At 43.5% G+C, this 121,896-nt stretch overlaps 5 protein-coding genes across 7 annotated transcripts in view; 4 read left to right on the top strand and 1 right to left on the bottom strand.

Moving 5' to 3' along the window:
* The first annotated feature begins 11,520 nt into the window (after nucleotides 1-11,520).
* On the top strand, nucleotides 11,521-36,305 carry LOC135912095 (clotting factor G beta subunit-like). Of its 2 annotated transcripts, XM_065444474.1 has the most exons (10): nucleotides 11,521-11,645; nucleotides 14,378-14,657; nucleotides 18,104-18,215; nucleotides 20,333-20,360; nucleotides 20,976-21,049; nucleotides 21,858-21,973; nucleotides 23,506-23,644; nucleotides 25,519-25,633; nucleotides 28,867-29,012; nucleotides 36,099-36,305. In XM_065444474.1, exons 2-10 carry the CDS (start codon nucleotides 14,614-14,616, stop codon nucleotides 36,267-36,269), a joined length of 945 nt encoding a protein of 314 aa, XP_065300546.1. In that variant the 5' UTR covers nucleotides 11,521-11,645; nucleotides 14,378-14,613; the 3' UTR covers nucleotides 36,270-36,305. The 2 variants fall into 2 exon arrangements, with proteins under 2 accessions (XP_065300546.1, XP_065300547.1); XM_065444475.1 differs by lacking the exons at nucleotides 11,521-11,645; nucleotides 14,378-14,657 and adding an exon at nucleotides 17,660-17,770.
* A 3,529-nt stretch (nucleotides 36,306-39,834) lies between these two features.
* On the top strand, nucleotides 39,835-55,533 carry LOC135912096 (plasma kallikrein-like). 2 transcript variants are annotated; one of them, XM_065444476.2, is made up of 8 exons: nucleotides 39,836-39,997; nucleotides 41,551-41,578; nucleotides 42,799-42,872; nucleotides 44,083-44,204; nucleotides 45,291-45,429; nucleotides 49,752-49,866; nucleotides 51,149-51,297; nucleotides 55,204-55,532. In XM_065444476.2, the coding sequence occupies exons 1-8, from the start codon at nucleotides 39,950-39,952 to the stop codon at nucleotides 55,381-55,383; spliced, it is 855 nt and encodes a 284-aa protein (XP_065300548.1). In that variant the 5' UTR covers nucleotides 39,836-39,949; the 3' UTR covers nucleotides 55,384-55,532. The 2 variants fall into 2 exon arrangements, with proteins under 2 accessions (XP_065300549.1, XP_065300548.1); XM_065444477.2 differs by lacking the exons at nucleotides 41,551-41,578; nucleotides 42,799-42,872 and having other exon boundaries at nucleotides 39,835-39,997; nucleotides 55,204-55,533.
* A 7,249-nt stretch (nucleotides 55,534-62,782) lies between these two features.
* On the bottom strand, nucleotides 62,783-99,893 carry LOC135912097 (chymotrypsin-like protease CTRL-1). Its single transcript, XM_065444479.2, has 8 exons — nucleotides 99,651-99,893; nucleotides 98,240-98,267; nucleotides 89,401-89,474; nucleotides 81,883-82,010; nucleotides 79,472-79,610; nucleotides 72,964-73,078; nucleotides 70,577-70,725; nucleotides 62,783-63,079 (listed from the first exon to the last, which is right to left on the bottom strand). Exons 1-8 carry the CDS (start codon nucleotides 99,696-99,698, stop codon nucleotides 62,876-62,878), a joined length of 885 nt encoding a protein of 294 aa, XP_065300551.1. The 5' UTR covers nucleotides 99,699-99,893; the 3' UTR covers nucleotides 62,783-62,875.
* Nucleotides 99,894-102,106: 2,213 nt separating this feature from the next.
* Nucleotides 102,107-103,090, top strand: LOC139050331 (uncharacterized). The gene has a single exon (XM_070526566.1). The coding sequence runs from the start codon at nucleotides 102,107-102,109 to the stop codon at nucleotides 103,088-103,090; it is 984 nt and encodes a 327-aa protein (XP_070382667.1).
* Nucleotides 103,091-112,252: 9,162 nt separating this feature from the next.
* The window catches only part of LOC135912098 (anionic trypsin-2-like), a 17,762-nt gene continuing 8,118 nt past the window's right edge, over nucleotides 112,253-121,896 (top strand). The window contains exons 1-3 of the mRNA XM_065444480.2: nucleotides 112,253-112,428; nucleotides 115,914-115,941; nucleotides 116,558-116,631. Coding sequence (XP_065300552.1) covers nucleotides 112,375-112,428; nucleotides 115,914-115,941; nucleotides 116,558-116,631 — 156 coding nt within the window. The 5' untranslated portion in view covers nucleotides 112,253-112,374. The remainder of the gene's footprint in view (nucleotides 112,429-115,913; nucleotides 115,942-116,557; nucleotides 116,632-121,896) is intronic.

Raw genomic sequence — 121,896 nt, 5'->3', positions numbered from 1 at the left:
TCCACCAAAATAGACAACAAGGACATATCTCGTTATTCAGTATACAGGAATAGCAGACACTTACCGAAAACAAATTAAGGTAAACAAACTTTCATGTATCAGTCGATAGAAACATTAAACAAGGTAGGAGAACTGTTAGATTTTAAGGTTTCAGAAAGCTCATACAAAAAAGAGCTTAGTGCATTATGACTATCCGATGACATTTTCTTTCCTTAATTATTGATATTTTCCTTTTATTGCATCTGTATGTATGCTTGTATGACCTAACAAAGAGCGCACATAGATAACATTTGGGCTCGTGCTTATGCGGCTTCCTCATTCCAATGAACAAATATTATTCAGTTTTTATTACTGAAATTATGCTCTCTTGTTCGAAATGTATGTACGTTTTATATGTATTCATTTGTACTGATTATAACCGCTGTTGTAACTGTGGGGTCTGGAACCTCTGTCAGGCATTCATTCCTGTAGTCCCAGTCTCCCTTCGCCCGGAAGATAAAGCGTCGATTCATCCATTCATTCATTCAAATTATCAGCATTATATTTTTGATGCAGCAGCTTTACTGAAATGTAATCTTTTTATACTGATGATGTTTAATATTCTAGTACACCTAGAAGGCTATTAAATTGGGCCGTAGCCCTTGAAACTTTCAGGTAGAATTTTTGTCAGTATCTGGTATTTTCGCATGAACGCATATTATTCAGTGTAGGAGTACTATAGCATCTTCCCGCCCGTCCCTTTACAGCCGCTGCCGTGAATTCACCTACCTCGCACCCAGCTACTTCGTACCGAGCAGTGAAAAGTCATCGACATGCTGCCGCCTATGGGCCGTATAGACGGGTATTGTAGGTAAACTATTTTATTCAAGGAAGCAATTCCGGGCGGAATTCAAGTACCTAGGCAAAACAAAACAAAAAATGAAGTTTCTCCTGGGTGGCGCGCCTGCTGTTTATCTCTTTGCGTATCCCGTTATACAAGGATTACTTCTGTGAAATGGATTTGTCACCTGCTTCAGTAAGCCAGTACTATTGCGTGTGGCTGTTGAACTCCTGGCATGCGGGTCTTATCCTGGCCACGGGTGGCCGTGTTTTGATGGGGACGAAATGCGAGACCGCTCCTGTACTCAGATTTGGGCACACACTGTCGAATCTCAGTTGGTCTAGGTTATGGCAAAGTGCGCCACTACGGCATGCCTGATCAATGTATTGAGAACTTGACGCGTATAACTCCAAAATTTGTTAAATGTGTCTGTGCCAATTACGCGGCGCATAGAATGTGGCATCAATAGCAAGAATATATTCACAGCCTCACTGTGAAGAAGGGGACCTTTCTTTGGGCGCTAGCACTCAATGCGCCATGTTTCTTTTTTTATGCATGCCCTGTTTCAATTCGGCGCGTGTCACAGCGCTCGACTTTATATAGAATGAGAGTCCTGCTTAAAGCATCCAGACACGAACGACCAACAAATGGAAACAGAAGATATCCTTACGATCTCGTTTGCGCACACTTCAAGCCTTAATTGGCCCGAATGCCTGGGGAACATATAAAAAGAAAGCATACGGCTAAAAGAGAAAAATAGCTCATTCATTAGGAGTGTTTCAGCCACGTCTTTTCGTGTCATTATAAATTTATTTAAAAGCGGTTGTGCATATTATTTGGTACAAGAGCCCACAGCACACACGACACACGTGTCACACATTCTTTTCTGCTGATTTTGCAAATAATGAAAAAATATACATGGTATTTCACACGCACAAACAAGAAAGCATCCCATTCTTCCCCATGGAAGTAGATGCGAAGTATGTTGTAGTGGATGGAAATTACTCATATGTGTTGACGCTTGTTGTTGGCGGTCGTGTTTCATGGTCGTATCCCGTTTGTGAATGTGAAATAAAAATGATGTACTCTATGATTCACTTCTAGAGCCAAATAGGGCATGAAGAGTCCCCAAACGAGGTGGCACGATGCCGATTCTACAAGAACACCAGTTACCGACGCACCGAAAACAGCATATCAATGTTGTCCTAACCTGTAACACTCGCGCCATGTCTTGGTTGGTTGACGAAGCTGAATGAAGTAATGGTCGCAATGCGCACTAGATAGCCGAGGGTTACTGTTCGCAACGGTGTATAGCTCACGAGCTCGCGTCAGATCCCAACTTATAGTTAGGCTCTCGCGCGCAATGCAGTCCGCCTCCATGACGCGGTATTCTTGTTGCGATTCTGGTCATATCACGTCGGAAGCTTTTTAAAAATGAGAAGATTTTTACACAATATACATGGGTTCATTTCATTTTCAAAGCTGATGATGGCTGTACTGCTGCCGCAGCCCACAGGGCACGCGTGTCACAGTAATCCCACAAATCCATTAGACGCTTATCTGCTGATTTTTCAAATAACGAATAAAAATTCATGTTATTTCACAAAAAAGCACCATATTCTTCCCCATGAAAGTTTATGCGAATTATGTTGTAGTCAATGAAAATTGCATTGATATTTCTTGGTGCCAATTCTCAGCGCTCGTGTTTCTTTATCTGATCCCGTTTGTCCAAGCTCTTCCCAATTGTTCATTAAAATTTATACAAGAACTAGAACGCAATGTTCAAACTTTACCTGTCAGGCTGCAGTGCGCAACATGTGACATCTTTTAAAGGACACCGTGACGACGCGAAAGGAAAGTTTTGAGTTTTGATGTACATAAGATCAATCGTATATATAAAATGTGTCTCTTTCTCTCTCTCTCTCTCTCTCTCTCTACATATATATATATATATATATATATATATATGTATATAGGTATACAGAGAGAGAGAGAAGTTATGTGCTAGACATGCAGCATCATTTCTTCTCCCCCCTCTTTAGAGAAAGGGCATTTCCTTTCCGCCCCTATCGCGACTTGTCGGCGCAGGCCACTCATCGGCTGTGAATTTGCTCACGATGCATCAGACAACAAAGCCATGGCGTACAAACACTGGTAACATACACGCGATAAGAATAGGCTGAGCGTTATCGCCGTCGTTCTTTCCTTCTTTCCATCCGCTTCAGTGGTTTTGGGCAAAATATGGCCGCCCCTTGTAAAGTCTGCAAATTCCGGTCTAACGAAGCACACAAAGGCGCGATAACATTTATCTTTTAGAGCGCAGCTCTTTGGCGTCCGTTCCTGGGTTTCGCGTCGGCGTTGTCGTCGGCCTCGTAACCAGCTCCGCCCCCCTTTCATCCCCCCAGCGCTAGCAGCGACCGACTGATACCGCTGGATGCCGCTGACGCCGCTAGAGAGTCAAGATAACGTGACTGCATAGAACACCGTCGCCGCCATGCAGAAAGAGGAGGAAAGGGTCCCCCCCCCCTGGTTCTTAGCGCTGCGGAAGCGAGGGTATCATATTGTTTGTGTCGGCATCGGCGGCGTTGTCCCTGAAACCAACTCCGCAGCTGGGGTTGACTCACTATCGGCGTCAGCGGCATCAGTCAGTCGCTGCTATCTCTTCCCTCCTCCCTTTATCGTGTTGTCCGCTTGCTGCACGCGCTTCTGCCCCCATCGTTTGCCGCTGGGTGTACACGCCGCCCCCCTCCCACCCCTTCCTGCGAGTCTCCGGTTGTCAAAGCGCCGGCTCGAACTTTGAAGTTGGCGAACTGTGCGCCGCAAAGTTGCCCAACGGCTTGCTGGTAGTAGCTGCCTACTTCGCCCCTACCGCACTCACGAAAGACGTCGTGCACTTCCTGCAACTCGCATTAACCGTCCATCGATCCACACCGATGTTAGTAGTGGGGGACTTTAATGTTGACATAAAGACAAACAGCAATTTCCTAACACTTATGCGGGAGAACATCCCGTTCCTCTCGCTCGTAACGCGTCCCACGGCTGTGACAACCTCGCGAGGCACTTGTATAGATCTCGTCTTTGAGAATCAAGCATTGGTGTACCAAGTCGAACATATATCAGTCTATTTCTCCGACCACAAAGCTTCCTTCATGACTGTCAAGAACTGTTAGTGGAGTCTTTGTTAAAGGAATACGTGTGAAAAATAAACAAAAAAATTCTGTGATAGCGCATACATGTGTTGCTCGATTTCTTTGCCTCAATCTATCGAAAAGGTGAAACAGCTTATTTGCTGCGCTCAAATTTCGCATTAGGAAGTAACGTAATCGTCGGTAATTTTTTTTCATATTTCATTCTTGTAGACAGCTTTCGCTCTCCGTAACTGTTGTCACGAGCTACCTCGTTATTAAAGCCGTAGCCCAGTGCAGCCTGAACCGACACCTGGAGACGGACGTCGAGATTATGTGCGCTTGTCTAAACGAGTGTGCGAGAGTAAAATATTGTGGTCTATAGAGTCCGCTCGTTACACGTCTTCTCCAGGGGTCAGCCGTTCGAAACAGGTTTCGTTGTATCCGTCAGTTCATTCTGTTTTACCGCTGATAATGACCATCACCGTTACCGTCAAGCTGTCTGCAGGCCACCACCTTCTCTTCAGTCTCACTTTCACAATTTGGCCATGAGGAATAAAGCTTTGCACGCTACCGCCAGCGTAATTCTAACTCATGTTCCAGAGGCATTGTATAGCTGGGAAATGCAGATCATTCGCTCATCATTTTCCCTTAGCTATTTATGTACCGGCTTGCGCCAAAGAGAAAGGAAAAATACTAGCAGTGAGCGTCACGTGACATTACTGAACCGCAGTCACAAAAAATATAAAAGAAAGTCTCATGCCAAATAGGCCCTCAGAACGTGGTACGCACAGGGTAATTTCTAGCCGCCGAGCACCCCAAGATATCGACAAGGAGCAGGGCGGAGAGCGGTTGGCGAGGGTTGATCGAGAGCGTCAATAAGAGGTACCGCGAACTACAGTCTTAAAACGTCCGGCAACGATGGTCGACCTGTTTTCGAAATGTCAACACGAAGATAGGTACCCGATATACACATTGGCTTGTCGAGTCCAGCCGGCTGACATCAAGCTGGACTCAGCTTGGTATTAAATACAAATGAGGTAGTGAGTGTGCTCGTGCCTGCGCAAGTATATCGAGACCACAGTACTGTTCTCTGTAGCGCGCGATGACTGCGTGTAGTGTCTATTGCAATATAGAAAGCTTTAGAAGACTACATTTCACGATGACTGCCGACAGTAGTGCGTTTAGCATTGAATCAATATAGCGGTAGAATGCACTACTCCCATCGCAATGACCTATGTGGGAGGCGTGTAGTGCAGCGGTACTCCATGTATACACATGGGTCATTCTAAATGTGGAATTGGCTATGAACGGCTGTCCCATAAAATTCTTTGATGTCTACTTCGAACACTAGGTATGTGGCACTCCGTCTGTGCTGGTCTTAAGTGAAAATCTGCGATGCCAACTTGGCTTACTGGGTATGCACCGGTACCTGAGTGCCGCTCTGCAACGAAGAGAAAAATTTCTTAAATTCCAGCAAATCTGAGCGGAATCGAACCACCACCGTCACAAGGGTTCCACGAAGAGAGCAAGAACACGCATTAGAAAGCTGCGTCACAATTCCGCTGGGTATGTGCCGCTTTTCAATGAAGCTTTTTCCCGCCGATGCTTTCGTCCCCTGAGCCATGAATGCACTGGGAATGTGCCACTCTTCAACGAACCTCTCGCCTACTTCGGTCACTTTGTATGTGCCACAGGGTGGGCGGAAAGTGAAGGGACAATTCTCAGCATTCGGACGTCCGCACCGGCGCGCCACGCTCTCGTCTCGGAGACCCCGCGCGATCTTTTCGGCAGCGTCAAGAGATGGCGCAGCGTAACCATAACGACGCGCGAAAGTGGTGTCCTGCTCCCGCATGGCAAGTTTCTCAGCCTAGGCGCGCATGCGTGCGCCCATGCATTGCAGACGCCACGCGTGGACTTCTCGGAAGCGTCACTAAGCGGTGCCAAGTGTTCTTAGGGAAGCGCGAAGGAGGAGTGCCGCTGCAGGACACACCTCGTACACGAGTTGTTTTGTTGGGGGTAGTCTGTTGTGTCGTCATAGTATTTCAATGCAAATCGCATTACCGCCATCTGTGATCGGGCGGTGGATATAGCCGGATTTCGTTTAAATTGTTTGCTTCTCGATGATGACCAAATATAGCGTCTATCTGCAATACTATACGAAACATCTCACCTACGGTAACCTTGATTGCTGCAGTTCTTCGTTGCTAAACACTTGTCTGTAAACACAGAACACATCGCAAAGATAGTTCTAAATATACGTCACACTGATATGCTTCAACAGCAGTCAACCGGCCCAATCAATGGCATTCGAAGAAATGAAAACTTCTTGGACCAGGGTGTATCGCATCAGCGTTACGGACTACTTACCTGTTCGTACCAGCCGCATCCTACGCGTCTTACTCCTACACACTGCCAAGATTAACGGCTCGAGTTGATTTTAGGAGTGAGTGCTAGCTGTAACACTACTTATAAGAAAACCTAGTACGCAACTATGTGAGTTCCCTATTTTCGGAAATCCTGCCAACACTTGTGTGCGTTAGAGGAAAGTGGAACCCTGTTCACAGCCACAAGGGCTTTAATTATGGAGAAACCACACAATATCAACATTATCCTCCCACAATGTCCACAAGCGCCACGCTAAACAATTGTCTTCGACAATGTGCTTCTCATACTTTCACTATTTTCTCAAATTTTCATGTTTTTGGCAAAGCAATTTTGCAATCAAAATTACATATGTTATTGCTCTAGCACCAAATACTACGCACCAGAATAAGGCACGAATGACATCAGGAATTATGTCCCGGTTTCCCAGCATTGTCTGAGCGTAGCGTAACTGGTAAATGCGACGTTTCCGGCATTGTTTATCGGAGCTCATCTGAGAAGGCTTTCACAATATTTTATTGTGTGTTAGCGACATGAAAGCATGAACATATAGCATCTAGAAATTCACAAACATTTCATCAGAATCGAAAACACAGGTGTCATTCTCACAACTTGCCGCATCTAAGTGCAATTTATAACTACTTGTTTGAACTTCACGGAAATGGTGAAAAATGTAGGTTTCCTGTGGGACACATGCACACTCAAACCCTGATATTCGAAATGGTAGAATTGTTAATGTTTTACGTAAATCATCCGACCATCAACCGGGCAAGATATATAAGGCAAGAAAAATTAATGATATTGATTCCATTTTAGTGTTCCATGAATAATATCGCACCGAATAGAAATACGTTTAACCCATTTACCGAAACCTTTGTGTGATTTGATGATATTTATAGATTTGTGCCAGGAACTGTTACTATTGATACGTTTCCGGTAACTTGAGCATTCTACATAAAGTTGTCTGCACTATTTCTGCATGAAGTAATTCACCAATGTTACGAGTGTAGCGTTACCCTGTTCGGTATGGCATATTATGAATGCGAATAGAACCTTCCGTCACCACACTTTTCTCTACAGAGCTCTTGAATAGAACAAGTGAAAAAGTGCTCCATTCGCCGAGTATTCAGCCGGCACTGTGTAGACTATCAGCCGAAGCATCGCAAGGCGCTGGCCAAAGTATTCTGTAGCCTGTTGTCACCTTTGCCTCGCACGACCCATGCTATTTATTGTTGTCGTCGTATACACATAATCCGTGGTCGTACGCCTCGATCAGAATACCCACCTGTGTGTGCGAGTAAGAAGCACAATATAAATGTGACCGTGGGAAGGAAGCGCTGTCATATTGAGTTCAGGTGCGGAGGAAGCCTCAACATTTAGGCTCCATATAGAGAATAGCTTGCCTAAAAAAATTATTTTCCCACTTAGATTAAACACACATGCATCAATGGTTTCATAAGAGCAAGTGTGGCTACGTGGGCTAGTTTTTCGCTGACTACTATGTACGGAGCGCACCTGTGCGTCAGGTAGCGAGTTCGATTCCTTCTGGGTGGCGCTTCATTATAATAGGTGCCAAACGCTGAAAAGAAAAAAAGAAATCGTGTATCTATATAGCGCATGCATGCGGTAATATAGTCTGGTTCACGAATTATTTGGGCAGCATCCATAACTTCTGCATAGGTCGAGATCGGTCTTCCGGATGCAGTACTCAATCACCTAATTTTATACTTTATACTATAGAAAAAAAAGGTGCATACATTTTACAAGCTTGTTCACATCGTAGTTTCAATATCTGGCGCTTTATTTCGGTTAGAGGCGCAATGATGTCTAAGAGTTCATCGTTGCGTTTTGTACTTAATGTTCGACTTAGTAATTTGGTTTGTACAGGGAAAACTGCTTAGTTTCGCTTCACTGATTTTGCCCACGTTTATTATGTTCAGTTTGTGGGGTTAATTTTGAACAACTTGAAGCCAGAATTGCTGGCGGTGCGGCTATTAGCAGCTGCATGATGCCTTTGATCGTTAGGCGCGTGCGCTGTTTCTTGTGCGATGTCCTTTAAGTATGGATTAGTTCTGAAGTGGAAATAAGAGCAACTATTTATTTGTGTCCTTGTTTTAAATTGTACAGCTCAAACTAAGGTGGGCCTAAGAACTAAGGCGACACTACCACTCACTTGACTATTCTTCGTGGCTACCACGCATGGAACATTGACATTAGACATTCCAGTTCACTATGACGTATAGAAACCACAATAAAAACTGCTGTACAAAATGAAAACAAAATGACCAACAGCCCATGTAACCATGGCACATAACTGACAAAAATGTCGCACATGTGATTTAGGTTGCCGAATAGGAAGCGTAAGAAGTTTTAGAAAATTTCAAGGCTGAAAGCGTGACACATGATAACACACAACGTAAGAGCCATTCGTGAAGGTAGGTCAGTAAGTCTGGCATTGCGGAACACATTGTATTTTCAAGTCCGGTACGTGCCCCACGTGCTTGCCCACAAAGCGAGAACATCTCTTTTAGAACCATTTATTTGTGCCCTTGTTTTAGATTATACAGCTCAAACTAAGGTGGGCCTAAGAACAAAGGCGACACTACCACTCACTCGACTATTCTTTCAGGCTACCTGACCTGACTGCTGGCTGGGGGAGGCTTCGAGAAGGTGACATTCCGGTTATACATTCAGTTCTGAAAGTAGCATATGAAACACACGTCTTCAGACGTTGCGCTTGTGAATCATGAGTTGTCGGGCTGAAACTGATTCAGGCGGAAAACCATTTGTGAGTCTGTGGGTCTCCGTAAGTCGCAGTAGTTCTGAGATATGATGATGATATTGAGGCGAAGCAAGTCGTTCGTGCAAGCCATGTTAAAATCGACTCGTATGTAACGAGTTCATGGCATGAGTTTGTTGTGGTTATGTTTGCTTCATGTCTACAAACTCAATGTGATCGGACGGCTGCGTATAGAATAATAAAAAATATATTACGGTTATCGCCTCTACAGTTTCACTGCATTTCGGGATTTGCGTTGTGCTGCCACTAGATAAGGAATAAGGAAATACAGCGCTCAGTAATTCATGTGACTGAATTTTGATGAGGTAATGTTAGCGTGAACATGTAGCCCAGTGATTCAACTATAGTCAAAGTGGGAGTGGCTGTAAGTAGGAGTCAATAGTAAGTTGTGAAACTATGAACTCATGTAAGAGTGAAACCGCATGCGATTTTCAGCTTTTGTATTTACGAGACTTCATGAGAGGCTAGGTACCGTGTTTTCCAGAGCCTGACTCTACCCGAGAGAGCTCTTGAGGGCATGTTTGCATGAACGCGAATGATTTGATGATTTGGCAAATGGGAGGGAGCCTGCGAAAGTCCCCGTCAGAGAGCCAAAGACGACAATCCGTCCCAAATGACAGAGGCACATCGTTGCACTACATCTCGTCTGAAGAGCTCAGTGACTTCAGGGTCAGTATTCCGCGAACGTTCTTACGCTATAGTTGTTCGTTAACCAAGTTTGTCACTCAATCCTGTTGCCGGACACATTATTAGCACGGATAGCCAGCCAATGGGCCGAGCACTTGTGAATCGAAACGCTTTATGAATTCAATCGCTCTAGGGATTAGGTGCAATTTATCAAAACCAACATGTGCTTTTCAAGCTAGGCCTCGTAGAAATAATTGCCGATGAACGTTGTCGCAGCACGGTGTGCGTATGCATCAGTCCAGGGATGCCGCTGTGTTCCACTCGGTGATAGGAAGCCTACATGCAAGCGATTTTTATGTTGAGGCGCCATGCTCAGTTCAATGGAAGAATAACTTCCAGTCGAGATGCCTCATCTGCTGAAGTCCCTACGCCGCCAGATGGAGCAATGTGTCAGTGGAACATAACGGTGCGATACAGAAGTCACGGGCTCCGAAACGGGCATAGGCTGTTTCACGCGTAGCTATGTTCACTCAGCGACACATTGATCATGTTCCTATGGGTGGGCAGCACAACCCGGACGAAAGACAAGAGGAAATACACAATACGAGTGCGCAATACGACGCATTGATCTCTGTCGCTTCGCGGCCGCCGTGACCGCCGTACTCCTTGCGACTTGGTTACAACAAGTTGACTGTGCCGACGCGGAGTCGGTCTGCTCTTCGGCCGATATTTTAAAACGTGTAGTTCCAGTGTCTCCGCAGTTAGGGACGAAGCAATCGTAAAGGTTCAGCGCTTTAAGAATACAAAGCATACTACATATTCTGCTTTTAAATTATAATATAAATTCAAAGATGTGGCTGGTTTCTGTGTTGTTTTATTGTATTAATAGGAGCGTGGCTGCAACAAGAGCAGTGGGGGCAACCTCGGCCTTTGCTCTAACAGAAATCACGTGGCCGTCGCCGCTTGTCAAAGCTGGCAGCAAACCTAGCTCTGTGTCGTGCGTGGCAGCGACAATTTCGTACGCTCAAGTCACTCCATATGCAAGCAGCCTTAATAAGCAAAAATAATAAATGAACCGCTGTCCCAGCCACTTGCGTCGTATGCGGCGCCGAACTCCTAGCAGCTGGACTCGGGGGAGAAGTCACGATTCCTGGTGCGGCGGCACACCGCTGGGGGCCGTTACCGTTAGCTTAATCATTACGGTGGCCTGCTTCAATCGGAAGGCGGATTGGCGTGAAAAAAAGCAAGGAAGAAGTGGAACAAGGTGATGCGCTGGCTAGCAAGGGTTTCCTATGTGGCTAAGGCAAGTGTTGGATGGCTACTTTGCTACGACCAAAATAAAGCAGAGGGGTTGAGGTGGTGGTGACAGCAATGAAGCATGCATAGGAAGAAAACGTCCACACGTAATCTAAGCGGCAGCAGCAGTGGCAAAAAATGAATAGCCGAAGGCACTTCCGCGATGCCCATGCGGCTTTGAAAAGGCAACAACTTGCTCTTCGGACTATTCTCGCTTTATCACTCTTACTAAAACCAGAGAGACCCCATATGGTTATCCAGGCGCAAAATACTGTGCTGCAAGTGCACATTCAAACCAATTATTCAGTTCAAAATTGCTGCCTGTAACTCCTACTCGCTCACAGTGACTGCTCTTTTGGAAAGTATAACATCCGCATGTAGAGGTAATAATAGCTACGAAGTTGCTGTGTTAGTCTTTTGTCATTATGTTTATCATCATCATCATCATCATACTTTATGCTCACTGCAGGAGGCAAGCCTTTCCGTGCGATCTCCAATTCCAACTAGCGCCTGCGAAGTTCCTAATTTCATTGCCGCCCCACTAGTCTTCTGCCATCCTCGACTGCGCTTCCCTTCTCTTGGAGCCCATTCTGTAAGCCTAATTGTCCACCGGTTATCTAACCTACGTATCACATGACCTGCCCAGGTCTATTTTTTTCTCTTAACGTGAATTAGAATATCGGCTATATTCGTTTGCTCTCTGATCCAAACCACTCTTTTTCTTTCTCTTAACGTTGTACCTAGCATTCTTCGTTCCATCGCTATTTGCGTCGTCCTTAACTTTTTCTCAAGCTCTTTTGTCAGTCTCTAAGTTTCTGCCCCATATGTCAGCACAGGTAAACTGCGCTGATTGTACACCTTACATTTCAATGATAATGGTAATCTTCTAGTCAAGATCTGACAATGCCTGCCGTATGCATGCCAACGCATTTTATTCTTTTGTGAATTTCCTTCTCAGGATCAGGGTTCCCTGTGAGTAATTTAGCTAGATAAACGTGCTCCTTGACAGACTCTAGAGGCTGACTGGTTATCCTGAACTCTTGTTCCCTTGCCCGACTAGTCACGATTATCTTTGGGCGTCGCCATAATCTCTTGGCCGTAGCGTCGTCTTTGAACAGTCAGCTTTCATCGCCATGTTGGCTTAGGCGAACGCCCTGTGTTGTATGACAAGTATATGCTCGGCAGCCCTTGCTGGCGGTTTTTTCCGTGCACCCGTGATCTGTGGTGGTCTCGTACGGTATGGTATGGTATGGTATGATGGTCTTTATTCCCGTCCTGAAGCTCAATCCTTAGGTTGACGCAGGCGGCTCCCAAGTCGGGACAGCAAGGTTTAACCTTACCGCCGTATCGTGGGCCTTCTGGACGGCCTGCACTTGATCGAAAAGAACACCGCTGTGAAGGGCTCGTCGCCACCAGTCTTTTTCCTTTTCACAGTCTGTGATAGACACAGGACACTGCCAAGTCATATGATCCAGAGTAATGATGTCATTACACTTTTCTCAATTGAGTGGTACCGCTCTTTCTGGATATAGCTTGTTAATGAAGCTTATTATTAGCACAATTAATTTCCGCTATGTTGTCCTCGGTGTCAGTGTTGTCTTCTCATGATATGACTAAAACATCAGACCCCTCGGTTAACCCCCCCCCCCCCTTGTTCTTGTTTATTTATCACGTGCAAACCTATTTTGCGTCATCATAAATATATATGTATATATATATAATGACGCAAAATAAGTTTGCACGTGGTGGCACGTGACCCTTAAGGCGAGAATGACGAAGTTCGTGGTTGCGCGCGTGCTCTCCGAGGACCAGCCATCGCAAGAGGGAGACGTTATTTTGCCGATCTGTCCGTGGTATACTGTTTTAGTTGTTATAGCTGGGTCACATTTCTCGTGTTGGTGCTGGTTATGCTCCTAAGGCTTGAAAACCCTCGTGTGGACCCCCGCTCACGCGGCTGTGCCCGGCAACGCGTCGGCTCACTGTTTGGCTCGAGATCTCGCACGCCGAGCCTCGTCCGCGGATGCGGACGGCGTGAATGAGAAGGAGAGACACGAGGAACCCTGCGAGACTTATTATGAGATAGCCCATCGGTATCGCTTGAGGCGTCGCGCGCTCCCACCACCGGCCAAGCAACTCGACAAAACCCAAGCGGTCCCGTTTCGGCGACTTCAGACAAATACATACCCACACCCAAAATACATCAACAAAATCACAGGGGGCAGGGAAAGCGACAAATGTAGGCTCTGTTCGGAAACAGGAACACTCACACACATAATGTGGGAATGCACCTCGCTCCCGTTCTCTCATCCCCCCGTCAGCAGCGAGACTGACTGGACTGCCTGGCTCAGTTCCGGGGACGTCGACCGACAACTTGAACTGGTGGACTGGGCGGAGAAGGCCAAGCAGGCCCAGGGCCTTACTTGAGCCCTAACCCTCAGCCACGTCCCTCTTTACCCTTCCCCCTTTAAATAAAGTTTATAACCACCACCACCACCCGGAGATGTTAACATCGACCGTCTGGGTGACTATATATATATATATATATATATATATATATATATATATATATATATATATATATATACGCGCTATTTTAGCACTCCCGTTCCTCTCCGTCACTATCCCGTGCCCGACTTCGCACACAAACGCACACTCACACATACAACCTTTTTTCCACTTTGACACTCCTAATGCTAAAGCATTAAAACAGTTTTTTAAAGTAAACTTTAAGTGAATAAAGTTGTTAACAAATTGAGATGGTATTGGATTGTACTTTCTTAATTTTCTAAACACACAACAAGAAATGTGTGAAAATGTGTTGAATTGGAATAGTCACTCCGTTTCGGAAATGGTGTCACAGGTACTTGATGTTATAAAAACATTCTTTCGCCCACCTCTACCTAGAACCAAGTTTGAGTATGTAGGCTGATGGCCCAGAGCACCCAACGACGTGCTTGACATATATCCACTCCCTTTACATATTCTGAGGGCCTGCGTGGTTGTGTATGCATGGTTCGGAATAATTTTTTGCTCACAAGATGGTTGCCACCGGACGCCGGGGCCGGATGTAACTGCGACACGGATTTTCTGTGACACGGGGCCCTGGACGCTATATCGTCAAAATCATTTCTTTACAATATTGTGTCCTGTCTATACAGGCTACCCCCCAATCATGGCGTGCACAATAAATAAAGAATTGCTTAGACAACATCTACTGCTCAGAAATAGAAGATAAACACTTTAGGAGAGTAATACAGCGCATAGAAGCGGAGCTTTATTGTTTGTGGTGGCAACTACTTCGTTCTTTCTTTCTTTCCTTCACAGGGCGGCTCGGGCGGCCCGCTCCTCGGAATAGCAAAAAATAACCGTCCCGTCCTGGTGGGCGTAATTTCCTTAAACTGTGGTAACAATCGTCCGCACTTACTTGGCATACCTTCACGCATCTCCTACTTTATGCCGTGGATAACGCAACAACTTTAGAAAAAACAAAGTCGTGGAGTCAACTTCCCGGACCCTCGGCATTTCTGATCCAGGCTTCCATCAAACCGGCAGATTGTGGCATGCCAGACAAGCCGCAACAATTAATTGGCCCATCTAGACAAAGGTATGCAAGGGCTCGTGAAATTTTCACTTGTGACCCATCCGCGCGGCGCCCACTACGGTTGGCCAGTGCACATGGTGAAATTAGCGAGCCGATGTGTGCGGTAAATAATTGACGTGCACAATAGTCTAATAAACAGGTCAACCATCACCCCCTTCATAGTTAATTGAACGTCTCTATTATTCATGTACATGTTGCGTCTCGTTTCCTCCCTAGAAAATAAAGCGAACGCCGTACTACCTGTAACCCTATAATTTAAGGTTCTACCTCTTATACAAACATGCTCGAAAGCAATACTACCACATGTTTTATAGCAATGATATTGCAAAACACCAAAATATATCATGTGTCTCTTATGACAGTGTTTATTCCAAAGAAATTAGTGTGGCCTAGTGCCTTGGCACTGCAGCAGACATCATGAAGCAAAATCAATTTTGATGTGGAAGTATGGTTTGCAGGCGGCTTACACAAACGTTGCGTCTTTCGCCCTTGAAACGCGCCTATGAAACGTCATAGGCCCAAGCGAAAGTACTACACGTGGTTCTCGAGCTTCGTGTTATCGTACGCGGTGTGTTTCCAATAACACAAATTGCAAAAAAAAATATTAAGCGCTGGTGCAATTACTGCACATCTAACGGTGCGATATTGCAAGCATCGTGCATGCGTGTAAGAAGCACAGAATTACTAACGCACGCGCTAAAGGGGGCAGGTGTCGCCCATCAAGAAAAGTGGAGTGTTCCTTGCTCTGCCAAATTTTTTGAGCTGGGTCGCACAAAATTTATTTGATTTCTCACTTCATGTCCATATTTTTTTATGATTGTTACGTGACCATTAAAACTGTTTCCAGCAACACCCACTGTTGTTTCCAAAACAAGTTAAATCCCAATGAATTCAATTGCACATTTTATCTGATTTCAATATATTTTGAAGCTCCTAAATATTATTCGACATAACATTAGGCGAATATTAATCAAAGGTTCCCATGCTGCAGCCACCATTCCTTATATATTCGAAAACAATTCTTTTGTCATTTCTATACGTTGTCATAACCTTACTGACATCAAAGATTTTGTGTTGGCACTGCAAAGTTTATATAATTGGGACCTCCATCCTTATGCAGGTGAACTTAAATAAATTTCGAACGCTAACTTCCCGAAACATCACAGTGGGGAATGTAGGTCACCATGTTGTGGTACGCTTCGTAATAATTTGGCCCCCCGCGGTTCCTTATTCTGTAACAAAAGCGTCGTTAAATTACCGAAAATGCACATAAAGCGAGATGCGAGCAGCCCATTCAAAAAGCTTTAATTATATTTACAGAAGCTAGGTCGATCTGTAGACGTGAAAAGGTAGGCGAATTGGATGTTACAGCTTCATTTCCAATTGGTAGTACAAATTCAGCAGTACACAAGGCTCTGGGAGAATGCAAAATGGGTGAGGTGAGCAGTGGCGAGTGTCGCATGAGATACAGAGAGAGATAAAAGAGATGAGAATGGCAGGCAGGTTAACTGGAAGATGGATAGGTTGGCTGAAATGGTAGGTAGACAATGTATTTACCTTACAGTGTACTGCAGGCTGAATTATAAGCAGATTAGATGGGATGCGGAAATCATCAGATTGAACGGAATTAACATTGCGGCAAAAAGAAAAAAAATTACGCAGTAAGAAATTGTGTGAAGATAGCACACAGCGAGTGTACAGCGGGGTAAAGCATATAGGCAACCGCGTAACTATCGCTCAATTCTAACATGAGAAGCCGTCGAGTTTGTTTTCTTACTAGAGTTAAAGCAAGTCGATTTATCGCCAACGTTGACAATTCCTACAACCGTCGTGTTTTTTACTGCACAAGTGACACCGGAAATTAGTTCTGGAAAGGCCACTTCTGGGAAAGAACGAGCGCTGAAAGGCATGTGTCTTGAGAGATCTAGAAAATAAAAATAACACGACGCAAGTTACCGGTTGTCAAAGTTTTGGCAGCGCCCCTGGAGACAGGAAATATAACTAATAAACGTATCAAAAATAAAATTAGAATAGGTCGTTATTATAACCTTCACGAATCGCGCACTAATACTGCAATGCTTGGATGCTTCCGCAAAACATAAAAATGTTTGTGGTGCTTGTCCAACGTGAAAACGTCTCTCTGCTTCCGAAACCGCGGTTTTTTCAATATCAACATTCCTGCCGTTTAGAAACCTGCGATGTCTACAACTGTACGTCACTGAAAAACCCAAGGTCCTTTTCTTTCTCTGCCACGAAATGTTCAAGACACATCGCTTTGCTCGGTCATTTGTTCACAATATTTCTTGTCACAAATATCCCATAATTTATGAGGCTCGTAAACGTGTCAGCCGGGGCGCCAAATTGCACTTTAAACATTTTTATGGCGGTATTCCTTGACGTATAATACGGCGATGCTACTTTCCTATTGCATTTTTTGTGTATGTTGTTGAAGCTTCAGGCCACAACTTGTACTCGTTGCGTCTGCAAAAGCAACGAGTTTATCCAAGTTCAGTCACACTTATATTGCGCGTTCTCTTGAGGAAAAAATACACATAAAATTGTCCGGTTTTTTGCATGAACATACATGCTGTAACTCTGAATGCAGGATATTCATAAAATAAAGATGGATACATTTTAGAGTGTGTTATAAAATACGTAAACGCGGAAACCCAGCAACAGGTTTTTGATGATATTCTTTGATATCAGAAAAGAGGCTATGTTATAATTTTTTTACTCAGTATTATCTTGCCTCTTCTGGCCATACTTGTACCAGATGCCTTTGAATGCCGTAAGTATAACGAGTATGACCGATTGAAATAGTACTAATCACGCCTATTGTCTTGCGGAAACTTATACAACGTTTGTCAGGAGTTGTCACACTCTCATGCGTAATAAATCAAACAAAATGAAAATAGTTTAAACGGTCTATGAAAGTGTACCGTCATGAAAACACTCTTCTTTGCGATGTCGGAAACATCTAGTCGTCTCCTTCAGAATGTGCAGCGATTTCTTCGGTCACGAAAACGTGATCCCAGCGCTCTGAGACTGCAGTACCATTCCGTACTTGACCGAGAGAAGCTGCATATATATGGGCACCTGCTTCCAACTTCGTAAAAGTAAGTGTGCCTGTCTCATTACTTGTACATAAGCATTATCTGAACACTCACGACGTAATCCTGGGTTTGGTTAAATGCCACGAGCTACACAAAGAAGGGGCTTTTCGGAATTACTAATAACTGGAGCAAGATCGGTGCAATATGCGCTTGGCTTCTTTTATGTCATTCATAACCTTTACTTGAACACGTACTAAAAGCATAATTTTTCTTCTTCTTTGGCATTGATACCAAGCGCAGGGTTACATTGGAGTTTGCACATTAGGCGAGCTTAACCCGTGTTTTGTACAACCTTGGAATGACCAGATTTTTGTGCAACGAAATTCCCGAATATAGGTCGTCACACTACTCAGAAAGAAAAGCGCTTTGGGCTGTGACAACTTCCAGAAACGCAATGAAGGCTTCAGCGCAAATATTTCTTACGCTTCCAGCCTTGTTTACGCCTCAAGTAAGCTTTCTGGCTTTCATTTTATGCACTGCATTAAACATAGCTTTTTTTTTCTTGTGAGTAAACATTTTTTTCTTAGCGGACGGTTTGCTAAAATAGAAATTGACTGTGGACAGATAAACAAAATTGTATATCGCAATAATCTCGTTACTGAGCATTGTCTGTTAAATGCACTTCAAGCAGAGACATTGAAGCATAGTCGAATACAAATCAAATACTTCCAAAAGTGAAATAAATCTAGAATCACCCGCATTGCATATATATTTTTTAAATTATTAACTGTCCTTTTTACCATCAATATAGAATCGTGTTCACCTACGAGTATTTGCCAGGCTACCAAGCTTCTATGATTACATGGTACGTTATAAACAAATACACAAACATTGCACTACAAAAAAATGTCAGCGTGTTTATAGGGACAGACACCGGCTGTTAGTATAGTGTGAGTTATCGCGGTTTTTCCGTTAAAGTCTTGCTCCCGTAAGCGATGTAGCCTTTTCCACTACGTAACTTCTCATATTTTGCCCCTACACGAACCACAGGAATGAGTATTTGTGCTGTTGCTCCAATTTTATCTTTGACCGTGCTCTGTTTATTATTTAACGAATCAGAAAACCATTGGACCGATATTGGTCTTTAAGAATCACGACTGCCCAATTTGAAGACCGAGTTTATTAGGACCTTAGTAAATTTGTTATTGGAAATGTTTCAATATTCAGAGATCTTTACCGTAAAGTATAGTTTTAGGCCAGGGACATTTCATTACGACTATAAGCACGTGACACAAGTCGTTCTCTTTTCTTGAATTGCCATGCGCTGATCATCAAAATTGAGTTTTCCCTATGGCTACGTTCCTTGGTGGCACAATGTGCTACCAGTTATTATTCTGTAAATAGCCGTACATGCAGAATGCCCTAGACCTTTTTATCAAAACGAATAAGGCGACGCGACCAACCAAACTGTACGAATTTGGAAACAGCGTGCTCTCCTCGAAATATCGAATGTGTATGGTGCGTGTTATCAGATGCGCTTATAATACTGCCCGGCCACTTGCAGTTGCGTCGGAAAGGCTGCTTGGACGTATCGCAATAACGTCCGATTCAAGGAAGTGACAATGCGGCCCTTATCGGTTTTTGACTAATGCAGTCAATTAACGTTACACAACTTCATATGATGTTATGCTCATTCTATTTTATTGTTTATTTGTCTGCTTATTTTATTAACGTAATTATAGATACGCTAGTCACTACAACAGCCTTCTTTCAAGATCACCACATCAATTTTCGCCTCTCCTTTTGCCAGTCAACATTTATGTTGAAAATGCTGTTCTAGTTACTTTAGACTGACCTGCTACTATGGCTTTGGCTTTCTACTTGCGTTTTTTTGGCTATGTATTCCTATATTAAAATTATAAAATACTTTCTAGTTCATATCTTTATGTGACTACTGTGACTTACTTCTACTTAGGACTGTGCGTCTTCGTTTTTATATTTAGTCATAGTTTTGTAGCATTCTATTTGTAGTGTATATTGTGGTCAGATGCATTTCTTTTCTTTTTGAATTCATGTTGGCAGCTCTGGTAGTGGACGTTCCATAATGTGTCGCACTCTTTCTGTAAAGAATGAATTTCCTTCCCACTGCTACTGAACGATGGCGAACAAGATACACGGTTGTATCTGTACAAAAATAAATAAAGATGTGAAATGTCCGACGTTGCGTTGTAAAGGAGAACAGATCTTTAAAAATCGTTTATCATTCTTATGTGTTCTTTGTGTACAAAGTAGAGTTTATTCAAACTCTAAGGAAGACTCCAATCTTCTAGACAAAAATATATATTTTTAAAGTGATGTGGCTCGTCTCTTTCTGCTTTAGGAACTACAAAAATAACACCATTTGAAGATTTTGTAAATATAAGCACTTGTTTGTTAGCAATTCCTCACAAATATTTTTTCGTTTGGTTACAAAGGAGCCGAATTCCTTCTCTTCGTGTTATCCTAAGTGGTGTTTAAGTAATATGGAGGACTAAGATACTCTATTCTGTGCGCAACCGCGGCGGGCAAATGACTCTTACCAGTCTTTGATGTTATTGCTTTATGACACCCTCTTTCCTTTTTCAGGTATTGTTAGAACGCATAAATCAACCAGGTAACTTTTCTTATTTAGTAAACGCTTTTCTAACTCAATATGTACCCTTACTGTGTGTGCCAGTGAAATGTATATATAATGTGTGATTTAACTTGTAACAACGCCTAAGAATAAATGGGCCATATGATAAAAACAAGGCGTCGTATCCACCTGCAGGCAAGAAATATCAAGCTCTCAGGGTAAACAATAGAAGATAAATAAAGCACCAAAGGAATAAATAGATAATCAAAGGCATAAGAACTAAAAGCACGTACAGCAATTGTCATGTTCTGTCTGCAAGCGCATAATTGATTGCGCGGTGGATCTTACGTTGGCGCAATCACGCCTACTATTCGCAGTAGAACCTGAAATAGGCAAGCATATGCACCGCGCGTAAGCACGGTGCATATGTTACACGCTTCTGTCGTTCTCTTTAGTTAGCGTGTGCCCAGAACATTTCTTTGTAAATAACGTATTGCATACGAAAACTGGAATTCGGATAACAGTTCTTGTATATCAGCAACATTACCTTTAATAGATCTGCGCTGGCGTTAGGTTTTTCAGCAACACCTATTCGGGAATGCCACGCGCAAGCGTACCTTGCTGTGTGGGTTACTGAGCAAGCTGTTTTTGCAGGTTGCGGCACTGCAAAACATCTCGGAAGGATTGTCAATGGGAAGGAAGTGGATCGCACTCACATGCCGTGGATAGTAAGGATTGTTGTAATTGTAGTAAGAGTTTACGATTGCATCAAACTGCCTGACTTCTGGAGGCAAGACTACCCTTTAGAAGTACTGAGTGCTGGGCGTGTTGGTAATTTATACTCCAGGAAGAATGGCCCAAACGAACAGGGATGAGATAGAAAGCACGGATGATTACAAATGTTTTTTTCGCATGCTCCATACAGTGCTAGCAAATTTGCAGGGTTAAAAAATGGGAAAATTTAAACACAAGAAAGAGCCCAAGGAACCAGTGATCTGATTCAGAAGTGCTGACTGCTGGCCGTGTTGGCAATCTATACTCAAGAGAGAATACCCTCTCATGAGAAAAGACAATTACAATTTGGCAGCTCCAATTTTTACAAAGTTCCTTATGTCTACCCACAAATATTTCCTGTTACACTTGCATTCTCTTTGCATTTTTTTTTGTAAACCCGCAAGTGAGTTACGCTTGGAATTTTCTTTCGTTTTTCTTTTTGCAAGTTACGTCTTCCTTGTGATCAGGCACTCCAATGGCAAACTTTGAAGGAGCAAGACACCATGACATTTTAATCGTTCTCTACAGCTCTTATATTTTACTACACCAATGTTTAGGGGGAAATACTATACTGGGCACAGACAATGACAACATAGTGGAACAGACGAGAAGCATCGAGTAGTTACCGCTGTTATTATCATTGCCTTGTTGATTTGGCCTTGACAGAGTAAACACTCCAAGCAACATTGTTTTGGCTCCAGTTGTATTTCATAAGCGTTCAGGGAAATTCTTCTGCAGAATAATTGCTGAACTTCAACGCAGGTGTATTTGCTCACCGTCTACGTGGACAGACCTGGTCATTTCAAGTCAGAGTTGTGCGGTGGGAGTATAATATCGCCGAGCTTCATACTTACCGCAGCGCATTGTGTAATCGGCGGGTAAGTCTCTCGTACGCAGAGAGGCAAACTCAAGATGCTCTCATGCGTGCATGAATACAATGTCTGCTTCAAGCTAAATAGTAGAATACGGATAATTCACTGGCGAACAACAAGGCTCAATTATTCAGCGATCTATATGTCAATCAAAACTGATGTCGCAATGGAAACAAGATGGCACAATGTTCAAATTAAATGCTTTTTTTTCCCACAGAACTTTTGCATGCCGCGAGTTTTGCGAGCTTAAATTTATGGCTTTTCGGCCTATCGGCTAAAATAAAAGTGTCGTTTGTTAGCTTAAGAAGTTGTAGGGTTTGCTGAAACACAACTGATGCTTCTTATAATAACTTTTGTCCATAAGTTCAAGCAGCGCTGGAGCTTTTATTTCTCTTTTCTCGTGACATTTTAGTGCACAAAATTCACGCACGAGTCAAGTTATTTTTTTTTTTGCGGTAACACCCACAGCATTATTACCAGTTCATTTTTTCGTAATTAGTCTATTCCCAAATGTATTATCTACTGCCTAATTTTAGACTATGTTTTGTGTCCACTTCAATAAGCAAAATGATCACCGTTACAGTTATTTTGTCCATGAGATTTTTAATTTTGAAGGTATACTACTTTCAAGACAGTTTTCTGAACAAGTGTCAGAAGAGTGAAGTTGTTTGTCGTATGCCTTAAGTATTCGATTGTAAGTAGGTTACAAAGTAGAGATATAAGCGACAATATAAATTCAAGACACTGCATTTCGCGCATAGCTTTGAACTAACTCACTCCTCATTTATTCTTATATCAACGCATATTAAGTAGGAAACCACCTATGTTCATTCAACATGCGCGGAGTCCTCAACTCTCTAGGTGCCTAGCATTGTTGTTAATTTTAGTTAGCTACCAAGGATGCGGTACTGTACGAAGAACAGCAATACGAGGCGCCCTGTTCAGATTTTTAGCGAGTGTCTGCAGTTACACTATCTGTATTCAACTTCCATGTAATATAAAAGTCGTCATCAACAGTTCTACTGCTTTGAAAAACAAGCAGTAAGAACACGTTCAAGGACTGAGAACCCCACCTTTACTCTCGACGGCTGCTCTGTCAACTTAAGAAAAAAAAAAACAAGGTTACCTAGCTATTTAGTTACTTATTGACAACTCGAAGCAGCAAATAACTAAGCCAAAAGACGTGACTTTCTTGCCAACCTTGAATGTCTATTTTACTTGTGTAAGGAAGCTGCTGAATGAACCGATTGTGAGCACTACCACAAATTCGATATGATCAATAGCCGTAACTTACGAAACGCAACTGGCGTATGTAACAACCATCAATTTATCGATGTACGAGTTAGACACAAAGTTGGGACTGACAAAACAACTCGCATGTGTGCTAATCTTCTGTTTTTGCCAGACAAACGCTGCCTGCGCCAGCATTGGCTTTTATGGTGAACATAAATATTTTCTTCCTCTCATTTATGTGCTGATATATTATTGCGTACAAAAGTATACTTCCAAATTTCATAATACATTTTAACCATGTGCAGCGTACGACGGCCGCGTTCAGTTCATGTCAAGTACAATGCGACTCGGGCATACGAAGGACCTCGTGCTTTAGTGAAGAAAGTCGTTGTACACCCTCTCTTCGACATGACCACACTGCAAAGCGACGTAGCTCTTTTAGAGGTAAGTCTGTTTATCCTGGTGATAAGAAAGAATGCATGTAGTGTGCTCGCATCAGGAGATGCAAAACTCCGGAAACTGGGGCCGCTGCAGAATGTTGTTTAATGTTCAAACAGTGCATCTGATAACCAGAAGAGATACTATAAACATGCAATACTTCACTCAACACAATTACCAAGTACTTAGCCCGTCTTTGGTCCATCCTGTCGCGGCAATGAGTTTATGATTGCTACAACAGCTCAGTGATCTTCCACCATCTCTGGAGCAGCATATTAGTTCTCGGAATTCTGAGACACCCCTTTCCGACGGCCACGTTTTTTTTTTGTTCAGATTCGCGCATTGCGTCTTTCAGTGGAATATATTCACGTCGTTGTTGTCTGAATTGATGCAAGGAGCTAACGTTGATCAGGTTAGATAAAACAACATTTCGATGCAGGTAGCTGCTTTCGGCATTGTTCTACTGGTAGTATGGTATATGACGACTCGGTTATCAACTTAGGGCTAGATAGTTGGGTCGGATAAACTTTATTAACAGTGCAGCAGAACGCACGTCAGTGCGCCGCGGGCGTCTGCCACGCAGGGAATGACAGGGAGTACCTGGTGGTCGCTGTAGCCCTTGATAATTTAAGTACGTACTTTCTTAGGCAAACTGGGAAATGTATAAACTTCGCAGTTCCAGTTTCCCAAAGCAGAATGTGCCGGCCACTGATTGATAACAAATTCATTGCTACCTTAGATAAAAAATACAAACAGTGTCTGCGGTCTACTAACTCACCCTCGCTGCTGTTTCATCAGGGGCTCCCCAAGGCTCAGTACTGGGTCCTCTTTTATTCCTGCTTTATATTAAAGATCTCTCCCTACACACATCAGTTTAAATACTTCTTTTTGCAGATGAGTGCATTCTATAACGCCCTATGAAATCTCCTACTGATAATATTGTCCTTAACAATTATTTTGCTGACTTCTGTAACTGGTCTAAAGCATGGCAAATTAACATCAGCTTTTCCAAAACTGTCTCCATATCCTTTACATGACGCTCATGCTCTTTCTTCTTTGCCTATGCCTTTAGTAATATTACTTTAAGTAGGGTCTTCGAATTCAAATTTTTAGGTATCCAGCTAGCACACGATTCGTCATAGTCGACACACATTGATGTCACTTGTAACAAGACCCTTAAAAGACTAGGTTACTTACATCGTACGCTGCGTCTTGGCCCTCAACAAATTAAACTCTCTACACATAAAGCTCTCATTCGCCCCATCCTCGAATATGGTTGCGTTGTATGGAATCCATACAAACACTCTGATGTGAAAAAACTAGAATCAGTACATGAAAAGACAGTGCGCTTTGTTTGTGGGAGATATGACAAAGAGTTTTCATCGTCTAACGCTCTTCCCCTACTTGGTCTTACTCCTCTTGCAGAGCGTTGCAAACTTGAATGCCTAAAATTCCTTCACACGTTAATAAGTTCTCCTCGCCTCTCCTCTCTAGATAGCTATTTGACTTGTTCCACACCCTCATGTACCTCCAAACCCTCATATATATACATATAGAATAAAGGGGCAGGAGAATTACACACAACAAGTACGATAAATGAGTACCTAAAAGGAAAACTTTCCAGCACTTTCAAATATCCAACTGTGCATTCTTCTTCATCTGCCTATCGTTCTTGTTCTCGTGGCGTAGGCGTCTTTTCTTTTGGCCTGTCATAAAGCCTTTCCCTTTTATTTGCATATTTTACCGTAACAGTAGACCTCAACCCAAACTGTCACTATAGAAGAAGCGCCGCTGTTTGACAGCGCTGGGGAATGCGAGTTCCGCCTATTTCTTTGAAGGCTTCTCTAACTGCTTCTATTGTTTCATTTCGTTATTTTCAGTTGTCACAGCCGCTGCGGTTTGGCAGGTTTGTCAAGCCCGTTTGCTTACCTACGAGGAAAATACGGCTGACCAACAAAAAAGTGTTTGCTGCTGGGTGGGGGCACGTAAGCGACGGTAGGTAACTAACGTAGCCGATAGAAAAGGATGACATTCTTTTTTTTTTTTGCTGGCGTATAGGTTTTTTTTATATTGTTGTGTCTGCTATGCGAAAAGGTGTAGTTTCTACCATTGTAAAGTGACAACATCTGTTCCTTTTATTTTCATTTCAATAAGAGAGTTCTGCAACGCACAAGAACACGGGAAAAAGAAGACAGCAGCAGCTATAATAGCTGCATCTGTTTGCTATCTTCCTTGTGTTGGGTTTCTATGTGCGGCCCGTCAGCTCAGGGTAAACGGATATGACTACCCCTATTATCGACTTTACTGACGTAGCCCAGAGCACATGCTTGGTTTATTAGGGTAAATGAGTTCTATGCGTCACTTTGGTAGCTTGTTTAGGAGGAATGCCTGCAAGCTTTCGTTTATTTTTGTCACGAGAATTGAGTGACTGTCTGGTTTCTTGCACAGCGCTTCCCCTCTTACTCCTCAGGAGACCAGGGGAGAAAATTCAAAATAAATGAGAAAAAATGTAAAAAGAATAATACAGTACAATATGCATGCGTTTGCAGTATTGGTATGATATAAGAGTATAAGTTTAGTTACAAGTTGAGTTACTAAAGTCTCTAGAATAATTAGAATTAGAAGCCACTCAGGCTACCGGGGATGAAATTCAAAATAAAGCAGAAAAAATAGAAAAAACACAGTAAAGTACAAAATTCATGGGTTTTATTATAGACATGATATCAGAGCGTAAATTTGGTTAGAAGTTACTAAAGCGTCTGGAATACTCAGAGTTAATTAAAAGTCACTGATTACCGCACACCAAAGCACAGAATAGGAGACCTTAGAGACGGACTTTGGAATGACTTTTGCAAAATTTCTGAAAACCAGGAGTTTGAAAGCCCGCGTAATGACGTAGCTAATGACGTCATACACAAGAAGGCGGCATTTTGGTTAACGGGAAAGTAAATGGAAAACCGTTGCTTCCAAATCCACTTTGTGCGTTGCCTTCCTCTCAAGTTAGCCTAAAGAACACAAGCGCCGAGGCGCGAGTGGCACTAAGAAACACCTGAGTAAAAGATTAGGGTCGCCTACCATTTTTTATAGATCACATACTGTATGACAGCCCGTGTGGAAAAGAAAAGTGACGGTCCAAGCAGGAACTAAATGATATTTTAACTCTGAAAGATTGATTTCTTCTTAATGTATTGTCCTTTGTAACGCCACGACCGTTTCAGCGAGAAATTGTCTTTTCATTATATGTTTGATGTAGCGTTCGCCATGTTACACTGACACTTTCGCGGCAAAGAAAAGCAACACCAACTGAGCAACGTTATCGCTACAGTGTATGACCTTTCCTTGATTGATATCGTACGACTGGAACACGTGCATAGCTTTCTTTTATGATGCCAGCGTCATTCCAACCTGGAAGCAATTCAATAGAGAGAAGGAGATAAATATTACCAATACAGAGGACATCCTTGGTTAAGCAGACACTGGATTACGCGATATATTTCACTAGAGTATAAGGCTATATTCTGCAAAATTCTTGCACCAAACCGAGTTAGAAAATTTTTCTTTTTCGAGAAGAATGTATCGGACAGTATCTATTAAAAAGTTTATCCATGCCTGTTCATTGCTAAATTTATGCAGTTTGAATCTTGTCAGAGAATCAAAGTATGGTTACTATGCGTACTCGGGTTGAGCGCATTGTCCTTAGTGTATCGAACGGCAACACCCTTTACGTTTGAATAAGTACTTACATTTCTGCGCCAAGTGTGCTGCATAGGAATTGGGGTCAACTAAACTTTGAAATTCACCAGCCCGCTGCTATGTCTACTCTATCATGTACTTATACACATCGTAAATATGAATGGAAATGCATCCTTCGACTGAGTTTATGAGTTATTATTCGTCTTTAATATCACTTAAGTTACAACACGTCCCGTTTGACAGTTTGAAGACAAGGACTTCTTTTCGGACTTCATAAGCGTTTGGCGTATGTGGAATCTGGCTGTCTATGCATGCAACCTATCAATAATTAAAGGGGCAGTTTCTTTCGCATCGAATGTCGGCAGTATTACTTTTCTACTCTAGATGCAGCAAGAAGGAAGGCTCAGACAGCCATGGAGCCGTTTGTTGCATAGACCAGCTGTGAACATTCACTGTAGAGGGCATTTACGTATGAATTTATAGCTGTGGTTCAATAGGTTTTCAAGGTTGGTTATAAAATCGGGCTGCAATGACTATGTGAGATGAGTTGCATCTGATTGAATAAAGTATTTCAGTATCCACTCACCGCAGCAATATTCAGCACGTGCTCATTCATGCAGGATTTTACTTTCTTTTGCAGCCAGACACCAGTATACAGTGGGAACGCTGCGTGTAATAAAACATCCGTGGTGCCATATCGCGCAACCACGTGAACATGTCGCATGGACGCAGGGCAAGCACCTATCTCATGCACAAATACTGAAAGACCAATTTGCGTTGCGATTCAACCAACAGGTTTTGACATTCACTGAGAAACAACAGCCTATAGCGCATCTTTTGTAAGCAAGAGATTATTGGGAAACACAGAACTAGGAGCCAGCCAAGATAAAAAAAAGTATTTTTCAATGTTGACGTTCTGGCCGCCACACGGGAGCCTTATTGGCAAGCAAGTGTCGAGGGGAACCGTGCGAGGTTATATGCGGTTCCGTAAACGACGGAGAGTGCGTGCGTAGATTGGCTTAGGATTGCCACAGTTTGAATAAAAAACACTGTGCGATTGTTTAAATAAGCAGCGACTCGAAACAAAAGTGTTGACTCAAGTTTTTTTTTTTTTTTACCTATGAAGACACGTGCATTCTGTTTAGTTTCTGGCAATGTTTACTTTTTTTTCGACGAAGCATGATTTTGTGAGACTCTCGAGTTCAACGGGAGATGATATGACGAAATTTTTTTTCTATTAAAGAGCAATGCCTAAACATATTAAGACAAGATAATGCAATATCTCAGGGCAATATTGGGTTCTATGGCACTATCTCTTTGCATCGTCTACCTTGGAAAGGGTTTCAGGGAAGCATCGTTGCACAGGTTTTTGTCCCTATAAGATAGCAGTTCTCAATGCTGTGTTCGCAGTGCCCCAAGCGAGAGCATGGTAGAATGTACTAATGTCCCTAGAGTGCTTACATATTTTGACAAAGAGTGTTCATATTTGTGCTTCCAAGCGAATAAAGCTCATTCTCTTCTCCTTTTTGCGACAGACCATGTCAGGACTGATCGGCTCCATTATATCAAGACTACAGTGCTGACATTTTGGGACTGTCCACGTAGCTTCAACAACTCGGGACATGAATTCGACAGTTCTGAAATTTTCTGCACAGAAACAAATGGCAAGGGAACATGCCGGGTACGTTGTGAAAATATAAAATTACATTGTGTATCCGCTACACATATAACTTAGCACACATACGTGGAGGGCGAGATTTGATATGCACGGATGCCCAAGAAAGAGGATGGGAGGCTGTCCGCTAGGCCAGCTCAATTGCAGAGCCTCGAACGCATAACGAAAGACACAAAAAAGTTGTCTACCTCCATTAGTAAATTACCTGAATAGAACAGCAATAATATCACTATTAACTGTAGAACACGTTTCATTAGCCCAATAAAGGCAAGACGGATGGTGACGTCACCTTCAAGTTCGCGTACTAGCTTGCGGCGGCTGCGGCCTACGGCGCGGCCATGCGGCTGCCGTATTTTGAAAGCAATCTACGATGAGGGCAAAGTGCGTGCCCGCTCGGGCCTCATCTTCAAATGATGATGATGAAGCAACATTCACTGGGCCCGAAATAAATCGGTGGTGCACGCAGGCACCAGACGGGGTGGTTCCCTAGTTACGGGACCCATATGTTTCCAGCAGCTCCTGGCCCCTGTCCGTCAGTGCGAGCTGAATCGGTAGGGCGGGGCTGGATAACAAGGTCTCCCATCGCTCAAGGGGTTGGGGATTGGGGGTGTTGGTGGGAAGGGGAGGAGGGGGGGTCTTGAGTTCTGTGCACTCTGCCAAGACGTGCGGCAGGGTGCCCTTTTCTCTTCTGCAAAAAGGACAGAGCATATCGTATTCCGCAGGCTACATGCGGTTCATCAGTACGGGATGCGCAAGCGATCCCGCCTACGCTCGACGCAGGATCGTCTGTTGTTGCCTGGTGAGTTTGGGGTGCGGTTCTGGCAGCCTGCACCTTTCTTCTCGGTACATCCGGGTAATGTCGCGAAAGCTGGTAACCGGGTGCGGTAGCTCTTCCGGCTCGTGCTCGGCCCGGATTGACATTTCTCGGGCATGGTAGTCGGCGATGATGTTGCCTGCTACCTGCGAGTGAGCCGGGACCCACATGAGCTCTATGGCTCTTCCCGGAGGCTTGTGCTTGGCTAGAATGGCTCGGGTCGCGGAGGAGATTACCCCCCTGCGGAAGCTTCTGTAGGCTGTCTTTGAGTCGGTGACTACGGTGCCCACGCTCGGCTGTGCGAGTGCGAGGGCTACGGCCGCTTCTTCGGCAACTGCGGGGTCTGTTGTCTTCAGGGACGCGCTGACGATCAGCCTCTCCTTTGAAGTAACCACCACGGCTGCACGGTCACTGTGTTTTCGGAGCGAGGCGTCCGCGTAGAGGACCCTGGGGTTCTCTTCCAGCTTACGGGCTAGGGCTTTGGCTCGCGCAGTGCGCCTCTCATCGTCCTTGCCCGGCGTCATGTTCCGGGGAAGGGGTTTTGTCTGAATTATCATTTTCCAGTCTTCTGGAAGGGCCGTCTTGATGGGTACTGGCTCGATCTGCCATCCTATCTTGCGTAGGACGGCTCGTCCGTGTTCCGTGTGACTGAGCCGGATTCTCTGATTAGAGAGGTGGGCTTCGATGAGCTCCTCCACCGTGTTGTGGGCCCCCATGTCTAGCAGTTTTTGCGTGGATGAGTATATGGGTATGCCCAGTGCTTGTTTCGTTGCCTTACGAAGCATCGTGTTTAGGGTGTCCCTATTCGCCTTCGTCAGCTGGAGATACGGGGCGGAGTAGGTAACCCGCGACACGACGAACGCGCGTACCAGGCGCATGGCATCGTCCTCTTTAAGGCCTCGGTTTCTGTTTGATACCCTCCGAATCATACCAAGTATCTGTTCGGATGTAGTCTTGATCTTTGTGATGGCGGCCTGTGCCTTTCCGTCGCTCTGAAGTAGTAGGCCGAGAATCCTAATCTGCTGTGTTGGCTTGATGGTCGTTCCGGCGATCGTGATAATCACGTTCGGCGGCAGCTCCTTCTTGGTTTTTCCCGGTTGGATCATGAGCAGCTCTGATTTCTGGGGAGCGCAGCTCAGTCCGCACGACTTTGCGTACTCGTGCACGGTCGTTGCCGCCCGCTGCAAGACTTCCTCCATCCAGGCATCGGATCCGGCTCGGGCCGTCCACAGCGTAATATCGTCGGCGTAGAACGCGTGGTCCACGCCTTCGATTTGCTTGAGTAGACCGGGCAGGGGCAGCAGGGCCAGATTGAAGAGCAGGGGCGACAAGACCGATCCCTGAGGGGTGCCCCTATCGCCGAGCTCGACAGGGTCCGACTTCTCCTCCCCTATCCTGATGGTCGCAGTTCGGTTTGACAGAAAATCTTTTATGTAGCCGAATGTCTTTCTGCCACACCGGGTTTTGTTTAGATTCTGCAACACGCTCGCGTGGGACACGTTGTCAAACGCTCCCTTCAGGTCGAGGGCGAGTATCCCGCGCGGCGCATGCCTCGTTGCCGGCTTGACGACCAGTTCGTGAAGTTGGATCATTACGTCTTGGGTGCTGAGATGTTGCCTGAAGCCATACATCGTTTCTGGCATCTGATCCGTTTCTTCGAGGTGATTTTGCAACCGGCGAAGGACCATGCGCTCCATCACCTTCCCCACGCAGGATGTGAGGGAGATGGGCCGCATGTTGTCTATCGTGAGGGCTTTGCCGGGCTTTGGAATGAAGCGGACCTCGGCGTCCTTCCATTCCTTCGGCAACTGCGAGCTCTCCCAGGCTTCGTTAACGTGCTCTAGGAGGCCGCAGGCCGCTGTACCGCTCATGTTACCGAGTAATTTGTAAGTTATGGCGTCCCTGCCGGGTGCACTTCTCTTGTTACTGTCATCTATAGCTGTCCACAGCTCCATCATGGTAAACGGCCGGTCCAGTTCTTCGTTGTCGGGTCCTTCGTACCTCTCGGGCACCGGGTACTGGCCCTTCTCTGTCTTTAGGTACTTGGCCTTCAGGTCTACCAGGAGCCTGCAACCGTCTGCCTTGTACGTGTTCAATACTTTGGTGAGGTTGCGATTGGTCGCAGTTTTGCTACTCAGCGGGTCGATCAGATGCCTCAAGAGACACCACGTCTTCCACGTCGAGAGCTTGCCCTGTAGGCCGTCGCAGGTCTTCAGCCAATTTTCGTTACATAGTTTGGCCGCGTACTCGGCGATCTGTTTGTTCAAGACTGCTATGCGCTTGGCCAGCTTTCTGTTGTGTCTCTGACGTTTCCACCGCCGCGTCAACGAGTGTCGGGCCGCCCACATGTGGGTCAGTCTGGCGTCCACGTACGGTGTCTGCGACGTCGTTGCGATTTCTTGGGTAAATTTATCTAGAGCCTTCTTCTGGTCCCTCGCCCAATCGGTGTAGGTCCTTTGTCTGTCAGCCTGTCCCGTTTCTTCCTCGGATGCCTCTTCTTGTTCTTGGGTAAACTTTCTCATCTTGTCCCAATCCGTGATCCGCGCCGTCCCCAGTACAGCCCGATATCGGGAGCCTCGGATCGTGATACCGATCACACTGTGGTCAGACCCCAGGTCCACTTCTTCGCTTCTCCACGAGACGTCTAGCGTGCCCGATAGCCACGACAGGTCTGGTGTGGTGTCCCTAGCGACACTGTTGCCTCTTCTGGTGGATACGTCCGGCTCGTTCAGGAGGGCCATCTCGTGATCCTCCATTGCTTTCGCCAATGCTTTTCCTCTCTTGGACTGAAACTTATAGCCCCACGTTGTGTGAGGGGCGTTAAAGTCGCCGAGGATCAGGAGGGGCCTGGTGCCCGCCAACCCTTTCGCCTGGCTCACGATGCGGTCAAATTCGTACTGCCGTTGTGACGGACGGCAGTACGCGCTCATTACAAATAAATTGCCCGAGCTGCCAATTTCTCTAGCATGAATTTCGACCAGCGTGTGCTCGCACCCACCCTGCGCCGTGACATGTTGAGTTGCCGCCACGTTGCTGCGGACGAGCATCGCCGTCCCGTTCTCCGTGGGGTCCGTGTAAGTGACGTACCCCGGGAGTCTTGGTTTCCCGTTTGTTTCTTGTAGAGCAATTACATCGGGCTTGTTTTCTTGCCCGTCAATGTGTAATAATAGTTCCGCTTCTTTGTTGCGAATCCCTCGGCAGTTCCATTGGCAAATTACTGTGGTATCCCCCCCGGTTTTCTTCTTGTGCTTCTTACTTGGCGTCTGCATCATCCTTTCCGGACGTCTCGAGTCGATTGCGCCTTTTCGCGATCGCGCCTTTGATTTTTTCGGACCGCTCCTTTTTCAGGGACGCGAAGCGGTTCCTCACCGAAGTTGAGGCTACTTTTGGCACTATGCGCTTGTGCTTCACCGATCGCGCGTGATACTGACTCTCGACAGCCTCGAGTCGGGCGTCCATTTTGCCTAGCCTTTCATTAATTTGGGAAATTGCAGCCAAAATGGCCGTCAGCTCTCCTTCTCGCGGGATCTGTGTCGTTGCCGTGGTCGCGGTCTCTGCGGTCACCGCTTCCTCACCGCTCGCGAGGCTCATTTCGGCGTCCATCGCCTCTTGATTACTTGATGCACTGTGCGTAACCCCAGCCCCTCCCGCCGCCGAGATCTGCGATGAGGACAAAGTGCATGCGCCGAGTGGCGGTAGCTTCGTACGCGCTGTGCTTTCGACGTTTAGTTCGCGTTGAAGCGAGAGACAACACGAAGATGAATTCGCTCGGTGCTGCTTCCACGCTTCCCAACTGCAGCGTTTCGTAAGCGAGTTTCCACGGTCATCGAGCGCAATGTGTTCATATTCACCTGTGCGCGCGTGACACCATGCTTGTTAATTTGGTTCGTGAACTAATGTTCAGAAAACTTTATATGGCTGATAAAACGAGTATCCTTACTTCATATAGCTGTTTACTAATTTGCTATTGCAAGGGATGCTTCACATTTCTGGCGAAAGTGCCAGTGTTTTTATGTCTCGTAACTCTAAACTCTTGCTAGACCAGCAGTTCCTTGTAACTGAACAAGCACTGGGCGGTAATGGACTATTATACGCCGTCCTAGAACAGGGGGGCGGGCTTAGTAATCTTGTTCAATATGTTTGATTATTAAAATTTGTCGTATGAATGACGCAGGGAGGTTTCCCGAATTCAAAATTTGCCGTACTTCCGACGGTAGTTGGTTCGCTGAGATTTGAGTAATGTCGGGAATATCGGGAATAAGCTCTGAGCTAAGGCACTATTTGCTAAACCACTCTGTAATCTGCGCACATCGGACGGTCGAATATATATAGAAAAACAGCACTTCGTGAGTGACAATGTTTCCCTAATTTTTCATGCGTTGCTGACAAATCATTGGCGAGGCGTATATTTTTTCCTACGATCACGTTGTCAAGATGTACACGAGCGTCTTTCGTTCATCTTCAATATTTCGCCCCGTATTTTTTTCCTGCTGGTTAAACCACATTTGCCGACGCATAAAGGGCCAACTGGTCGCAGTGGCACTGAAGTGAAAAACAATATCAGGCATTGCTGTGTAAACACCCCTTCGGTTCTTTGACAAGGGTTGCTAAGTCATGTGAACGGGTAAATTGCGAGAGAGCATTAGCCCAGTCATTCAGTTGGGTCTGCTAATTCTGTCTCCTTATTTTATTCTGTATCTCTTATTCCTTACTTAATTGGCTTGGCTGTAGAGCAAGACAAAATATGGTTGGATTTATAAAACCACGAATGTAACAGAAATCCTCTTGATAAGTAGGTTTAGCTAGGGGCGAACTCCAATTCCCCAAATGAGTCACAAAATGTAAAACAGAAAAGTGCCTTTATTTGAATAAAATTTCTTGCATTTGAGAAAGTTAACTATGGTCTCTGTAGGAAGCAGGGGGGGGATTCAGGCCACGCAGGTTTTTATAAACATTAACGAATATTGGTAAGTTTCGAAAAAACACACAGTGGAAATTTCGAACTCCGTAACACTTTAACAAAACAGATATCTCAGTCTTGCAAACTGCATTTTTAGTGCTTCTAAGAAGGACAAAGGCCATAAATAAATTTACAGCTTATATGATTATGTTGCAATATTTAGAAGTACCTTACTATCACTAGCACATTACTATTACTATTACTAGCACCTTATATTTAAGCACCGTTAGGCCTGCTTTAGGTATATTATTAGGTTCAGTTTACAGAATCGTGATATAACTTTTTCGTTGCTACCTTGTAAAGCCGTAAACCTCTCTCTTTTAAGTTTGCGTTTCTTAACAATTTTTATTAAAGATCAATGGTTTAAATCAAATGCTAGTTCCTGGAGGGGCTTACTTATAAATTTGTTTTTGTTTACACCTAAGAAGATTCATCAACTTCAGTGCAGGGATCGCCAAGCAAAACTATTCCTTCGTCCAGATGCGCTTAGGTATACAGCCCCCGAGTTACAGCTTCCTCTTGACAAGAACCACTAATTCGGTTACGCTGAATTCCCCCGGCTTCCTCTGGCGCGTGGCGCGTGGCCCAGTGCCACGCCCAGATCTGAAGGTTTCGAAGGGGCCACTCTGCTGCAGAACTGATAGTTGGGCGAGTTAGTATGAATTCATAGTAAAATATTCATTGTGTCCTTGTCGATTGTGCGCGCTAAATATTTCACTATTAGCCAGTCTGCTTCTTGCATAGGCCGCAAATGGTGCTTCCGTCGACACAAACAGCTACGCCTGCGTTAGAGGATAACGTAAAATCTTAAACAGGTTACACCACGAACCGCAATTGAGGATTTCTTCAGGGTTTCTGGGCAGGCTAACAACTGTATACGATGTGGACAAAGCGTCGTCCCCGCGTTGACAGAGCATGCAGCTACTGATACGCAGGGCTCCTTGCTACATTTTTTTAACAGCATCCGAAAGAAACTAAAGAACTTCTTAGTAAGGTAGCCAAAATGAGAGATGATGTTGCAGTGCAGATATTTCTTTATTACAAACAAGGAGCAATTATTGCAGCTTACTTGTTCAGAAAGTAATCATTTTCATCACGCACCTCAAATTGGAATTTTCTTTTCAGACTACTGTTCGGCTTTACTGCTGTTTCATTTTTATTCTTGCGCTGTGTAAATTGTATTGCACCCGCACTCATATATCTTATGTTTTGAAAATCATGTCTGTTTTGATATGGAATTTTTACTGTTTCTTTGAGTTAATCTTAACCGGAGTGTGAAGTAATTTGCTTTTCTGCTACGTTGTCATCTTATACGCAGGGCGACTCTGGAGGACCTCTAACCCTGTGGGTAAACGGTCGTCATGGCCATAGACACGTTCTAGTGGGCCTCATGTCTTTTTCGTTTCGATGCAGTCGACCAGGCAGCTCGAACGTTCACACTCGTATATCCCATTTTTTGTTATGGATAAAAAAGGTGATGAAGATCTGAATTGATATCATTGATAGAAACGCTCTATTTTTGGATAACAAAAGTTCATTGGTTCAAATAATATGTCGCAAGCGGATTCAACGTCTCGTGGGCGAGGCAACTAACAATAAATGTTGTACTCTTTCTCAACTGGCTCGGTTTTCTTTTTTTTCTCTTTCTTTGAGTTGGGTGGGAGGGGATGCAGATATGTTGTGCAATTTTATTTGTGTTTTCTTTCGGGTATGTTTCCAATAAATGTAGACTGCTGCTCTACTGGCCGCCTTGATAAATCGTGCAAATTACTCATTTCTATCCTCCGGTTTCCGAACAAACAAATTTACATTTCACATAGGCTTAAACTAGTAAAAGTAGCATATTGTTACCTTAAACATTCTTTTTGGTATTGAGGTTAGGGCGTTGAATCAAACTTTTTTTCCAGTTCAGATTCGGGTTTCAGATTTTTGACTCAGGACAGGCTCAGCTCGTGCGCAAAATTTATCATAGTTACGACCGGTTCGAATCTTTCTGAAAAAGTTATTCGGTTTCAAACAGACTTGAAAAGAAAACACGTTCGTGGGCCCCCTGTATCCTGAAAAATTTGTCGTACATATGGAAGCATCCGCTCACTTTGGTGTTGTGTAGCACTACTGCAAGCCGTTTTCCTTTTTGCATAGGTATTGGCTTCAACACCACAAAAATGAGGCGCCATGCACACTTTACACAAATATAGTGCGGCTTCGTGGGGCCACGTGAGGATATAAAACACGTTACCGTGCCACTTCTTTGACCCAATAATTGTCCTTGAGCGGATTCAGGACACATATCCGTCATCTTTACGGCATTCCCGATCATCATTTGGCGTTCCTACCATTGCAGAGACCTCGCGGAACGTTTTCTGTAGGTATAATCACCCATACAGATTGTCTTCCATTAGGATACGTACCAGCAGCAAGGCTTTCATGGCCCTTGTGGTGTCTCCTACAGCCTCAGATGCGCCTAAGTATTCCAGGTGTAAAGAAGTAGGCCAATAGCCCCAAAATAGCTCTGAAACAGATGACGCTGCTATTGATCAATGAGACATTCTGGGGCCGAATACGCATCTATACTGATGGCTTGGTCTCATCTACCAGCTCTTCAGGTGCAGTGGTAGATGCGGCTACGAAAAGCACACTGAAATTCAAACTGTCACACATGACATCAACGGCGACAGAGCTTTCTGCAATGCGTGCTGTTCGGAATACGTCTTGCAAAAAGACACCTCAGAAATAGGTCATGATTTGCGACTCTAAGGCAGCACCTTAGAGTCTGCATTTTGCCCTATATCATAGGACTCACGAGCAGCGTACATATGATAGAAGACTTAGGTCAAACTATCGCTAAAGCGCATAAAATTATGTTTCAGTGGCTGCCTGTACATACAGGCATTGCTGGTAATGACGTCCGCCGACGAAGCCGTCCGGTCTGCCCATCAGCAAGCCCGACCAGTTCCAATCTACTTATCCAGAACCGACACTGCAAGAATGCTTGATATCATGGCTAAAGCTATTACCCGCAAATACTAGTCTTCTCCCAACCTCCCGAAGTGCCACCTTCATGCGATTGATTCATTCTTAAAACTAAGAGTGCCATAAAACGTTTCATGCTCTCAGGTGGCAGTTTTATGCCGCCCCTGGCCCGGGGTGGCATTTACTTCGGCATGTTTTTAAGATCCCCCATCGCATGCTACTCCAGCTACATACTAATGTTATCGGTTCATTATATGCTAAAAAACTTTGACTTCAATAAAAACTACGTGAGCCCATTCGATTTCTGTAAAAAGCAAGAATGGCATTTTTACTATTGCACAGTCGATTACAGCAACCTCAATTTCTGGTCATCTAGGAAAAGCACAGCCTGACGACATCAATACATTGATGTTCGATATGCATGTGTGAATTATGACTGTCATATTGTTCGAATCTATGCTAATGAAAACCCAAGGCGTATGCGCATTTGCACAGTGCGCCAGCAACATGCATGAAGATATTGGGTAGTTTCAGTCCTCAACCAACCACGTACGGAGCGCGCGAGGTCGCGCGTACTTAGCGATGCACGCGCGCATGAAACGGCTGCAGTTGGCGGAACGCAGAAGTTGAGAAGGGGATTGCTGACTTGTAAGCGCCAGAGCCGGTAGTGTGGTAGCACCGCCATATGCCAGCGTCCAAGACTGTGTAGCCAATATCAGCCGCCGCGAAGTCAAGCCACAAGCCGGAGTCACAGCTTCGGCAAGAGCCATATCAAAAGATTCGCTCCCGCGGACATGCGAGAACATGCGAGAACGTTCCACAAAGCCGGCTTTAGCTTTAGAAAAGCTTTAGAAAAGCTTCGGGCACGCGCAAGACACTGTTCGTGCTCCTGCGTACGGCGCATGCGCACTGTCGCCTCTGCGGGTTTCCTGAGTAGGCAGAGCTGTTGCGGACACCCAACTAAATCCGTCTACTATGTGCAAATATTTGGAACATCGTCATCCTCCCCGATGTTTTCGCGAAATCGAGCGAACGATAAAAACTGAGACGCAGGCAAGACAGAGAACAGCTCAAGTGCTGAACCACCAATTGATGTAACTTCATAGTTATCTTGCCGTTGGTTTATACTTATGCGCTTCATAACTTTAATAAATATTTATATCCACTTGACCAGCACTCTTCTTCTTGTTGTCCTATTTCTGCAATTATCACGAATACCCTCAATAATTAGTCGCGCCGATTTACATAGCAGTGCTGCTAAACCATCATTCTATTAAATTGCGTTGATGCACAGTGGGATGTAGAGGGGGTAACCTCCCACTCTCCCCATCTCAATCCCCTCAAATCTCGTAGTCACACCACGTATTCACGTACCAGTATCTTGATATCTTGCGCCAGACACGGTTCGCAGGTAATCCTTTTGAAACATTTAGTATAACTGCACATTTCAGTCAATAAGTATATCACACCTCCGTCAATTTTACTTTTGTATCATCTCTTGGTGCATATCGAGTTTCTCTTGTCTGACGCACTAAGAGAGCATTCGCTGTTTATAAAATTTTTGGCTCATCCTTCAGACGTGTCCAGTATGTAAACAACCTTAGAATCTCTCCCTCAAAAGAAAAAAAAAATGGTGGCGTGATCGGAGCAACGTAAGCGGAGCCAGCAGTTTCCTTTGCGTCGTCTACTTCCTTTGACAACGCTAGATGCCCCGAGCACTCGACAGAAAGCTCACTTAATACTAGAGCAACGCTTAGGATTTGTATAGAAAAATCACAAAAAACGTACGAAGACGTTTTCCAAACACGAGGCTGCTATAAGTGACGTCCGCTCTCAAATACGGTTAATTTAGGTTCGTGTACTGAATAGCGGTTTTCCTTTAATTTCTGCGAGGCATTTTTGTCAGCAACTGTCATACGTCTATCAAGGAGGTGTAAAGGTGCCCTTGCATGGTATGTGCAAATATCCACGTGAACTGGGGAAAACATGATAATAAGCTACAAAATATGTTTCAATATCGGTCTTTAAATTGACTTTCATACCACATTCGTGTTATAATACAATATTTTGAGGCAGTCACATCGAAGCAACCGACTCCCTGGGTGTATAAATACTAAATATAACGATCCATTTTTCTTAGTGTGCTTTGCAATCAAATATTTGCGTCGCTCATGCCGTAACACATTAGCAGTGAAGATGCATGCGCCAGCCATGCTTATTTATTTTAGCATACTAACCTCTCAGGTAATGTCGTGATTTTTCTGTAGCCAACATTTATGAACAGATTTGTTTGTACTAAGCTTGCTACTTCTGCGTTTTTACCATTTGCCTCATACAATTTGCCGCAATGTAAAACAGCCGCATTGCACTTTTTTTGCCGAAATACTTCTGATGCTTTTACAGAAATTTTTCATGTTAAGATTTAGCAATACAGAAATTGTATGGGCTGAGCACAGTGTCTTCCGTATTAGGAAGCGTCAGCCGGCAGCCCAGAAGAGACTGTGGTGTTCTATAGAAGTAAGCTTTATTTTTCTTCCAGCTAAGGATTACCTCCTTGACTACGCGAAAAAATGTAATCGCCATCGTCGGCCTACTTCTACACCCAGTGCAAGACCAAAGCTCTGCCTAATGTCCTTCAATTGCACCAGCTTCCTCATACAAATACGTATACTAGTGCTCGCAGCTCATTGCACTTCGTAATTTTCTGCTATCTTTGCCTTTTCATCTTGCATCTCTTTTGCCATATTATTCAAAATATGCTCCTTTTAAGTCTTATCAGTCGTACTTACCAATACTCTACATGTGGGGGAGAGCGACCAAGGCATATAGTAAAAAATTATTAGAAATAGCCAAAGAAAACAGGCAGTAAAATGTCCCTGTCAGCTGGCTGAATGCATGATTTTGTATGGTACAGAAGAGATTGAACTGTGGCATGGCGGTCTTGATTGCGGAAATGGTGGCACAGTCACAAAGGACAAAGTTTGGAGTGCTTTGAACGTGTGTCAGAGTACGTGACGGTCGTCGCTATACAATGTTTTTAAGCTGCGAGTGCGCGGTTGTTTTTTTTCTTACTTTACGTCAAAATTCTCTCACGTCATATACGCTTTTATTCAATGTCAGTTGTGGTGGTAGTGAACTTTGATAAATATCTTAGCGGGATGAAATACCTCTTACGGGCCGCTTTATAAATGACCTACCATTACTTAAATCAAAGTTATATGACTTAACATGAAATATTAGTCATAATGCGTGTTTTAGTTGTGGAACTCCAAATAAGTCTCCCCAAAGTGCTGCCGGACCACGGCCTCGCATTTTCTTCTAGTCATTGGTATGGTATGACTTCACAAGAACTTTATTTGAGTCCTGAAGAACTGGTTGAGCTGAAGATCTGGGTGAGCCGAAGGCTCTCCAAGATCAAGTCGGTGGCTCCGCCCACGATGGGACTGGGAGATGAATTCCCGTCGCAATGTCGTGGGCCCTCTGGACAGCCTGGAGTTCACTGTGGATATTGCTGCTCTTGAGGGATTGCTGTCATAGCGCTTTCGTGATGGGTCTGGAGGCGTTATGGGCTGGGCATAGCCAGAGCATGTGGTCGACAGAGCAGGAGTCATGGTCACATTTGGGCCACGGCGGTGAGTGGTCAGGGTCTGTCCTGTTAAGGGACCCTGCTAAGGTCATTGGTATCTGCAAGGAAACGTTTGTGGTTATCTTCATATATCTAACGCTGATTCTCCGGCGCTTTAGTCAGTTCATGAAATTTTTCAAACAATATAAATATGAGCCTTTATTCCTTTCAGATCCTCATGGATAGACTCAACCCTCGAGGTACATGTAAACATTTCTAAAGCTCTTACAGTATATTACCGACGGCATTCCACACACTGTCCGCACCTGATGGGGCAAATTTGTGTTTAAAGCAAAAGTTATTGTGTGTAATCACTGCAATACGTTTTATTTTTTTCACCATGAGTTCCGCCCTAAACATTTTTTTTTAGTTTGCTGCAGGCCTGTATACAGCCGGTAAGGAACAAAAAGTAATACAGTCAAGCCGTGAGACCCGAACATCGCTATTAGACTGCTTACTATGAGACTCTATATCCTAATATCGTGCCATCAATGCTTTCAAGCGTGGTCGAACCTCATATTTATTCAAGTCGTACTATGATCTTAGAAAAGAAATGGCATAGTACACAGTCTTCGACAGTCCGCGGCGCACGAAATTTGAACATTTAGATCTGTTTAGTTCGCCGACAATAGTTCCGGGAAAAATGGTGTCTGAATGCTTTTATTTCAAAGCCACATTTATTCTGGAGATAAGATTACATCAAATGGCGTACACCTCTGCGACTTGTATGAGCAGTCTTCCATCAAAACGCTTTAATGCGCGTAGGCCCTGTCAACATACGTACGGAGTGGAACAGGCATTCTAAACCTCCACTGTGTGAATGCGCGCTAGGTGATAAAGCTAGTGCATTCAGATTGCGTAATACACTTACGACTACAAGCACTAGTGTCAAAATCTTTCTGTGACATTCTTACGCCTATTGGTTACTATGAAAATGAATAATCTTATTTCAATAACTGTCATACATGTGTGTAAAACTTGTACCAGTCAATCTTTACCACCTAATAGATGCATCAACTAATTGAGAAAAAGCCACTCATTCTGATTCATAAGTAATTCAGAAATGTGTCCATATCTTCTGACTGCAAGGCTCAATTTTATTGTGGTCTGTTTGATCATATTCGTTTCAGGCAATTGATTTGCTTCCGCAAACGAATGCATTTTGACCTCACTGTCATGTGCCTTCATACGAAGTGCAGTTGCTAAAGTTTTTGAGCATTCTTGTGCTGCCAAATTTAACTGGCTCGTGATCAAGGATGCAAAGTTTCGGAAGATAACATTTACAGTATTATTCGAATGGTATCGCCATTTAGTCAGTTTAGAGTGATGGACGCTTTTAAGCCGGTAGATTACGCCAATAGCACTGTGCATGGCATTTAAGATTGCTGAATGTAAGCGTGGATTCATTTGATGGCTGCAGGCTGTGGTGTCGCAAGACCTCTTGGCCGGATCTACAATGGGAAGAAAATTGGTCGCGTTTACATGCCCTGGATAGTGAGGATACTTCATGTTTTCTGGTACTTTCCCGCAGCATGGAGAATCATGCAGTTGTCATTAATTACATGTTGAATCTTATTAGTGGTTAGCACGAAAAAAATGGTCATTCAATATTATTACAACGCAGTAAACGCAATACAATTGGCATGTGTACGAATAGTAAGGCAAATTAATTGGCGGAAATACGAGGATGGAGAGCTTACCCACTTTATAAATAAGAGCGTGAGGATACTTAGTGATCAATGTACTAGTATCATGCGTGATACAGTGCACTCTAGATCTGCCATCGAGTGCTTTGACTGATCTGTGTAAGGTATCATCATCATTACCGTTTTTTTTACCTGCCCACTCCTCATGTAATCAATAAGTCGATTCTTAGCTGCTTCGTACGATAGTCTTCTTTATGTCGTGTTACATGCGGAGATGTAATTTTTGGGACAATTTGAAATAGTGGGCAAAAGTCATGCTATGTAACGAGAGCTAGTATTGTGTGTTCCCCTGGTCCTTCGTCTTTTCGCGCTGTTGAGTATGTACCGACTACCCCAAGCGTTTGCTGTGTTGTAAATGGGGTGGCTTTGTATAATTTTCATTGGATTTCTGCAAACATATCATACCCCGACGATCGCCAGAGAATATATATTTTTATAAGTACCAAATAACCAAAGTTCACACACACTGGTATATCGCTTTGCATGCGAATGTCTAAAGCTGTAGTAGAGAACGATTTGAGAGAACTGTATTACGAGCAGCAACCTTTAGCATGCGCTTTTACAACGAAGCTTGTCGAGTTCTTGCTCACAAATTGTTGGACCTTGCGAAGTCAGCTAATGTTGCATTATACCTGAACAGATATTGTATCGACGCAATTTTGTATTATTATTTGTTTACAAGAATCAGTTATGTAGTTAAACGCCTAAATTCCTAGTCATTCCAGTACTTTTGCCGTCGCGTTCCAGTACCAAATAACCTTGGTATATGAACACCCGTTAAATATTGTGAAGAATAGTAACTGCCCCCCATCCACCCTATGCAAGCAAAAATTCTTATAGGTGTTCATCATGTTCATGAACAGCTGCCAACTGACCCAGGTTACTATTCTTCCCAACAGAAAATTGTGCTGTGTTTGACGGAGCATAGCGGATGAATGACAATACAAGCCCTAGCTCGAAGAATCATCTGGCACAATGCAAGTGTGTTACCGTTGCAGGTGCATCTCTCACTGGCCTCCAAGTTTGATCCTATTACACACGAAATTACAATTCAGTATTGCGGTGGCAGCATATTATCCCCTCGGTTCATTCTGACGGCAGCACATTGCGTCGGAACAGGGTAAGTTGAATGTACACATGAAGAGACATGCGGCATGAGCTCCGAGATTCGAAGCTCGCACTTTTGCGATCACGCCCCAAGTCATTTAGTTTCCTAAAAAAATCACTCTCGGTAATCTCTGCGGGCGTATCAAGCGCGGGCTGTTTGATCCGCTAGGGAATGAAGTGCGAAGCAACAAAATCTTTCTTAAATATTCGTTATTACGGCTTCAAATAATATTGTGACTCACAATTTCACACAATAGCCGCGATCAAAGGGTGCTACGTTTAAAACTAGATAATTGCGCAAAAATTGCGCATGTGTACAGAAGTGTGTTTACGAAAGTGTTATTTCATGGAAAGACAAAAAGACAAAGCGTGATAACTTACGCTCCAGGTACGTCTCAGAACCTAACAATTAGGTTAGGGAAACCAATGTACTATCTCCCTTTGTTTCATGGTATAGCTAGGCTATCACGATAACGCACTTTTCTCCACATATTTGTCCAAAACTCCAGGACGCGGAGCTTCCTGTATAAACCGGAGATGAATTAGGGCTCTTACCTGTCGAAAACCTGTCGAAAATAATTCCTTATCAAGATCTTGGAAACAATAGCAGATGCTAAAGTTAGAGGTATGCTTTTCAATGAACCAAATTTTCACCTAATGAAAAAAGTACGCGAGGCTGAACAGTCGCTGAATTTCCTGCAACCAGCAAATAATCCTTTAGAAAGTTTACAGTTACACTAATAATAACATTTTTTATCCTAGATAACTGTTCCATTTATCATAGAATCTTTATCCTAGCCTCTCAAAAACAATAGCACTCAAAGGTTTCCTCAAAAAGAAAACAGTTGTTTGCAACTGTGCCTTCTACAATGCCGCTTGCAGCCTACATTCATAATGATTCGAATATTTCGCCAAAAATATTGCAACTAATGTCAAGCAATCTATATGCACATAAAACTGTATTGGAACGATGCCCTAAGAGAACAATTTCTTTGTGAAGCAGCTTAAATCTTGTGATAATATTCGGCGTATCACTCCAGTGAAATTCGAAGTATTTTCCTGCATCACTATTGCATACTTTCTTTTTTTCTTTTGACAGTGGCCACCGAGCAGCAGAGGTTCGAGTTTATTACAATACCACACACGTAGGTAAAGGGCCCTTCACTGTGACTAAAGAATTTATAGCACACCAGCTTTTCAAGAACAACTCTGCTGGATACGACATAGCGCTTCTAAACGTAAGGCATTTAGCAATGTTTAACCAGAAAGTCATTTATTTTATTGGCTTCCCAGATTTTCTTTTGAGCAGCTAAGCCTTCTCTTAACATACTCATTTAGTAATGGTTCTAACTAAAGGCCGTCGTGTACAATATATTCAATTGCTAAACGTAAGTTTCAGCTCTGTCTCAGAAAACTAAGAAATATTGTTAGGTTGAACGCGTTATAAATATCACTGCACGCATTGCAACCTATTGTAGCACTGCTTTAGAATTGTTTCACTTCTGTACGATTGGCTTGCTCTGGAAACTCTACAAAACCTCAGACTCCGTCAGCATTCACCATGTCAAATTGGTAGACAGAGTAAGGCTGGCTGAGTCCAAATATCTGGACACTCATGGTGAATGACGTCCAAATTAATAGAATATTTACTCAACAGAGCTGAATTAGGATGGCCACTTTAGCAGACTTATAGACTTTGCAGCACAATCTGTTCTCTAAGAGAGGTCGAAGGCAGTACTAATTGAAAACGAAAGGAGATCTTAGTTTGTTGTCAGGGGTACCGCTACATCTTGGAGGAAACCAGTACGCATTTTATTCTTTATTTATTTGTTCAAGTAATACCCCTCAAGATCCACAGATGAGCGTTATACATAGGCTGGAGGGAAGGGGGTTTGGTCAGAACTTATAGAACTTGCCATTCAGACTATGATACAACCAGTGGCATTAAAACATCTACAAAAGCATGAAGAGAACAGATGAGCTAAAAAACAAAAATAACAATTTTTGATGAAATATAAAGTAAAGAATACAAATCGAATGGAGCGATTTGCAGTTATACAAAAGATATATTCTAATGGGACATACATTAGTGCACTACGAATATTAGACTTAAGCCACTGGCTGAAAAACCACTGATTTTCATATAATCAGACATGGAAATTATTGATAACAAACCATGTTATTTTGGTTTACGTTGCAAGGCATTGCCAAATTCAGCAAACGAACGCGGCAAGCCTGACAGCCTGTATAGCCAAGTCGCACTTGAATAATTAATACAGGAAAGTGCTAGGTGAGCGCATTTATCGCATACGTGAACGCAACTATAAATCGGTGGCACGATGTCCAATGATGCTTGAAGATTAATCGCTAAACGTACGTTAGTCTTAGCTCAACGTGCGATTTAGCTCTTGGAATCGTGTTATGTCAGGCTTATTGACGATGCGTGGAAGTAGATTATTCCATTCAATGAAAGTGCGAGGAATGAATTACATGGAAAGCTGTCTTGTTTACGCGTTTGATTTTATAATGGTGGTCTCGGCAGGGAAACCTGGCTGTGGGTTACTGGAAGAAGTTGTGACGCATTGATGGATGGTAGCTTATCTTGTCAAGGAGTGAAAGACGAGATATCTTGCGGCGACAGGATAGTTGACGCAATTTAGTGCGTGTTTTCATAGAAGTGACGCTAGCAAAACTTGAGTACTCAGACTGAATAATTGTACAGGAAGGTTTCGCAACGATTATATGTGAGCAATAATGTAACTCTGCTCGGGGTCGCCGATGGCGAATGGGTATTTTAATTTTGCGCAAATAAATGAAACGTAAGCAAGTATACGAATGGGAGCTGGAGCGTCTTGTAGTTTGCATTTGAACAGCCCTAAGGATTGGTTGTGCGATGTAAGCATATGATCAGTGCGGCACTGCCATGCTAAGTCGGGCTGCATGGGCCAAAATATGGCCCTTTTTTCTTCGATTCCTTGTGGCAAAATTATATGTTGAACTCATGTCAGCGTACATATAAAATACATGGTCAGCTAGCTCAAGCTACCCACCTTGTGGAAAAATACGCGTTGTTAAAAATGGAGGAGTAAAATACTCGTGACATAAATTCAGAAGCATTATCTTTGTGCCGCACGATGTAGAATTACGGTGCTTAACTATTGCACGTCAGCTTATGTCTACTGTGCACATCAAAAGCACCATATTATTTTTATTTACGTTGCAAGGCATTGTCAAATTCAGCAAACGAACACGGCAAGCTTCACAGCCTGTATCGCCTAGTTTCCAAAGCGCACAGCACAACTAATTGCCCGGTCAATTGTGAGGTAAAAAACAGCTTTATCCACAAACTTGCGCGGTCAAATTTCAGGCTGCTTATTTGTTTACGCATTCAAAAAAAAATCTTGCAAATGTACGAGCACATTCGAATCTATTATACGCTAAGCTTAAGCGTGTGAATAAATGATTGAGAGGATTTAAAGGATTTAGAGAATAAATGACAATAAGGATGCCTACAACCTTGGGATAAGAGGTGTATGCAGAGGAAGCTACGACATGTATCGGACAACGTTTCGGAATTCAGTGCCTACTGAGTCCCAGTGGGACATGCCGTTATACTTAATGATAGGCCTAAAACAGCAAGCCCCATTGGCGCATATCAAATACCTAATAAAGTAAAAGTAAAGCAAATGGAAGAGTTTGTGAGTTGCAACTTATCATATTGTGAACGGATTGGTGTGCTTTAGACGTTCTCTAAACCGGCACAATGTCTTCGTGTTTAATGTAGAAATGTTAGTGTAGTGGGATATGCCTCTGGAGGAGTGGCCGTGAACCCAGTAAGAAATTTATAGTGGGTAACTCTAAGCAAATGAGGTAAATCAATGAATCTTTTAAGCATACCGTGACATTCCATTAAAGAACATCTTGCTAAAGAGATGCTTCGGAGCCTAAAATGTGAGCGGGCTTCATGTGGGAAGCAATTTTTTGCTCTTTAGCTTTGGGAGACTCAAAAGGAAGTGTGTGTGCGTGAAGCGTGGTAAGCACGTCAGAACATGCATATATATATATATATATATATATATATATATATATAATGAACGAGAAGAAAGGGGGTTAACCGTGGGGCTCGATTTTTATTAGTCATATCATGCGAAGCGAAGGTTGTGGGTTCGGTTCCCACCTGCGGCAAGTTGTTTTTTCATCCACTTTAATTTCCATTAATTTATCGTTTCTTTATTTCAGTTATTAAGCACAAGTAATTTCCCCTATGTTGTGCTTGGTGTCAGTGTTTGCTGGCTTCTTATGATATGACTATAAATATATATATATATATATATATATATATATATATATATATATGTTGTACAACTGGCGGTGTCCTCGAAGAGACAGTTCGTGAGTCAAGAGAACTACCGGCTGAATGCTAACGCACTTCTCTCGCATTCCGGGCTCTTTCGTTTTGCAGCACTGAGGTGGAACTGCGTAGTTGGTGTAAAATGTTTATCCCTTATTACGAATGTTTTCTGTGGCATTGGGACGTAGCTGTACCTGCCATTTTCGGAGGAATAGCTGAGAACCCTGTGGCAAATACTGAGTGATAGCATTAACATAATGTAAATCAATATCCTAGTAGAATATTTCGACATTCAAAGAATAGATCCTTGTACTTTAGAAATGCCTGTGATCTGAGAATGCATGTCCACGTTTTCTGTAGAAATGTACGTTTTTATTTAGTTCTGGACCTACGTGGTCAGCGGAGAAGACTTACGGGACCCACGCCATGGGTACTTTCACCTAATATTTGTATATATATCCACAAATATACTCACCATGACAGCACTCACGCTCAGGAAACTCAGTCATAATTGCAAAATAAAGCTTAACGTTGAAAACACCAGCAGTCCCTCTCAACATTGGACAACACTGCCTCTACAAGTTTCGCACGGCTAGTGTGAACGACAACTGCATAGCTGATCGTCAACGTTGCCTTGGAATACAGGGGTGGTGCGCACGGGGTAAGATCGACAATTCTGGCACAAGCATTCTCCTAATGTTAGTTTTATGCATCTCCTAGCTATAAGTGTACAGCGCTTCGTAATTGAAGCGCTATGGTCGGCGCGCATGGTGACTGGCACTTTTTGTATTACCGGTGAACACTGTGTGATTGCCGAGAGGCCGAGTGTATGCTACAATACATCACACACGTCTTCGCTTTCATGTGGTGCACGAATGCATCAGCTTGGTTTTTCCGACGCTCACAAGTGGCAAAAAATGTGGATAAGCCATGCGTTCTTGATATTGCGTTGCAATTGCTAAATACTGCATATCGGACCCACTTTATGCCGAGCATGTTGTGCCCTTCCTGAAATACTCTGACACTGCTGCATGAAATGTGTTATGCTGTGTTTCTGCAAGGCATCAGTGGAAGCCTACTGTTCCAATTGTTGGTGCTTTCTACCAGAATGTGTACGCGCGAAATGCAAACTTTACTTGCTGATTTCAGCTTGTAACTTCAACTAAAACCGGTTTATTGCCTTCTGATGTGCCCTTCTTTTAATTCCAGCTGGCGGAACCTCTTCAGTTTGACCAATATGTGAGACCGATCTGTTTACCTTTACGTCCTCGGTTTCTGACGAAGAAGGACGCATTCATAGCTGGGTGGGGAAGGACAAACGAAAGTACGTAGTGTGAAAACTAATATCAAACTAAAAATAAAAATATAAATAAAACTAAGGCTTTAGAATTTATGACCATAATAAATACATACGTGAAGCAACTTAGCACTTGCCTAACACCATCATTGTGTTGTTACCGCAACTGCATTTGAAACCGTATGATTTCTTTGGCTGCCCAGTACTGAGTGAGAACCACTACATCCGGGATTGCCATTAACACTGATGCACTTTTGTCACGTAGGCTTACACCGCCATGCTCTTTTGCATTTGTGGTCTGCTTTGACCATTCGATTAAGGTTGTTGTGACTCAGGCGAAATTGTGGCGTTTTCTGGATTACCGGAATACGTCAATGTGACCTGAAATTTATATTTGATTTTATTTTAAGAATGATAACAGGATCGTACATCACAATATAATTCGTAACAGTGCCAGCGTACACTCCTAAAAACTGTAATGTTCTGTTGCATCGAGTTTGTCGTCAGGCAAAATGCTGAACAAAATGAACAATGTTTCGCTGGAAAACGTGCATACGACCAAATACATACGATTGAGAGATTTTTTTAGGCGATTCTATTTTCTAGAAAACTGCTTCATGTAGCAAACATTCTAAGAATAATAAGTATTATGCTGTTTTTTTGCTATATCTTTGTTGCGCAGGAAAATGTACGAATGAAATGCAGGTTCAATGTCAATTGAGTTAAGTTGTCTTGTAAATGAATCCTGTTAGCGCCTGATCTTGAACTGCGAAAAACGCATACACTTGTGTGGTATACAAGAATGTGGTGACGGCTCTCTATTATCTAATTCGGGCAACATTGTTTAGCCCATTTCTAGATACACTGAGGAGTATACGCAATTTGTGAATAATATGTATCTTCTTGTACTTCTTCAAATGGAAAAAAAAATATATTTCTGTAGTTAAGATACCTGCCAGTCCCTGTTATATAATGTAGCACTGCTGAAGGTGGCGCATATTGTTCGAATTTTTATAGCTCCTTCTTTCAGTGCCCTCGTCTTAGCGCTGTACGAGACACACAGCGTACTAAATTTTAAAACGATTTTCTGTACACAGGTTCATGCGATATGATTTGCAATTCATTCTGCGATATTGTAATTTGTAGGCCACTCACATGCATTCGCATTGTGCCTGGCGAGTGTTTCAATTAGATTGCCTGGTCCTACACTATCAGCGACGTAGTGTCGAACATTTTCGCCTTGTTATATAGCTGGTTCGATCTACTACAAAGCACCAATGTGCAAAGCTTGTACGTTTTCTCCTTACAGCTGCATCGTCACCTTGGCTCCACTACTTCAAGACAAAGATTGTGCCATTTCATGAATGCCAGAGGACATACCGGGCTCTGCGAAGGAAGGACGCTGTCGGAAGTGCAGAACTTGTTTGCGCAGGAGTAAAAGGCAAATCCATATGTGTGGTAAGACTTCATATCAGCAGTGCTGCATTCAACTTATTTGGGTAAATGACTTAATATTTTTTTTCTCAACTATATGTGGTAATTTGACCCAGTCAATGCGCCCGGACTAAAATGTGTAAATGGGGGCGAGCGTATTAATATTTGTTATGTGTACACTTACCGACAATGATAAATTGTAGTTTATCTTCATACAGATTCGTGCTGTCTCCAGCATTATTGCACGGGGCAAGTGGAGCGCGTTACGAATCACCAAACACGCCGTTTTGTATTGTAACGTAGGGAAAATGTCAGTATGGTCGGGTAAAATGAAACAAAACACGCATTCTCTTGGTTACGTAACAATGTAAATTCATTCCTGCTAGGGCCAAGCAATGGCCTGCAGTATTCTGAAATAAATAAATAAATAAATAAATAAAATATTGATTCTATGTTCTTTTTATTTATTTATAGCAAAATGGCATGATACCATTATTCGGGCAACTGCCTTTTTGCTTTCGAAAAAAATGTTGGTATTGCAATGATCCTAAGTAATAACTAAACATTGCTTTATTTATTGCATAATATTGCTCGTTTTGCCACTGTTCATTATGGAAAATGAAATCGCCTTGGGGGAAAATGCGACATCCACAAACATAACAGAATTCATTACTTGCAAACGATGCACTTGAAGCATGTCTTGAGGCCCACCAAACGGGTTTGATCCACCCAATCATTGCAACTTCTGCGTTGAATCTACAAAGAGTATGCTTTTCTGCTGCACACTTCTTGCAAAACAAACACGTCCGGTTGCTTTTGGTGTGAGTCGTCTTACTGGCGGAACTCCCTTTTATATTCTTTTTCGCGGGAAGAATGCTATGAACACTTTCGCCTTCGCTCGCTTCATTTCACTTTCCTGTATGATTCCCACATTTCGGGCAAGACTGTGAGCCTTACAACAGCTTTTCCCAACAACTTGGTCTTGCGAGTAGATGAGCTCTGTCTTCTAGGCCTTCATTCTTTGCCTTCATTCTTCTTGGCCCTGGAGAAACTTCTTACAAGGTTTTTGCAGAAACCTTGTATGCAAAAGCTCTGCAGTTTTTTTTTTTTTGAAACACCAACATTTTCGATTCGGCTAGAATTAGGCAGTTCCGATTATGAAAAGCATCAGTACTTTTTGTATATATTTTTCAGCCAACGCAGCACCGAGTTTTGTTTTTTCTACGTTGGGCCCATTTCATTTAGACATTACCATACAAATTAGAAAGCGTGGTAACAAATGATGGGCTGAGTAAAAATATTTTAAAGTTGCTTTAGAATAGAATATTAGAATAGCCTCAGAGCCTTAGAATAACAATCACATAATTTTACTACACTTAAAATTCAGACGTATGGTGCTAAAACTTCGTGCGAGTGTAGCTAGTAAGAGGATGGAATAGAGTGCTTTTTCTGTAGGTAGGATACAATAAAATGACGGTGTTGTACACGCCAGAATAGATAGGGGAGCTGAGTTTCTGCGTCTTCTTGTTGGGTCGCCAACTGACAAGCCCTCAGTCCGCATTTTCCCTTCAATGCACATTGTTTCATCAAGACAATTTTCCATTCAAGGACTATGAAAGAATAGTATCACCTGCCAGTGAAATATTAGGCACTAATACACATTTTGTAGATGTAAAGCAGTAAGCTCTAAAGGGTGCGTTTTTTTCATGTTTCAGTTTGCCCTGCCTTAGACTTAATAAGCTCTTCCCATATATTTATGATCCAATATAGAATGACCATGCAAGAAAGTAATAGTAGATCGTTTTAATGATTACACAATTTTCAAGAAAGCAGTACAAGTGTTATGGCCTAAATTAATTGAAACTCAAGCATGGAAAGCAAAAAGAACAGCAGCTTTTTTGGTAGCCGTTGTTTCTTCAGAAATAGCTATATTTGCCACAAGAAGATTGTAAACAATTCATATAAGTCATTGGAAAATTTTTGGTTATACAGTATTCGCTGAATGAAGCAGTACAGTAACTGTAAAATTATGCTTGGTGAAGGCGGTTCTGTAAAAACAAATACTGAAAATAATAAATGCAATAAAATAAAATTTGTTGACGCACAAGATGAGCATCTCTAATGCAGTGGCAAATTTTTCCGTTCACAAAAAAGAAATTTGGACCCGTGGTTTCCTTACATGTAAAAGCTTGCTTGGAGCAAAACACAAGTTTTGGTTTTCATTATAAGGGCAGCTTTGAGCAATTAACACCGGCTTGGTGATTCTTCAGTCTCGTTATCTTGTAATCACTGTAGAAAAAATGGTTGGCTAGGTCTCTTTCAAATGTCACATGAACGTGATACTGTAATCCCATACCTCTGCAAGCTGAGATGTATAAATTGCAATCTACTACACATATTATAAAATAAGTATATTTAGACACAAGCCCTCAATGGCCAATGGACTGCGGGCTAAGTTACTGTTAGCGTCATCAACCAAAATGCGCTGACATAGATGACCGTGCCTGGGTATTCCTACCCGCCTCACACTTTCGTCTTGCACGTCTACCTAATGAAAATGAAAATAAATTACAGAAGAGACATAATCGCCAGATATATTCCTCATTTATTCATGGAATCATCTGGACCACGATATACCTCAGTCTTCTTTGCCGTTTACACTTTGTCAACTATTCGTTTTTTTTGTGAACCGTGCATTAAAAGGCACTAAACTCAACACAAAAGGTGCTTCTCGTTCTTCTCGGCTAAGAGTTTAGTCAATACGCTGATGGGTTTTCGCTTGTAGCTCTCATATGAAAATTTCACACTTTCAAAGTATGCAAACTTACTCTTCATGATGAAGTGTTAAATACAATATATGTAGTAGAGCGTAAGAGCACTGCCACTTCTTTCTTGGCTTCTAGGGGCGTTATATAGAAGAAGGAGATACAACGACTTGCCCCAGTCACGACACTTCAGCCAGTTGCACGAATGTCTGCACTTAGTGACTGTTCTTGAGTCAGGTAACTGAGGCCAGGTAGAGTGTTAACCGAGGCCAGGTAGAGTGTTAACTGAGGCCAGGTAGAGTGTTGACCAATTGAAACTCGATACTTGGAGCGCATGCTGACAAGAGTATTTCGCGCTGCCGGCGAGCGCAGGGCTATGACCTAGCAGCCAAACACAGTCGTATAGTGCTACAAAGCCAGTCACTCTGACTGTATATAGCATTGCATCTGAAAGGAATCGTTAGACCATACGAATGGCATGAACTGCTTCTGAAACCACACACTCCGAACAGTGGGTTTAAACATTGAGCACTGCGAGCATCAAACCCAGTTAGTCGTCAGCAATCAACCGCGATTGTGAATAATAAACTTTTAAACCACTTGATTTGAGCCCTCTTTTTGTTGCAAGCCAAAGTATGTCAAAAAGAAGCAAAGAACACTGCCCATTTCAAGCCATGTTACTCTGTGTCAAATTATCGTAATCCACTGCTAAGTTTGCGACATATGTGTAATAAAACCTGCGCTGGTACGATGACAAGTAGAACGACAGTAGGGCAACGATAGAAACGCAAGCGAAACCGCTAGTGGCTGCTATAACGATGACGTTTTTAAATGGCAGTTATTCCCGATATACGAAATTGCTTCTTTGGTTTCTCTAATCGACTGTGTGCCCTACTTCAAGATTATCTTGTCGATTATTGAACTAGCATTGGAGATACCACACTATCGCAGGAGAAGGTTTGTACATGGTTGTCTCTGTACAACCAGTATCTAAGAAATCTGCAAGAAGCTAGCGCAACAAAGTTTCAGCACGCATCCAAATCAAGGCGCACCCCCAGCATTCATAACACATAGTATCGCACCTTGCACGCGTGAGCTTGCCGTAGATTGCCGGCACCAACTGCGCGCGCAGTAGGTTCCGGCTAACATTTTATTATCTCGGCAGGGTGACTCGGGCGGGCCATTGACCATCTGGCAAAGAAATCGTCAAAGATACCTGCAAGTCGGTATAGCGTCCTTCAGCACCAAGAGGGGCGGATGCACTAATCAGCGACACCCGTCTGGATTCACCCGCGTGTCGCACTTCGTGCCCTGGATCCGAAGCTTTATGCAGGAAGACTGGTGAATCACGCAAGATGAAACTGGTCGTACGTGTAAGGAAGTGGTGCGGATTTTCGCAATACATGTCTTGACAACTAATGAATTCGGAAAGCCTAAATAAACGCGCCTGCATTGATCGAATGCGGCATGAAATGTTCTTGCGCAGAAGGTGTTCTTGGTGTTTTCACGTGCATTCAAGGTCACAAGAGACTCAACCAAGCTCTCCTCGCTCACGTCTAATATCCCGATTGCTGTGTTATAAATACCTGATCCATTTCTTGTGCTTATAGAAAATATAAGTATACGCTGAGCGAAGTTCGTATACACATGTCATGTAGAACAATTACTCGACTAATAGCATAACGCAGTACAAGCACGTTCAATGAAGAAAAATATGAGCGTGCATTAAGCAACGCACCAATGCCGAATGGTGCCATCCTTGTAATATGAGCAGTATCGTTAACAAACTTAAGTTTGGAGTCGAGATGAACGCCGAGGCAAGATACACTATCCCTGACACAAATAAATGCGGATGACTTGTGATGCCTGGTAACGAGGGTAACTTACGTTCAGGTGACTTAAAAACCATATATTTACATTTTTTTGGAGTAATAAGTAATTTTCCTGTCAGCACTTAGACACGCTACAAAGAACAGTATCCATTTGGTAGTGACAGTGTTAATACATATATCAGCAAAGGAAATATTATTGACGGCATATAAAATGCAGTGAGCCATGTTTATACTGTCCGGATGATCATCGACGTGAACTAAAAAAAGCAGTGATGGATCAAGTAATGAGCCTTGAGGCAGCCCTTGCTAAGTTGTTTTAGTAGCGGGAGAACAGCCTAAAACGTATACTGTGTGCTTTCTGTTCAGCTGGTAACTTTTAAGAAGTTGAGGGCTGGACCTGAACTACAGTATGCTTCGAGTTCGTTAGACAAGCCGAGATGATTAATGGTGTCAAATGCTTCTGTGAAGTCCAAAAAAAAAGAACGAATAAACTACACATCCTGAATCAATAGAGCGTTTGACATAGCCTGTTAAGGAAAGCACGGCAAGGTTAGTGGAACTTCTAGCTCGAAATTAAAATTTGCATAGCTACAGTAAATAAAATTCTTGCAGATATTTATTGAGGCAAATTATAATTTTTTCATAAGTTTACTAAGGGAAGAGAGAATACAGATGGGATGGTAATTGTAAACTGACAGTCGATTGCCATTTATATATATCCGAACAACTTTAGCTACATTTAGAGAATTAAGAAAGATGACCCCCTTGAACGCAAGATCTATTATTACAGAAAGGGCTTCACAAATGACATCGACTGCAGGTTTTAAGTGCCTTAATGAAATTTTATCTGTAACGTGGCTGGTCTCTAAGATTTTTGATTGCTGTTGATGCATCAGCAGGGGACACGGCAAAAAGAAAAAAAAAGGAGTTGTTAGATAGATTTAGGTTACAATGTGAAGTGCTATGTCTTTGCCTGAATATTTCAGAAATGTAGTCACTAAAAGCATCGGCAACACTGGCAGGGCTATCATCTGTAATGCCTTTATATATTAAAGATGAGCCCTATGGGGATCGATTTAAGAAATTGTTTAAGGGCTTCCATTGTCTCTTATAACTGTTTGAGACATGAGATAATTGATTTTCGTAATATATTTTGTCATAATTTTTTTCAGATATGAAAGAGTGTCGGAATATTTCTTATAGCACGAAGCTAAAGCAGTGTTAAATTGTTACGTTTTAAGTTTTTTGTAGAGGTTATCTTTCTTCCTCCTACTTTTATGATATCCCTGCGATAACCACGGATTCTTGGGATATTTGTATTTCTTTTTACGTTTTAGTGTTGTTGTGCGCCAGAACACGGCTTTGAGAAAAAGTAAACTTGTTTAAGGCCTGATCTGCATCACATAACAATGTAACGCTAGACCAACCAGTTGTAGTTATGTAATTAAAAATTGATTCCTGGTCGAATATGGAAATAACACGAGTAATTGTTCTGAAGGGCTTCATCACGTTGGATGCAAGAAATATGGAATAATGATCAATGACGCTCACGTGAATAACTCAAGCATAGAGAGAAGGCGAGAATTTACAAAGCGCATGATTCCGCAATGAAGTACCGCCAGAAAGGCGACATCTAGTGGGACATGAGATGAGACACTCAAGACCATCGCCACTGAAACAATCAGAATATTCTGTGCATAGGATGTTTTCAATATTCAGTAAGTTATTGTTGAAGTCTCCAACTAAGAGAACCCGTTTGCTATCAGACGATAAATTATGCAAAATGTTGTCGAGACCAGAAATGAAATCCTTCCCATTCGAGGAGGGAGAGCGGTGAATGAACCCCAGAATAACGTTGTTATTATTATTAAAAAATAAATATATAACAAAATCCATGCGGATTCGCAACGCATAACGCCTGAAGAAAGGATGTAGGGTAGAGCGGAGCGATAAAGATTGCAGAGCCACCAAAACTACCTGACGAACCGTGGCAATACTCAGCGTCGTAACATGAGAGGCCCGCATTCAGATGGAAGCGACATGCGAAAACACCCGTGTACTTAGATTTAGGTGCACGGTAAAGAACCCCAGGCGGCCAAAATTTCTGTAGAACTCCACTACAGCTTGCCTCATAATGAAAAAAAAAAAGGTTTGGCACGTAAAACCCCATAGTTTAACTATGACAGGTGCCTAGTGACACTAGGGACTAGTGGCTAAGACGCTTGGGTCACTTTCTTTGACAATACGATATACCCTGCTATTACTACATTTCCGGGTCTTCATATTGCAATTGTCTCTCAATATAAATTGCCATTTCTGGGTTTTTTAAGTACAAGGGCCTTCGCAAACAATCTGTTGTTCTCGGGAGATAGTTGATCATTCACATAAAAAAAGAGAGAGAGAAAGGGTGCATAGAAAGGCAGGGAGGTTAACCAGAAGCAGTTCCGGTTAACTACTTTGCACGGGGGGAACAGTTAAAGGGGATAAAAAGTGAACGATAGTGGAAGGGGGGATTAGAGAGAAAAAGAGACGAGCAAGAATAAAACCGCGTGCACTATAGAGCGGAAACGGGTAGCGTTCTTGAACTCTATCGTGAAGCCCCGTAGACCTCAGGAATCTTAATGTAAGGCCGCGTAAGGCCTTCAGCGCAAAAGGTTTTTGGGAGCACTGACCTAAGCTTTGATTTCTGATAGTGGACGATTATCCAACTGGTCCAGTACTTTGTACAGCACTTATCTCTGAGCACTATATCGCGGGAAGACACAGACAATATGTGCGAGGGTCTCATCGCTGTTGCCTTTGTCGCACGTGGGACTGCGGGCCATTCCAATGAGGAAAGCGTACGAGTTCGTAAATGCAACGCCTAGCCACAGACGGTATAGCGTGGTCTGTTCACGTCGGCGTAACCAATGTGGTAGGTGCATCCGCATGTCCGGAGACAACGAACGCATCCAGTTCGAGTCCCAGAAGGGCAAAGTACATTCACGGGACATAAATCGCAGCCCAACCATAGCGTCTGTTCGCGAAAGCGGAATCAATACATGTTGAGCACTTTCATGGAAAGATCGGGCGGCTTCGTCGGCGTGATCATTCCCGCTGACGCTGCAATGTCCTGGAAGCCATTGAAAGATAATTTTGTGTCCCTTGTCATGGCTTCGATGATATACCTATCGAGTTTGAGGCCAGTTGTTCAGTGGGTCCATGGCGCATTGGGCTTGTATGCACTGATCTTGCACTGACCGTGCACTGACACTGACCTTTGTATGCCTTGGAGTCACTAAAGACTGTCCATTGCTGTAGCGGTGGTTGGCGAATTAATGAAGAGCAGCACGGAGTGCCGCAAGTTCAGCACCCATCGATGTGGTCGGACATGAAGTTTTCAATCTGAATTCTTCAGATTTTCCCCGTTTCACATAAATTGCCCTATCACAGCTACTGGAGGAGCCAATATCAGAAGTGCCCGGATGGACCTTACGCGCTCTACTGGACAGAGTCATTTTTCTTTTGCTGGTCACAAACATTGCGGCAATGTTCCCTTCATCTGGGTTAGTCGAGACGCGAGGGATTGTAACAAAGTCGCTGGTCGTGAAAATCATACGCTCATACGCGTCACCATGGCCGCAAAGTCGTCTGCTTGAATGACTGCTACGGCCTTAATTTCAACATTATTTAGACGCGAATATAACTCCAGTTCTGCAACTCTTCTGCTGACACCTCGTTGTGCTCAAACAGTTTCTTCTTAGTGTCAATTCATCCTGTTTCACCTTGATAGAGAGACTTTGGAAAGCAAGCGAATTTCTTTGACTTGTAAATAGATTTATTGCTGTTTTGTTGGAATTCACTACTAATCTCCAATTACCATGAAGCAGTTGGGTGGAGTTGCGTACTGCGTTCTAAAGAGAAGGGGGGTTAAGACAGAGGCTCGATTCGCCGTGCTATACAACACAGAAAAAGAAATAGTAAAGTTAGCAGAAATGTGCAAAACGCCCCCACTAACGCCGAATTATGACCGTAACGGTAGTTTCTTCATGAGTAATAGTGCAACTTCGTATAGCATTAAAACATTTATGAAAATGGACACAGCTCTCAGAATACCAGAGTTTACATATAATCTGCAAGTCATATCAGCGCTAATAATTCCCGTGTTACTGGAACCCTTTGAACATTCTTCATTCCTATATCACGAGCATATCTATACATAGATGTGTGTGTCTTGCCCGAGTCAGTCGAGGCCGGGTACATCAAGCTCCATGTTAGGCCGTACGTGCCATATCCACTCTGTTGTTTCAAATGCCAGCGCTTCGGCCACAGCTCACAGAGCTGCCGAGGCCGCCACACTTGTGCGAAATGCAGTGCCCAAGAACACACCTCTGAAACTTGTGTGAACGCTCGCCACTGTGTATACTGTGACGAGGATCATGCCGCGTACTCGTGGTCGTGCGCCTCCTGGATAAAGGAAATAGAAATTGTAACGATCAAAGTAAAACAGAATATATCGTTCAAAGAGGCAGGCAGGCGGGTAGCATAGCCGCCAAAGAAAAGCTTTGCCGAAGTGGCGCGTCACAGGCAGCGTCACAACGGCCTCCGGCGGCTGTCCGACCCACAAGCAGTGAGTCGGCAGTTACGCCATCTGCCCCCACGGTGGTTGCAGCTAGCGCTTCTCCGCCAACCGAGCAGAAGAAACCATCGACCCCGAAGGTGGGCGCAGCTGAGGCTGCCCCACCTTCGTTATGTATAGTTATATATTTCAGTTATATATATGGACTCCCTTAGTCTTGTGAAGGCCTTGATATCATTCTGTAACCACAAAAATCTGGTAATTAATCAACTCTATTCCGTTCGGTCTAAAGCGTATATATGTAACCAGCATGTCATCATATGCTGGTGCCAGGTCATAGGGGCATCGAAGGAAATGTTCTGGTGGACCAGATGGCCACGTTGGTTGCGTCGCATTCTGTTAATCCCACCGCTGCAGTCCCTGTCACAGATCTGAAGCCCTTCATACGGAGGCAACTACGGAACCACTGGCAGCGCCTGTGGGACGCGGAAACAAATAATAAGCTCCAGGTGATAAAGCCAAAATTAGGATTCTGGCCCTCTGTAACAAAATCACGCCAATCAGATGTCCTATTCTGTCGTCTAAGAATAGGACACACATTTGGCATCCATAGTTTTCTACTCACCGAAAATGACCCTCCAACCTGTGGTAGATGCGAGGAGAGGCTTACCGTCCTCCACGTCCTCCTGGAGTGCCGGAAAGCCGAAACGGAGAGAAAGAAACATTTTCCTCTTGCATACCATTACTACATTCCTCTTCACCCGGCTAGGTTTCTTGGCAGAGAACCGCTTTTTAACATCGAGGCAGTTCTCAGTCTCTTAAATGATGTTGTTCCACATGTCATAAGCCCATTAAACTCGTAGCGCATCCTCTTTCCAGAGGATGCCGCTGTGAAAGTTGTTGTGTATAGCACATGCCTCTAGGTCGTTGCGTTTTAAGGGCTCTAATAAGGCCGTAGTGCCCTAGTGAATTTTAGAATATTATACATTTTTATAAGGTATCATTGTTTCGCAATGCACAATATTGCTCATAGTACGCGTCTTTTGTCATCGCCATAATCTTATTGCATGTAGATTTTACGCATTTTACAGCGACTATTTTAGGCCCTTGTACTGCCACGTCACATAAACTTCATAGAATTCATAACTCCACTGCAAACTCTTCAACACTGGCTTGGCGCTCTTTGGCCATACCTGGCCCTTGAGCTAATAAACACCACACATTCATTCATTCATTAAATTTAATGCTATGTGTTATTGTGAAATTTATGCCTACCATTTTGTTCACCTTTGTAAGTTTTCTACCTTTTTGATTACCTCTTGATTTTTCCGCAACATAATTACAACGTATTACGTTATTTTTCTGCCTACTGTATTGTTTGCCTCTGCTAATTGCATGTATATTATGTGTAATCTTAATATTGCGCTAAATATTATTGTTACATTGCAAGATAACTATGTATGCCCTTCCTTTTATGATCCCTGACGGGATCGACAGTATAAATAAATAAATAAATAAATAAATAAATAAATAAATAAATAAATAAATAAATAAATAAATAAATAAATAAATATTTCTGGAGAAAAACTACGGAGTTACAAATTTTGAGCTTTTCTTGCTTTGAAACATACTAATTTTCGGTGCTATATCCAAAAAATTTTCGACCCTAAATCAAACTTCGACTTCGTTCCGTCATTCCCATTTACTTTTCCCCCTCAAATTCAGTAAATTTATTATGTCGTTGTCTCATAAGAACACTTGCGCTTTCTTCAGGTATATAAATAGGCAGCATAGGTTTTGAAGCCGAGCTAAAGCGTGCATCTTAATATCTGCTGCTAGCTGGCATTTATATTCAGAAAAGACAGGCAAAGGGATTCCAAAACTCCATTTTGTTTTAACTGTGGCCAGTGGCCTGCTTTTGTTTACTAATAATCTCACCTTAACAGACTGTATGCCGTCGACTCGAGCACTCGATTACACTACTAATTATTTCCGTAAATAATGTTCGGCGACCTTCGTAGTACAATACTTATACAAATTTTATGAATTTGTAATATTATGTACAAGAACAGTGGTCTGATACGTTACGGAGCTTTTATATGAATATTGTAGCCCATGCAGCTGCCAATATTGCTTTCATTAAAATGCCTCTAGTATGGTATGCCATTGGCCTAATAATTGTTGTGTGCGAACTTTTTCTATACACACAAGAAATGATTCAGGCAATATATCAGAGAGAAATCGAGATAGGAGATGTTAGCAACTAAAACATGACTGAATCTCTTGCGACCTGGCACACACGTGGAAACACCAAAAAGAACTCTTCTGCGCAAGAAAATTTCAAGCCGCTTTTAATCACTGCAGTCACGTTTATTTAGGTTTTCCGAATACACGAGGCGTCAAGACACGTATCACGAAATTCCGCATCACATCCTTATTTGTAGTCACTACCACACTCCATCCTGCGAGGTTTCCCATTCTTCGCGTACCATCTTGCTGACCCAGGGCACGAAGTGTGACACGCGGGTGAACACATTCGGGCTTTTCTGATTAGAGCATCCACCCGTCTCGGAGCCGAAGGACGCTACACCGACTTGCAGGTATCTGTGGCCATTTCCTTCCCAGATCATCAACGGCCCACCTGCGTCACCCTACCGAGAGATAGAAATGTGTGCAGGGCATTAGTTCCAGCACACGTATGTCGCTCAAGAGCACCGACATTCGGGGTTAGTTGGTAACACATGGCAGATCACGGTCAAGCGTGCTCAAACAAGGACAATATGAGCAGTAGATAACACAAGGGCTTACTTCCAACTGACACTTACCATGTGGTTCCAGCTATATCGGTCAGACTGGAAGGTGTTTGAATTATTTACGTCAAGAACGCAGGAGGAAGGTGGGGAATCACCGCGATGAGAATCTTTCTGTGCATTGTGATGACTGTTGAATAAAGAACAAGAATCTGTGTAAACCCTTGTTCAACACGTGTGAGATAGCAGCCAACAATAAGAGCCATGATGTTAGAGAGATAATTGAAGCAGATTGCATTACAGAGGCGGGTGTGTAGTGCGGCAGCGCATCCTCTGTTTTTCTGTCGTCTAAAGAAAGTTTCTGAGCATAGCCACCTAACGCCGGCATTTCGGTCTTCTCAAGCCACGAAGGAAAGTGTTCATATGATGCAATTTCGTGAATACACGATCAGTTGGAAGTAAGCGCTTGTGTTGTGTATTGTTCACTTTGCGCTTGTTTGTGCGCGCTTGACCATGATCTGCTAGGTGGGTGTCGGCCCAACATCAGCTAGGCAAAGTGCAAAAGTGTGTCGTAGACTTATTAGGTGTACGTCCGGTTTTAGTTACGCGCAAGAGATGTGTCGCATTTGCTCTTCCATGTAAACGTATTACGCAAATCGATCATGGGGAAACGACCAAGCACAAAAGTTCAGCCATGAGATTGTGAGCACTGGATCGTTACTGCAATAGGCAGCTCGAGTTTTGAAGTACAGGAGACAGGCCAATATATATATATATATATATATATATATATATATATATACATGCGATTGCGATTGTCACGTAGCTCGACAGACCCAAGGTAATTTTCTTTGCCATAGCTAGGAGATACTCGAACCATGTTTTTCATTCCGCCTATTGTTACACAATTAGTCTTCATTAGGTAATCGATTTCGCAAATATTTTTATTCGATGACAAGTGTCAATGAGAGAATTGTAGAGTAACCTGCACAACTCCTGATACAGCTTTCTGTTGCTCAATATGTGCTACATAAAAGGGTCTTTCCGAGCGTGAAAGCCCACGAATACACGCAAAGTACTTCGAGCGGCCAGTCGCTGGCGACTTTGGGTGCATTTCCGGGTTTCTTTCACACTTAGAAAAACACGTATTGAGCAACAGAAAGCTGTATAGGAAGTTTCTCATGCCTCTATATAATTTTATCATTCACACTCAATTATAATTCAACAATTATAATATGTGTGAAGTTGGGTAAGGAAGTAGGACAAAATATGTAGTTAGGTAGAGTGAAAAATAATAATCTGAGTGTCTCCAAGTTACGGCAAACAACATTACCTTGGTTATGTCCAGCTGCGAGGAATTCAGATATTTTTAACCTTTGGCTAAAATTAGCGAGGACAACTTGTATATATATAGATGAAAGGGTCTGCGCTGGACGAATGAAAGAAGACGAAGAAGTGGTCTAGGGGAGAATTGAGGACGAAGAAGTTGCAAGAAAATGCGGACGACACCCATCTCACTGAGGGTATGTCATTTGTGCTGCCGTTCTAGTTAAGAACGCTTAATTTCGGGGCAGCCGACAGTTTTTGAAGACCAGCCTTGCGGGAGACGTTTTTCGTTGACAAGGCGTCTCGGAGGCTGTTGTGTTCACCCGACAACAAGTGCACAGTGGGCCAGTGACGGATCTACCTTTCGAAGTTAGTTCTATCGTGCTAATCAACGTGGTGCTGCAACAAGCTGCGATCAGCCGCCAAGCCCTCGTGAATACAGGATCATTGACAGTGAAACTACAGCTTCAGACACTGAGCGAACTCGTTCTCGAAGCCATGCGACGTGGCACCCTCAAAGAGGAAATACTTGCCGGGAAGGTCAGCGTAGACTTGACTGTTATGGAACTTCAAAGGCACATTATGCAACAGAAGGACGCAATGAGCACATTGGTCCAAGCGCTTAATCGAGAGCAATCAGCACGAAGCGTTGTTGAACCTGATGTTTTTGAAAGAAATTCGCAAAGTGCACCCTATAGGCTGTGGTTTTTCGAGTATGCCTGTGACAAAAATATGTGGCACTCCAACGACACAAAGATGTTGAATATCCGCCGCTATTTGGACGGTATAGCCAGAAAATTGTATGATGTGCAACTCATCAATCGTTGCACGACATGTTGGGAACTGTGGAAACGCAACTTTTTATCGGCATTTGAAGGCAACGCAGTAGAAAGATTAAATTTCGGCACTGTGTTTCCGGTATACAGGTGTCCCTCCGCTTGAGTACTGTCTTGAGAAGCGTCGCCTATTGTATTCTGCAGAGCCGAAGCTGTCGTCTTCTGCTGTTGTAGCTTTGATAGCGCAAGGGCTGTGTATCGAGACCTGCAGTAATGCCGAGCTCAAAGGTCCAAGAACATTTGATGACCATCTGAACTTTCTACATACCTCAGTGCCAAGAATTACATTGAGAGGACAGTCAGGTGGTAGAACAGAGTAACTTGATTCTCGCAGGCTGAATTAGCATCTATAGTCGTTGCCGTCATCTGAATGTAGAGATAGCTTCATAAACACATCCCTGGGATGCATCTATCATGACTATGAGGATGGTGAAGAACCAATTACAGTAGTTCCACATAATCTGCTTCCTACTTCCACATAATCTGACTACCGTGGCTCACAAGCCCAAGAAAAGGAACTTCAGTGAGACAGTGTGTTTGGTGTCGTCAAGCTTATTGTATGCCCCCACTAAGCCAGATGCCATGAAGCGAAGGCTCTTGTTGACAGCGGAGCTTCGGTATCAATTATCAACAAGACTCGAGTCGATGCCGGTCGTCTGCACGCTGGTAGAGCATTGCGTGTCCAAGCCTACGATGGGTCAGTGACCATGCATAGTGAATGGGTAACCCTGGCTATTGAATTTCAAGGACATGCTATTACCAGTGACGTATTGGCAATTCCCAATGTCCCCTACGATTTTCTTTTGTCCCGTCCAGACATGAAAAAACTTACGATAAACCTCTATTGGGACGACAAAGTATTGGCCGAGGACACGATAAGAACAAAAGATCCTGCTGAAAAACCTAATGTATCAATGATAATTTTTCACCAGGAAGACATCAAGACTAAGAACCTAGAGAATGATATGACGTGCCGTTCCTTTCGAGCTCGCAGATAAAACAGTGATTCGTAGAACCCGCTATAACATGTCTGGAGATGAAAAGGTGTTGCTGAAAAACCAGTTGCACGAAATGTTGGACGTAGGTACAATCTGGCCTTGTGTATCCCCATTTGCTTCTCCTATAACTATTGCACCAAAAGAAGACGGGACATTCCGCCTCTGCACAGACTACCAGGCTCTCAATCGTCAAACTGAATTGATACCTTAACCAATGCCGAGAGTGGATGACATCATTAACGAAGTTGGTGGTTGTCATTGTTTTCACGAATCGATTTCTGCAAGGGCTTTTGGCAGATTCCACAAAGTGAAGAAACGAAAAAGTACGCCACGTTTATAACCCCATTTGACTTGTTCAAGTTCAACCGCCTGCCATTTGGTAGAAAAAATTGCCCCGCGTGGTTTCAGAAGATTATGATGGACAATCTTAAACCTTACCTGGGCATATTTGCAATGCTTACATCGATGACATCATCATCTACTTAAAGACAAAAGAGGAACACCGTAGTCACCTTTCAAAAGTTCTTCCCGCTCAGTGTTGCCCAGCTCAAAGTCAACTTCAAGAGAAGTGCGTTCTTTCAAGATACCGTAGTATTTCTTGCTAGGGTGTTTGATGGACACAGTAAAAGCACTAAGCAGGAATCGGTAGACACAATCTTCAAGCTGGTAAAGCCTTATGACGTGCACTCCCTGCGCGTTTTCCATGGCCTAGCAGGACACTTCCGGGCGTTTACCAAAGACTATGCACTGAGAACAAGGTGCCTCACACGTTTAACTAAGAAAGACGTTCCTTTTCAATGGGACGAGAAGTGCGAAGCTGTCTATTGTGAGCTTGTAAAACTAATATTGTTGGACCCCATCTTGCGAATACCAGATTTTTCTCTGCCTTTTGTGTTGAACACGGACGCATCACATTATGCTACCGGTGCAGTTATATACCAGAAATCCTCGAAACAAGCTAATAAAACCAAACAGTACGTTGTGGGGTACTACAGCTATACCCTGAAACCCGCCGAAATCAATTACTCTACCACAAAAAAGGAAGCTCTGGCCGCATTAAAAGCTGTGCTATACTTTCGTACTTACCTGAGAGGTGCCAAATTCATATTTTTCACTGACCATCAAGCACCGACTCAACTTCTAAGCATGGTCCCGCCAAGAGCCCGCATCGCTACTGGCTGAACTATCAGCAACAATTTGATTTCGTAATTTTGCACCATCCTGGCCCACTCCTCACTCACGCTTTCGCACTATCAAGATTACTTGTACACGAATCAAGCAAGAATCCGGAGGCAATCAATCATATTAACCTTTGGGAAGGTACAGAAGAGCTCCAGCTTATCAATGGAAAGTATCACGTACCACCAACTATGATTCCAAGGGTTCTTCATCGACAATTCTGGATCGGGTGGACATCATGGCTTCTGGCCCACTTATAAGAAATTACTCATGAAATTCACATGGCTGGGTATGAAAAACGGCAACAGCCATTACATCCGCACATGCCACCTCTGCCAGGTGAATAATGTTAAATTCAAGCAATCGACGGATGTTATGACAAAGCCTCAATACTCAAGCGTCCCGTTCGAAGTAATTCACTTGGACTTCGCGCAGCTCAAAAAGAAGGGGGAAGGAGTCAAGCGAACGCAAGCTTTCTTGCTCTCCATAGATGAGTGCACAGGGACGATTGCGGCCAAAGCTGGCAAAGAAGACGCAAACAGCGTAATAGATCTCAAAGCTGAACGCCTTAAACAGATTAAGACGCTCATCTGCGACAACGGGCCGGCTTTCCGGAGTGCCAAATTATCAAAGTGGGCACAGGAGCACGGCATAATGATCAAGTATTCTCCTCCCTACCATCCGGCAGCAAACCGCCTGGCGGAACATGCCATACGAAATGTGAAACAGTATCTGAAGATGTATCCAGATTTTGCCGGTGGCTGGAAGTGCTGTTTCGAGGCCGCTATGACGCATCACAACAGATGGTACAGGACTGGTTTAGGCATCAGTCCTCATTTTCAACTTCGGGCACAGCGCCCATACTTCCTGCAGATCGTGAGCTAGGCCTCCTAGAGAACCTCGAACTCGCTGATCTAAGGAAAACTACCAAAGAACAGAAGGTCTACAAGCGCCGAATGAAGAGAAACTTTGATAAAAGGCACAGTAGCGAGATACCGGACACACAACATGGAGACCATCTCCTTGTATGGAAAGGAGCAGTACCTTCAAATTTTAAGTATTGCGGACCACTTCAAGTAATTAAGACTCCATCTCAGCGTGGAATATTGAAGAACGTTTGGTACAACAGAGCCTCGGGTCAAACGGAGTGCGCCTCTATTGGAAACACATTCTAGTATTACCCCAGCAGGTGTAATTAAAAGAAGTCCAGAAGAGTGAAGCAGTCTACGCTGGACGAATGAAAGGAGACGAAGAAGTGGGCTAGGGGAGAAAGGAGGACGAACAAGTTGGAATAAAATGGCGGACGACACCCGTCTCACTGAGATTATGTCATTTCTGCTGCCGTTCTAGTTAGGAGCGCTACAATAGATAATTGCGACTACCTCCCAAATGCCAATCAGACCCTCCATATCACACTGTGACTTTGAATGGCGTTTGTATCGCTGTCCTGCTAATTATTATTGTCGTCGTACCGTAACCTTTGCAGCGCATACAAGTCGGGAACATAACGCTTGATGAAAAAATACGTGGCTTGAAATGAAGAGCTTTGATAAAGGCTAGAAACTGGCGTAGTTGATTTCGGCTCAATATGGCCAAGCCATCCCTGACAGTTATTTTTGCTTTGCTTTCATTTGTTTTTGAATATGCGTGGCGCTCACAGTAAAAAAATGGCTCAGTTGGCTGACCGCATTTTTATGTGTCTTCGCCCAGAAATGATTCAGAAATAAATGTGCTTCATGTTTTTGGTTTACGCATTCAATAAAAAGTAGTCGCAGCTTACACAAGTTTGTCTAATCGGGAAAGTATTCAAACCTGTAGAGATTTAAACATTACATTGAGGTGGGGGGTTACACACAGCAATAAAAACAGGTAATGGCATACAATAAGCAGCAGTATACTATACAATACAAAAAAGACATTAGGGAGCAAAAGTGGTACATCAGGGTATCAACGTACAGTGAGAACAACGACAAAACAATTTCTTCAGCAAGAAACAGCAACATACAATTAAGTAACAAAGCACTATGTAATGATAGCGAACTTTACATTAACAATATACAATAAAGTACGAAATTTCAAAAAGCAGTTGCAAATTTTTTGCTATTAAGTGTGCCACCTACGGCAGCATGCAGTCGATTCTATTCTAAAATAGATTTGAGGTAAAAAGTGCTTTCGAAACGTGCAGTTCTACAACTGTATTTGCTAACCTTGAGCTCGTGATCTGCTCGTCTGGATATATAATGCGGCTGAAGAATATATTTATTGCGGTCAATTCCCACTTGGCCATAAAATATATTCTGAAAAAAATTCAAGCGTAATGTCTGCCTTCTCATTTCTAAAATGTCCCATTTTAATGTCGGTTTTGCAGTAGTGATGCTAACATTTCTCTCATAGTTGCCGATTACGTACCCGTGCTGCTATATTCTGAACTATCTCAAGTGTATCTCGGTCGATACACGTAGGAATGTCCCATACAGTGCATCCATATTCTAAAATGGATCTAATACAGCTTTTGTAAAGAAGATCATGAGCCTGCTGGGGAAATAGTTTTGTATTACGCCGAAGAAATCCTAACAGTTTGCATGCCTTTGCTGTAATGAAATCAGCGTGCCTGCGGCAACACATGGACGATGCGAGGAGGATTTACTTTTGTCGTTCTTTACAATCTCGAAAATTCTTTGCTTCGAAGTGGCTAACACAACTCTTGCGCCACGTCACTGGAGGGCACCGCATAAAACAGTGAGCACGCGCACAGTTGGCAGAACAAAGATATCATAATGAGTTTATATATTTCAATCTGGACCCATTCAATGACCTACTTTACCACTTCTAATAGAAATTGTTAGGCGTTTGCATTCAAATTGGACACACTTTTGTTGACATTTTATTTAAGCAATGGCAGACGTGAAATGTCATCAGTGAAACTATTTTGCACTGCTAGCTATGTTACCTATGTAAGACAACGTTAGCTCTGAAAGATGCACGCGAAATTATTCGAAACCCTCTAACGGGACCTACAGTATCAATCAGTAGAAATTAAACGCAAATGTGACGCTTACCTCACATGCGGATTTGCCTTTTGCTTTTGTGCAAACAAGCTCCGCACTTCCTGCAGCGTCCTCCTTGAGCAAGGCAGTATACCACTTCCGGCAGTAATCAAATGACACAACTTTCGTTTTGAAGTAGTGGAGCCAAGGTGTTATCGTCCCTGCAGTGACAGGAAGTTCACGGTTTTAAGAATGTGGCACGGAAGTAAATTACTCAGCGATTAAATTGTCATGATTAAACATCGCATGCTTGTGCGATGCAATGCGATGGCATCGCCCCATTCAGAGGTCGCCGAGCGCTCACGGGAGACTCAAATCGCGTCAGCTGCCAATCGGTTTGGGATACCGCGTATCAACTGCTGAGCACTCTACACATATTGGGCTTCATTGCTAAGGAAAGATATTGGGGACTACGTCTCTGCCAAAGCATTACCCGTCATTCTGTTCGAATGAAAGTATTCGTTGGAAGAGGCTGAATGGATGCAACAGATCTTTTCTGCAGTTACCTATACCACTCGTCGGACTACAAGGATTACCGCGCACTCAATTGTATTCTAAGTGATCTGATAGTTTGTTGAGCTTGATGCCTGGGAGTGGGTTTAAAACAACGTATGTAATTAAAGTATAGTAGCAACGCCACCAAAATGCACCACCTACAAGAGGGATTTATAGGGAAAGTGAAAAATAACTTTCTCAGTTATCCCCGAAAATGATTTCATTAGCCAATGTATTAAAAAAACTTATTCCTTACAAGTTTATTACGAAAGTTATGGCCTAGCGTTAGATCAAATTTAGCATTACATAATTTTTTTTCCTTTATGCTTCTCTTGAAAACAGTTAATTTGTTTGTGCATTATTTTATACGTATGAACAACTTTTTATTCCGTGAACCATGATGTTCTAAATTGTCAACTTCATAGCTATGGCCTCCGAGGGCCTTTTCTATCTTTCCTTGAGAATTATTAGAGTGATCAAAATCAAGTTGTAGTAATCGGAAATACCAAAGTTGGCCAGTGGAGATCCTCAGGGTGAGATTCTAGCACCCCTTTTATATATATATGTTTTACTTGTGTGTTGACGATCTCACGTCATTCTTCTTTGCTGTGTTTTTCCCTAGGCTGATGACACGCTTCTAGTATCCCGTCAGGCTAATTATGATCAGGCCGTGGCCGAATGACAAATTGACACTGTAAATGTCACGAGTTGGTACTGTAATATTTAAATTTCTATCAATCAAGATATAATTAAACTCGTGTTTTACTACAGTCCCGCGAAACGTATTCCTGCAATCACTACTTTGTTTCTTCATGCTCATCAGTGTAGTAATTGCGTCTGCGCTCCCAATCCGTACTTTTCAGGTGTCAGATATCTGGCGTTCATTTGTATTCTAGTTTGTCTTGAGACAGTCATTTGTCTAAAGTTTGTGAACGGCTGCGCAAAACAACGTGCCTGCTATATTCCATCAAATCATTATGCCCAATCTACGAGATAGCTCATGCATTAGGGGACAGTGTGCTGTGCTATGGAATTTTCTCTTTCTTTAATTTTGTTCAGTGTTATGGCGCAATAACGTTGATTGTTTACCAAAAATGCATAATTCGTACCATGATCTATGGTGTTCCAATTCCCACCATTCTAATGTGGCTTTCTTTTTGCGCACGTATGCCTTCGTTCAGGCTGTTCTTTACTGAAAGTGTTTTTCCTACGTACCTGTGGAATAAGGAACTTTGGCTCCGATATGTACCTGCTCAAATATTCGGTCCACGAGATCATTTCAATTTGCCTGGAGTCCGGACTGGATGTGGAGAAGGTCTTCGGGCGTTCTATGTGCCTAGTGTTCGGAATGACCTGGTTTTTGCAGCCGGAAAGACGTAAAGTCTGGTATTTTTGTTTCGTATGCTTGATTTCTTTCCTTTTCTTCCTGACTATTCCAGTTATTTTCATGATGTGAATCGACAGTCGTATACGCTCTAACTTGTCGCTTGCTGCAGGGCACTGCTCAAAAGCCATTTGCTCGCTTGGGCAGGCCCATATTTAGGTCCACAAATCAAGAATTTGTTATTATTATCATTATCGCAAAGCGTCCTCCAGGATTTCCAGTCGCCAACCATAATTACCTCACTATCTTCAGCAAAATATTGTAGTGCACAGCTGACCACGGGATAAGTACGAATTCATGTCGCTCAGCCTCAGTGAAAAACGTTGGGCGTTCGATAGAACCTGAGGAATCCACGTGATGTAGGCATTGCTAGCGTTAACAGCGAACTGAAGTTATTAATAGGGTCAAAGGTCCCGCTGCAATGCCTAACGGGAATATCTCACATCAGCTTTTTAAGTGTTGACAAATCCACACAATTCTCGCTCTACCATCATCGTCTTATATATTTTTTACCGCGTACAGTCGTTTGTCAATCCCCATCCAGCAACCAACGCCTCCTTGTTGGTCAGATGCAGCTGCTGTGTGGGTAAGCATATAGGTCTGAGAGATTGGTCGAACTCAAGTGGGTCCTTCAGCTGCAATAGAAACAAAAGCACTTTAGGTGGCACGGAAACGGATTCAGTAAAAATTACAACTTCTAATCAGCATTCAAGTAATTGTAGTTCACGCATAAACATTGATATAGATAGCAATAGCAGTCCAGGCAGACCCTATCTCACGAATAGTGTCTAGCTTAAAGGCGTTAGCATTTATGAAAGGTAGCGACTCACCTATATACAGAACGCCTCAACTTGTCATGTTTGAGTCTTGTATACAGCCGGCCTTTTCTCTTGCGACTTCTAGCGTACACACTGCGCCATTAGCGGAACGGCCGCGGAATATGCGCCTGGCAAACGTTTTTATTATCATCATCATCATCATCATCCTCGTTACGCGAACTGCAGGCCAAAGGCCTCTCCCATACTTCTCCAACTACCCCGGTCTATAGACTGTTAATATAGGTTCACACAAGACTACCTGAACATATATCGCCCGGGTTTGGTGACGGCCAGGGCCGTAACAACTATAAAGTGGCTTTCTGACATTGAAGACCGGCACACACACAGAGGCATGTAACCACTAGCCCCTCTTTGTCCGATTGTTGGATTCTAAGCGGGTTCCCTCATCACAGCAGCCCGAAGTTATATGTGTTAGGCCACAAACAACCCAGTGACTTCAACCGGCGGGTAAGCGAAACAATCAAATGGACTTGCCATTCTGGCCCTGCGAAAGCGGCTGTCCAGCGAAGCTGCACAACCACTTTCGCCGTTCCATCTTACTGTCTCCGTCTCACACTGGCTCCGTCTTACTGTAGGATAAACCTGGGGATGCTGCAAGTGGGCATGCTCTTGATCGTCTCTCTGCTCAGCGCGACTCCAGGATCAGGAGGTACTTTAGCCGGTCTTCTTCGTGTCGGCGCAAGACGAAGAGTTCCGATTTCTATGGAGAGCAGGATAGACCCCTTTCGTAAACTCAGTCATATTGATAGATTTTCGGAGCGCATCCTGCTGTTATCCGGCAGACGCCGTTTTGGCCGCATAGTCCAATCACCAGCGTATAGAAAAATTTTGCCTACTGCGACGCTTTCTAACTTTAGTGGTTGACCTCATATGGCGACGTTGAAAAGTAGGTGGACGTTTCCTTGTGCTGTCATTCGATGTTCTTCGTGCGAGCTGAGCCTAGGCTGGCTGCGGCAGTCCTACTCGTAAGAAAGTCGCGCCATATATCATATGGGGCATTATAACGTAAAGATATTCCAACCTCTTTCTTTTCCATTGGTGCATTCAGCCCACCACGACTGATAAAAAAAATTCCGGCCAGCTTGTTTGACCTGTCTGTATCAGGACGTCACGAAAATCAAGAAATCTGATATGAAGCGCACACACTGAGTAAGATTACGCAGAACAAAAGTGAACAAGTTCTCTTCATTTATTCGCCGTTTTTCACCATTATCCCTTCCGCTATTGGTCCATTTTTTTTCCTTGCAACGCGTACTTCGCCTCTCTGTTACGTGACGTCATAATACCACAAAGACTATACGCGTCGCAACGCCGTTTACGAGTTAACGATGCGTTGATGCGCTGAGCAGAAGTCATTATTTTCCCTGAAATAGCCGAAGTGTGTCACGTCTCGAAAGGAATAGAAGACGGCTGTCTCTGACACTGGCTACTCGAAGATGCCGGCGATAGCGAATTTTTTTGGCCTATAATAAAAAAAAAAGATTCGTGGCGGTATAACGTGTCGAGCCCTTTCGCCATGTATACAACACCGCTGAGCCAAGTCTTATTCGATGGGGACCTGTTTTAGCGGCATTCTTAGGTTCGCTGTGCACGTCGCCACGATTTCCCACCAACTACTGCGAAATGAGTAAAGGTAAGCGGACTAATCGCAGACGACGGTACCACACTTCTCACTCGGTTATCCGCTTTCACTGCGCTAACTTGGCTTGACCCACACCCTTCCGACCTCTTAGTGGTCATCATATTTTCTCAGCCAGTCAGACAAGAACACCTGCTCAAAGTGGTCAGTGCCATTCATTTTGAAAGCAAGCCAAGGTTACATCCTATGAGCGGAGCGGCAGCTTGATTGGGCTGTTATTACAACGCTGCCAACATTACGAAAAATTTATGTAAGGAGAATAAATGCAGATCCAAATGAAATGGTTTTACGGTGGCCGGTGGCTGTAGTTGGCAGTTTGCAGAACGTTGAATACTGCACAGTGATACACGTTACTCAATTGTACTTTCTCAATTTCTGCAGCCACAGTGATCGCCTCCACAGCGAAAACGCTATCATCGCATTCCAACGTCTTCAAGGAAAGTTTCTAGAAGTTGAAGTTCGAAGTCTAACAAACAATTCCGTGGAGAAAAGACAGGAACATGGTACCATAAAGGTTTTGCATCAACATGTTAGTAAGCGCACAGCATGCTTTGCGAAAGCTCTGTAGTTATAGTAGCTGAGTGGCTATGGCGTTGCACTCCTTGCTGGTCTCAATGTCATGGTTCTCGCCTAAGTCGCGGCAGCCTTATGTTCTCATGCCTACCCGCGTTCACAGCAAATTTTGTTGTCGTCGGCTCAGTTATCGGCCCTGTTGTCGGCCCAGCTTGGGTAACGCTAGCTAGGACACTCTATATATTGGTCTATTTGGGAAAGCGTAATTGTAGCCATATTTCTAGCACCTTGACTTGCGAATATAATTCTGTGCTGCTTTACCCACATGAAGTAGTACCCCTGTATCAAATACCCAGTCTCAACACACCAATATCTATTCTTTCTTTACGAGCAGTACGGCGTTCACACCACGCGAGAGCATATATTCTGTTAAATATGTTTAGAAGTAACCATAATGAGGAAATATGACAGCCTAATTCAGTATTGACAGGACAACGCGAAAACGCAGGAACAAAATAGGTATACGAAATAGGATGGCCGCAGACTTCCAACCATATTTCAGAAATCTGAAAAAGGTGTGATGTAAACATACCTCTGTCTGACATGTGCCATCGAAATGTCTAAGAAGGCAGCATAAAAACTAATCAAAGCTATGGATATGGCATTTCTAAATACATCAGGTTTTTACATAATATTAAGCTATTTGCAGAACACACAAATCACGCGAACGATGATACACAACAGCTATAATGTTCATCAGGGCAGCCGTGCAAACGATTAAGAAAACTAAAATTACAGATAGATGTCAAGAAACAGATAAATAGCTTCATGTACACCTCAGATGAAATCGCCGATGCAAGCGCATGAACGTGTAAAACTCACCAGCAACAGTAAAAACGTCGTCAAGTCTTATTAGAACCTAACTTATGTATACTTAGGTATACTTAGGTATAATCAGACATATTTCAATCATTGTGCACTTACACGCAACGCCATGTTAAGGGCGTCTTACAAATACTGCTAGGGGACTTCAATCTTCCTGACATCGACTGGAGTACACTGCAGCATCATTCACCTTGCGCAGAAGTTGTTTTCGATATAATTCTTTCTTTCCACCTCACGCAGATAGTAACAGAACCTAACCACGTACAACGAACTAGCTCTAACATTTTAGATTTAGTGTTCCTGAGCAATCGTTTCCCTTATCATGACGTGAACGTAGAAATACTAGAAGGCCTGTCTAACCACCAACTAATAATGTGTTCTGTCCCGTTTCATTGCACTACACCCTCTTTCCGATCAACAATAACATATCCTGACTATAGCCGAGATAACGACACTGGCATACTTGACACATTATCTGAAGTGCTATCATTGTTCCGTCAACTCTCAAATCACACCAATACCGATATGGAAACTCTATGGCGTAGATGTTAAAATATCGTATCGCATTACAAATTTCGTTTCTACCAAGACTAAAATAAAATTTAAAATCAAAATAGCTAAAACTTTCTATTTTTCAAATACTCCAAACAAATTTCCCAAAAGATTCTCCCCAAACGTTCTGGAATTACTTAAATCCCGAAGTACATAATGAAAGTCATCCGTCCTCGAAAGAAAACTGAAATACTGCAACCACACTGAATAACTACTTTTGTTCCATTTTCAATAGAGAAGGTGGAAATGTACCTCACGATAGCCCCTGCACCGGCAAGCAACTAGGGTCCCTTACTGTGACCAAAGCTGGAGTTTTAAACCTTCTACTAAATTGAGACACTAAGAAAGGACTGGGCCCTGATAACATTTCTAACGCATTTCTGCGCAGATATGCCGAGTGGATTGCGAAGTGTTTAGTAATACTCTTTAACAAATCCCTGTCATCCTGCACCCTTCCTACATAACGGAAAACTGCTAAAATAACACCAATACATAAATCAGCCAGCAAATCAGATCACTCAAACTTTAGACCACTCTCACTAAACAGCACGATATGCAAGCAACTTGAGCACATCACCGTAAAGCCCATAACAACCTATCTAGCAGATAACCAAATTCTAACACCTTTTCAGCATGGCTTTCGTAAGGAACTTTCTGCCGTTGCTCAACTAATTGAACTCGTGCATGACGTAAGGACCTCTGTTGATAACCAGAAACAAGTTGACCTCATTTTCCTAGACTTTGCGAAAGCCTTCCACCATGTGTCACACCTAAAACTTATTAGGAAGCTTGAACTAACTTTACGAACTGGCCCAATTTTAGACTGGATTATTGATCACCTCACTAACCGTACTTAGTCTGTCGAAATTAACAACAAGAAATCCGTAACAGCTGATGTCACATCAGGTGCACCACAAGGAAGCGTCATAGCCTGAGTGTTATTCCTAATTTTTATAAACGACCTCCCTGCTAGCATTTTACCATTAGACTTTTTGCTGATGACGGCGTACTATATCAGGATATAAACTCTGTCATCAATCATATAGCTTTCAATAATGCCATAGCAGCAGTAACCAAGTGGTTTGAAGCTATTAACATGATTATTAACGTTAACAACTCTGTTCTATTATCTGTAACCAGGAAGAAACACAGATCACTCTTTCAGTACACGCTAAACAGTATTCCTCTCGCTTCGGTCTGCGAATACAAATAATTAACCTCTGATCTCAGATGGGATGGTCACGGTAACAATGTCACTGCAACCGCAATAATACAGTAATGTTTCATTAAAAGCCTCATACTAGCACTATCTGATATAACGCTACAAGCACATAAAACATTTGTCAGAGCGGTACTAGAGTATGAATATGTGGTTTGGTTTCCTTTTACTAACAAGCTTATTACAAACTTGAAGGTGTTCAAAGCAAGGCACTGAGATTAATTTTTAACAAACCGGCTAGCAGACTCACCGACAGAACTACTCAAACAAGCCCGGATGCTAACCCTTCAAAACTGAGCAAAACTAGCGCGCCTTAAAACCATTTACCGACTCATAATCAATCAATTAAATCTTGATACCTCAAGATACATAATGAAATCTCAAACGAGGAAAATACGTCATAACTCTCCACGCACACTAAATGTGTTTGCATTCCGTACCGATAATTTTAGGTATTTAGTATACGCGATTGGAACGCTTTGAAAGTGAGCTCTGTTCATAGTTCATCACTAACTGCCTTTATCACACTTGTTGAAAACGATCTACTTATATGTTAGTAATAACATTTTATTGTCAGTATCACTTTGTTACTATCCGTGTTTTGCATTTTGAGGCGCATTTATCCGCCCAGCCCAAATCTTGCAGCATGAACCTCATTGTATCTCATATTACTCCTGCTGATATATAAGTGCATTCACTGTAGTTGGAGCATTTCTGAACCAGTTATGATTGTCATGTTTGTATGTCAGTGTACTTTTTTGAATGCCCTTTCTGCTATGATCCATCACGGGATTGACAGGATTGCATGAATAAAAAAAAATATGACCTTACATGAGACTTCACTTATTGTATCACCAAAAATAACTGACTCACTTAGCCTCAGTGGTGCAAGAAATGTTCCTGACATATATGGGGCGCTCACCGAGTTAAAAAAGATTTCCGGAGTAGTTAATGCAATCTTGCAGTATGCTCCAAATTATCTAGCGTTGAGATATAACTGTTCCGCTACAGTGTCACAATATGCGCGGTTTCCCCACGCAGCTTGCAGAACTTAAGAATGAACGGGAAAAATTGTCATCCACCCGTAGGTAGCACGAAGGTACCAATACCACCACATGGGTTTCTCAGAAAGAACGCTTCGCAGTTGACGAAAAATTCGTCGTGGTCGGGGAACTTAAGAATACGTATTAAAAGCTTTATGAGCTACACATGAAGCTTAACTCCTCTTTGGTAGTAAAGATTTAGCCTATGCCAATAGCCTACGCTTTCATTTGCTAACACAAATGAACGAAGCTGCTAAAGAATGCCTGTATGCTTCAACCGTTGTACTGGAAGCCAATTAAATAAATAATTTTCAGTTAAGAGGGTGAAAATACTCCACCTTTATAAGCGCTATGTCGTATCCGGTCGGGCGTTTGCCGTAGTCGGGGTGTGCTTTGAAGTCTTCCACTGGAGCAAAGGCTCCTTTGCCCGGGTGTGTGGCATTGTAATAGACGGAAACATCGACCGCTCGGTGAGTTCTGCCAAATAAAGAAAACGTAATATGCAGAGATCACGCGTGTGCACTCTTTCAATTGCAGCATGGTCGCATAATGATATTACCGCTAGAGTGACAGTTATGTTCGTAGCACCTGATACATTTCGACATTGTTTTGATATCCCCTTCCGGCGATGTCGTTGCAGGCCACCTTAGCTCTTTTTCAAGTAATTTGAAGGAGCTAAAAAAAGCACTATGAATGCAAGATACTAGCGGCATATGTTCAAGTAACGGTTGCGCCTAATTCGTATATTGTTATTATTAAGATATAAGAACATAGCTATAAGAACGTAGATATCAGAACCGAAGAGGTATGTAAAGAGTCTAATTGGTATTTCTTCAATAGTAAACGTGAAGTGGTATGCAAGAAAACTCCTCCACAGCCCATTAGGCGAATAATGATGACGGCAATGCGATTAGCCTTGAGAAAATATGGCAACACACTGTATTATCGCCGGCGAAATGCGTCACGTATATTACGCGTAGGCCAGCGGGCGTCTCAATGGCGCTTCCCTGTGGACACACAGCAAGCTTAGAGGCACTCCGACGAAGATCAAGCGTGGCGGGTGTTCAAATGTACATCCAGACCTGATTGCCTGACGATAGGTGGCAAATCCTTCGCTTTTGACGGCTCCAAAACATTTTTAAAAAATAAGTAATCATGAATATACCCGCGCTGTGGTTGCTGCTGTTGCGCTGCGGTGTACGTGGTCCCGGTATCACACCCCGGCCCCGGCGGACACATTTCGATGGGGGCGAAATGCAAGAATACTGGAGTACTTCGTTTTAGCTGGACGTTAAATAACCCCAGCTAGTCAAAATTAATTCGGAGTCCTACACCACGCCATGCCTCATAATCAAATTGTGGTTTGGCACGTATAATTCCACAGTACTAGCTTTTTGAGAGCAAATATATTTTTGTCACAGAGGAGCGGCTCATACGCTGTGCAGTGTATACCTGGTTGCCGAAACTGCTATATAATTCATTTGCGCTTCTCACAAAAACCTATGACCTTGACATACGTTTGCTGTTTCTTTACTTATTTTGCATCAACGGAAATGTATCGCAAAGTATACACCATCCTCCTCTACGATGTCTACCGGAAGCCCATGCCATAATTGCTTTCGAAAAGTACTTCAGAGATTTCCGGGACTTATACTGTTAAGGATGAGTACCGCACAAAAGGACTGGTGCAACATTTTGTTAGCCTAATGTTCGTGCTGTTGGCTTGCTGCGGCCTTACTCAGCGACACTTCTCTTCCTTAATTACGCAAGAAATGCTTTTTCCAACTGAAGAATGCGTTCAATTACCGCATGCATGCAAAACCACTTCGTCGCATTGCTACGTTTATGTAATATTATGTATTTGTTTTTATGATGAATGGATACAGGATGTAGTTCTTTTGCTACATCCTGCGTCCACGTTTTTCAGGTAATGATACTTATGCACTTTAGCCACCAATTTATTTTAATGTATGTTTCTGAGTCTTTCTTCAAAACTAATTTTGCGCTGCGTTTCTCTGACTTCAAAAGCGGCCTAACACATATCACTGTACAATGGCTTTTATGTGGTTTTACCGTGCGCTCCCAAAGCCAACCGCCCTACCGAATTTCCATTCCCGATAAGATGTCCCATCTCAAGCACATCATGGCATTTGAGAATGTTAGGGCCGGGACCATTTATTTTTCCAGGTAACTGCAGTATTGCGCTGCCCCCCTTTTCCTCATCATTTCTGTGAGTCCTTCAGTAAGTCCTTCCTTCATATATATATACATATATATACGCAGAAGTATTTCTACTGGTTGAAAATGGGTAGGACTTGCTGTTGAACTGACACCACGTAATTCATCGTATCTTCAATAAAGATCATAATTCCCCATCGTACCGCCGGATGTCGGAGCCGCCACCATGCGCTGGTATTGCAAGGGCTACCACCCGGAGCAATACCACTGCAACCTCCAGTAGTAATACTACAAGGAGCAGCCGTACTGCGCGGTAGACTAAGAGTTATCGCTACTAGATCTATATTCAGTCTGTAGTTAGAACATGCAATCTCAGATATCAGCGCACGTGAGAGGAATTGTCAGAATAGTCATGTTACCTCCCCAAGAAAACCATGGTCTTAAATAAAGAGGCTAACGTCGGCGCTATTCGGCCATCCTTTCCCTGTTGGCACTCATTTCAAAAGAGTGTTTTTCAAATTGCCTAGATTTTTGGGTAATGCGCTGCCAAATTTTGCATCGGCTTACTTACCCTGTGCCGACGCATTGCGCTGCTGTTAGTATGAACCGGGGGGATAAGATGCTGCCACCGCAGTTGACCGTTTCGAGTTTAGAACTGCTAGGACTAAGGACAGTCATGAACATTGCCTTGATGTGCAGCTGCAAAGCAGAACAAGGACTGGTAAATAATTATCAACTAAACCACTGAACACAAATGTAAATATTGTACGTTGAATCATGATTGGTGGTTTATTTCTCGTTGACCCTTCTTGCTTCCGTGTTCTTGGTCTGACTGCCATTTGGTAAACACTGAAATCTACGTTTAGGATTTTCCCGAAATAAGTAGCAGTCGCGATGCGTTTCTGCAGGGGTTTGCTACCCAGTGGGTTTCCCATTTACTCAATTATGGAGGTGCACTTCTTGATTATGTTGATTATGTATTTCATACGATGGTAATGTAGGTACTCATGGCAACCTGAACATTTCATTGCAGCTTTGGAACTTATACACGCCATAACACGAAAAGACCACTTATGTCATCAAGATACGCTGAAAACTCGCTTTTATTTCACTCTTCCCACTCCAGTTGCGCAACACTATGCTATCTCGTACAGTAAACAAAATAAAGTGTCTATTCTGTAGAATGCTTTCTACTTCAGCTCCGCTATTTTCTCTTAATTTCGGCTTACATCACTCGATCTCTGCCTTTTTTCTGGCACCGATGCTAGTAGACATCCCTGATCATCCGCTAGTAATGGCGGGGTGTGCAGCGGCAGCCTCCTGGAAGCATAGTGGCCTCCATAATGTCACGGACAGTGACGACACCAGTGTCTACTCGCTAAGGAGTCAAGCATTTCCGGAGATGACGTTGCGCTTCTGCGGAGCCGTAAGGAGAAGCGAAAAGCACCAAGCTCTGCTTGTCTTCAAGCATGACGCCTGTTCCCCACTCAAATTAGTGCAATCAGTAAGACTCTTATTGTACCAAAGCTCGCTACCGACAGGCCTAGGCAACTCAACAGACCGTCTGCCTTGGTGCTCCTAGAAGTCGTGGCACCAAATCAAGTGGCAGGCGTGAGAGTCAAACCTTGAAAAAATACCCAGGGTAGTGATGTTGCGCAAGAGACTGTGCTGAGTGTTTTGAGCCCACATACAGCACTTGATGGTATCAAGGTCCGCTCGGGTACCACTGTGAACAACGTTTCCTGTATTGGTGTTATCTACGACCTGCACGTCCGCGTATCTATAGTAGAGTTGCGGATTCCAGTGAAGCCGGTGGTTGATGGCGTCACGATAACTCACGTGTTTCACACCGGCACATCCCACTATGTGAAAGTAACATTCAAATGGGAGCGTCTTCCCTGAGACGTCATAGTGGGTCAATTTAGACTCCCCGTACGACCATTTATCTCAAGGTCAGCTCAATGCCACAGATGGCAAGAGACATTTAATATCGTCGGAAAGCAGTTGCTGCCGTTAGAAAACTACGCACTCGACACCGTTGGACTTCAATGAATGCCGATGACTCTGTGAGGAGTACGCCACATCACACCACGCTTCCTCGACTGCCCTCTAGGCAGCTTTCAGTGGAGTCCAATCGCAGGACGCGAACGCTCCTGAGAGTATGAGTGTTGAAGCATGACCTGCGCTGTCAAAGCTACTGCCGAGGCCGTATCTACAGCTAGAGCTAAAGCGATAGCCAAAACCATAGTGGAAGCGATAGCGACTTGAAGGGGAACGAACCCTTCATTAGAGTCGAACACATGTACGATGGGTAAGTAGCAGCCATGCTTCGGCCCATTATGCACACCCTTCATGTGCATGCTCCTGAGTAGGCTGGACACTTTGTCAGGCCGAAGTGCTCTGCAAATGCTGGATGCCCTTAATCCAGTTTTTGCAAGCCTTCAGTAAACATCATGGCTCGTCCAATGCGATTCGTTCGCACGGCAGTCAGGAAAACAAGGATCTTCCGATGAAATGCCATGGGGTTGAAGCCCCATGTCTCAGAGCTCCGTCAATTCGTTTTTGCTAATGCGTTCCCCACACCTGTCATCTGTCATCCAAATAGATCGGCTTCGATCAAACTGTCCGGATTCAAAGTCTTTGCCTCGTCTACATACGGTTAGCAGAGCAACAGAGCATAGTTGTCATCTACATTCGCACAAATTTTACATACGTCGCAGGTGTTGCGCCGAGAACCGGACCATGAGCCTCCATGCAAGGAATGGCGTGTGCTTCCCACTTGTCGGCGCCTATGCTAATCCAACAGTGACTTGGGCTGCAAGAGCTTGAAAGACATACTTACAAAGACCACTGGTCCTGGGGTAGAGAAAGGTGACTTCAACGAGTATAAGAAACTTTGGGGAAGCCTCAAGACAGACGTGACAGGCAAAAACTTGCATTCTTGACCTGCGATCTTGATTTGAACTTTGTAAAAAAATATAGCCTAAGATATTCGCGAGGACTGTCATATAGTAGCTGCCCCAACTTGACATTGGTACCGCGACGCTTCAGTTCGAGAGTTAAATGGTTACGAACACAAAGATACACGGAAACAACCAAATGCTGACCTATTTAGAGATTAGTAGACTTGCTGAACACTCCTCTTCTGTACAGCGTGGAATGTATTGGTCAACGTATAAGGAACATATTGACGACGTATGCAAACACCTTTCGCACACTATAGAACATACCATTTCGGATCGCATGCGTTCGAATTTGTTGCTATTAAAGCGAACAGACTATCATATAAAACTGCAGAGTCCGCGTGCAGTTCTCCTGCCGCTGGAAAGAAAATATTTGCGATCGAAGTGTATTCTGGATTTAAAGGCTGCACGTTGCATACAAAGGAGCATTCAGCGTAACGCAGAGAAACTTCCACACAGCGCTGGAAGTCTTTCTACCATTTGCTCCAATCTTCGGAAACCACTGTCACATAAATGAAGGACAGTGAGGGTTCTGCAATTTTGCCCTATCAAAGGAATTCCTTATCTACATTGGGACTACCCGAACGTCGCTCGCACCTTGAGTTGGCGGAAGCTTTTTGCGCAAGGATTGCTGGTGGTATGGTTACCATGAGTACTACAGCTCTGAGCGTTGCCCCTGAAGCACGCGTACCAGAATTTCACGTGCCTCTTCACCCGAGGAACTTGAAGCTGCATTGGCAACCTGCAGGCGTTCATGACCGCAACCAAATGACATCATGTTCGCGGCCCTCTTAGCCACCTGACACCAGCAGCAGGTGGTGAGCGGCTCAGTTAGTACAATTAGTACATCCATTCTTGGTACGACGATGTCGATCCTTAACGACGGAAACTGAGCCGCTTGATCTCATTCTATAATCTGGAAAGTCCCCACTCGACTTATCATCCTATCATCCGATCGCAGTGTCGAGCTGCGTAGGCAAAGAGATAGAAGGGATTATTTTTCCCCATCCGGAATGCTTCCTCAAACGCTTCAACATATTTCCTGACGCCAGGGTGGGCTTTCTGCGAAGGGGCTCTTTTATTGGCCATGTCATAAATTTTCTTGCATTCAAATTCAAAAAATCCTGAAGCTCATACGAATAGGGCTCTTTCTGCACGCCAAAGGTACATGCGATAGCTTTGCCCATGAAGCCATTCAAAACAAATCGGATGCCATGGGAATTGGTGGTTGCAGGTATCGGTGAATACATTACTTGCTTAACTGAGATACATTTCATTCTCCTCATCACAGAGTTTGACTCAACTTTGACTTCTGATTTACTTGAAGAAGAAACTTGCTGGTAGTACTGCGGTGTTTAAATTGCTATGTGGGAAACTTTCGGCATCCCCGTGCATTCCATGTTGTACCTTTACACAGCACTGTTCTTCGGACTCCTACATTACAGTCTGCCAGTTTTATCAAACACATGCAAGAGCAACATTCGCAGTCTGGACAGCCCACAGCGTCAAGATTTAAGCATGTGTCTGAGTGTCTGAGTTTATTTCGACGTATCGCATAATCAGCCACAATCGCCATTGCTAGAGAACGTCTGCTTTCAAGTGATGCAGCAGCCTATTCACTCATGCCATGACATGGCTTACCTGCCGGCACAGCAAACCCATCTGCGTTTTGTCGATGGACCGAAGCTCACCACGAGAGATACCATCAGCTCATGCACTTCCAGTGAGGCCGTTCCTTCGTCTCCCATTCGGTATATTTGACAGTCTCGAGTGCCCCTGCCTATTACTAAGAAGGTCAATCAATCGTCGGTGACTTTGATGCAGATGACAATTATTTTATTGCATAATATATACTGAGACTGCGTGCATTATTATGCTCAGGCTTAGACCTAGCCAACCAAGTCAGCAGTAGCTTTTGTCATTACAGTAAAACGGACAGGATGAAATTCAAGATTCACACATAGTGACATCTGGCGAGGGGGGGGGAGGGGCAGAACTTGCTGCCCTCCATGCGAAAGTAAACTATGTATTTTGGAAGGAAGCAGAAAAATGGCTCGGGTTTTGTGACTGAAAAGCCTTTCTTCAGCACAAAAAATCTATTCTTCGTGAAAATACATATGCGGAGATGATACATTTGAAATATGAAATAGTAACCTTCACGCTCAGGAAAAAGGGAATAATGCCATCACTCAGTGGCTTCTAGGTCATTGTGGCATTGCCGGTAGCGACCTCGCTCACAAGGCTTCTCGGTCTGCCCACAGAGGCGCTCATACTAATTCAATTCGATTGCGCAAGGACTAATGTGCTAGAGAACTTCGTTTGCTTGGTTGCGCAACGACACAAGTTTTCTGGAGCTTTACAAGCGTACCTAATTTCTAGCCTACGTACGCTTTACGCCTAGATGCGTCTCGAAGTGCCAATTCACGTCTACTGTGGCGACGCAACAAATTTTCTGCCACCCATGGATTTCTGTGGCGTTTAAGAACTTGTGTTCTTTCCAGCATAGATTGCCCGACACAGAAATGTGCGACACGTTCGGTTCTGAAGAAACACCCGCACACCTGTTGCGCAAATGTGCTAATTACAACATCCGGTGATGATCTGTACATACCGCACTAGCAGAGTGGACTTTAGCAGAGCATTCTCTGATTGAAAAGAAAGCATTAGGTGGTTCCTCCTTGAGCGCCAAATGTCCAAGATAAGTGTACCTATAAATGGTGGTGGTGGTCATTCTGCATGTCTTACGCATGGCAGTGATGTGAGTGGAGGTTATGCTGTATTAATATTGGTTATTTATTCACGTGTGTTGAGTAAATGTAGAGAAAACAACATATTTACATTGCTGAATATGTACATTCCGCACTGTGCCGACAGCTATATAATGTAACGAATGCCTTCGACAGTTCTCGTTCAGAGAGGTTCCGTTTAATTTATTCGCGCGATACCCTGCGCGGTCAACGAACGATGTGTTGATGCATTTACAGGCAGCGGAACTGTAACGGCTGCACAGTGATGCATAATGCTTGCACCTGTGGTGCATAATCCCGTTTTGGGTTGCATTTAGCAACGTTCCATCCTGACTGGCCGGGTGTTACCCCTGGCATACCATAAAGATGGCTATACGCCATTTAGTATATGCTTAGGCATTTATGGCCTATGTTTGACGACTCCTTTCTACGTTTAGCGCATGGGGAACAGCGAAAGCAAACAGGCTCGTAGAATGTTCTGCGCCGGCGCGCTATTTTATGCGAAGCATATTACGAGAGCTCAACCCAGCTCCTCAGGCGCGGCGGTGTCGCCTTGAAACCACGTGACACCGTGACGTCACGACAGAGGAGAAGTGGCTTTGGCTCAACTCTTGCAAGACGGGCTGGGTGGGAATCGAACCAGGGTCTCCGGAGTGTGGGACGGAGACGCTACCACTGAGCCACGAGTACGATGCTTCAAAGCGGTACAAAAGCGCCTCTAGTGAATGCGGTGTTGCCTTAGAAACGAGCTGTTTCTAAGGCGTGCGTCTCTTGCTCAGGCGCACATTTCGTTGCCGCGCCGAACGCTGCTTTGCTCGACGCTCACCGCGTCCAATGCGGGGCGCGTAGTTGCTGCCCTGTAGCCCATTGTCTTACAACCCTTGGCGGGTCGACGGGAACGCTGTCGCGTTCCACTCTTGAAGGCGAAGCAGTAATGCATGAGTTGTTTCTTCGTCTAGCCGAACCAAATATAGCCAAGCAACAGCAGTTCACCAGGCTAAACAGTGGTTCAACAACTAAAATAAAGGCTAGTATGCTTCGCATCCTGGGCTTAACCTTACCTAAGCCACAGCCATTTTTTTACAGCTGGGTATGGTTTGTTTTTTACTGTACTGAGGATGGCAGCTATTGAGCGCGCATACAATCGGCTCAAACTGCGCATTCTCGCCCTGTATTGTGGAAGGGGTTTTCTGGCCTCATATAAAATTTTTAGATGTACCCGCCGTGTAATGTGACGCAATAAACGGTTGAACCCTAGCTACACCTGTGGATGGTGAAAAAAGCCACCAGGGCGCTACTGCAGTGTTGAGAAACTTGGCCTCAATCACTGATTGTTGTACTGCAGTGGGCCCGCTGGGTGAGCCCCGTGCACGCAGCTGACCTGTCTCTTTTCCTTTCTCTTTCTCTCCCTCTCTCCCTCTTTGCCTCTTTCTATTCCCCTTTTTCCTTACCCCTAGCATAGGGTAGCACAGCGGATGTGCGCCTCATTACCCTCCCTGCATTTCCTCTCTTTGTTTTACGTATCTCTCTTACAGAGTCGCATCACGCACTGCGTATGGTCATGGTGCCTTAGTTATCCTTGTGAGGGGCACCTCTACAGCACATACAAAACCTGGTTCTTCCTATCAATACATTTTTTGACATAATGCACGCTTCAGTCCAATTGAAAAGAAAAGCCTGATTCACTAATACTCACTGTTCATCTTACCCCATAAATTCTCGCTATTATATTCTTCTACATATGTAACCCTACATACAAGCATGATCGAGATTTGTCTCTGCCGTGATCGTTTCGCGCTACCTTTACTTTATCGTCGAAACTAATATGTCGTTTATTATTCATCAGAATCACCTAATCAGCGAAAATCATTGAAGATTTTCTGCTCTTTATAATTTGTTATTGCCTATAGCTCATCATATCAACTCATCATATCATATTTGTTGCTTTAAAGCTGTGGAGCTAGCTCCTCGTCGATATCAAACCTGTGTCATCTCCATCTTTCCTCCGGTGTTGCCTGTAGACATACGTAATATATAGGTATTGTGTTCTCAAGCAACCGTTCTTTGTATTAGGTTTTTCAATATCGCGTAGTCCCTTACTCAGCTAGTATGATGTGGTAAGCAGTTGTAGCTGCTAGAAGCGTTTGTATACCAATAATACTTCTTTGTTTCACGTAATTAAATCCAAGAGGACCCATTTAAGGATCATGCTGTAGAGTCTGTTTCTATATTATTCTGGTATATATGTATGTTGTAAAGAGAAAAGCTACAGCTTCTAATAAAACAGTGGTAAGCTCGAGTAAGTTCATCGATTTAAACAAGGGTCACTACGTTATTCTCTTTTGCGGTAAAGGACGAGGAAGGAATGAATAAGCTTACCATCCAAGGCATGTGAATTCGGCCAATTTTCTTGCCATTGTATATCCTGCCGAGAGGTCTTGTGACACCGCAACCTGGAAACATGCGATAATAAGTCTTTAAATATGAAAGGATGCTGCATAAATGTACTCGCTAATAGAAACCGACAGGTTTTTGGCGTAACCTACACGCAAGAAGAAAAAGGCTGTGAAGAACTTTGAACCTGGGGAAAGATACTTTTCGAAACTGTGAAGCTTTACGAAAGCATCACTTAATACCACCTGCAAAAATATTTCAACATCCAAAGATCATTGCGCCTGCTCAGTCTGGGACTTTCTAGATTATTGAGTAATGCGCATTAGCAACTGTGCCTTCTACGAAGACAAACGATAGCATGGTGTAGGATTTTGCTTAACTAACAAAAATAGAAAAATAATAGTGCAAAATGAACAGGGGAGGAGACAAAAATGACAACAGACTTGTCCAACCATGTCGAATCACAAATTCATATCTAGAAAAAACAGTTTCTGCAGTTGCACAAGGAATTACAGTTGCATCGAGTCAAGCCACATGTTCGAAAACGTTGCCCGCACGTGCTCGCATATAACTCGCCCGTTCGACTCCATGCCGGCACACTCAACCTTTTGCGTACTTTTTAAAAAAATTATTACAAAAGCTGTAAAAACCTCCCACGTATTTTCTTACCGAGAACCTCCACCATAATGACGGGACAACCTAAAACTCACCACAGCTCGCGAGTCGTACGCAGTACATTCCCCCGCACAAAGAGCTCTAATCAGAACATCGGCGAATTCTGCCGTATGGTCAAGTTTTCTACGGCGGTTAGTAAGAGCGTGTCACATGAAACGGAAAAAATGAAGGCAAAAACGACAGCATGGCGCTGTGTCCTCGCTTTTTACCTTCCTTTTGCCCGAGTCTTGTGTTGCGCAGTTACGGACCTTGCAATTAGTCCTAACCAACTGGCCCAACTTGCCGTCTTATTTTGTAGGGTAGCATTTGCCGCCAATCAGAGTGCCTGTAAAAATTCTCTGGACCAATCAGAGCTTCCAAGATGACGTATTTGAGAATTGCACCTCCAGGTACATTATTCTTCGCAATGTGTTGCGCGAAGCGCATTAGGCAAGCCAAAGTGCTCTGACGAGGCCATATTATTTCGCATCAGTACTGCAGAAACACGCAAGGTCGCATGTAGCGTTGTGGCTTCTTGCTACAATCAGGGTGGATCAAAATTTGTCCCTTTCGCCCCATGTCTTGCTGGTGGTGGCGATGCTACGTTGTCGTGGTGGGAGCACGCAAAACAATGCAGAAAGGCAAGTGCAAATTTCCGTAGAACTGGAAAAATGGTCCTTTTTCAAGAAGAAGATAACAGGTCAGCACGATGTGCGCTGTGGTAAATGCGGAGCAGAAGCTTCTGTCGTTCATTGTCGCATCTAGGATCTATAAAAACACACATCGGCTCCGTAAAACCGAAGGAAAGTGTATCGGCTGTGGCGTGTGCTGATCCGGGGACGAAGTTCCTCTGGCAAAAACTTGCTGGTGAGAAGTAGCTGCAACCTGCTTTGTCTGGGGCCATTTTCACGTTTCATATAGCGTTACACAACCAAAGCGTCGGTTCAATTGACTGTACCCTAAAGCTTGTGCAAAAGCTTTTAGATGAGCTTACCTGTGCCTGCTGAAAGGCCGTAACGATTCTTTTGAGCGTGATTGCTCCTCTTGCAGTGTAAGAGCAAATGACTCGCCTGCAGAACGGGCACTTCATTTCACTTTTCTTTGGTTCAGCCAACAAAGACGTGAACGCGTTTCCAATCATGGTGGGTTACTTCAATCTTTTTCACAGGAATTTAGACGAAGCTCCTAGAGGTAGACAGCTTGCCAGGTGAGACTTCAATAATCGTGACTGACTATGTGGTTTAAACATTTGCAGCCAACAACATAGTGTCGAAGTTGGTTGCTTTCAGCGCTGACGATGCCAATGTCAACTTCGGTGGTGCCGCAAGGAACGCGAAAAAGAATGCATGTTTAAGGATTTGAAGATGCAGTGGATTATAAGATCCTCAATATTGAATGTGCTACGCTTATAGTCTGCAAGTCCATTCGGATTGCGGCTGTTGGTCTGCAATTTAACGCCCAGTCAGTATTTGTGAAGCCACATTTTTAAGGAGAACACTTAAAGTGTTTGCCTCATACCTCCGATGGCTATGAAGAAAAAACAACGCGCCCTCCGGTCCAATGGTACAAAAACTATCATTATCAGCAATGGCCGATACGCCCATAGGCAAGCAAAAATGAAGTTGTTGCTCCCTCTCGTAATCCCGAGGCTCCAAGCGCTCAGAAAAATGAAGCGAACACTGCATATATTTATTGAAATCACCCATACAACACACAGAACAGCACACGTTCCAATCCCCTGCTGAGCGAATACAACGTAAAGTCGAAGAAAAACGCCGTTTGCGCGAGTCTGCCCCACTTTACACTATTTTATGGAAGCGTTTCGGTGCTGATCTTGGGCTGTTAACGCTGGTGTTTTCTGTCTTTAACGATGAAGTGTACGTAGCTATAGTCGATTCGACAGCATGAGAATAGCAGTATAAATACATTCAGTGTTTCATGACCATGTTACGTCACTTTACACCTAACGAAACATAGAAACAATTTGCGTAGCAGCCTAAGATGGCGGCTCCCATGAAGCCAATATAAAATCGACGAGCGCGCAAAGCCGCAAATGAGCGTCAAACGCGCCGAAGGATACGAACTGCGAAAGCAGCCACGCGGCGATGCGAGACAGCGGATAACCATGTGCGTAGCAGACTTTCGCCTTCACGAGTTAAAGGAGTGTAACATGCTGCCAAACGTTTTGATTTACTGGTAAAGGTGTGGCCATTTCTCATGTGGCTTCCCAATGGAGCTATTAGGTGAGGACGCCTTCGGTATGGGGATGCATATTCCTTTCCAAGTATTGAAAAGCCATAAAGGCTGGTCACCTGGCCGGGAGCGTGCTTGTACATGTACCGGTAGGCACCCGGTGGCAGCTCTAGCCTGCCTTCCCTAGCCATTGTGGATGCTCTTCAACAAGCCCGTCATTGGTTGGACCAAGTGCACTGAGATAAACCGAACATAATCTTTGTAATCAAGGCCTCTGTTCCCGTATACAAGGTGGATGCTCTACAACTAGACTATCACATCGGTTTTCAGGATACATTCGTTCATGGAATCCTGCTGGTTTTCCTAAGTTAAATAACAGGAGCACTTGCTCTGTACTAAATACAGATGGCTGTTATTATTGCCAGATGTTGGTTGAATGAGGGTTGAGACCAGCGTTTTTTCAAAGTTTCATTAAAGGTCACCACAAAATAAAATGAAATCTTCACTGCTCATAACAAATGGTTCAGTTCTATCGAGCGCACCACACACAAGTAAGATTTATTGGATGACGTGAAGATGTCTCTGAAATGCACAGAAGTCCTGTCAGGGAAGATTTCTGATGTAATCAAAAAGTTTTTACATATGTAGATCGAAGCATTTTACGCAAACGAATTCTACATTCTGTGGTGAGAGAGAGACTTATGTTGTGGTAGAGTGCTTGTAGTGAAATTCCGAACCTATAGCTTCACCGACAACTAATTTTATTAAAACGGTTTTCCAGTTACTAGACCATATTCAGATTCATCCACACGCCAAGCTGTTTGTCCCTACGAACATTCTATAGCTGTGAAAACAGTGGGAGTCAGGAAAGAAGGAATAAGACGACTAGTTGGACGCCGTGCCCTACGCAAAATTTTAAGCGTTTTTATGAAGGTTGAGTATCACTTGAGCAGCAGGTTAAATGAGGAGTAGGAACTCAGTGGTGCTCGCTATATTTACAGCAAATGGGTGGTACCAAAGCTATAGATAATTTCTTACAAATATTTTTTAACATGTTCTATTCTAGAATGAGTTGATAAAGTAGGACTTTGGGTGCGTGTGGCATGGACTGACTTAGAAAGAGTGTTTGGACAAATGTGACTGTGATATCTGGTTCCGTATATTCGGCTTTAAACTATGGCATCATAGTCAAAGAGTGGACGTTCATAGCGTTGAGGTCTTGTGCAACGTAATTGATGAAATGGTGTAAACTGTATCAAACAGTGAGCAAGCGCATGGAAGTGCATGACTTTCTTTTGCCATACTTGAGATCTTAAACTGGACGCCTTTCGCTTGAGCATTATTGGCGATAAGGAAATAGCCGAATTTTGACTGCAGCAGAGACAAGTAAAAGTTTTGCTTACGCAGCTGATGTTGCGGTGTTCCTCGTCACATTACAAATTGTTGAGCGGGTTGTGGAAATTCGAAGCCTTGTGCCATAAACAGGAGTGCTTTTACCTAGAAACACTACTTGGAGTTGTGGACTAGGGACTCGCCAATGACCCTAGACACCTTCAGCAAGATGACTTTTGATAAAACTCCTGCAAGGTACACGGATGCTCCGCTGAAATAATATACACGGTGATCCATATTGGCGAAAATATGCGTGTGAATTGCGAGCGCAAGCAGCAATATTGAAAAGGTGGCGGTGGTACTTCCTTGAGTTGCTGCAATGCCCGAGGGCCAACGTACAGAAATTGGATGGAATGTATGCGTTTTTTGTGGGGTGCCTCTTAGGAAAGCGCGTTTTCCGACTACTGTCCAGCTTTCGTTATCACGCCCTTCTCGCCACACAGTCTTCAGGCTGTCTCCACGATGCCTTCGTGTTCTTTCACATCGTTTTATCTTTAGCTTCATCGTGCAATACTCGTTATGCCATGACCGTCAAAGAAGCCCCCCCATAGAGTCGTCATTTGTAAAATCATCGTCACACCATTGCCATCCCATTCTTGCAGCCATTTTACTGTCCTCCTACCATTGGCATGCTATCGTTGTCATTACATCGTTGTGGTCATGCGGTCGTCGCCATGCATTTGTTGTCATACGTCGTTATGACGCCATCTTCGTAGTTCCGTGGTCATCATTCTAAATCATCTATCCGACTCCCGCTATGCCGTCGTAGTCACACTGAAGTTTTACCATCGGCATCACTTCATCAACGTAATTCCACTGTCTTCGAATAATCGTCGTCATACAGCATTCATCGTTCCATCAACGTAATTTCTTTTTCATTCTGTCGCCCTGAAGTTGTGCTTCAATCATGGTTATTCCGTCGTCATGGCGACCTGGCAGGTAATCGTAATAGCGCAGTAATTGTTATAGTGTCATCTTCGCACTGCCATGGACATTCTAGCACTGGCATATTGGCTTCGCCACCCAGTTGTCGTTAGCCCCTATCGCCCCGCCATTGCCGTCGAAGAGTACACGTGGTGCAGAAGTTACTCTATTGATGTCATACACTCGTCGCCGGCCCATTCTCATCGGGCCATCGTCGTCAGGCTGTGGTCATTATACCATTACTAACGTTTCAGAATCATATCGCAATGTCATCGCACCATCGCCGTCATCGCGCCTTCTTGCATCTACGTAATTGTATTTGTCCCGGTGTCATCGTCATACAGTAGTCACGATGATGTCATGCGCATGGCATGCGAATGTCAAAGAAAAGTTGGCCTATGCCGGGAAGAGTGCATGTCGCCTACAGCCGTAGCAACCGGTCTCCCAATTACAACTACAGATTCTAAATCATGGTGACTATAATACAGTGTTTCTACACTGTATAATATAGTGTACACGGATCGTTTATATGATGATCGTTAGTATCTTCAACAGTCGTCCTTAGATGGGTTCTTCCAGAATTCTTCAGATAAATATTAACGGCAACTATAATAGGTCAAAGAAATGTATAGCATATTCTGACGAGAGAAAGTTTTATTTCCTGGTCAATGCTTACATGCACGTTAAAGAAAAGCTAGGAGACATCGCACGACTAAGCAACTCGCTAGTGTATCGAGCAACTTTGGAGATGAGAGACAGTATTTTTGAAAGCACATTTAGCGCCAGCAAACAAGGACGGAAGGGAGACGACAATACAATGCGCATTGTGTTGTCGTCTCCCTTCCCTCCTTGTTTGCCGGCGCTAAATATGCTTTCAATTTACGAACACGCCCAACAAATGGCAATACTACAGTATTTTTTAAATGAATTCTTTTGTTTCACGCTCCAAAGTCGCGATTTGATTATACGGGTTGATACCGGGTGACTCAGGTATCAATTTGGTCACCCGGTGTTCGCAGCGTGCACCCAATGCATTTACACACCAGTGTTCTTACATTGCGCTTCCAAGAAAATGAGGCCAGAACTGCCAACATTTGTTGCCGAGACCATCTGCTCAGCCGAGCGATGCCGAAGCCAGTATAAGCAACCCCAATGGTTAAATCGCTATACCGACTTGTATGAGTATTCGGCGATTTCTTCGCCAGTGTGCCGACGGCCCACCCGAGTTGCCCAGCCGACAGAGGAATGTGTACCTAGACCACGTATTGCACATGTACATCCGGGGGCCATACCCGAGAACCTCAACTAGATTATTTGCAGCAATGTGTCCCAGGGGTGTAGGGCGCATGTATCGTTTTAATCACGTTTGGGAGATTTATCATGCTGGCTTTCGCATGTGCACTTTTTTTTATGTCGCGGTCTTGCACAAACCACCGTACTCAGAAGTTCACCTACGAAAATGCGTGGACTTCAATACTTGTGCAATAATCATCAAATGCGTTTCGATTTGAGAAACCAGATATACTAATTTGAAGTTAGTTCGCAACTGGCTGTTAAAGTTGTCGTCGTCGTCGTTCTTATCCCGGCTTTGTCGTGCTCGTAACTCTCAGAGTATAGATAGCATTGTCAACGCATACAAGTAATCAACTCCGAATGTATGCATTCTTGATGTTGCAGTTTCTGGATTACAAGTGCAGAACGATGAAGCATGATGGCTTAGCATTTGCACCCGTACCAATGTGCACGACAGAGTGGTCACGCTATATTCTTTTGAAAAAATAAACCACTCGCGTTGATTGTGCAAGGGCAACTGATGTGTAAACAAAATGAAGCCTAAACCTTGGATGACAATGAAGGCAACACATTGAAAAGGTTGAACAATTGTATTGAAGGACTGTACCTTAATTGACTGATGCGTCATTGAGGAGACAGACATAATGGCGCATTGCAATATGACGATTAGGCAGAAAAAATATGAATTCTGATATTAGGCAAACCGAAAAGTTTTCGAGCAAGTTCTTTATTCCACTTCTTACATCCGTGGACTACCTGCATGTTCTGAACATGATAGCCTTTCTTAAAGGCGTACGATTCACCATGTGTGGCCTTCAAATGTGCTATTTTCGACGTGCGCACTTCATTATTACGTATGCGCATTGAACAGGTTTAGGCGGTCGCTTGAGATATAAAACGCATAGTGGCATATTCTATATTGTAGAGAAAAAGGCCCAGCTCTCTATATCTACGAAATAACTAACGGCCCCCAGACACCATTTAAACAATCACCCTATATTGCGCACAATTGTTTCCAGAGTTCACGTATTGAGAGGCTAAAATTCAATCGAGTGTGTGGTCTTATTTTCCAAGACCGTGGACACATGCAAATAATTTTGGGAACTCAACTATAGCTCGCGTCTACGTAATCCACAACATTCACGAATTTTCAAGAACGGCTGTGTGATTTGTTTAAATGTGTAGCTAACGGTTACGAAAATAATGTTCTCTGGTGTTTGTCATTATGAAAAAAAAAAACGGAATGCTTGCAATCGCAAAATATATTGTACCCGCAGAAAGGAAACCTATAGCGCCGTGGCACATACAAACCAGTCGCAGTGAACGCACCTACTGCACATACCCAGTCGCCTTCAGGCACAAATTTTAGTACAATGCTTGGCCCCTGTTGCACATGCTCAGAGGCCGAAGGGCACATACCCTATGGGACATACCCGGTGGAACCAGTGCACATAACCAGTAGTTCCAGTGTACGTTTCTCATTCACATACCCAGTCACCTTGTGGCACAAAAGTTAGTACCATGCTTCGCCCCTGTAGCACATGCCTAGAGGCCGAATGGCCCATACCCTGTGGGACAGACCCCGCGAAACTAGTGCAAATACACCGTAGGCACAGCGGCACGTAGTTCTGGACTGCAATGTCACCGGCATCGGTCCAATAAAAAACGACCAGGTACACTTCTCCCTCCCCCGCCCTCCCATCCGCCCTTCCCAAAAGAAACCAGGCTGCACTCAGAGAGGGGCACAAACCTAGTGGCACATAACCATTAGCCCCATTGTACGCACCCAGTACAAATACACAATGGTACACACCCAGTGACCCTGGTAAATCAAATACCATGTGGCACATAACCACCGATTCCAGGGCAAATACCCTGCGCACATGCCCAATCGCCTCTCTCGCTTGTAATCGTATAGTTCTATAGCAGCGGCAACAGCCATTGTGAAAGGCGAGATGGGCAGCACGATCACCGGAATTCACCCACCTCACCCAAGACGCCGCACACAGTAGACCCGCCCGCTTTCAAGAAAGCGGCTGAAGTCGGGCAACAATGCTCAGAATTGCAATACAAAATGCGACCAGGCCTCCGAGTTATAGCATAACGATGATAGTAAGTATACTAATAAATAACTCGGGAGCTCACATCGTTTGAACATATTCTTGCTTTACTATTGCACATTGCTTGTAGTCCATAATCATAAAAATTCTGATGGAATTTTGTTTCCCTGACAATAAAGAGAGTATGGTGTATCAAAGGAAGCACATTAGTTTTCACTTTAAACACAAATTGACCCACAACAACTATGCAGTGGCTGCGGACTATATTCTGTAATATATTGTAATTGTGATGAAAATTTACCGATTACCTGGGCTGTTGATTTGATCAGCCAGACCCTGAAAAGAAGACAGCATTTTTAATGCCTTTGAAAAACGTGTCATATGTGCAAACGCAGAAGCGAAGGAAGCTTACCTGTATACACGCGGCGATAAAGTTTTTTTTTTTTTGCAGCTATCAGCGACCACAGAAAGACATGTTTTGAGAGCAGCAAATAAGTAGCAGGCGTAAAATAAATAACAACGAGGTGCGCCGATTAAGCGCGCGTGGCACCAGAGTTCTTCGACTTCTTGCTGGAATAAACGGCAGCGTAAGACGCACTGCTTTCGGCTCTTCCGCTCTGCCCGACAATGAGCTCCTCAGACTTTACAACGCGGTAATGTGGCCCCGTCACAGGCATAAGAGGCTTCCTGAAGAGCCATAAGAAGCTAAATATATCTCAACACTAGCGTTGTATGTTATTGAGGGTATGTTCTCAATATTGCAGCTCTTCATGGTACTTTTTTAATAATTGAGAGCTGTGATTTCGCCGACGAGTTTGTAATCATACCAATGCCTCACACTTCATCATTACTGCCGACCGGCGCTCAATAAAAAATGCACCAAGCGCGAGCAAAACCCAAAGACATATTACAGAAAAGGGACTGTAACCATCCATTTAAAGATGAAAAAAAAGGTTAGATGTGGGGACCACGGTTTAAGCGATAAGTTCAAGATGCGCCAGAATTTCAACACTGTGGCTACGCCATCGTGCATTATTAAAAAAAGGTCCCCTCACGCCTCTTAGTTCCTGCGATATAGATATTGTGGCTTTGAGAGAGAGAACGATGGCGAGAGAGACAAAGCTTGTTTCGGTGCTCGATCGGCTGTATTACCTGTCGCCGCTCTATCACTCTAGTCGCGAACACCTACTGCCCAAAGTGCTTCACGACATTTGGTGGAGGTGCTGGACCTATTGCAAACCTGGAACTCCAAAGCCGAACGATCCCTGCCTCATCTCCCATGCCTGAGGGAACTAGTTTTACCGATCTACCCCAGGCACCGCCTCCGGTAGTCTGTCCTGGTGCGCCACGCCAACGGGATCCTCCCATATTCAATAGCACTGACGATCATGACTGACGATCATGGTTATGTAGAAATTACAATGTGTAAATAGACAAAGACATTTCCAGCCATATGCGTCTTTCCAGCCATTTTCAGTCTTGCAGTGCATCACTGACGTAAGACCATTCTTATGACAAGGGTTTGAAATTATGTGGTGGTAGGTGTCAATAACGATCGAGGCACCTTGGCGACGACAAAGAGACGTCGATGACCGCAATGTTTGTCATCTGTATGCTAGAAGAGACGGCCGCGCGATGAAAATTCCAGTGTCGAGAACGTAACTACAGTTGCACGAGAGTGGTTACAAATATGAGTTTAGGAAAATTAAGGACAATTACCTGAGAGGTGACTATGCTGAAAAGGATGAGCAAAGCTGGCGTCCGCATCTTCACTGGTAATGCAGCGAGATCTGCGGCTATGCGAATGTGTCTGGATTCCTAAGGAGACTGTTAAGTTCGAGGTCAATATTTCCAATGCATCAGGGGGTTTTCTCGGGATATTGCGAGTGGCTTAGAAGGCGATATAAGTACCTGAAGGTGATGTCAAAGCAGGCTCAGTGCGTTCTCTCGCATTAGGGTAAGTGCCTCAGAAAGCGGTGCAGGTACGTTAAGGTGATATAAAAGTATATCTGGAGGTATACAATAATAAAAAATGCTTTAGTAGGTAAAATCTAGTTAGCCGCAATTTACGTCAACATTTTGCACATTCGACTCGCGGTCACCTTTACAAAACCTTGATAGATGTATGACGGACGTTCACAGAAACGTCGCGCAATCATTCAAGGGAAGCGGCTATTCAGTACACCTGTTTGGCTTCCCAGTATTGAATAGCGCAGCTGAGTCCAGCAATTTCGTGCTTGCAAAAAGAAAATATATCGCTAAGCTTCGTGATTTCCATACAAAAGAAGCTGTAGCTATAAGGCTAAGAGAGCGCTGTGCTGAGCCTTTAGGACAGGTAACGTTGACGAAGAACTTACATGACTCAGAAGAAACTTCCAGCTCTTTAGTAACGTTGATTTTTTTTCTATATGGACAAATTCTACAGTTTGTTGCGCACCGGCCATTGACCACAGACAAATACTGAGGTTCTCAGGCGATGACCTAATTCAGGATTTCAAAAGCTAGCTACCGCGGATTGAAACAATCAGCAATTAATGTCCTACTTGTTTGATTTCAAGACCATAAAGTGGGCCAATGAAGAAAAACCTATGCATTCGGCAAACAGCACTGAACGCTGTACTCGTGTAAGACAGGCGAATGTAAATAGGCTTAAAAAGGTGCCAAAAAAGGCATACATGTTTTTTATTTCAAATACTGTTGGCCGTCTTGGCCGTAACAGGGTGGGTACAGCTGGTTTGCACATAGCGTAAAAAATGTAAACACCTTACAAACGTAAATAGGACATGAAGCAATGAATGTTGGAAATACAATGCGAAACAAACAATGAAACACAAATACAATAGTTTGGCTAAGAAATACATGTTTCTAACATTGTGACAGTGATATTGCAAGCAGCATAAAAGAGACTATTGTATGTATTTCTAGAATAGTGTGACAATGTTTGCACGGCACCACTAAGATTAAATTTCATAAAAGGTTTTTAACGTGTTCCTCAAAGATTTTAATGCTACTCGACTGCAAAACAGACGCCGGCAAATTGTTCCATTCCTTAATCGTTCGCGGACAAAATGAATAAGCGTACATGTCCAGATATGCTTTTGGAATTGAGAACACGCAATGATTGCTTGATCTGACGTTTCTAGCCTGCCTGGGAGCAAGATAGGCCGTGGTTTCAACATTGAAGTGGCCTTTCGATAACACAAAAAGAAATTTAGGTCTAGCTAACTTCCGCCGTTGAGCCAGTGGAGGCAAATCAAGCAACCGAAGCATTTCGGAAACAGAGTCAGTACGATAATACCGGGAAAGAATGAACCTTGCAGATTTTCTCTGTATCTTCTCAATGCGGCTTATAATTCCGGATTGAAACGGATCCCAAATGACACTGGCATATTCTAACGTTGGTTAAATATGCAAGTAGTTTGACGGGTGTCGTTGCTAGCTCCCCGCAGGGGCGTCTGCGTCAGCAGGCGTTTGGTGTGTTGCGACACCACGTACCCGAGCACACGAGGGTTGGACCCTCCCGCGTGTCGCCGTGCGCGGCTTAGCCGTGTCTGGGGAAAGGAGGATCCTGGAGGTTGAGCCGATGCCGGGTGTTTGGACCTTTAAGGCCCCCCGGCGGAGGCAACACGCCTCTTCGGCCTCTGCTTCACATAGACGGCACCTCCAGGCTGACCCACCTGGAGGAAATCGGCAGTCACCTTTTCCTGTCCTTCTCTTCAATCTTCGTCTTTCTCTCTCACTTTCAATCTTTCCTGTCTTCTCTTCGCTTCTTCTTACTTCCATACTTCCAGGTGGCGAGGGTTAACCTGGTGTAGCTATCCAACCTTGGGTATCGTATATTAGGTTATAATGACTATGTACAGCTGGCGTCTTCGTAGCTTTTGGGCTTCGCAGCGTCCCCTTGTTGGGCTCGGTGGTGGGCGGCTGGCATAGCTACCGAAGTGATATTTATTTTGATGGCTTTTTCATCATTCCCCCGACTCCCTGATCACCCTCTTTCCAAGAGCGGGCGCACCGATGACTCCCTGAAACTTTTTGGCCAGGCCAAAGAAATTTATCCAAAGTACCATGTCCTAAGTTGTGGAAACCCTGATAAAACAGCAAGAACCCTATCACCATTTGTTGTCGCAAAGTCTCTTACTGAGAAACTAGGTCCCGGCTACAAGGTCACGAAAATGGCCAGCGGTGATCTGTTGCTCGAAGTTAGTGACAAGAAACAGTACGAGAATCTATCTGGACTTGTTGAAATTAATAGTACCCCTGTCTCGATAAATCCGCATCGTTCATTGAACAGCACACGCGGAGTCGTATCTGAACAAGATCTCCTTGATTTGAGTGAAACTGAGCTGCTTGAAGGCTGGAAGGAACAGCACGTGACAAATGTCCAAAGGATAAAGATCAGGCGGGATGACAAAGAGATCCCCACTAAACACCTAATTTTGACATTCTGCACAAGCACTTTACCAGAGTATATTGAAACAGGCTATATGAAAATAAAACTAAGACCCTACATTCCGAACCCGCGCCGCTGCTTTAAGTGCCAGCGATTTGTTCACGGCTCTCAGAGCTGCCGGGGCCGTACCACATGTGCAAAGTGCGCTTCAAACGAACACCCTGCCGATAATTGTACCAAGGCACACCGCTGCGCAAACTGTGAGGGTGACCACCCTGCATACTCTCGGTCATGTCCTTCTTGGAAGAAGGAAAAGGAAATTATCACATTAAAGATCAAGGAGAACATTTCTTTTCAAGAAGCACGAAAGCGTATTTCTTTTCTCCATACCGCAGGGTATGCTGGTGCGGCGCGTAGGGGGGCAGCACCGCAGCAGACTGGGGCATCAGCCCGACCCACAAAGAGTGTGGCCACGGCAGTGTCCTCAGCCCCCCAGGCGACAGTAGCGAGCGCTGCTGCGCCGTCTCTAAAGGAGGGCCCATCGACCTCTGGGTTAGTGGCCTCCAAGGCTCTGCTTTTCGAGGCAAGGCCTACCCTGAAAACACCCCGCTTCAGTGAGCGGAAGTCCAGCGGCTCCCAGGAGTCGATGGACACAACCCCGAGCCAGAAGGCACATCCAGCGCCTCGGGAGCAGCGCGAGTCTCGCGACCGCTCCAAAAAAGACAGAACCCGTACCATAATCACGGGGCCTGAAACGGCTCCGTAAGTCATCTCTCTAACTTAACTCCTCTTGACACACAGCATAAAAACACGAACAATATGGCTACACAAATAATACACTGGAACGTTAGAGGTCTTATCCGCAACCTCGATGACATTAAAGAACTCTTATACAAACATAACCCAAAGGTGCTGTGTGTTCAGGAGATACATCTTAAATGCACACAAACAAACTTCCTTTGTCAGTACGCCATCTACCGTAAAGACCGCAACGAGGCGAATACCTCGTCTGGCGGTGTTGCAATAATTGTAGACAAGTCCGTAGCCTGTCACCAGGTCGCCCTTCAGACGCCCCTTGAGGCAGTGTCAATTCGGACAATTCTTTTTAATAAATTGATCACTGTATGTTGCTTGTACATAACCCCCAATTTTCATCTGGAAAAAAGTGATTTTTATAACCTAATCGATCAGCTTCCGGACCCTTACCTACTCGCAGGCGATTTTAATGCACACCACACCATGTGGGGAGACTCTCGATGTGACGCGAGAGGCCGTTTCATTGAAAATTTTCTTGTGAACTCCGGTGCATGCCTCTTCAACAAGAAGGAGCCAACTTATTATAATATCCATAACAATTCATATTCATCAATAGACCTGTCTATTGGCTCGGCTTCAATTTTGCCGGACTTCCAATGGCATGTAATAAAGAATCCATATGGAAGTGACCATTTTCCTGTAATGTTAAATTCAATGCCTCAACATGAAAGCCCCCTATATACACCCCGGTGGAAACTAGCCTCCGCCGAATGGAATGATTTTAAGGAAGCAACTTACTTATCCCGAGATTTTATCACTGATTTTAACATAGACAATGCTGTAGCATATTTTACTTCTTTTATATTGGACGCAGCTGAAAAGTTCATCCCCCAAACACAAGGTCTCTCTTGTAAAAGACGGGTACCCTGGTGGAATGAAGAGTGCAGACTGGCACGAAAGAAACAAAACAAAGCGTGGGGTTTGCTGCGTCGCTCCCCGACTGCAGAAAATCTTATTGAATTTAAACTGGCAAAGTCACAAGGGAGGCACACGCGGAGACAGGCAAGGAGAGCTAGCTGGGAGAGGTTTCTCTCGGGCATCACATCCTACACTCAAGAATCTAAAGTTTGGAATGGTGTAAGAAAGATAAAGGGGCAACAAATCCACCCTCTGCCCTTAGTGGACGACCAAGGGACTACCTTGGAGGACCAGGCGAACGCTCTGGGCGAACACTTCGAACATGTATCAAGCTCCACACATTACACAAAATCATTCCTCAAATATAAACACTTAGCTGAACTTAAGACACTTGATCGTAAATGCCGTCCGGATGAACCTTATAACCGTCCTTTTAACATTGCCGAGCTTAAAGCTGCATTGAGCACATGTAGAAGCTCTGCTCCGGGAGCTGACAGAATCATCTATGACATGATTAAGAACTTACACGAAGACACACAAATGTCACTTCTGGCACTTTTCAACTCTATCTGGGCTGCCGGATACCTCCCATCCTCATGGAAGGAGGCTATTGTTATTCCCGTCTTGAAGCTGGACAAAGACCCTTCCTTGGCGGCAAGTTATCGCCCGATAGCTCTTACAAGTTGTCTTTGTAAGCTATTCGAAAAAATGATTAATCGTAGGCTAATACATTTCCCTGAACTGCACAATATGCTTGATCCTTATCAGTGTGGCTTCAGAGAAGGGCGGTCCACGACTGATCATCTTGTACGCATTGAAGCAAATATCCGCGATGCATTTGTACATAAACAGTTCTTCTTATCGATATTCCTCGATATGGAGAAGGCATACGACACGATGTGGCGATACGGGATCTTACGAGACTTGTCGGAGATGGGCATCCGTGGAAATATGCTAAACATAATAGAAAGCTATCTGTCGAAACGTACCTTCCGCGTGAAAATCGGCAATGTATTGTCGCGAGCTTTTATACAAGAAAATGGTGTACCTCAAGGAGGTGTGCTTAGCTGCACACTCTTTATCGTGAAAGTGAACACCCTCCGTGCTTCATTACCGCCAGCCATTTTTTATTCTGTTTACGTAGATGATATACAAATAGGTTTCAAATCCTGCAACCTTGCAGTGTGTGAGAGGCAAGTACAACAGGGCTTGAACAAAGTATCTAAATGGGCAGACGAAAACGGATTTAAGGTGAACCCGAACAAAAGTTCTTGTGTGCTTTTCACAAGAAAGAGCGGCCTCGTTGCAGACCCTGATATCCAAATGTATGGCCAGCAAATCCCTGTGAACAAAGAGCACAAGTTCCTAGGTGTCATACTTGACTCTAAACTAACATTTATTCAACACATAAAATACCTCAAGGTAAAATGCTTCAAAACAATGAACTTACTGAAAATTTTATCCCATACAGCATGGGGCAGCGACAGAAAATGTTTGATGAATCTTCACAAAAGCCTCATTCGATCACGATTGGACTACGGTGCCGTGATTTATCATTCTGCAGCCCCGAGCGCGCTAAAGATGCTAGATCCGGTTCACCATTTAGGAATTAGACTGGCCACTGGCGCTTTCAGAACAAGTCCCATTGAAAGTTTGTATGTCGAATCAAATGAGTGGTCGCTCCATCTCCAGAGAACATACATCAGCCAAACATATTTCCTGAAAGTCCACTCTAATCCTGAACATCCGTGCTTTAATACCCTTAACGATATGACATATGACACACTCTTCCGTAATCGTCCCTCTGTAAGACGGCCCTTCTCACTTCGTTTGAGGGAGCTTAGTGTTGAAATGGATGTCCCAATCCTCAAACATCGCCTAATGCATCCAGCCAAGCTGCTACCTCCTTGGGAGTGGCAGATGATACAATGCGATACATCTTTCATACAAGTTACAAAACACGCTCCAGAGATTGAAATACAAATGCATTTCCGGGAACTCCAATACAAACACTCCTGCTCGGAGTTCTACACAGGCGCATCGAAGTCACGCGAGGGGGTGTCCTATGCAGCCGTCGGCCCATCCTTTTCGGAATCCGGTGTACTGCATCCGGAAGCAAGCATCTTTACGGCTGAGGCCTACGCACTATTGTCGCTTGTAAAGCATATAAGGAGAACAAAACTCAAAAAATCTGTTATATATACGGACTCCCTAAGCGCTGTGAAGGCTTTGATGTCATTTTGTAAGCACAAAAATCTAGTAATCAATGAACTATATTCCGTCCTATGTAAATCATATATCTGTAACCAGCATGTAATCATATGCTGGGTGCCGGGTCATAGGGGCATCGAAGGTAACGTTCTGGCGGACCAGATGGCCACATCAATTGCATCGTATTCTGCTCATCCTACTGCTGCAGTCCCTGTCACAGACCTGAGGCCCTTCTTGCGCAGGAAACTGCGAAACTACTGGCAACGATTGTGGGACAGGGAAACAAATAATAAGCTGCACGTAATAAAGCCACAATTAGGGTTCTGGCCTTCTGCAATAAAATCACGGCGGACAGATGTCCTATTCTGTCGTCTTAGAATAGGACACACATTTGGCACCCATAACTTTTTACTCACCGGAAATGACCCTCCTACATGTGGCAGATGCGGGGAGAGGCTGACCGTGCTCCACGTTCTCCTGGAGTGTCGGAAAGCCGAATCTGAGAGAAGGAGACATTTTTCCTTAGCATACCGTCAACACATTCCTCTTCATCCTGTAATGTTTCTCGGTCCAGAACCGCTTTTTAATAAAAACACTGTCCTAGGTTTCCTCAGAGATGTTGTCCTACACGTTATTAGTACCACACATTCGTAGCGCTTCCTCTCTTGAGAGGATGCCGCTGTGAAAGTCATACTTTATAGCACATGCCTCCAGGCCCTTGTGTTTCAAGGGCTCTGGCGAGGCAGTAGTGCTCCAGGTAATTTTATCATCTCACAGATCTTTTATAATGCATCATTCCCTCACGATGGACTTTATTTCTCATAGAACATGTCATTGTCATCGACATAATCTTATAACACATAGATTTTACGCACTCTAGAGCGACTATTTTTAAGGCCCCTTTACAGCCACCTCACACCAAGATCATTGAACTCATAACTACATTGCGAATTCATCAACACTGGCTTGGCGCTCTTTGGCCATACCTGGCCCTTGCGCCAATAAAAACTAAACATTCATTCATTCATTCATTCATTCGTTGCTAGCTTTTATTTTTGGCGAAGGAACCATAACTTTTTTTCTGCAGCTCCACAAATTCTGTCTATGTGTGATTTCCAACTTAAGTCCTTAGAAATTGTTAAACCTAGGTATTTTATCGTTTCAGCTTCGGTAAGAATTGTTGAGTTCATCTCATAATTACGCTCAATAACATGCTTTGTTTTGTTTGTAACTCTGAACATGAGTGATTTAGATTCGTTAATTTTCATTTTACTTTTTGCGGCCCAGACTTCTACAGCTTTAAGGGCTTGACTAAGTGACGCCTGATCGTTTTGGTTGTTGATTTCACGATATAATAAACAATCGTCTGCAAATAACCGGATGGTTGTGTCGTTACTTATGTTATGAGCAATATCATTTACGTAAACTAGAAAAAGAAGTGGTCCTAAAACGGATCCCTGTGGAACGCCTGAGGCTATTTTTAATTGGTTAGGTTTGTTACCATTTATTTCAACGTATTGTGTCGGATCTGTAAGATATGAGCGGATCCACATAACAACATCGTAATTTATATTCATTTCCATCAGTTTTTTAATTAATTCATTATGTACAACCAGATCGAAAGCCTTCGAGTAATCTAAAAATATAGCGTCGACCTGCTTTCTATTGTTCAAGGAAGCTGAAAAATCGTTGATCGTTTCTATCAACTGTGTGACAGTCGAAAGGTGCTGTCGAAACCCGTGCTGGTTGGGAAAAAAAGCTTTCTTGTCTTCAAAGTAGGTGTAGATTGACTTTTAAACTATGTGTTCAAGTAGCTTGCAGCATACACACGTGAGTGAAATTGGCCGATAGTTTCCAATATGTTGCCTTTCACCAGACTTGTGAACCGGAACCACTTTTGCGACCAGCCAGTCATCTGGGACCCGTCTTTGTTTCAGTGAAGAGCTAAAAATGATCTCTAGATAGTGAGCTACCCATTCCGCATATCTGCGCAGAAGGGCATTTGGTATGCCGTCTGGACCTACAGATTTCTTATCGTTAATTTTAAGCAAAAGAGCTACAATGCCTTCATGCGAAACCTGAATATTAGGCATTGGTGATGTGTACGGGGATTCTAGAGAGAGGGAAGAAAGGCCATCTGCAGAAGGGTCAGTAAAGACAGATTGAAAAGAAATCAATAAAACATACTGCCATACGCGAATTGTCCGACACAAGTTCGTCATTAGCGACAATGACATTTGGATCTTCGTTATTATGTGACAAATGGCGCCAAAAACGGTGCGTATCGTGCTTCATAAAATTAGTTAATGTCACGTCATAGTAATTTGTTTTAGCAGCAGTCATATTTGTGCGCAATATAGAGCTTAGCGCCAAAAGTTTATTATGATCTTTGTTTGACTTCTGTCTCTCACGGTTAATTTTCCGCTTTAAATGTATAATTTCGCGGGTTATCCACGGGTTCCGTTTATTTATTTTCTTCTTCTGAGTTGGCACAAATCTGTTTACGCAGTAAAAAACAATATCTTTAAACGCAATCCACATCGCATTGACGTCATCCGTCGAAGTGAATTCATCAAAACACAGTGAAAGATGATCAACAATGCTTGTGTCATCGACTCTATCGAAGCACAGAACATGCGTCGCACTACCAGCCTTCGGGTATACAGCGGTAGACTTTAGCTCCACATGAACTAGCTTATGATCCGAGAGGCCGGTTTCAACCGATACGTCGTAGTCTTCAAATCGCCCGTCTAGGAATACCAAGTCTAATACATATCTTGATTTCCCAACTACGCGTGTGCACTCATGAACTACCTGTTGTAAATCCTTACTGAAAGCCATTTCTAGAAGTAGTTCACAATGGGCATCTTCGCGAGGCTGAGCGCTAAGCGTGGACTAATCAATTCCTGATAAGTTTAAATCACCAGCAATGAGTATGCCACAGCTGCGCTTTTTAAGGCTTTCTAAGTAAAGCTGCATATCTTCAAGATTGGAAATGGGTGATCTAGGCGGTCTATAAACAGTTCCAAGAATTATCATTGTTTTATCTAGCTTAATTTCACACCAGATACTTTCATGTGTTGGAATGCCAGCAATTTGCACACAGTCGATATCGGCCTTGAATACAATAGCAACTCCGCCCCCACGGACATCGCGGTCTCTTCGTATGATTTTGTAATTAGGTGGTACGAGCTCTTGGTCTTGTATTTCGGGCCGCAGCCACATTTCCGTTATTGCAAGCACATGGGGATCGTAATTAGCCAGGATATATTCCAAGTCTCCAATTTTGTTTACTAAACTTCTAGCGTTCAAATTGATCAAGCGGAAGGCATTCGAATCACATTTTGGGTTCCGCAGTCACCCGTACCAGCAGCAGGGCGTCTGTTAGGATACGGAACCTTCACGCGGCTGCGCTTTGATTGATCCCACGTGTACACGCCAGAGTCCACATGTAGTTTGTCGTAATTCAAGCGCACACGATGCCCGTCCTCCCTTTCTTGTTTCGCGGAATGCCAGAGCATTTTACGCTTCGCCAGCGTTTCTTTTGTAAAATCATCAGAAATGGCGACGCCGCTGCCCTTCAGCTTTCTGCATTGTTTGCAAATTCTAGCTTTTTGCCTAGAGTCATACAACCTGAGAATTACAGGTCGAGGCCGGGCGCTCTTTTTTCCTATCCGATGTATTCGTTCCACGGTACTCAAGTTGACGCCAAGTTTTTCTTCGAATACACCTTCTAACACTTTCGCTTCAAGGTCAGTTAAGGATTCCTTCTCGCCTTCTGGTATTCCAAGTACCACTAGGTTATTCCGCCTACTTCTGTCCTCATAGCTGTCCATTCTTTCCCGCTGCGGCCGAAGTGTACTCTCTAACTGTTTTACTGTTTTAGACAATTGAGCAATTGTACTCGCGTGTTCTTTAAATATTTTAAGGCTGTTTTCAACCACCTTCAGCCGCTTGCTCATGCTCTCTAGATCTGATCGTATTGCCTTTTGGCCATCGCACACTTCCTTCAACATCACCTTCGTTTCTGGCCCAGGGTTCATTTCTACGTCGTCAAACAGCAACAGACATAAAGATGCAAAGCCGGAAAAAATCACTTCGGGCACGGCAGTACAACAGCAAAGCGATTATCATTGTTGTAGCCATAAAAATTGTAATAACTAACCTGTTCAAGCAACAGAAGGTGGTTAGACGACATTGCATACGCTGTGCCGCCGTGCCCACTGAAGACGTAGTTTGATATATACGGAGATATGGTCGAATTGTCAAATCTTGAGCATCGGAATTCGTGCATACTCATAATCTCTGTTGGTAATATTTTACACGCTAATCGACGGGGGCTAGTCATCTGAATACTTTTGTATTTGAAAATATTTCATGGCTACATGATTTGAAGGGCTTGAGGTTGGGGCAGGAGAAGGCCACCCCTGTTTTGATTCCCCCTGAGCGCCAAGGTGATGAAATAAAGAGATGTGTTAGCAGCTGCACAGCTACGTCAGTACGACCAATTGTAGAGTGTATCCGACACGAATATACATGACGTACGAAGAAAACAATATGTGTTGTTGGCGGAGTTGACGAGGTATTTAGTAAATAAGGTGCAAATGTAAAGGAAACAAAGCCAGGAGAACTGCACATGGGTCGCGTGTGCCACTGAATAAGAACAATCGGTCCCGTGACAATTCCCTTCGCCAATTTCAACATCATACGACACTTTAAGATAGTTTATAAAACCATGTAGAAAATTGCGTATATATATATATATATATATATATATATATATATATATATATATATTATCCATTTGGCATATAGAGCCAGCCCTGACCACTGGCGTAGACTGAGCTCGTCACCCATCAGCGGGGAACTTCTCAGCATTACTGTTACTCGCACATTCCGGAGTATTGAATTAGTCCTTGGTACTTAATATAACGAGCAATTACGTTTCCTCTACAGATGTTTTCGAAAGTGAAAGCAGGAAGTATGCAGAACTTCAGCCAGTAAGTATAATATCGAAGAACGAAATAATCTTTATGCGACAGACACGACTTTTGCGTTTGGACTAAAGGAACGGATTTCAAAAGCTATTTAAAACTGTCATATGGGCCAGAAAATGTTTCTGCCATCGTTCTTCAATTGTTACTTTTCTCAGAATATCTGAGCTCAGGAGACAGAATACATTTGGTTTGACCACACGCTCTACGGCTTTACTGTTCCCGCGTATATATTTTGTATGTGTGGACGGGGTGTATTCTTTATTGCTTGCGCAGCCACTTTTCCGGTAGTCGTTTGTCCGTTTTATGGAAAAATTTAGCCCATGTGCTTGACCGAATGTTCCAAATGATATCGAGGGGGGGCCGGAGAGCACACCTTCGTCAACTACAAGCAGCGCCCTTTGCCTGCTCTTCCCCGACATGCCGTCACAGTTCTACTGCAGAGTCCGAAGCAATAAATACAAAGAATAAGGACGTCACCTTCTCAGGAAGAAGGAATGGCGTTCAATTCTTGCTTATTGAGTATCACGGCTACGAGAGGCATCCATGCGTGCCCAACTTTTCGGCCGCAGCAAACGGAGTCGTTGCATGATCTACTTCCTTTCATTCAGCTCTTGAGCCGCCAGATCAAATCGATGATCAGCTTCCCTCGCACTACAGGCCACCTGTGAAGCTCAACCGCATGTTTAGCGCAATATTGAAGAAATGCTTATAAGTTTCAATAAGGCTTACCCAACCCTCTTTTACATTATTTATATTATTTTTTTACAACCTAAGCTGGCCACGGCCCATCGCTGTTCCTGTATTGCAGTCTCCCTCTGAATGATGCGCGGGTCTATCAAGGACGATTGAATAAGTTTTCGGTGAAGTCCTATGCATAAGCGCAAATTTATGGCGGCATATATATAATACGTCTTTTTGCAGAAAAATGTATATCTCAGGGCTTTCTTTGCTCGATGTACCAGAATAGCTTTTCAGTCGTGTCGGCTCCAAATAACGCCCAGCATCCTGTCACGAAAACATGACCGTAGCTTTGTGGTGTAGCATATTGTGGTTATCTGCCTCAAACTCGCCCAACGCATTTCGATGTAGGATGCTAGATGCGATCTTCGGTTATTCACAGACAAGCTGAGGCAGAGCGTAGAATGAATAACTTAGTTTTATCAAAATAATGATGTTGTCTGTATTGACTCTAGTTATTCTGTCAAGCCTTCTCTCAACACAGGTAAGCTATTTTCTCACCACATCCTCTGAATATAAAATGCTTTACGGAGAGGAACTTGCATTCAAGACTAAAATGTCGTTGACACATGCACGATTATCGTTATGTGAAATCTAAGCAAAAACAACTCAAACAATGCCGGGAAAACAATCGTGCACATAACACCTGTGCACATATAACTTAAGTTGTGTTTCCTAAAATATATTGAACAGATAATTAATGACGTTTTATAAAATTCGCTAAGGGCAATACGGGGGCCAGAAAGTGCATCTTTTTAATTAGAAATATTTTTGAAATCAATATTCTGCGTGTTTAAAAGTAAATGCTAAAAAGAACGGAACTTGCCTACAAAACACTTCATGGATATATTGTTCCGTCATTTTTACCGACCTAATTAAGCTAAGTTGAAACATTTTTAAAACTTATCCGTAAACATAAGGGGGATATCACACAGGCGTAATTTGGTAACTGAACGGTACGACGTCATGCCCGTGAGAACAATGTCGCCTGTATATTTTTGGGATAAGCTGAATAGGAAGCATGCAAAGTGGCTGATAACGAAACACGTGCAAAGTGTCTGTATGTTGAGACTTTGTTACAACCAAATAAATCTTTAAGTCACAGTCCATGAGACTCTCGAAGTCACACTGCACGCCATGTCGATTAATGTTTTGCATTTTTGAACCTGAATATCACTTGCTTAGTCAAAAAAACTTACACTTATATTTGCAGCTATTATTTTGATAGTATCAACGTTTATTTGCAAAGCGATGGCTCAGGAAACTCTTGTGGAAGTTTCAGCTACAACTTAGCTCATTTATATAGGCGCCAACCCTTCTTGAGAGGCTTTCTTGTATTTTGTGTAAAGCAAATACAATTGATATCATACGAGATGAAAATACCGTACATCAGAACTACAGGCACCATTTTCGTCTCGTTAGATGTGCAAGGAGATATACAGTCGAACACTCCGGAGCATAATTTCTCCGATAATTTCTGCATGCATGGTCATGTGTCATTTGTGGAAAATGTCGTCGTTCCAAGACCACCGTTGGAACAAGCGACTTTAATTCGTTACAACCAAGAGACGTAGCCAGGCTAAAGGTCATCTTATATAATTGCTTTGTTCTTCGTAGGAGGAAAGTGGAGCAAAACAAATGACGGACTTTATCGATGAGGAATGTAAGAACCTATGCATGACACAGGGTCTCCTCGGGAGCCCGTGCGCATAATTTGATATATTGCGTACATAAACGAAATCTTAAAGCAAGCTGCTGTTAACAACTTAACCATATTTTATACCCTACCAACTTTCCGATAAACATACCATGGGCCGTCTCCTCTAACATGTAGTATAATTTTATATTCTCATTCTATGCTAAGCCAAGCCCAGTGGGGCATTGTATTAGTCAATGAAAATAAACAGGAAAACCTAAAAATGAATTGATTAAATCGAAAAAAAAATAGGAAGGCGATTCAGCCTGTAGTTCCCGTCAATGAAAACCAAACCTTTCCTGTGCAAGTTGGTGATGAAAATGGGGCGCATGAACCGTATAATTTATTGCGAGAGCCGCTCCAGAATGGTAACCTTTGACCGACGTCAACTAGAGCCTCGCAAATGTTTTTCAGCAGTTATCACTAATGCCATCGCTATTTTCATCACCATCACAACCACCCCCGCTACCACCATTACCATCATCATCATTATCGTGGTCATAAGATAAAGGCTCTAATACTAAATATGCAGTGTTAGTACAGACCGGATGTTTAGAAACTTACAATTGGCGCTTCGTGTGCCGATAGCTGGCACTAAGTATAATTTATAACATTATGTACAACTCTGACCATAAAATGACTGATTTGTAAAATTCCATTTATTTTCTCAGCAAAACGAAATAATGCAAGTTCCTTAGGTTACAATATACGACTCCTATATATCAAAACTAGTGTGACTCTATTACAGACACCACGTGAACGATTGTGAGAGCAATGCAAAAGAAACGCCATTTCCAGATTTTTAGGATCCTTGCAGCTTTTTCCACTGACCGTTTGTTCTTACAGACAACGGAATGCTCAACATCCGCTGAAGTTAGCGGCACATCCTTGTATTTTAGAGCGTTCGTTGATCCAATGCCCTCTGATAGGGCTGCATGTTCGACAGCCAAAAGCTGTTACAGTTCTTTAAGTAGGAAAATCCTGAGATTTTTATCCGACACAGACTGAAATTTCGAAAAAACCCTATCATCAATACTCGTCTGGGGATCGTGCTGAACTTTTCCTGAACGTCCAAAATGAGTGCTACATTCCCGGCCAGGGTACGGCCAAAGAATAGAATATTGTCGATGTCGGCGAAAAACGTTAAATGAGCGCACAAGTACACTTGGTCGCCTTTTCTGCATCGTCACGCAGAGAAGCTTGAGTCGTTCTTATTGCAACGCTCTAGTCTGCGGTAAAGCTGTTAGTAGCAGCCCTTATACAGACAAAGGGCTTGTTGTGATAATCAGCTCCCTACAGCCAAGAAATCCAGTGGGAAAAACCATTATACAAGATGAGGCTGGGACAAAACGTGAAAAAATGAATGCTGAGGTCCTGAAAATATATTATCTGCAAATATATCTATAAATTTTCCATAAATGTATTATCTATCTGCAAATGGCCCTAGTGGCTTAAACCCAGTAGACCTAGCAGCACATACCTATACTTAGACTTCAATATTTCCAGGATCGACCTACAAAGAAGTTTGCAAACATGTCTGCACCACACAGCAACTAAATCTGGACAAACTCGCCAAGAATGCTTTCGTCTTTATAAATTGTTCTAGTTTAAAATCAGCTCTTAAGTAGCTAGTGCTGAAACATTGAAGCTAGACTGCAAGATGTGCTTCATCATTTCGCCATATTACATAAACAATTTTCGTAGGATGCATCACGTGTATGAGCTTGAAGACATGATCAAGGTTTCTTTGTGAAAACAAGTATCCGATACCGTGAAGTACTCCTTGAAAACACAGATCAGTCTGAATAGCACACCATATGGCCACAAAAGCAACATGGCATCGAAGCTGTTGCCTCTGCTAGTACGTAAACCATGCATGCTCAAAATTCGTTGAGCAGTCGTATACAACTGCAAACATAAAACGTTAATTTTACGCACAAAAGTCCTACAATGATCTTCTGATAAGTGAAATTACCCTTCAACACCGCGTGAAATTTGAAAGCTCCTTCCACAAAGCAGTAAAGCATTGTAATTCACATGACCACATGCAACTGTTGAAACGATAGAATGACACACGATGCTAGCCCGGAGCCTATTTAATTCTATTGTTAGAAGGGTGCTGTCTCGTTCATTTATTTCTTACCCTATGCGAGTTAGACAAACAAGCATTTTTCTTCACCAAACCTACTATTGTCGGGCAACCAATATTCCTCAAAAATTGCCGCACAGTTCGCGTTTTATACAAAATGTCACTTGCAATTTTTTTCTTACAGGTGCTCTTGGACAGCATCAATCCACCAGGTGAGTGCTTTGTTTTTACTTTTTAGCGAATACATATACCAAAACCCACTGTGATGCTTTTTGTGTCATGTTTTTCAAGGACATTCAAAAGCATTAAGATGCGATATTGCAGGCACTTGAATGTCCTTCAGTGTGCACCATCATTTTACCTATTACATCTCAACACACGCAAGGGAGTTTCGCTAACAAAGCAGTGAGACTATCGATAATTTTTTCAGTGAGAGAAATTGAGGGCGTAGGCTAGAGAATCTACAGCGACACTTGGAGCTTCATGCACGCGTTGGCTTCTCTCCAGTTGGTCCGCTTCAACGCGGCAAATTGTACACGCGATCACTGTTCCCTGTTCCTTTTTGTTTTGTTTTTTTTGCAATGCGTAGCTTTAACGAACCTAATGTCGTTTTACGTTACATTCAATACTTTTTCTACGTTCGAACATCCTGTTAATGCCAATCTCCCATACATGCGCTTGTATATCGGTGAAATGTACAATAATTTAGTACGCGCACTAGCATTCTCATGGAAACCTTCCTTCACAATTGTGTCAATACTGTGTCAAGCGATGCTATAGGAGTGTGCACAGCTTGCGCAACTTACTTCAATTGTTTAATGTATGCAGGCTGCGGTGTCGCAAGAGTCCTTGGCAGAATCGTCGCTGGAAAGACAATTGCGCGTTCTCGTATACCGTGGATAGTAAGACCGTTCTGTTTCCTACAACATGAATTCGCGCGCAAAATCTAAATGAAATATGCCATGTCCCAGTTTATATATATATATATATATATATATATATATATATATGTATATATATATATATATATATTCTCGTTATATAGGAATAAACATATTCACAGGGTCTCAGTAACATCACACGGGAGATATTGGTGCCGATATGACTGGCAGTTTATACGTAAACTCTAGTATTCTGACTGACGTGTTGTTTTTCATGAAATTTTTAACACTACACTAAGTTGCACTATTACTCATGATGAAACGACCATGACGGTCATAATTCGGCGCGAGTGGGGGCGTTTTGCACACTTCTACTAACTTTATTGCTTATTACTCTGTGTTGTATAACACGGCAATTCGAGCCTCTATCATAACCCCTTTCTCTTTAGAGCACATTACGCAATTCCACACAACTACTTAGTGCTGATTGGAGATAAGTAGTGAATTCCAACAAAACAGCAATAAATGTATTTACAAGACAAAGAAATTAGTTTCCTTTTCAAAGTCTTCCTATCAAGTTGAAATCGCATGAATTGACACTAAGAAGGAACTATTTACGCACGATGAGGCGCTAACCAGAAGAGTTGCGGAACTCGAGCGCCTTAATAACGTTGAAATTAAGTTCGTACCAGTCACTCAAGAAGACTGTGCGGCCATTGCGAAGCGGATGGAAGAAGGTACTCAATGTCTTGTCACGACCAGCGACTTTGTTGGTATCCACCACATCTCAACTAAATCAGATGAAAAGAGCATTGTCGCGAGGTTTTGTTGCCGGCACAAGAAAAACGACTTTGTCCGTAGAGCGCGTAAGGCCCATCCGGGCATTTCTGATGTTGGCTCCTCCGGCAGCTGTGATAGGGCAATATATGTGAATAAGGAAAAATCCGAAGAAATCACATTAAATGCATAATGTGAGACCACATCGACGGGTGCTGAACTTGCGGCACTCCGTGCTGCACTTGATTTTATTAATCAAGATCCGCTACAACAATGGACAGTCTTTAGTTACTCCAAGGCAGCCCTTCAGTGCATACAAAGCCCAATCCGTCATGGACTCACTGAACAACCGGCCTCAGGAACTCGACAGATATATCATTGCGGCCGTGACAAAGGACACAACATTATCCTTCAATGGTCTCCAGCACATTGCAACATCAGCGGGAATGCCCACGCCGACGAAGCCGCCCAATCTGCCCATGAAAGTGCCCAACGTGTCTCGATCCCGCTTTCGCAGACAGACGCTGTGGCTGGGCTGCGATTTATGTCCCGTGAATATACTTTGATCCTGTGGGACTCGAACGCTTTCACCATGCGTTCGTTGTCTCCGGACATGCGGATGCACCTACCATACTGGTTACCCCTACGCGAACAGACCACGGTATGCCGTCTGTGGTTACGCGTCGCATTTACGAACTGGTATGCTTTCATCATTGGAATGGCTAACAGCCCCACGTGCGGCACAGGCAACGGCGATGAGACGCTCGCACATATTATCTGTGTCTGCCCGCGATTAGTGCTCAGAGATAAGTGCTGTGCAGAGCACTGCACCAGTTGGACAATCGTCTACTATCAGAACTGAAAGCTTTAAATCAGTTCTCCCAAAAACGTCCGCGCTTAAGGCCTTACTCGCATTATTAATGTTCCTGCCGTCAACGGAGCTTTACGATAAACTTTAAGAATGCAGTCTCTTACCGCTCAATAGAGTACACGGTTTGTTCGTGCTCGTCTCTCTTTCTCCGTATTTCCCCTCCCACTCTCTTTTTCTTTTTATCCCCCTTAACTCTTCCCCCCGTGCAGGGTAGCCAACCGGAACTACTTCTGGTTAAAGTCCCTGCCTTTCTGTGCATCCTTTTCTCTCTTTTTTTTACGTAAATGATCACCTGTCTCCCGAGAACAAAAGGTTGTTTGCCAAGGCCCTCGCACTTAACAACGCATGAATGGTAATTGCTGTTGACAGACAATTGCAGTATGAAGGCCGGCAAATTTAGGGATAGCAGGGTATATTGTATGGTCAAAGAAGGTGACCTAAGCATCTTAGCCACTGGGCCCTTTGTACATTTTTGTCCCAACGCTGTCTTCGCTTCCATCCATTGACTACGCCCCTGCTATCTCCTGAAGAGGCGAAGCAAATGTTAAGTGATAATAATCGTACCCTGGCTCATTTAACGCACGAAGCCTGTGCAAAAAATCAGATCATATCAATAACTTTTAAGTTCACATGTTCGCTCCTTCTCAATCGTTCGCGACCCTGAAACTTGGCTCTGCACGTACGACGGGAACTTTTTCGGCCTATGATCCTATGAAACTGCCTACTGCCACCATTAGTCAGGTAGTTATGGTGGCTCAGCAACCTTTATCGCTCCAGACCCTACACCCACCGACAAGATCTTTCTTTATACGTCATACATTGTGAATCCATATAGAATGATTTAGATAGTTATTTTTATAATAATAACAATATTATTCTGGGGTGCATTTACAGCTCTCCCTTCTAGAACGTGAGGGATTTCATTTCAGGCCTGGACACGATTTTTCATAAGTTACCATCTGAAAGCAAAGGTGTTATCTTAGTTGGAGACATTAACATTAACTTGCTGAATATTGAAAACTCCCTCTGCCCAGAATATTCAGACTTTCAGCGGCTATGCTTTTCAGTGTCTCCTCTCATCTCCTACTAGATGTGGTCTTTCTGGCGGTGGTCCATTTCTGAATGATGCGCTTTGTAATTTCTCCCCTTCTCCCTATGCTTGAATAATTGACGTGAACACTGCTGATCACTATCCCATATTTCTTGCATTCAACGTGGTTAGGCCCTTCAGAACACTTACTCGTGTTACTTCGGTATTCGACCAGGAGTCATTCTTTAATATCATAACTACAACTGATTGCTCTAGCGTTACATCGTTATGTGATGCAGATCAGGCATTCCGCAAGCTTTTTTTTTTTACTTTTTCTCAAAGCCGTGGACCAGTGCATAACAAAAATAAAATGTAGAAAGAGATACAAATATCCCATAATCCGTGGTTATAGCAGGGATTGCATAAAAGTAGGAGGGAGAAACATAACCTCCACAGAAAAGTTAAAATGCAACCATTAGACACCGCTTTAGCTTCGCGCTATAAGAAATATTCCGACAATCTTTCATCTCAGCTAGAAAATGCTAAGAAAAAATATTACGAAAATCAATTATCTCATGTCTCAAACAGTTATAAGAGACAATGGCAGCCCTTTAACAATTTCTTAAATCAATCACCACCGGTTTTATCTTTAAAAAAGTAATATATAAAGGCATTACACAGGGTAGCCCCGCCAGTACTGCTGACGCTTTTAGTGACTACTTTTTCGAAATATTCAGGCAATGACATAGCACTTCACATTGTAAACTAAATCGTTCTAGCTACTGCTTTTTTTATTCTTCCATTCTTCCCGTGACCCCTGTTGATGTGTCGACAGCAACCAAAAATCTTAAAGAGACCGGCCCCGGTGTAAATAAAGTTTCATCCGGCATTTAAAACTTGTACGTGATGTCATTGCGAACCACTTTCTGTAATTACAAATATTGCGCTCAACGAGGGCGTTTTTCCGAATTCTCTAAAACTAGCTAAAGTTCTACCGATATATAAAAAGTGCAATAGACTGTCAGCTTCCAACAACCCTCCCACCTGTATTCTCTCTCCTCTGAGTAAAGTTATTGGTAAATTCTTTATAATTCGCCTTAACAAATACCTGTAAAAATTTAATTCACTGAAGCTATGACAATTTGGTTTTCGAGCTGGAAGTCTTCACTAACGTTGCCCTGCTTTTCCTAACTGACAATATGAAACGCTTTATTGATTAAGGATGCGTTGTTGCCTCGGTTTTTCGTTTTTTTCGGGGAGGCTTTACCAAAGCATTTGACACCATTAATAATCTCGTCTTGTCTATCGAAGTCGAAGCATACGGTATTTCAGGTCCAGCCCTCAAGTTCCTAAAAGTTACGTACTGTACAAAAAGCACACTGTATACGTTTCCCGCTCTTTCTCCGCTATTAAACCATTTACCCAATGGGTACCGCGAGGCTCATTACTTGGTGCATTACTTTTTTTTTACTTAACACCAATGATCTCCCTGACAGTATAAACATGTCTCAATGTGTTTTATGTGCCAACGATACGACTAATTCCGTTGCTCCTACATGTATTAACGCTGTCACTGCCAAATTAAATACTGTTCTTTGTAGCATGTGCAAGTGGTGCCAGGAAAATTATTTACTTATTATTGCAAATAAATCCAAATTTCTGGTTTCTAAGACACCTCAACGTAAGTTGCCCTCATTGCCAGGCATCACAAGTGACTCGCATTTCCTTTGTGTCCGCGATAGTGTATCTTTCCTTGGCGTTCACCTCGACAGCAACCTTAAGTTTGTTAACCACATTGCTCATATTAGAAAAATGGCACCATTGGGGATTCCTGCATTGCTTAAAGCGCGCTCATATTTTTCTCATCGGACCCTTCTTTATCTTCACTTCGCTTTTATTTATGCTCATATCCGTTATGGCATCGTATCATGGGGAAACATGTTTATAGGAGCTATTCGGACACCTGGATTGAGAAGAATTGGGGATAAAAGTTAATGGGGAATACCTTAGTAACTTGCGATTCGCTGATGATAGTGCCTTGCTTAGCAACTCAGAGGCCGAACTGCAATGCATGCTCACTGACCTGGAGAGGCAAAGCAGAAGGGAAGGTATAAAAATAAATCTGCAGACAACTAAAGTAATGTTTAACAGTCTCGGAAGAGAACAGGAATTTACAATAGGTAGCGAGGCACTGGAAGTGGTAAGGGAATACACCTATTAGGGCAGGTAGTGAACGCGGACCCGGATCATGAAACTGAAATAATCAGAAGAATGAGAATGGGCTGGGGTGCGTTTGGCAGTCATTCTCAGATTATGAAGAGAACGTTGCCACTATCCCTCAAGAGAAAAGTCTATAACAGCTGTGTCTTACTTGTACTCACGTACGGGGCGGAAACCTGGAGGCTTACGGAAAGGGTTCTACTTAAATTGAAGGCGACGCAACGAGCTATGGAAAGAAGAATGATAGGTGTAACGTTAAGGGATAAGAAAAGAGCAGATTGGGTCAGGGAACAAATGCGACTTAATGACATCTTAGTTGAAATCAAGAAAAGGAAATGGGCATGGGCAGGGCATGTAATGAGGAGGGAAGATAACCGATGGTCGTTAA

This window comes from Dermacentor albipictus, chromosome 10, assembly GCF_038994185.2.
Source record: "Dermacentor albipictus isolate Rhodes 1998 colony chromosome 10, USDA_Dalb.pri_finalv2, whole genome shotgun sequence".
NCBI classification, from domain to species: Eukaryota; Metazoa; Arthropoda; class Arachnida; order Ixodida; family Ixodidae; genus Dermacentor; species Dermacentor albipictus.
Note: the sequence above shows the minus strand (reverse complement) of the source record. Positions and strands in the feature narration are given on the sequence as shown.

Coding starts and splice junctions, on each gene's coding strand:
- LOC135912095 (XM_065444474.1), top strand. CDS start 14,614: ATGCCAGACAAGCCGCAACAATTAATTGGCCCATCTAGACAAAG. Junction 21,050..21,857: donor GCACTCACATGCCGTGGATA/GTAAGGATTGTT, acceptor ACTTCAACGCAG/GTGTATTTGCTCACCGTCTA. Junction 29,013..36,098: donor ATGGCAAGGGAACATGCCGG/GTACGTTGTGAA, acceptor TCTTATACGCAG/GGCGACTCTGGAGGACCTCT.
- LOC135912096 (XM_065444476.2), top strand. CDS start 39,950: ATGCATGCGCCAGCCATGCTTATTTATTTTAGCATACTAACCTCTCAG. Junction 42,873..44,082: donor GCGTTTACATGCCCTGGATA/GTGAGGATACTT, acceptor TTACCGTTGCAG/GTGCATCTCTCACTGGCCTC. Junction 45,430..49,751: donor ACGACATAGCGCTTCTAAAC/GTAAGGCATTTA, acceptor TTTTAATTCCAG/CTGGCGGAACCTCTTCAGTT.
- LOC135912097 (XM_065444479.2), bottom strand. CDS start 99,698: ATGCGGACGCCAGCTTTGCTCATCCTTTTCAGCATAGTCACCTCTCAG. Junction 79,611..81,882: donor GCGCAATGCGTCGGCACAGG/GTAAGTAAGCCG, acceptor TTTATTTGGCAG/AACTCACCGAGCGGTCGATG. Junction 73,079..79,471: donor ACGACATAGCGCTTATAAAG/GTGGAGTATTTT, acceptor TTTCTATTGCAG/CTGAAGGACCCACTTGAGTT.
- LOC139050331 (XM_070526566.1), top strand. CDS start 102,107: ATGGCCAGCGGTGATCTGTTGCTCGAAGTTAGTGACAAGAAACAGTAC.